We start from the raw sequence: 144,179 nt of genomic DNA, 5'->3' as shown, positions 1-144,179 counted from the left end.
TTGACCATCTTGGTCTGGTCAATCTGCATAGGTTCGGGCGAGTGCGCCCGGGGAGTGACTGGTTGAGAGGCAGGTCTCTGGAAAGTAGGAGCAAGGCGAGGTAACTTTCTCTCCCGGGTAGTCTCTTTGGTACGTTCTTGGAAACGGATGTCAATCCGAGTAGCTAGTGACACTAGGTCATTCAGGGTGGTAGGAATGTCCCGACCGGCTAACTCATCCTTAATTCGACCAGAAAGGCCCTCCCAGAAGATGGACACCAGAGCCTCGTTGTCCCAGGCAAGCTCAGAAGCGAGGGTACGGAACCGTATGGCATATTGGCCCATGGTGAGATTCTCTTGGCGGAGACGTAGCAGAGAGGAGGCTGAGGAGGTCTTTCGTCCTGGTTCATCGAAGACTTTCCGGAAAGCAGCGAGGAAAGATGACAGGTCGGACACCAGGGGATCCCCTCTCTCCCACAGGGGATTTAGCCATGCCAGTGCCTCCCCAGTGAGATGGGACATGATGAATGCCACTTTGGCCCGGTCGGAGATGAACAAATGTGCCAAGAGTTCAAAGTGCAAGGTGCACTGGTTTATGAAACCTCGAGCTAAGGCAGGGTTGCCACCAAAACGAGGAGGTGCAGAAAGCCGGGGACCGGGGCTGGATGCCATAGTGGCGCTGCCGGAGCCGGAGTTGTATGACTCGAGGTGGACGCAGGAGGAACAGGCAGCGTGTCCAGGCGGGAGTTGACACTCCGCAGGAAGTTCAGGATGGTCTCCTGTTGGGATCTCTGACGGGACATCTCCTGGTATAAGTCAGAGAGCGAGGGAGCTTGGGTGCCACCGGGTTCCATGGCCTGAGCAAACTGTTACGGATCCGGGTGGTGGAACCTCTGTGCCACGGTGCAAGGAGGGACCCAGAGGGGCGTAACTAAGTATCAACTCAGACCGACCCTGGTCGTACGTCGGCTAACGACTCCGTGACCAGGGAGGGACCGAGCAGAGGGACCAGGTGCTACTCTGGGGACCACCTTGTAAGAGAGCAGGTGGCTCCCACGGGTCAGATTACTGGGACTGACCAGTATAGCGGATGGGCACAACAAGCAGGCAGAAGTCTCTGGGTTAGCTGACAGGTGGTCACAGCACGTGATGGTAGAGCAGGCGGAAGTCTCTAGGTTAGCAGACAGGTGGTCATGGCAAGTGACAGCAGAGCAGGCGGAAGTCTCTAGGCAGCAGGCAGGTGGTCACGGCACGTGACAGCAGGAGCCTCCAGGTAGGCTATCAGGTGGTCAAGGCAAGTGACGGCCGAACCTCCAGGTAGGCTAGCAGGTAACAAGCAGGTAACAGGCGAGTGCTCCCAGGTGAGCGGGCTGGCAGGCACGGCAGGTAGCAGGCAGGTGCTTCCTGGTAAGCAGGCGGACTTGCCCATAGACAGACTGGCGGGTAGAACGGCAGACAGACTGTCGGGCTGGAGAGTAGTCAGGCTGGCGGACTGAAACAGAGATCAGGCTGGCAACTGGACCTGAGGGCTGATGCAGAGGTAAGTATACTGTGCAACAACTATTGCTCGGGCACCTCCATTTTGGAGGAGGTGCCTTATATATGGGAGGTCCTCCAGCTATTGGCCGGGGACTCCTTAGGACGGCACGCGCGGCCCCTTTAAGAGAGAGGGAGCGCGCGCGTGCCCTAAGCACAGTGCCCGGGAAGCAGCGGGCGCCGACAGCAGCAGCAGGAAGAGGAGTGCTGGAGGACGCTGCGCAGGGAGCGAGGAGGTGAGAGGGACGGCGTCTCTGCCTGGCAGGGGGCAGAGACGCCGATGCTACAATATGTCTTATATTCTAGGTTCTTCAAAGTAGCTTTGATGACTGCTTTGCACACTCTTGGCATTCTCTTGATGAGCTTCAAGAGGTAGTCACCGGAAATGGTTTTCACTTTCAGGTGTGCCCTGTCAGGTTTAATAAGTGGGATTTCTTGCCTTTTAAATGGGGTTGGGACCATCAGCTGTGTTGTGCAGAAGTCAGGTGGATACACAGCTGATAGTCCTACTGAATAGACTGTTAAAATTTGTATTATGGCAAGAAAAAGGCAGCTAAGTAAAGAAAAACGAGTGGCCATCATGTAGTCGTGACTACAGACGAAATACGGACAGCGTGACGGCATGGTGAGATATTGCGTGATCTCCCCGATGTCGTCTCGCCTGTGTGTTGGAAATCCTGACACTCTCTGTTACTGTCTAGCTCTCTATTATTTCTCTTGCTCTCTATTACTCTCTAGTGCTCTATTACTTTCTAGCTCTCTATTCTTTTCTAGCTCTCTATTATTTTCTAGCACTCTATTACTTTCTAGCTCTCTTTCTCTAGCTCTCTATTACTAGCTCTCTATTACTTTCTAGCTCTCTATTATTTTTCTAGCTCTCTATTATTTTCTAGCTCTCTATTACTTTCTAGTTCTCTTACTTTCTAGATCTCTATTACTCTTTAGCTCTCATTATTTTTCTAGCTTTCTATTACTTTCTAGCTCTCAATTATTTTCTACCTCTATTACTTTCTAGCTCTACTATTTCTCTAGCTCACTTAGTACTTTCTAGCTCTCTATTACTTTCTAGCTCTCTATTATTAATCTAGCTCTCTATTACTTTCTAGCTCTCTATTACTTTCTAGCTCTCTTAATTTCTAGCTCTCTATTACTTTCTAGCTCTATATTACTCTCTAGCTCTCTATTACTCTAGCTCTAAATTACTTTCTAACTCTCTTATTTTCTAGCTCTCTATTACTCTCTAGTTCTCTATTACTCCATAGCTCTCCATTAATTCTAGCTCTCTATTACTTTTGAGCTCTCTGTTCCTCTCTAGCTCTCTATTACTCTCTAGCTCTCTATTACTTTCTAGCACTCTATTACACTATAGCTCTCTATTACTCTCTAGCTGTATATTACTCTCTAGCTGTCTATTACTTTCTAGCTCTTTATTACTCTCTAGCGCTCTATTACTCTTTAGCTCTCTTACTTTTTAGCTCTCTATTATTTCTCTAGCTCTCTATTTTCTAGCTCTCTAATACTCTCTAGCTCTCTATTACTTTTGAGCTCTCTCTTACTTTCTAGCGCTCTATTACTCTCTATCTATTATTTTCTAGCTATTACTCTAGTTCTCTATTACTTTCTAGCTGTCTATTATTTAGCGCTATTACTTTCTAGCTTTCTATTACTTTCTAGCTCTCTATTACTCTCTAGCTCTCTTATTTTTCTAGCTATTACTTTCTAGCTCTCTATTACTCTTATGTTCTCTATTACTTTCTAGCTGTCTATTATTTCTCTAGCTCTCTATTATTTTCTAGCTCTCTATTACTCTCTAGCTCTCTATTACTTTTGAGCTCTCTATTACTCTCTAGCGCTCTATTACTCTATAGCTCTCTATTACTCTCTAGCTCTCTATTACTCTCTAGCTCTCTATTACTCTCTAGCTCTCTGCTACTCTTTAGCTCTCTATTACTCTCTAGCTCTCTTATTTCTATAGCTCTCTATTACTCCCTAGCTCTCCATTACTCTCTAGCTCTCTTATTTCTATAGCTCTCTATTACTCCCTCTCTATTACTCCCTAGTTCTTATTTCTCTAGCACTCTATTACTCTGTAGCTCTCTGCTACTCTGTAGCTCTCTGCTACTCTCTAGCTCTCTATTACTCTCTAGCTCTCTGTTACTCTCTAGCTCTCTATTACTTTCTAGCTCTCTATTATTTCTCTAGCCCTCTATTTTATAGCTCTCTATTACTCTCTAGCTCTCTATTACTTTTGAGCTCTCTATTACTCTCTAGTGCTCTGTTACTCTCTAGCTCTATTACTCTCTATCGCTCTGTTACTATCTAGTGCTGTTACTCTCTGGCTCTCTATTACTCCCTAGCTCTCTTATTTCTACAGCTGTCTATTACTCTCTAGCTCTCTATTACCCCCTAGCTCTATTACTTTCCAGCTCTCTATTCTTTTCTAGCTCTCTATTACTCCCTAGCTCTCTTATTTATATAGGTCTCTATTACTCCCTAGCTCTCTATTACTCCCTAGCTCTCTATTACTCCCTAGCTCTCTATTACTCCCTAGTTTTCTATTACTCCCTAGCTCTCTTATTTCTCTAGCGCTCTGTTACTCTCTAGCACTATTACTCTCTAGCTCACTATTACTCTCTAGCTCTCTATTACTCTCTAGCTCTCTATTACTCCCTAGCTCTATTACTCTCTAACACACTATTACTCCCTAGCTCTATTACTCTCTAGCTCTCTGCTACTCTGTAGCTCTCCATTACTCTAGCTCTCTGCTACTCTGTAGCTCTCTAGCTATTACTTTTGAGCTCTCTATTACTTTCTAGCTCTCTATTTTTTCTGTAGCCCTCTATTATTTTCTAGCTCTCTATTACTCTCTAGCATGCTATTATTCTCTAGCTTTCTATTACTCTCTAGCTCTCTGCTACTCTCTAGCTCTCTGCTACCCTGTAGCTCTCTATTACTCTCTAGCTCTCTGCTACTCTCTAGCTCTTTATTACTCTCTAGCGCTCTGTTACTCTCTAGTGCTCTTACTCTCGAGCTCTCTATTACTCTCTAGCACTCTGTTACTAAATAGTGCTGTTTTACTCCCTAGCGCTGTATTACTCTTTAGCTCTCTTATTTCTATAGCTCTCTATTACTCTAGCTCTCTATTACCCCGTAGCTCTCTATTACTCTCTAGCTCTCTTATCTCTATAGCTCTCTATTACTCTCTAGCTCTGTATTACTCCCTAGCTCTCTATTACTCCCTAGCTCTCTATTACTCTCTAGCTCTTATTTCTATAGCTCTCTATTACTCTCTAGCTCTCTATTACTCCCTAGCTCTATTACTTTCTAGCTCTCTATTCTTTTCTAGCTCTCTATTACTCTCTAGCTCTCTATTACTCCCTAGCACTCTTTTACTCCCTAGCACTCTATTACTCCCTAGCACTCTATTACTCCCTAGCACTCTATTACTCCCTAGCACTCTATTACTCCATAGCACTCTATTACTCCATAGCAATCTATTACTCCCTAGCTTTTTATTACGCCCTAGCTCTCTATTACTCTCTAGCTCTCTTATTTCTCTATCGCTCTGTTACTCTCTAGCGCTCTGTTACTCTGCAGCTCTATATAACTCTCTAGCACTCTTACTCCCTAGCTCTCTATTACTCTCTAGCACTCTATTACTCCCTAGCTCTCTAATACTCCCTAGCTCTCTATTACTCTCTAGCTCTGTTACTCTCTAGCTCTCTATTACTCTCTAGCACTCTATTACTCCCTAGCCCTCTATTACTCCCTAGCTCTCTATTACTCTCTAGCTCTCTATTACTCTCTAGCTCTCTATTACTCTCTAGCACTCTATTACTCCCTAGCTCTCTATTACTCCCTAGCTCTCTATTACTCCCTAGCTCTGTTACTCTCTAGCTCTCTATTACTCTCTAGCACTCTATTATTCCCTAGCTCTCTATTAGTACCTAGCTCTCTATTAGTACCTAGCTCTCTATTACTACCTAGCACCGTATTACTCTCTAGCTCTCTATTACTCTCTAGCACTTTATTACTCCTTAGCTCTCTATTACTCTGTAGCTCTCTGTTACTCTCTAGCACTCTATTACTCTCTAGCGCTCTGTTACTCTCTAGCTCTCTGTTACTCTCTAGCGCTGTTACTCTGTTGCTCTCTAGCGCTCTATTACTCTAGCTCTCTATTACTCTCTAGCTCTCTGTTACACTCTAGCTCTATTACTTTCTAGCTCTCTATTACTTTCTAGCTCTCTATTACTTTCTAGCTCTCTATTACTCTCTAGCTCTCTATTATTTCTATAGCTCTCTATTACTTTTGAGCTATTACTTTCTAGCACTCTATTACTCTCTAGCTCTCTCTTACTTTTGAGCTCTCTATTACTCTCTAGTAGTGTTGAGCGATACCTTCCGATATCGGGAAATATCGGATCGGATTGGATCGGACCGATACCGAAAAAGTATCGGATATCGCCGATTCCGATACTGGAAACCAATGCAAGTCAATGGGACAGAAATATCGGAATGAAAATAAACCCTTTCTTTCCTTGTAGGTTAATTCTACATGAAGGAAAACAACTAAGAATAATGTAGAATGTATTGGGGGAGGTGGGGGAGACAATAAATGCATAGAGGTTTAGCCCAATCAAATGGAATAGCAGGAATTAATATTTTTTTTAAGACGTTCTGAGTTACGGAAATATTGACTAAGTTAAGTATTTTTATATTTTGTCAGATATTTATGTTTCACTTCTTCCATGCTCTTCACCTTCTTTTTTACTTCTCCCACACTTTCTCCTTCATCATCCTCAGCATCTTTTTCATCCACTTCTTCTTCACCTTCTTCATCTTCTTCTTCTTCACCTTCTTCGTATTATTCTTTTTTTTTACATTCTTCATATTCTACTTCTTCATCTTCTTCATATTCTTCTTCTTCATCATATTCTTATTTGTGGCAGGCATTCCTGTAGTTGTTATCTATAAAAGGTTGGACATTACACCTTTCGTTCTGCCCGTCACAAAAGATTTACAACAGGATTTGTCCGCGTTCAGTTTGGCCTGCAGCAGCAGGTCTTTTCCAGGGGCACCACGAGGAGGAACGGACTCACCCCCATACACTGCTTAGTCATCTTCTGCTTATAATTTAGATATTATCTTTTGCTCTGATTTTTAGTCTTATGCTTAATGTTCTTCCGCTTTTTGTTCTGCAGCTTCTTGTATTTCTGCTTCTTGGTTTTCTGTCTCTTGTTCTTCTGTATCTTGGTGCTTGTCTTCTCTTCTTTGTCCTCTTGGTCAACTTCTTCAGGGTCATCTTCTTGGTCTTCTTCGGGGTGGTCTTCAGGGTCGTCGTCTTCGGGGGTCCTCGTCTTCGGGGTCCTCGTCTTCTTCGGGTTGGTCTTCTGGGTCCTCGTCTTCGGGGTCCTCATCTTCTTCGGGGTGGTCTTCAGGGTCCTCGTCTTCTTCGGGGTGGTCTTCAGGGTCCTCGTCTTCTTCGGGGTGGTCTTCAGGGTTCTCGTCTTCAGGGTCGTCGTCTTCGGGGTCCTCGTCTTCTTAGGGTTGGTCTTCAGGGTCCTCGCCTTCAGGGTCCTCGTCAGGGAGATCTAGAGTGATTACCAAGAACCATTTCAAAAAGCTTGAACTTGGAAATGTAGCAGAAGGTACAAGAAAGCTGAGGAACTACCGAGGACCAGCTGACAGTACTGGAACCCGGATGGGTAGCAGAAGGTACAAGAGCCAATGGAACTGCCGAAGACCAGCTGACGGTACTGGAACTCGGTTACTAAGCAGGAGGTACCTGTGCCAGAAAGCACTACCAAGGACCAGCAGACGTTGGTGGAACTTGGATACCGAGAAGGAGGCACCTAATCCAAAGGCACTGCCGAGAACCAGCTGACGGTACTGGAACCCGGATGGGTAGCAGAAGGTACCCATGTAAAAAAAAGTTCAAGGCCGCGAGCCGGCCGCAGTTACCAAAACCCACAGTCCTACAGGGGGTGCTTGTCCTATTGGCACTATGGAACCAGCCTTCATTGCCAGATCCCGCAGCCCACATAGGAGTCACCTAAACTGCAGGCACCATAGAGTCGGCTAACCCGACCGCAACACGACAGGACAACGCATTGGAGGCAAAGTGACGTTGACACTACCCGGAAACAGCTGGCGTGCTGGAACCAGGCTGGGCAGGAGGGAGTACCCATGCCAAAGTCACTGCCGAGAACCAGCTGACGGTACTGGAACCCGGATGGGTAGTAGAAGGTACAAGAGCAAATGGAACTACCGAGGACCAGCTGACGGTACTGGAACCCGGATGGGTAGCAGAAGGTACAAGAGCCAATGGAACTGCCGAAGACCAGCTGACGGTACTGGAACTCGGTTACTAAGCAGGAGGTACCTGTGCCAGAAAGCACTACCAAGGACCAGCAGACGTTGGTGGAACTTGGATACCGAGAAGGAGGCACCTAATCCAAAGGCACTGCCGAGAACCAGCTGACGGTACTGGAACCCGGATGGGTAGCAGAAGGTACCCATGTAAAAAAAAGTTCAAGGCCGCGAGCCGGCCACAGTTACCAAAACCCACAGTCCTACAGGGGGTGCTTGTCCTATTGGCACTATGGAACCAGCCTTCATTGCCAGATCCCGCAGCCCACATAGGAGTCACCTAAACTGCAGGCACCATAGAGTCGGCTAACCCGACCGCAACACGACAGGACAACGCATTGGAGGCAAAGTGACGTTGACACTACCCGGAAACAGCTGGCGTGCTGGAACCAGGCTGGGCAGGAGGGAGTACCCATGCCAAAGTCACTGCCGAGAACCAGCTGACGGTACTGGAACCCGGATGGGTAGTAGAAGGTACAAGAGCAAATGGAACTACCGAGGACCAGCTGACGGTACTGGAACCCGGATGGGTAGCAGAAGGTACAAGAGCCAATGGAACTGCCGAAGACCAGCTGACGGTACTGGAACTCGGTTACTAAGCAGGAGGTATCTGTGCCAGAAAGCACTACCAAGGACCAGCGGACGTTGGTGGAACTTGGATACCGAGAAGGAGGCACCTAATCCAAAGGCACTGCCGAGAACCAGCTGGCGGTGCTGGAACCCAGGGTAAATACTAAAAACAGAGTGGAGCCAGAGGTGTAATTGGAGCAAGTTTTAAATCAGTAGTACAGTGGATGTGGACAGAGCAGGAGAAATTGCCGTCCGCACAGCAGGGGAACAGCTGACGTTACTGAACCCCAATAACACAGCAGCAAGTGTTGACTGTGCAGACAGCACTTCCGAGCGCCAACTAGCGGTGTTGGAGCTCAGGGATAATACTGAAAACAGAGGAGCCAGAGGTGTATTTGGAGGAGGTTTTAAATCAGTAGTACAGTGGATGTGGACAGAGCAGGAGAAATTGCCGTCCGCACAGCAGGGGAACAGCTGACGTTACTGAACCCCAATAACACGGCAGCAAGTGTTGACTGTGCAGACGGCACTTCCGAGCGCCAACTGGCGGTGTTGGAGCTCAGGGATAATACTGAAAACAGAGGAGCCAGAGGTGTATTTGGAGGAGATTTTAAATCAGTAGTACAGTGGATGTGGACAGAGCAGGAGAAATTGCCGTAAGCACAGCAGGGGAACAGCTGACGTTACTGAACCCCAATAACACGGCAGCAAGTGTTGACTGTGCAGACAGCACTTCCGAGCGCCAACTGGCGGTGTTGGAGCTCAGGGATAATACTGAAAACAGAGGAGCCAGAGGTGTAATTGGAGCAACTTTAAAATCTGTAGTAGTGAGAATGTGGACAGAGCAGGAGAAATTGCCGTCCGCACAGCAGGGGAACAGCTGACGTTACTGAACCCCAATAACACGGCAGCAAGTGTTGACTGTGCAGACAGCACTTCCGAGCGCCAACTGGCGGTGTTGGAGCTCAGGGATAATACTGAAAACAGAGGAGCCAGAGGTGTATTTGGAGGAGGTTTTAAATCAGTAGTACAGTGGATGTGGACAGAGCAGGAGAAATTGCGGTCCGCACAGCAGGGGAACAGCTGACGTTACTGAACCCCAATAACACGGCAGCAAGTGTTGACTGTGCAGACGGCACTTCCAAGTGCCAACTGGCGGTGTTGGAGCTCAGGGATAATACTGAAAACAGAGGAGCCAGAGGTGTATTTGGAGGAGGTTTTAAATCAGTAGTACAGTGGATGTGGACAGAGCAGGAGAAATTGCCGTCCGCACAGCAGGGGAACAGCTGACGTTACTGAACCCCAATAACACGGCAGCAAGTGTTGACTGTGCAGATGGCACTTCCGAGCGCCAACTGGCGGTGTTGGAGCTCAGGGATAATACTGAAAACAGAGGAGCCAGAGGTGTAATTGGAGCAACTTTAAAATCTGTAGTAGTGAGAATGTAGACAGAGCAGGAGAAATTGCCATCAGCACAGCAGGGGAACAGCTGACGTTACTGAACCCCAATAACACGGCAGCAAGTGTTGACTGTGCAGACGGCACTTCCGAGCGCCAACTGGCGGTGTTGGAGCTCAGGCATAATACTGAAAACAGAGGAGCCAGAGGTGTAATTGGAGCAACTTTAAAATCTGTAGTAGTGAGAATGTGGACAGAGCAGAAGAAATTGCCGTCCGCACAGCAGGGGAACAGCTGACGTTACTGAACCCCAATAACACGGCAGCAAGTGTTGACTGTGCAGACGGCACTTCCGAGCGCCAACTGGCGGTGTTGAAGCTCAGGGATAATACTGAAAACAGAGGAGCCAGAGGTGTATTTGGAGGAGGTTTTAAATCAGTAGTACAGTGGATGTGGACAGAGCAGGAGAAATTGCGGTCCGCACAGCAGGGGAACAGCTGACGTTACTGAACCCCAATAACACGGCAGCAAGTGTTGACTGTGCAGACGGCACTTCCGAGCGCCAACTGGCGGTGTTGGAGCTCAGGGATAATACTGAAAACAGAGGAGCCAGAGGTGTAATTGGAGCAACTTTAAAATCTGTAGTAGTGAGAATGTGGACAGAGCAGGAGAAATTGCCGTCCGCACAGCAGGGGAACAGCTGACGTTACTGAACCCCAATAACACGGCAGCAAGTGTTGACTGTGCAGACGGCACTTCCGAGCGCCAATTGGCGGTGTTGGAGCTCAGGGATAATACTGAAAACAGAGGAGCCAGAGGTGTAATTGGAGCAACTTTAAAATCTGTAGTAGTGAGAATGTGGACAGAGCAGGAGAAATTGCCGTCCGCACAGCAGGGGAACAGCTGACGTTACTGAACCCCAATGACACGGCAGCAAGTGTTGACTGTGCAGACGGCACTTCCGAGCGCCAACTGGCGGTGTTGGAGCTCAGGGATAATACTGAAAACAGAGGAGCCAGAGGTGTAATTGGAGCAACTTTAAAATCTGTAGTAGTGAGAATGTGGACAGAGCAGGAGAAATTGCCGTCCGCACAGCAGGGGAACAGCTGACATTACTGAACCCAAATAACACGGCAGCAAGTGTTGACTGTGCAGACGGCACTTCCAAGCGCCAACTGGCGGTGTTGGAGCTCAGGGATTACAGTTCAGGTGGTAGAAACATGAACAGAACAGGAGACCTGGATACTGTTGCCAACCAATTATTTATTCTGGAAGAGGACTGGCAAATTCATGAGAGATCCAGGCCTTGTTCATTTTGAGAAAAGTAAGCCGGTCAACGTTATCGGAGGATAGTCGCATGCGACGGTCTGTTAGTACACCACCTGCGGCACTAAAGACGCGTTCCGATAATACACTAGCAGCAGGGCAAGCTAGCACCTCCAATGCATACTGACTAAGCTCTGGCCATGTATCCAGCTTACAGACCCAAAACTTGAAGGGAGAAGAGCCGTCTGGGAGTACACTAAGAGGGCAAGACATGTAGTCTGTCACCATCTGACGGAAACGTTGCCTCCTGCTGACTGGAGCCGTCTGTGATGGTGTAGACATTTGTAGCGGCGGGGACACAAAACTTTGCCACATTTCGGCCATACTGGTCTTGCCTTGTGCTGAGGCGCTGCTTCTGCTCCCTCTTTGTGCATAGCTTCCTCCACTGCCTCGACGCACTGAGCTGCTTTGTAAAGCACTAGCAGCACTGCTCTCGGTTGGAATGGAGAACATGATGGAATGCACCAGTGAGTCTTGGTACTCCCGCATTTTAAACTCCCGGTTCAACGGTGTTATGAGGCTTTGTAAGTTGTCCCGGTAGCGAGGATCTAGGAGGGTGGACACCCAATAATCAGCCGTGTTGAGAATGTGGGCGATGCGGCGGTCGTTTCTCAGGCACTGCAGCATGAAATCAACCATGTGCTGCAGACTGCCAACTGGCCAAGAAACGCTGTCCCCTGCTTGAGGCGTGATCTCTGCCTGCTCTGCATCACCCCACCCTCGCTCTAGATACTGACTACTAGAGCATTGTGTACCTCCCTCCTCTGGACAGATGTCTTCCTCATCCATTGACTCCTCCTCATCCTCCTCACAAAGTGTCCCCAGCCTAGGCCTTTGTGAGGAACCACGCTGCGCAGACTGTAGAGAAGCAGATGGCATTTGTGACTCCTCATCCTCCACCTCTTCCAAAACCTCGTCCCTTAGTGCTTGCAGTGTTTTTTCAAGCAGGCAGATAAGGGGGATAGTCATGCTGACTAGTAGAGATGAGCGTTGTTCTACTCGAACTGTTCGCCAATCTCAAATTCGAGCTGTTTTGGGCGGTGTTCGAGCCGATCGGCGAACACGAACAATTTGAGAAAAATTCGGCTGTTCGAGGGTATGTTCGATAACTGTTCGTGCACCAAAATCATAACTGGATTTTTTCTCAGTAATGATGAAAATTAATGTTAATACGCAGTTTGAGTGTACAGCGGGGCGGGGGGAGGGGCAGGGGATGGATCTCTGCAGGAACAATGAAGATCTCCATTTTTTTTTCTCTTTCCCGCATTTGCAGTGGGGAGGTGCAATCTGTCAGCCAATCAGCAGCGCACACACGGAGCGAAGTGCTTTTTTTCACACAAGCAAGGGCATGTGTCATTGGCAGTGTATGTCACATGTCCTTGCCCTATAAGACGAAGCCATTTTCCCCGTCGCCACCATTTTCTCACTGCTGCAGCTGCGTGTTAGACGGCACCGCTGTTGCTGTGTGCGCTATACCTTGTTAATTTCAAGCCAATTTTCGCACAAATATACAGATAGCTTGGGAGTAGGGAATAGTTGTGATTGCAGTCCTTTTAAGGACTAGGTTACAGCATTTCCTACGACTTTTATCAGGCAGGTCTGTGCTCTTAAATAGATAGATTGTGGGAGTAAAGACTAATTGTAATTGGAGTCCTTTTCAGGACTAGGTTACATCAGTTCCTATCAGTTTTTGCCAGGCAGGTCTGTGCCAGTGCTGTGCAAGTTTTTTTCACAGCATTTGGCTGAATCTAGCAAAGCTAATCCTTTTTGGCCTATTGCAGAGTGTGTTAGTCAGTGGAGTAGCCTATCTGTGTTGCAAGATATACCACCTGTGTATAGAATACCAATTTTTTTACTGCACCTAGTGAAGTAAAATCTTTTGGGCATAGCATCATTCTATTAGTCCATCTATACTGACCTCCATCAGGTTGCAAACTGAATATAATTTTTTTCTGCATCTAGCTCTGAAAAAATATTTGGGCTTCTAGCAGTGTGTGGGACTTGGTCTATTAGTCCATCTATACTGACCTCCATCAGGTTGCAAATTAAAAATAATTTTTTTCTTCATTTAGCTCTGAAAAAATATTTGGGCTTCTAGCAGTGTGTGGGACTTGTTCTATTAGTCCTTCTATACTGACCTCCAGCAGGTTGCAAATTGAATATAATTTTTTTCTGCATCTAGCTCTGAAAAAATATTTGGGCTTCTAGCGGTGTGTGGGACTTGGTCTATTAGTCCATCTATACTGACCTCCATCAGGTTGCAAATTAAAAATAATTTTTTTCTGCATCTAGCTCTGAAAAAATATTTGGGCTTCTAGCAGTGTGTGGGACTTGGTCTATTAGTCCATCTATACTGACCTCCATCAGGTTGCAAATTAAAAATAATTTTTTTCTTCATTTATCTCTGAAAAAATATTTGGGCTTCTAGCAGCGTGTGGGACTTGTTCTATTAGTCCATCTATACTGACCTCCATCAGGTTGCAAATTAAAAATAATTTTTTTCTGCATCTAGCTCTGAAAAAATATTTGGGCTTCTAGCAGTGTGTGGGACTTGGTCTATTAGTCCATCTATACTGACCTCCATCAGGTTGCAAATTAAAAATAATTTTTTTCTGCATCTAGCTCTGAAAAAATATTTGGGCTTCTAGCATTGTGTGGGACTTGGTCTATTAGTCCATCTATACTGACCTCCATCAGGTTGCAAATTGAATAAAAAAAATTTCTGCATCTAGCTCTGAAAAAATATTTGGGCTTCTAGCGGTGTGTGGGACTTGGTCTATTAGTCCATCTATACTGACCTCCATCAGGTTGCAAATTAAAAATAATTTTTTTCTGCATCTAGCTCTGAAAAAATATTTGGGCTTCCAGCAGTGTGTGGGACTTGGTCTATTAGTCCATCTATACTGACCTCCATCAGGTTGCAAATTAAAAATAATTTTTTTCTTCATTTAGCTCTGAAAAAATATTTGGGCTTCTAGCAGTGTGTGGGACTTGGTCTATTAGTCCATCTATACTGACCTCCATCAGGTTGCAAATTAAAAATATTTTTTTTCTGCATCTAGCTCTGAAAAAATATTTGGGCTTCTAGCAGTGTGTGGGACTTGGTCTATTAGTCCATCTATACTGACCTCCATCAGGTTGCAAATTAAAAATAATTTTTTTCTTCATTTATCTTTGAAAAAATATTTGGGCTTCTAGCAGCGTGTGGGACTTGTTCTATTAGTCCATCTATACTGACCTCCATCAGGTTGCAAATTAAAAATAATTTTTTTCTGCATCTAGCTCTGAAAAAATATTTGGGCTTCTAGCAGTGTGTGGGACTTGGTCTATTAGTCCATCTATACTGACCTCCATCAGGTTGCAAATTAAAAATAATTTTTTTCTGCATCTAGCTCTGAAAAAATATTTGGGCTTCTAGCGGTGTGTGGGACTTGGTCTATTAGTCCATCTATACTGACCTCCATCAGGTTGCAAATTAAAAATAATTTTTTTCTGCATCTAACCCAGCCAATAGTTTTGGCCTAATACCACAGTTTGGCCACTCAGCTCTGCTCGGTTACCATCCATTGTTTTTTTGTGCAAACAACTCCAGAGTTGTGAATTAGTTAACCACCAAAATGAGTGGAAAAAGGCCTGCTGCTGGTGGAAAGGGGAATAGGCGTGTTGGGAAGGGGAAAAAAGGTTGTGTCCGTGGGGTAGGTGCAGAAGAAAGACCATCTTCCAGCCAAACTAAAATGTCTACTTCTTTTAGCGGACAATGTGATAAGATCCCTTTCTTACGGCCACGCCAATCGCTACAAATTCCAGATGAGGCACAAAAACAGCAGGTGCTTCAACGGATATCAAGTGCTCCTTTAAGTGGGCTCTCCTCCACATCAACTTCAACATCACAAATACTCCAGTCCTCAAAGGTGTCACCCAAATCGCACTTGCTTCCTCACAGCTCCCAAATCTCCAGCTGCCCGTCTGAGTATGAGGTAGAACAGATGGTTGAGTCTGCAGAGCTGTTTACTCATACTATAGCCTGGGAATCAGAGGTCGACTCCAGCGCTTCTGTGAATCCAGACGAGGAAATGATCTGCACTGATGCCCAGAATCTTTATGAGTCGGATCCAGGACCAGACGCAGAAGGTTCTGACCATAATGTAGACCCTCATTCCCAAACTGTAACTCCTGTTGGTGGAGACAATGAGGAAGACGATGATAAGACTCAAATACCTGATTGGAGCGACAACTTTAGTTTTTTGTCAGGGCAGGAACAGGTTGGCTCTGAGGACGACGGGTGTGATAACGCACAGGGTGATGATGATGAGGTCGGAGATCCCACTTACTGTCAACCCACAGTCAGCCAAGAGATGAGGTCAGCAGAGGAGGTGGAGGAAGATGCTAGTGACGACGAGGTCAGGTTGCGCCTTCCTGGACAGAGACGTAGTACTGGAAGCACGTCAACAACTGCATCCTCAAACACAACTCTGCCTCTCACCACAAGTCGTGGTGGCTCTTCAGGTCGCATGGGTGCTAAGCCTTGCATAGCCTGGGCATTTTTTCAGATCGATAAAGATGACCCAACTCGTGTTATCTGTAAGATTTGTCAGCAAAAGCTAAGTAGAGGCCAAAAAATACATAGTTTGAGTACTTCATGCATGAACCGGCACATGGACATGAAGCATAAGTTGCAGTGGGAAGCTCAGTGTGCTACAATGCGGTCTAGCCGGCCGGGCCAACCACCGTCTGCCATATCTTGTGCATCCGCGGCCTCTTCATCCTCTGTGACTGGGGGGACAGCAGTCACACCTGTTTTGGGGCGCAGACCTGCCACCTCTTTACCCGCAACAGCCAGCGTGATTGGCAGGTCATCATTTTCTTTGGAGGTGGTAACACCAGCTGGTCTTGAGCGCTGTCCGACATCGATAGCACCGCCTTTGGATCAAGGCAACCTAACATGTCCGCCTGCATCTTCCTCACAGACCGGCAGTTTGCCGGGGACACCCTTATCAACCCCGTCTAAGCACAATAGCCAGCCCTCGGTCCCTCAGATGTGGACAAGTAAAAGACCATTTCCTCCTAGCCATGAGAAAGCTAAGAGGTTGAATTTCACCATCTGCAAGCTCTTGGCTACAGAAATGCTGCCTTTCCGCCTGGTGGACACAGAGGATTTTCGAGACCTTATGTCCGTCGCAGTGCCCCAGTACCAGATGCCCAGTCGGCACTACTTCTCAAAGAAAGGTGTGCCTGCGCTCCACCAGCATGTCGCACACAACATCACCGCTTCTTTGAGAAACTCTGTGTGTGACAGGGTGCATTTCACCACAGACACTTGGACGAGTAGGCATGGACAGGGGCGTTACATGTCGCTGACTGGGCACTGGGTAACTATGGTGACAGCAGGACAAGGGGCTGCTGTCCAAGTCTTGCCGTCCCCACGAGTTGTGCGTCAATCCTCTTTATGTCATTTTTCCTCCACTGCTTCTGCCTCCTCAACCTCCTCTCGGTCTTCCACCTGCACCCAAAGCCTGTCTGGTCATGCCACAAGCTTTCTAACTGCGCAGAAGGGATCCTGCACACCTCCTTACTATGCTGGCAGTAGGGCTCAACGTCATCAGGCGGTTTTTACATTGAAATGTCTGGGAAATGTGAGTCACACAGCTGAGGAGTTGTGGTCAGCTCTGGAGAACCAATTTCATGAATGGTTGTCTCCACTGGACCTGAAACCAGGGAAGGCCGTGTGCGACAATGCTGCAAACCTGGGTGCGGCCCTTCGCCGGGGCAATGTCACACACGTGCCTTGTATGGCTCACGTGTTGAACCTGGTTGTCCAGCAATTTTTAGCCCACTATCCCAGACTAGATGGCCTTCTGCAGAGGGCACGGTCGCTGTGTGCTCACTTCCGCCGTTCGCATCCCGCAGCTCAGCGACTTACATCTCTACAGAAGTCGTTGGGCCTGCCACTTCACCGGCTAAAATGCGATGTGCCTACCCGGTGGAATTCAACTCTGCACATGTTGCAGCGACTGTGGCAGCACCAACAAGCCCTGGTGCAATACGTTCTGACGTATAGCCTGGGCCAACGAGATTCAGAGGTGGGGCAAATCACGCTGGAGGAGTGGTCTCAGATCAGGGACCTATGCACCCTTCTGCACAGTATTGAAATGGCGACGAAGATGTTTAGTGCTGACGATGCCATTATCAGCATGACTATTCCGGTGATTTACATGCTGGAGCACATGTTAAACAGAATTCGGAGTCAGGTGGTGGCACAAGAGGAGGTGGAGGAAGTAGAGGAGGAGGAGTTGTATGCGGAAGGGCTAACATCTGCAAGGTCCAGACGGTCGGCAGCACCAAGGCGGCAGGCATGTGAGGGTGGGGGAGATGATTTTACCAGGGCGCATGGTAGCAGCCAAACTAGTGAGGAAGGTGCAGGAGCCCAGGAAGAAGTGGAGGACGAACTGATGGAAGACTCATCAGATGAGGGAGACCTTGATCACATTTCTGTTGTGCGAGGTTGGGGGGAGAGGACAGAGGAAGGAAGCATGATTGCTACCTCGCCACCAACACAACAGGGACTTGGTGCTCCTGGATGCGCAACACACATGAGTGCCTTCTTGCTGCACTACCTGCAACATGACCCTCGAATTGTGAGAATTAGAAATAATCCTGACTACTGGGTTGCCACACTGTTAGATCCCCGGTACAAAAGTAAATTTGCAGAAATTATTCCTGCCATAGAAAGGGATGCACGCATGCAGGAGTATCAGCAGAGACTGTTGCAGAATCTTACATGTGCTTTTCCACAAAATACCAGTGGTGCACGTAGTGAATCTCACAGTTCCAACTTGCCAACCGTGGGACCGTCAAGTGTTCAGCACTCAAACCGTAACAGAACCACAGTATCTGCTGGTAACATCAATTTTGCGGAATCATTTCACCACTTTTTTAGCCCATCCTTTGCAAGGCCACAGGAGACAAGAAGTCTGACACATAGTCAACGCCTAGAGACGATGGTACAGGAGTATCTCCAAGTAAACATTGAAGCCACGACTGTGTCACTGGACCCTTGCTCTTTTTGGGCTTCCAATCTGGATAAATGGCCGGAGCTAGCCACTTACGCCTTGGAGATCTTGTCATGCCCCGCAGCCAGCGTTCTGTCTGAACGTGTGTTCAGCGCTGCTGGTGGTGTGCTGACAGATAAGCGCACGCGGCTCTCCACTGATAATGTAGACAGACTCACGTTCATAAAGATGAACAAATCATGGATCCGAAACGACTTTTCTACCCCTGTGTCATCCTGGGGAGAGTAAAAGCTTGATGATTGGTTAAAATCACCCTACCAACCGTTTTAAGCTTTCAAATTACTAATCATGTTTATCTGTATCTTGACTGGAAAATAATTTGGGCTTTGTAGCAGTGTGCAGCACTGATCCTATTAGGCCATCTATAATAAGCTTCACCAGATTTAAAATTAAAAATAATTTTTAGCTGCATCTAGCCCGGAAAATAATTTTGGGGCTCCGAGATGCGCAAGACACATAAGTGCCTTCTTGCTGCACTACCTGCAGCATGACCCTCATATTGTCAGAATTCGAAGTAATCATGACTACTGGGTTGCCACACTCTTAGATCCCCCAAACTTTTCGATCAACCTTTTCATTTTAATAAAGACCAAAAAAATGGTCATTTTTGAAATTATAAGCATTAGCAGGTTGTTAGAAACTGAAATCAAACAGTTTTCAACTCAAAACTTTATTCTAGGTGATGTTACATTTTCACATAGGACCCCTTGTTCGAAAGGAGCTTCTGAACTCTCTCGTCCATTGAATTTGTCAGGTTTTGGATGGTTTCTGCTTCAATTGTTTTGCATGAGGACAGAATACCCTCCCAGAGCTGTTGCTTAGATGTGAACTGCCTCCCGCCATCATAGACACTCCTTTTAATGATGCTCCAAAGGTTCTGAATGGGGTAGAGGTCAGGGGAGCATGGGGGTCACACCATAAGTTTGTCCCCTTTTATGCCCATATCAGCCAGAGATGCAGATGTTTTATGTGCAGCATGAGATGGTGCATTATCATGCAGAAAAATGATCTTGCTGTGAAATACACGGTTCTTCTTCTTGAACCATGGCAGGAAGTGCTGTTTGAGAAAATCCACATACATTATGGAGTTCATCTTTAGAGCCTTCAGGGATCCTAAAGGGGCCGACAATCTCTCTCCCCATGATTCCAGCCCAAAACATTACTCCACCTCCTCCTTGTTGGCGCTGTAGCCGTGTTTGCGTGGGGTGTCCATCAACCAGCCATCCTCCACTCCATTCATCTGGACCATCGAGCGCTGCACGGCACTCATCCGTGAACAAAACAGTTTTGAAATCAGTCTTCATGTAATGTTTGGCCCACTGGAGCCGTTTCTGCTTGTGTGAAGTGGATAGAGGAGGTCGACAGGATGGCATATGCACAGCTGCAAACCTCTGAAGGACCCTGCATCTTGTTGTTCGGGGGACGTTGGAGGCACAAGCAGCTTCAAAAACTTGTCTGCTGCTATGACAAGGCTTTTTTGCCGCTGCTGTTTCAACCTGACGTAATTGCCTGTAGGAAAGAGTCCTCAATTTGCCCTTATCAGCACGCACACGTGTGTACTGTGAATCAGCTACATACTTCTTGATTGCCAAGACACTTCATCCTGATCATCGCACAATGTTGATTGTAGTCATGCCTTGACCTAAACACTCCACAATTTGTTGCTTCTCAGCAGCCGACACATCCTTTTTCTTTCCCATTTTGGCAGAAAATGTAGGCTGCTTAATAATGTGAGAGAGCCTTCTTAAGTAGTCTTGCCTTTCATTGGACACACCTGCCAAACTAATTAGCACAGGTGTCTGCAATTGCTTACAGTGATATAAAGAGCCCTGACACACATCACCATCAATGAGTTTAACTGACAAACAAACAAATTCTTCCCTTATCACTCCTAAACACTTTTTGCATAATAATTTGGAACGCGGTGTACATGTGCTTTTCCACAAAACACCAGTGGTTCACGTAGTGAATCTTACAGTTCTAACTTGCCAACCGTGGTCTGTATGGAATTGTTCAATAAAGGGCCCAAAATTAAGATAACATAGATGGGAGAGGTCTCTATGAATAGGAATTCCTAAGTATTTGATACCCTGTGAGGGCCAGGCAAAGGGAAAGTTGGACTGGATGGAATCCTATATGGATTTAGGGAGGGAGACATCGAGGGCCTCAGACTTCGCTGCATTGATTTTAAAATTTTACCATGTAACAAAGTGATCTATTTCAGCCATAACAGCAGGGATGGATATATGTGATTGAGTGATATATACTAGGACATCATCAGCAAATAGAGAGCACTTGTACTCGGTGCCTCCCACCTCAATCTACCTAATATTGGGGTTATGGCGAATTGATGAGAGCAGGTGCTCCGTCACTAGGATGTATAAGAGAGGGGACAGAGGACATCCCTGCCTTGTCCCATTGGTGATTGTGAAAGGTGATGAAAATGTTCTGACGCACCCCCTGGGCCTTGGGACACCCGGAGCCGGACCCTTTTTGGTGGATGCTGGTGGTTGTAGTCTTCGTGGCGGCGATCCGGTTCCGTGGCTCAGGGCGGTCAAACCAGTGGCGGAACTATTTATGTGGTTTTGATGTTTAAATGTCTGACTACGCCACCCGTGGATTGCGGTCAGAGTGAACCGCCGCTACAGGGCAGACCGCTAAGGCTGGTGTTGTGGGTGCAGCAGAGCGTAGCATAAAACCCCACGGGAGGAGTATAGCCTCAGGGCAGTGTATGCGGAGGATGGGGGTGATGGTGCAGGGCAGCAGCAGTAACGACACGGAGTCAGTGATGCAGTTCAGGGCCTTTACTCACAGTTCTTATTATCCAGACCACGTCTGCAGGTAACGGCTGCCCACGTCGTACTGTGCTCACCAGGTGAGGGGCTCAGACAACTCCCAGATAACTTTGGAGCGCTTCACAGGACCCCCTTTGTGTGTCCTTTGTCTGGCCTTTCTTACCAACACTTCTGTCCGGCTGCCTCGGGCCTCCTCTTGGTAAACTTGGCGCCAGTTTCCCTGACCCTATGTGGTGCCTTCCTAGCGGGTGGAGCAAGGGGCTGCGCCACATAAAATGTCAGAGCCTCCGGTTTCTAGCTGAGGGTCGTTTCCTGCCTCCACTAGTTCGGGGACCGGTCTCCCCCTTTGGCCTGACCCCTCCACGCAGGTGGATTCGGGCGTGCGGTGGTGACTCGCCCGTCCGCACCCCTGGGATCCCTTCATTCCTCGTTCCTGGAGCCTTCTCCGCTCCTCTTCCTTCCTTCTCCCTCTTGCAGGCCTGGGCCTCTGTTACTAGGCCCGCCTCCGGAGCAGAGCTCATGCAGAGCCCCTGCTCCCTGCCACTTCTGCTCAGACTTCTCTGCACTGAACTAAGATGGTGCCCACCTTTTATACTCCCTTCTCAATGCACCTATCAACTGCTTCCTCCCTGCTCCTGCACTGCAGGGTTCCCCTTCCTCAGTGTTCCCTCCCCCCACTCCAGCCAGGGACAGGGACTGTCGTGCCCATCTCAGGGGCATATTGGTCGCCCTGCCCCACGGCAATGTGGTGTAATGCATGCAGGTGTCGGGTCCTGATCCACACTCCATCCTTATCTGAGAGTGAGATATCACACCTCTGGGTGAGGTGCAATACGTCTGTAGCAACCGAGCCCTCGGTGCTACAGTTCCATTTATCTTCAGCCTAGGTGACGTATTGTGATACAGGGCCGTGATTTTGGCTATAAAAGGGTCCCCTAGACCCCTACCCCAAGCTTTTTAAGAGAATCATATATGGCGTGCCAGGAGACTCTATGGAATGCTTTCTCAGCATCCAACGAGAGTATCTACTTACAAATTTTTAACTGCATCTTGCCCAGGAAATACTTTGTGCCTAGTAGCAGTGTCTGCTAGTCAGCGGATTATCCCGGCTGTTAAGCAAGCTACACCACCTGTAGTTTGGACACTTAATTTTTTCAAAGGAAATGCTTCGGGACCACGGGATACTTAGTGAAGAGCATCAGGAGGCACCCCAAGGCATAGGGGCTGGGACTGGCACTAGGATGCCTTGCGGTGGACAGCCGAGCTCGATCCTTATAAAAGCTTTTTAACTGCAGCAGCTTTAGTGGACGCTACTGGAGCTGGAATTACGCGGCTGCTGGCATGAGACTTGCCCTCCAATAGATCCTTGTAAATGGATTTAAAGTGTATTCATTTAAATTAGAGGGACAATTTAAATTAAAAAGCTTAGAGCTGCCTCCACCACAGGGGGGCTCTCTCGACCCACCAGCGGACAGGCACCAGTATTGGGAGAGGGGGGCTGGCCGTCAGGGTTCACCGCGGCTCTGGCACAAACCCGGCGACACGGAGGTGGCACGGGCAGGAGCGGACTGGCCGTCTCGGCTTCTCACTTTTTGGATTTTAGAAGGGCATGACATGCCTATATCTGTGTCTCCCCCTCCTTTTACTCCTCCACCTCTTTTCTTTTCGCATGACTATATGTACTTGTCACTTTTCCATGTGTTAGTTGTGTCTTCTGAGCAGTTTGTCAGCTTTTGGACACCTTTGAAGGTGTTTTCTATGTGTTTCTATGTGTTTTTGTTTGCCTGCCATTGGTTTTAACGGTGTTCGAAGGTGTTCGACGAACAGTTCGACGAACAGTTCGGCGAACACACGGGCGTTCGACGAACCGAACCGAACTCGAACACTACGGGGGTGGCTCAACACTACTGACTAGTGCATCATCTGCACTCGCCATCCGCGTGGAATAATCGAAGGCACGCAAAACGTGGCAAATGTCTTTCATAGAGGCCCACTCAGTGGTGGTGAAGTGTGAACGGAGCGCACTGCGACTTGTTTGCGCCACTCCATTACTGCTGCCTGCTGCTCACACAACCTCTCCAACATATGTAACGTCGAATTCCACCTGGTGGGTAGGTCACATATGATGCGATGTTCCGGAAGACGTAATCGGCGCTGCAGAGCTGCAATGCGTGATCTTGCATTACTGGAACGCCGCAAGTGAGCGCACTCTATGCGGACCTTGTGAAGCAGTGCATCAAGATCCGGATAGTCCCTCAAAAAACTCTGCATGACCAAGTTGAGCACATGTGCCAGACATGGGATGTGAGTGAGGTTGCCAAGGCCCAGAGCTGCCACCAGATTTCGGCCATTGTCACACACTACCATGCCTGGCTGGAGATTCGCTGGCACAAACCACATGTCGCTCTGCTGCTTGATGGCATTCCAGAGCTCCTGCGCTGGGTGGCTTCGATTCCCCAAAGAAATTAATTTTAATACGGCCTGTTGACGTTTGGCCACGGCTGTGCTCATATTGGTCACCATAACAGGTAACCGTTCACGGGTCGATGTGGAGGTAGACCGTGACGGCTCCTGCAGCGCTGATTCAGAGGAACTGGAGTATGAGGAGGAGTCAATGTGTACAGACTGGATTCCTGCAATCCTTGGAGTTGGCAGAACACGTACAGCGCCACTCTCAAGATCTGTACCCGGCTCCACAACATTTACCCAATGGGCAGTGAGGGAAAGGTATCGTCCCTGTCCATGCTTACTGATCCACGCATCGGTGGTCAGGTGGACCTTGCTACTGACGGCGTTTTGTAGCGCATGTTTAATTTTTCCCTCCACATGACGTTGCAGGGCAGGGACAGCTTGCCTGCTGAAATAAAAGCGGCTGGGCACGTTGTATTGTGGGACTGCCAATGCCATAAAGTTACGGAATGTGTCAGTCTCCACCAGCCTGAATGATAGCATTTCAAGGGCCAGTAGTTTAGCAATGCCAGCATTCAGAGCCTGTGCTCGGGGGTGGTTTGCCGAGTATGGGCGCCTTTTCTCCCATGTCTGTGCTAACGATGGCTGTAGACTGTCCTGGGAGTGTGAGGATGACTGGGAAAGTGGTGCTGTGGGTGGAATTACACTGTGTCTCTGTACAACAGTGCCAGAGATTCTTCCATGGCGATCCTGTGAGGAAGCCGAACCAGCTGTGTGTGAGCTGGAGGAAGAGGCTACAACACGAGCTGAAGAGGTGGTAGGTGGCGCTGTAGGTTGGCCTTGGTCTTCAGTGTGTTTTTGTAACTCCACCATGTGCTTGGTCCGCACATGTTTCCACATATTTGTGGTATTGAGGTTGCTGACACTTTTCCCTCTTTTCACCTTCTGATTTACACAGCTTGCATTTGACAAAGCAAATGTCATCTGCAACTGTGTCAAAAAAGGACCAGGCACTGCAAATCTTGGGAGCGCCCGCTTTGGATTTTGGAAGAGCCACGCTCCTAATGGGTGCCGAAGTGGAGGCTACAGGCAACCAAGTCTGCCCCCTCCCTCTCCCTCCTTTTTGGGCTGTTCGGGGAATCTCTTCCTCAGAGCTGCTCCCACCACCTTCCTGTCCCTCACGCCATGATGGGTCAAGGACCTCATCATCTACACCACCCTCTTCAAACAACTGCTTCTCCTGGGTAGTCTCGACAGCACAGTACGCACCAGAAAGTGGCACCTGAGTCTCATCATCAGATGCGTACTGGGGTGTTCTGCTGACCATAGGCACTGGCCCACCCGCCTCTTCAGATTCAGAGAGACAAAACGGTTGCGCATCACTGCATACTACCTCTTCTTCAAATTCTCGAATTCTGCTTGGCTGGCCCCCTCTTTCCAAGCCAAGAGATTCAGAGAACAGAAGTAGAGATGGCTCCTGTCCAGGGCTCTCTGACTGCCTGGGCAATTTGGCAGGTGGTGAAGAGACAGATGGGTGCTCTTCAGTGCTCAGGACCTGAGAGGATCTGGAACTAATTGAAGTCGATGCGTTAGCTGCCATCCATCCGACAACGGCTTCAATTTGGTCCTCCCGCAGCAGTGGAGTACGGCTAGCTCCTACAAAGCTGCGCATAAAGGACTGTTCCCTGGTAAAACTGGGGGATGCTGAGTCACTGGTGCCCGCAGCAGGCACAGAATCCCCACGTCCTCTCCCTGCAGGCACAGAATCCTCACGTCCTCTCCCTGCAGAAACTCCACGCCCACGACCACATGCCTTATTCCTTGCCTTCTTCATCTTGGTAGACTGATAAAGATAGGCAGAAAAGTACTAAGGGCTTAGTGTGCTTATTCCTCAACAGCTGCTAACAGGTATAAGAAACACTAATTTTATAAAGTGTGGACTAGACTTTAATATGAGCTAATGTGGCCTACACAACTGTAAAGTGGAGTGTTTGGTGAACTTTATTTAGGTTTTTTTTGTCACAAAAAGACACTGGATGTGCCTAAAGATGTAATAACGATAGTATCACAAACTTTTTGTAGCTATTACAATGTAGGAAGGTAACCTACAATGCAATAGATGAGGCTACAAAAAATAGGCTAATACTAATCTGGCTGGGGCTGCAGGGCCCAATGCTGCAGAAAGGCTCCTCTAACTACTCCTATATAGTGTGTTTGGAACCAATTTAGCTGAATACGGATGGAACCACCACACTAATAGGAGAAATCAGGAAAAATTATGAATTGGCAAAAAAGGACAATGTATGAGGCAGTGACACACACTGAGTGCACTACAACAAGACGTGGCTGAAGTACACACTACAGGGTGAGCTGCACTCACACACCAGACCTTGCAGACAGCGGTGAACAGTACAGATGCAGAGCACTGTGCACTAGCGCTGCAAGACCAAAAAAATTTCTCTATCTACTCCTATATAGTGTGTTTGGAACCAATTTAGCTGAATACGGATGGAACCACCACACTAATAGGAGATATCAGGAAAAATTATGAATTGGCAAAAAAGGACAATGTATGAGGCAGTGACACACACTGAGTGCACTACAACCAGACGTGACTGAAGCACACACTACAGGGTGAGCTGCACTCACACACAGAGACCTTGCAGAAAGCGGTGAACAGCACAGAGAACTGTGCACTAGCGCTGCAAGGCACAGCGATTTATAAAGTAGCTTGGGTAAAGCAGAATAGACCAAATAGGTAGCTAAAACTGTCCCTCAGAACAACAGCATCCTATCCCTAACTGAATTCACAGCAGAGTGAGCTCAAAATGGCGGCGGCGGCTTTTATAGTGCATCATGACATCATTTCAGCAGCCAATCACAGCCATGCCATTAGTTAAGATGCCTACATGCCTAACAGGATGTGCCCACACTTCTTAGGATCCTCATTGGCTGAATAAAATGAAAATAGCTCATTGCATTATGGGAACTTCCGATTCCGGTATACGATATTGCAAAAGTATCGGAATTAAGTATCGGAATTCCGATACCGCGAATATCGGCCGATACCCGATATTTCAGTATCGGAATGCTCAACACTACTCTCTAGCACTCTATTACTCTCTATTACTTTCTAGCTCTCTATTATTTCTCTAGCTCTCTATTATTTTCTTGCTGTCTATTACTCTCTATTACTTTTGAGCTCACTATTTCTCTCTAGCACTCTTACTCTCTAGCTCTCTATTATGCTCTAGCTCTCTGTTACTCTATAGCTCTCTATTACTGTCTAGCTCTCTGCTACTCTGTAGCTCTCTATTACTCTCTAGTGCTCTGTTACTCTCTAGTGCTCTGTTACTCTCTAGTGCTCTATTACTCTCTAGTGCTCTGTTACTATCTAGTGATGTTACTCTCTAGCTCTCTATTACTCCCTAGCTCTAATTTCTATAGCTCTCTATTACTCCCTAGCTCTCTATTACTCCCTAGCTCTCTATTACTCCCTAGCTCTAATTTCTATAGCTCTCTATTGCTCTCTAGCTCTCTATTACTCCATAGCTCTCTATTACTCTTTAGCTCTCTTATTTCTATAGCTCTCTATTACTCTCTAGCTCTCTATTACGCTCTAGCTCTCTATTACGCTCTAGCTCTCTTATTTCTATAGCTCTCTATTACTCCCTACCTCTTTATTACTCCCTAGCTCTCTATTACTCCCTAGCACTCTTACTCCCTAGCTCTCTATTACTCGCTAGCACTCTTACTCCCTAGCTCTCTATTACTCACTAGCACTCTATTACTCACTAGCTCTCTATTACTCCCTAGCACTCTATTACTCACTAGCTCTCTATTACTCTCTAGCTCTCATTTCTCTAGCGCTGTTACTCTCTAGCACTCTATTACTCCCTAGCTCTCTATTACTCTCTAGCTGTTACTCTCTAGCACTCTATTACTCTCTAGCACTCTATTACTCCCTAGCACTCTATTACTCCCTAGCTCTCTATTACTCCCTAGCCCTCTCTTACTCCGTAGCACTCTATTACTCTCTAGCTCTCTATTACTCCCTAGCTCTCTTATTTCTCTAGCGCTCTGTTACTCTCTAGCACTCTATTACTCCCTAGCTCTTTATTACTCTCTAGCTCTCTGCTTTTCTGTAGCTCTCTATTACTCTCTAGCTCTCTGTTACTCTCTAGCTATTACTTTTGAGCTCTCTATTACTCTCTAGCGCTCTATTACTCTCTGACTCTCTATTGCTTTCTAGCTCTCTATTTCTATAGCCCTCTATTATTTTCTAGCTCTCTATTACTCTCTAGCTCTCTTTCTTTTGAGCACTCTTTTACTCTCTAGCTCTCTATTACTATGTAGTTCTCTGCTACTCTGTAGCGCTCTATTACTCTCTAGCTCTCTTATTTCTATAGCTCTCTATTACTCCCTAGCTCTCCATTACTCTATAGCTCTCCATTACTCCCTAGCTCTCTATTACTCCCTAGCTCGCTATTACTCTCTAGCACTCTATTACTCCCTAGCTCTTATTTCTCTAGCACTCTATTACTCTCTAGCTCTCTGTTACTCTCTATTACTTTTGAGCTCTCTATTACTCTCTGACTCTCTATTTCTCTCTAGCTCTCTATTACTTTCTAGCTCTCTATTATTTCTCTAACCCTCTATTTTCTAGCTCTCTATTACTCTCTAGCTCTCTATTACTTTTGATCTCTCTATTACTCTCTATCTCTCTTATTTCTCTAGCTCTCTGCTACTCTCTAGCTCTCTGCTACTCTGTAGCTTTCTATTACTCTGTAGCTTTCTATTACTCTCTATTACTTTCTAGCTCTCTATTTCTCTAGCCCTCTATTATTTTCTAGCTCTCTATTACTTTTGAGGTCTCTATTACTCTCTAGCGCTCTATTACTCTAGCAATCTATTACTCTCTAGCTCTCTATTACTCTGTTGCTCTCTATTACTCTCTAGTGCTTTGTTGCTCTCTATTGCTCTGTAACTCTCTAGCTCTATTACTCTCTAGCGCTGTTACTATCTAGTGCTGTTACTCTCTGGCTCTCTATTACTCCCTAGCTCTCTATTACCCCATAGCTCTCTTATTTCTATAGCTCTCTATTAATCTCTAGCTCTCTATTACTCTCTAGCTCTCTATTACTCCCTAGCTCTTATTTCTATAAATATCTATTACTCTCTAGCTCTCTATTACCCCCTAGCTCTATTACTTTCCAGCTCTCTATTCTTTTCTAGCTCTCTATTACTCTCTAGCACTTTATTACTCCCTAGCTCTCTATTACTCCCTAGCTCTCTTATTTATATAGCTCTCTATTACTCCCTAGCTCTCTATTACTCCCTAGTTTTCTATTAGCTCTCTATTATTCACTAGCTCTCTATTACTCCGTAGCACTCTATTACTCCATAGCACTCTATTACTCCTTAGCTCTCTATTACTCTCTAGCTCTCTTATTTCTCTAGCGCTGTTACTCTAGCACTCTATTACTCTGTATCACTCTTACTCTCTATTACTCTCTAGCACTCTATTACTCCCTAGCTCTATTACTCTCTAGCTCTCTGATACTCTGTAGCTCTCCATTACTCTAGCTCTCTGCTACTCTGTAGCTCTCTAGCTATTATTTTTGAGCTCTCTAGTACTATCTAGCGCTCTATTACTCTCTCACTCTTACTCTCAAGCTCTCTATTACTTTCTAGCTCTCTATTTTTTCTCTAGCCCTCTATTATTTTCTAGCTCTCTATTACTCTCTAGCACTCTATTACTCCCTAGCTCTATTACTCTCTAGCTCTCTGCTACTCTCTAGCTCTCTGCTACCCTGTAGCTCTCTATTACTCTCTAGCTCTCTGCTACTCTGTAGCTCTCTATTACTCTCTAGCGCTCTGTTACTCTAGAGTGCTCTTACTCTCGAGCTCTCTATTACTCTCTAGCGATCTTATTAAATAGTCCTCTGTTACTCTCTAGCGCTGTATTACTCCCTAGCGCTGTATTACTCCTTAGCTCTCTATTACTCGTTAGCTCTCTTATTTCTATAGCTCTCTATTACTCTAGCTCGCTATTACCCCCTAGCCCTCTATTACTCTCTAGCTCTTTTATCTCTAGAACTCTATTACTCTCTAGCTCTGTATTACTCTCTAGCTCTGTATTACTCCCTAGCTCTCTATTACTCCCTAGCCCTCTCTTACTCCGTAGCACTCTATTACTCTCTAGCTCTCTATTACTCCCTAGCTCTCTTATTTCTCTAGCGCTGTGTTACTCTCTAGCACTCTATTACTCCCTAGCTCTTTATTACTCTCTAGCTCTCTGCTTTTCTGTAGCTCTCTATTACTCTCTAGCTCTCTGTTACTCTCTAGCTATTACTTTTGAGCTCTCTATTACTCTCTAGCGCTCTATTACTCTCTGACTCTCTATTGCTTTCTAGCTCTCTATTTCTATAGCCCTCTATTATTTTCTAGCTCTCTATTACTCTCTAGCTCTCTTTCTTTTGAGCACTCTTTTACTCTCTAGCTCTCTATTACTATGTAGTTCTCTGCTACTCTGTAGCGCTCTATTACTCTCTAGCTCTCTTATTTCTATAGCTCTCTATTACTCCCTAGCTCTCCATTACTCTATAGCTCTCCATTACTCCCTAGCTCTCTATTACTCCCTAGCTCGCTATTACTCTCTAGCACTCTATTACTCCCTAGCTCTTATTTCTCTAGCACTCTATTACTCTCTAGCTCTCTGTTACTCTCTATTACTTTTGAGCTCTCTATTACTCTCTGACTCTCTATTTCTCTCTAGCTCTCTATTACTTTCTAGCTCTCTATTATTTCTCTAACCCTCTATTTTCTAGCTCTCTATTACTCTCTAGCTCTCTATTACTTTTGATCTCTCTATTACTCTCTATCTCTCTTATTTCTCTAGCTCTCTGCTACTCTCTAGCTCTCTGCTACTCTGTAGCTTTCTATTACTCTCTAGCTTTCTATTACTCTCTATTACTTTCTAGCTCTCTATTTCTCTAGCCCTCTATTATTTTCTAGCTCTCTATTACTTTTGAGGTCTCTATTACTCTCTAGCGCTCTATTACTCTAGCAATCTATTACTCTCTAGCTCTCTATTACTCTGTTGCTCTCTATTACTCTCTAGTGCTTTGTTGCTCTCTATTGCTCTGTAACTCTCTAGCTCTATTACTCTCTAGCGCTGTTACTATCTAGTGCTGTTACTCTCTGGCTCTCTATTACTCCCTAGCTCTCTATTACCCCATAGCTCTCTTATTTCTATAGCTCTCTATTAATCTCTAGCTCTCTATTACTCTCTAGCTCTCTATTACTCCCTAGCTCTTATTTCTATAAATATCTATTACTCTCTAGCTCTCTATTACCCCCTAGCTCTATTACTTTCCAGCTCTCTATTCTTTTCTAGCTCTCTATTACTCCCTAGCTCTCTATTACTCCCTAGCTCTCTTATTTATATAGCTCTCTATTACTCCCTAGCTCTCTATTACTCCCTAGTTTTCTATTAGCTCTCTATTATTCACTAGCTCTCTATTACTCCGTAGCACTCTATTACTCCATAGCACTCTATTACTCCTTAGCTCTCTATTACTCTCTAGCTCTCTTATTTCTCTAGCGCTGTTACTCTAGCACTCTATTACTCTGTATCACTCTTACTCTCTATTACTCTCTAGCACTCTATTACTCCCTAGCTCTATTACTCTCTAGCTCTCTGATACTCTGTAGCTCTCCATTACTCTAGCTCTCTGCTACTCTGTAGCTCTCTAGCTATTATTTTTGAGCTCTCTAGTACTATCTAGCGCTCTATTACTCTCTCACTCTTACTCTCAAGCTCTCTATTTTTTCTCTAGCCCTCTATTATTTTCTAGCTCTCTATTACTCTCTAGCACTCTATTACTCCCTAGCTCTATTACTCTCTAGCTCTCTGCTACTCTCTAGCTCTCTGCTACCCTGTAGCTCTCTATTACTCTCTAGCTCTCTGCTACTCTGTAGCTCTCTATTACTCTCTAGCGCTCTGTTACTCTAGAGTGCTCTTACTCTCGAGCTCTCTATTACTCTCTAGCGATCTTATTAAATAGTCCTCTGTTACTCTCTAGCGCTGTATTACTCCCTAGCGCTGTATTACTCCTTAGCTCTCTATTACTCGTTAGCTCTCTTATTTCTATAGCTCTCTATTACTCTAGCTCGCTATTACCCCCTAGCCCTCTATTACTCTCTAGCTCTTTTATCTCTAGAACTCTATTACTCTCTAGCTCTGTATTACTCCCTAGCTCTCTATTACTCCCTAGCTCTCTATTACTCCCTAGCTCTCTATTACTCCCTAGCTCTCTATTACTCCCTAGCTCTTATTTCTATAGCTCTATTACTCTCTAGCTCTCTATTACTCCCTAGCTCTAATACTTTCTAGCTCTCTATTACTCCCTAGCTCTCTAATATATATAGCTCACTAGTACTCCCTAGCTCTCTATTACTCCCTAGCACTCTATTATTCCCTAGCACTCTATTACTCCCTAGCTCTCTATTACACCCTAGCCCTCTATTACGCCCTAGCTATTTATTACTCCCTAGCTCTCTATTACTCTCTAGGTCTCTTATTTCTCTATAGCTGTTACTCTATAGCGCTCTGTTACTCTCTAGCACTCTATTACTCTGCAGCTCTCTATTACTCTCTAGCACTCTTACTCCCTAGCTCTCTAGCACTCTATTACTCCCTAGCTCTCTATTACCCCCTAGCTCTGTTACTCTCTAGCTGTCTATTACTCTCTAACACTCAGTTACTCCCTAGCTCTCTATTACTCCCTAGCTCTCTGTTACTCTCTAGAACTCTATTACTCCCTAGCTCTGTTACTCTCTAGCTCTCTATTACTCTCTAGCACTCTATTATTCACTAGCTCTCTATTACTCTCTAGCTCTATTACTACCTAGCACCATATTACTCTAGCTCTCTATTACTCTCTAGCACTTTATTACTCCTTAGCTCTCTATTACTCAATAGCTCTCTATTACTCTGTAGCTCTCTTACTCTCTAGCTGTTACTCTCTAGCGCTGTTACTCTGTAGCTCTCTATTACTCTCTAGCGCTCTATTATGGTCTAGCTCTCTATTACTCTCTAGCTCTGTTACACTCTAGCTCTATTATTTTCTAGCTCTCTATTACTTTCTAGCTCTCTATTACTTTCTAGCTATTACTTTCTAGTGCTCTATTACTCTCTAGCTCTCTATTACTTTTGAGCTCACTATTCCTCTCTAGCACTCTGTTACTCTATAGCTCTCTATTACTCTCTAGCTCTCTGTTACTCTCTAGCACTATTACTCTAGCTCTCTATTACTCTAGCTCTCTATTACTCTGTAGCTCTCTATTACTCTCTAGCGCTCTGTTACTCTCTAGCTCTCATTTCTATAGCTCTCTATTACTCTTTAGCTCTTATTTCTATAGCTCTCTATTACTCCCTAGCTCTCTATTACTCCCTAGCTCTCTATTACTCTGTAGCACTCTATTACTCCCTAGCTCTCTTATTTCTCTAGCGCTCTGTTACTCTCTAGCACTCTATTACTCCCTAGCTCTATATTACTCTCTAGCTGTTACTCTCTAGCACTCTATTACTCACTAGCACTCTATTACTCCAAAGCACTCTATTACTCCCTAGCTCTCTATTACTCCCTAGCTCTCTATTACTCCCTAGCTTTCTATTACTCCCTAGCCCTCTATTACTCCGTAGCACTATTACTCCCTAGCTCTCTATTACACCCTAGCTCTATATTACACCCTAGCACTCTATTACTCCCTAGCTCTCTATTACACCATAGCTCTCTATTACTCCCTAGCTCTCTATTACTCTCTAGCTCTTATTTCTCTAGTGCTCTGTTACTCTCTAGCTTTCTATTACTCCCTGGCTCTGTTACTCTCTAGCACTCTATTACTCTCTAGCTCTCTGCTATTCTGTAGCTCTCTATTACTCTCTAGCTCTGTTACTCTCTAGCTATTACTTTTGAGCTCTCTATTACTCTCTAGCGCTCTATTACTCTCTGACTCTCTATTGCTTTCTATCTCTATTATTTCTCTAGCCCTCCATTATTTTCTAGCTCTCTCTTACTCTCTAGCACTCTATTACTCCCTAGCTCTCTATTACTCCCTAGCTCTTATTTCTCTAGCTCTCTATTACTCTCTAGAACTCTGCTACTCTGTAGCTCTCTATTACTCTCTAGCTCTCTATTACTCCATAGCTCTCTATTACTCTTTTGCTCTTATTTCTATAGCTCTCTATTACTCCCTAGCTCCCTATTACTCCCTTGCTCTCTATTACTCCCTAGCTATCTGTTACTCTCTATTACTATCTAGCACTCTATTACTCTCTAGAACTCTATTACTCCCTAGCTCTGTTACTCTCTAGCTCTCTATTACTCTCTAGCACTCTATTACTCTCTAGCTCTCTATTACTCTCAAGCTCTCTATTACTACCTAGCTCTCTATTACTCTCTAGCACTTTATTACTCCTTAGCTCTCTATTACTCAATAGCTCTCTATTACTCTCTAGCACCATATTACTCTCTAGTGCTCTGTTACTCTAGCTGTTACTCTCTAGTGCTCTGTTACTCTGTAGCTCTCTATTACTCTCTAGCGCTCTATTACGGTCTAGCTCTCTATTACTCTCTAGCTCTGTTACACTCTAGCTCAATTATTTTCTAGCTCTCTATTACTTTCTAGCTCTCTATTACTTTTTAGCTATTACTTTCTAGTGCTCTATTACTCTCTAGCTCTCTTACTTTTGAGCTCACTATTCCTCTCTAGCTCTCTATTACGCTCTAGCTCTCAGTTACTCTATTACTCCCTAGCACTCTATTACACTCTAGCTCTTATTTCTCTAGCGCTCTGTTACTCTCTAGCACTCTATTGCTCTCTATTACTCTCTAGCACTCTATTACTCCCTAGCACTCTATTACTCTCTAGCTCTCTATTACTCTCTAGCTCTCTATTACTCTCTAGCTCTCTGTTACTCTCTAGCATTCTATTACTCTCTAGCACTCTATTATTCTCTAGCTCTCTGTTACTCTATCACTCCCTAGCCCTGTTACTCCCTAGCACTCTATTACTCCCTAGCACTCTATTACTCCCTAGCACCCTCTACTACTCTATTACTCCCTATCTCTCTATTACTCCCTAGCTCTCTATTACTCTCTAGCTCTCTGTTTCTCTCTAGCTCTCTATTACTCCCTAGCTCTCTATTATCTGTAGCTCTGTGACGTTCTAGCTCTCTATTACTCTCTAGCACTCTATTAGTCTCTAGCTGTTTCTCTCTAGCTCTCTATTACTCCCTAGGTCTCTATTACTCTCTAGCTCTCTATTACTCCCTAGCACTCTATTACTCCCTAGCTCTCGGTTACTCTCTATTACTCTATTAATCTCTAGCACTCTATTATTCCCTAGCTCTCTATTACTCCCTAGCTCTCTATTACTCTCTAGCACTCTATTATTCCCTAGCTCTCTATTACTCCGTAGCTCTCTATTACTCTTTAGCGCTCTGTTACTCTCTATTACACTCTAGCGCTCTATTACTCTGTAGCTCTCTATTACTATCTAGCTCTCTATTACTCTTTATTACTTTCTAGCTCTCTATTACTCTCTAGCTCTCTATTACTATCTAGCACCGTTACTCTCTAGAACTCTTACTCTCTAGCTCTCTATTACTCTCTAGCACTCTATTACTCCCTAGCACTCTATTACTCCCTAGCACTCTATTACTCTCTAGCACGCTATTACCCTCTAGCACGCTATTACTCTCTAGCTCTCTATTACTCTGTAGCTTTCTATTACTCTCTAGCTTTCTATTACTCTCTATTACTTTCTAGCTCTCTATTTCTCTAGCCCTCTATTATTTTCTAGCTCTCTATTACTTTTGAGGTCTCTATTACTCTCTAGCGCTCTATTACTCTCTAGCAATCTATTACTCTCTAGCTCTCTATTACGCTCTAGCTCTGTTACTCTGTTGCTCTCTATTACTCTCTAGTGCTTTGTTACGCTCTATTGCTCTGTTACTCTCTAGCTCTATTACTCTCTAGCGCTGTTACTATCTAGTGCTGTTACTCTCTGGCTCTCTATTACTCCCTAGCTCTCTATTACTCCATAGCTCTCTTATTTCTATAGCTCTCTATTACTCTCTAGCTCTCTATTACTCCCTAGCTCTTATTTCTATAAATATCTATTACTCTCTAGCTCTCTATTACCCCCTAGCTCTATTACTTTCCAGCTCTCTATTCTTTTCTAGCTCTCTATTACTCTCTAGCACTTTATTACTCCCTAGCTCTCTATTACTCCCTAGCTCTCTTATTTATATAGTTCTCTATTACTCCCTAGCTCTCTATTACTCCCTAGTTTTCTATTAGCTATTATTCACTAGCTCTCTATTACTCCGTAGCACTCTATAGCACTCTATTACTCCTTAGCTCTCTATTACTCTCTAGCTCTCTTATTTCTCTAGCGCTCTGTTACTCTCTAGCACTCTATTACTCTCTATCACTCTTACTCTCTAGCACTCTATTACTCCCTAGCTCTCTGATACTCAGTAGCTCTCCATTACTCTAGCTCTCTGCTACTCTGTAGCTCTCTAGCTATTACTTTTGAGCTCTCTAGTACTATCTAGCGCTCTATTACTCTCACTCTTACTCTCAAGCTCTCTATTACTTTCTAGCTCTCTATTTTTTCTCTAGCCCTCTATTATTTTCTAGCTCTCTATTACTCTCTAGCACTCTATTATTCCCTAGCTCTATTACTCTCTAGCTCTCTTATTTCTCTAGTGCTCTGTTACTCTCTAGCTCTCTGCTACTCTCTAGCTCTCTGCTACCCTGTAGCTCTCTATTACTCTCTAGCTCTCTGCTACTCTGTAGCTCTCTATTACTCTCTAGCTCTTTTATCTCTATAACTCTATTACTCTCTAGCTCTGTATCACTCCCTAGCTCTGTATTACTCCCTAGCTCTCTATTACTCCCTAGCTCTCTATTACTCTCTAGATCTTATTTCTATAGCTCTCTATTACTCTCTAGCTCTCTATTACTCCCTAGCTCTAATACTTTCTAGCTCTCTATTCTTTTCTAGCTATTACTCTCTAGCTCTCTATTACTCCCTAGCTCTCTAATATATATAGCTCACTAGTACTCCCTAGCTCTCTATTACTCCCTAGCACTCTATTATTCCCTAGCTCTCTATTACTCCCTAGCTCTCTATTACTCCCTAGCTCTCTATTACTCTCTAGGTCTCTTATTTCTCTATAGCTGTTACTCTCTAGCGCTCTGTTACTCTCTAGCACTCTATTACTCTGCAGCTCTCTATTACTCTGCAGCACTCTTACTCTCTAGCACTCTATTACTCCCTAGCTCTCTATTACTCCCTAGCTCTGTTACTCTCTAGCTCTCTATTACTCTCTAGCACTCTATTACTCCCTAGCACTCTATTACTCTCTAGCTCTCTATTACTCTCTAGCTCTCTATTACTCTCTAGCTCTCTATTACTCTCTAGCTCTCTGTTACTCTCTAGCATTCTATTACTCTCTAGCACTCTATTATTCTCTAGCGCTCTGTTACTCTATCACTCCCTAGCCCTGTTACACCCTAGCACTCTATTACTCCCTAGCACTCTATTACTCCCTAGCACCCTCTACTACTCTATTACTCCCTAGCTCTCTATTACTCTGTAGTTCTCTATTACTCCCTAGCTCTCTATTACTCTCTAGCTCTCTGTTTCTCTGTAGCTCTCTATTACTCCCTAGCTCTCTATTATCTGTAGCTCTGTGACGTTCTAGCTCTCTATTACTCTCTAGCACTCTATTAGTCTCTAGCTGTTTCTCTCTAGCTCTCTATTACTCCCTAGGTCTCTATTACTCCCTAGCTCTCTATTACTCCCTAGCACTCTATTACTCCCTAGCTCTCGGTTACTCTCTATTACTCTATTAATCTCTAGCACTCTATTATTCCCTAGCTCTCTATTACTCCCTAGCTCTCTATTACTCTCTAGCACTCTATTATTCCCTAGCTCTCTATTACTCCGTAGCTCTCTATTACTCTTTAGCGCTCTGTTACTCTCTATTACACTCTAGCGCTCTATTACTCTGTAGCTCTCTATTACTATCTAGCTCTCTATTACTCTTTATTACTTTCTAGCTCTCTATTACTCTCTAGCTCTCTATTACTATCTAGCACTGTTACTCTCTAGAACTCTTACTCTCTAGCTCTCTATTACTCTCTAGCACTCTATTACTCCCTAGCACTCTATTACTCCCTAGCACTCTATTACTCCCTAGCACTCTATTACTCTCTAGCTCTCTATTACTCTGTAGCTTTCTATTACTCTCTATTACTTTCTAGCTCTCTATTTCTCTAGCCCTCTATTATTTTCTAGCTCTCTATTACTTTTGAGGTCTCTATTACTCTCTAGCAATCTATTACTCTCTAGCTCTCTATTACGCTCTAGCTCTGTTACTCTGTTGCTCTCTATTACTCTCTAGTGCTTTGTTACGCTCTATTGCTCTGTTACTCTCTAGCTCTATTACTCTCTAGCGCTGTTACTATCTAGTGCTGTTACTCTCTGGCTCTCTATTACTCCCTAGCTCTCTATTACTCCATAGCTCTCTTATTTCTATAGCTCTCTATTAATCTCTAGCTCTCTATTACTCTCTAGCTCTCTATTACTCCCTAGCTCTTATTTCTATAAATATCTATTACTCTCTAGCTCTCTATTACCCCCTAGCTCTATTACTTTCCAGCTCTCTATTCTTTTCTAGCTCTCTATTACTCTCTAGCACTTTATTACTCCCTAGCTCTCTATTACTCCCTAGCTCTCTTATTTATATAGTTCTCTATTACTCCCTAGCTCTCTATTACTCCCTAGTTTTCTATTAGCTATTATTCACTAGCTATCTATTACTCCGTAGCACTCTATTACTCCTTAGCTCTCTATTACTCTCTAGCTCTCTTATTTCTCTAGCGCTCTGTTACTCTCTAGCACTCTATTACTCTCTATCACTCTTACTCTCTAGCACTCTATTACTCCCTAGCTCTCTGATACTCAGTAGCTCTCCATTACTCTAGCTCTCTGCTACTCTGTAGCTCTCTAGCTATTACTTTTGAGCTCTCTAGTACTATCTAGCGCTCTATTACTCTCTCACTCTTACTCTCAAGCTCTCTATTACTTTCTAGCTCTCTATTTTTTCTCTAGCCCTCTATTATTTTCTAGCTCTCTATTACTCTCTAGCACTCTATTATTCCCTAGCTCTATTACTCTCTAGCTCTCTTATTTCTCTAGTGCTCTGTTACTCTCTAGCTCTCTGCTACTCTCTAGCTCTCTGCTACCCTGTAGCTCTCTATTACTCTCTAGCTCTCTGCTACTCTGTAGCTCTCTATTACTCTCTAGCGCTCTGTTACTCTAGAGTGCTCTTACTCTCGAGCTCTCTATTACTCTCTAGCGATCTTATTAAATAGTCCTCTGTTACTCTCTAGCGCTGTATTACTCCCTAGCGCTGTATTACTCCTTAGCTCTCTATTACTCGTTAGCTCTCTTATTTCTATAGCTCTCTATTACTCTAGCTCGCTATTACCCCCTAGCCCTCTATTACTCTCTAGCTCTTTTATCTCTATAACTCTATTACTCTCTAGCTCTGTATCACTCCCTAGCTCTGTATTACTCCCTAGCTCTCTATTACTCCCTAGCTCTCTATTACTCTCTAGCTCTTATTTCTATAGCTCTCTATTACTCTCTAGCTCTCTATTACTCCCTAGCTCTAATACTTTCTAGCTCTCTATTCTTTTCTAGCTATTACTCTCTAGCTCTCTATTACTCCCTAGCTCTCTAATATATATAGCTCACTAGTACTGGCTAGCTCTCTATTACTCCCTAGCACTCTATTATTCCCTAGCTCTCTATTACTCCCTAGCTCTCTATTACTCCCTAGCTCTCTATTACTCCCTAGCTCTCTTATTTCTCTATAGCTGTTACTCTCTAGCGCTCTGTTACTCTCTAGCACTCTATTACTCTGCAGCTCTCTATTACTCTGCAGCACTCTTACTCTCTAGCACTCTATTACTCCCTAGCTCTCTATTACTCCCTAGCTCTGTTACTCTCTATTACTCTCTAACACTCAGTTACTCCCTAGCTCTCTATTACTCCCTAGCTCTGTTACTCTCTAGCTCTCTATTACTCTCTAGCACTCTATTATTCACTAGCTCTCTATTACTACCTAGCTCTCTATTACTACCTAGCACCATATTACTCTCTAGCTCTCTATTACTCTCTAGCACTTTATTACTCAATAGCTCTCTATTACTCAATAGCTCTCTATTACTCAATAGCACTCTATTACTCTCTAGTGCTCTGTTACTCTCTAGCTGTTACTCTCTAGCGCTGTTACTCTGTAGCTCTCTATTACTCTCTAGTGCTCTATTACGGTCTAGCTCTCTATTACTCTCTAGCTCTGTTACACTCTAGCTCTATTATTTTCTAGCTCTCTATTACTTTCTAGCTCTCTATTACTTTCTAGCTATTACTTTCTAGTGCTCTATTACTCTCTAGCTCTCTATTACTTTTGAGCTCACTATTCCTCTCTAGCACTCTGTTACTCTATAGCTCTCTATTACTCTCTAGCTCTCTGTTACTCTCTAGCACTATTACTCTAGCTCTCTATTACTCTAGCTCTCTGCTACTCTGTAGCTCTCTATTACTCTAGCGCTCTGTTACTCTTTATTAATCTCTAGCACTCTGTTACTCTCTAGCTCTCTATTACTCCCTAGCTCTCTATTACTCTCTAGCTCTCATATTTCTATAGCTCTCTATTACTCCATAGCTCTCTATTACTCTTTAGCTCTTATTTCTATAGCTCTCTATTACTCCCTAGCTCTCTATTACTCCCTAGCTCTCTATTAATCCCTAGCTCTCTATTACTCCCTATAACTATTACTACCTAGCTCTCTATTACTCTGTAGCACTCTATTACTCCCTAGCTCTCTATTACTCCATAGCACTATATTACTCCCTAGCTCTCTATTACTCACTAGCACTCTATTACTCCCTAGCTCTCTATTACTCTCTAGCTCTTATTTCTCTAGCGCTGTTACTCTCTAGCACTCTATTACTCCCTAGCTCTATATTACTCTCTAGCTGTTACTCTCTAGCACTCTATTACTCACTAGCACTCTATTACTCCCTAGCCCTCTATTACTCCCTAGCCCTCTATTACTCCCTAGCCCTCTATTACTCCCTAGCTCTCTATTACACCCTAGCTCTCTATTACACCCTAGCACTCTATTACTCTCTAGCTCTCTATTACTCTCTAGCTCTCTATTACACCATAGCTCTCTATTACACCATAGCTCTCTATTACTCTCTAGCTCTTATTTCTCTAGCGCTCTGTTACTCTCTAGCACTCTATTACTCGCTAGCTCTCTATTACTCCCTGGCTCTGTTACTCTCTAGCACTCTATTACTCTCTAGCTCTCTGCTATTCTGTAGCTCTCTATTACTCTCTAGCTCTGTTACTCTCTAGCTATTACTTTTGAGCTCTCTATTACTCTCTAGCGCTATATTACTCTCTAGCTCTCTATTACTTTCTAGCTCTATTATTTCTGTAGACCTCCATTATTTTCTAGCTCTCTATTACTCTCTAGCACTCTATTACTCCATAGCTCTCTATTACTCTCTAGCGCTCTGTTACTCTCTAGCACTCTATTACTCTCTATTTCTTCTGACCTCTCTATTACTCTCTATTACTCTGTAGCTTTCTTTATTTCTATATCTCTCTATTACTCCCTAGCTATCCATTACTCTCTAGCTCTCTTATTTCTATAGCTCTCTATTACTCCCTAGCTCTCTACTACTCTCTAGCTCTCTTACTCTCTAGCACTCTATTACTCCCTAGCTCTTATTTCTCTAGCTCTCTATTACTCTCTAGCGCTCTGCTACTCTGTAGCTCTCCATTACTCTCTAGCTCTCTGCTACTCTGTAGCTCTCTATTACTCTCTATTACTCCATAGCTCTCTATTACTCTTTTGCTCTTATTTCTATAGCTCTCTATTACTCCCTAGCTCCCTATTACTCCCTTGCTCTCTATTACTCCCTAGCTATCTGTTACTCTCTATTACTCTCTAGCACTATTACTCTCTAGAACTCTATTACTCCCTAGCTCTGTTACTCCCTAGCTCTCTACTACTCTCTAGCTCTCTTACTCTCTAGCACTCTATTACTCCCTAGCTCTTATTTCTCTAGCTCTCTATTACTCTCTAGCGCTCTGCTACTCTGTAGCTCTCCATTACTCTCTAGCTCTCTGCTACTCTGTAGCTCTCTATTACTCTCTATTACTCCATAGCTCTCTATTACTCTTTTGCTCTTATTTCTATAGCTCTCTATTACTCCCTAGCTCCCTATTACTCCCTTGCTCTCTATTACTCCCTAGCTATCTGTTACTCTCTATTACTCTCTAGCACTATTACTCTCTAGAACTCTATTACTCCCTAGCTCTGTTACTCTCTAGCACCATATTACTCTCTAGCTCTCTATTACTCTCTAGCACTTTATTACTCCTTAGCTCTCTATTACTCAATAGCACCATATTACTCTTTAGCTCTCTGTTACTCTCTAGCACTCTATTACTCTCTAGTGCTCTGTTACTCTCTAGCTGTTACTCTAGTGCTCTGTTACTCTGTAGCTCTCTATTACTCTCTAGCTCTCTATTACTGTCTAGCTCTGTTACACTCTAGCTCAATTTTTTTCTAGCTCTCTATTACTTTCTAGCTCTCTATTACTTTCTAGTGCTCTATTACTCTCTAGCTCTCTTACTTTTGAGCTCACTATTCCTCTCTAGCTCTCTATTACTCCCTAGCACTCTATTACACTCTAGCTCTCTTATTTTGCTAGGGCTCTGTTACTCTCTAGCACTCTATTACTCCCTAGCACTCTATTACTCCCTAGCTCTCTATTACTCTCTAGCACTCTATTACTCTCTAGCACTCTATTACTCTCTAGCACTCTATTACTCTCTAGCACTCTATTACTCTCTAGCACTCTATTATTCTCTAGCTCTCTGTTACTCTATCACTCCCTAGCCCTGTTACTCTCTAGCACTCTTATTCCTTGGCACTCTATTACTCTCTAGCACTCTATTACTCCCTAGCTCTCTATTACTCCCTAGCTCTCTAATATTCTCTAGCGCTCTGTTACTCTCTAGTTCTCTATTACTCTCTAGCGCTCTATTACTCTGTAGCTCTCTATTACTCTCTAGCTCTCTGTTACTGTATAGCTCTCTATTACGCTCTAGCACTCTATTACTCCCTAGCACTCTATTACTCCCTAGCACCCTCTACTACTCTATTACTCCCTAGCTCTCTATTACTCTCTAGCACTATATTACTCTCTATTACTCCCTAGCTCTGTGACGTTCTAGCTCTCTATTACTCTCTAGCACTCTATTAGTCTCTAGCTGTTTCTCTCTAGCTCTCTATTACTCTCTAGCTCTCTAGCACTCTATTACTCCCTAGCACTCTATTACTCCCTAGCTCTCTATTACTCCTTAGCTCTCGGTTACTCTCTATTAATCTCTAGCACTCTATTATTCCCTAGCTCTCTATTACTCTCTAGCTCTCTATTACTCCCTAGCTCTCTATTACTCCCTAGCACTCTATTACTCCCTAGCTCTCTATTACTCCGTAGCTCTCTATTACTCCGTAGTTCTCTATTACTCTTTAGCGCTCTGTTACTCTCTAGCTCTCTATTACTCTCTAGCCTCTATTACTCTGTAGCTCTCTATTACTATCTAGCTCTCTATTACTCTTTATTACTTTCTAGCTCTCTATTACTCTCTAGCTCTCTATTACTATCTAGCACTATTACTCTCTACAACTCTTACTCTCTATTACTCTCTAGCACTCTATTACTCTCTAGCACGCTATTACTCTCTAGCACGCTATTACTCTCTAGCACGCTATTACTCTCTAGCTCTCTGTTACTCTCTATTATTTTCTAGCTCTCTATTACTTTCTTGCTCTCTATTACTCTATAGCTCTCTATTATTTCTCTAAATCTCTATTATTTTCTAGCTATTACTCTCTAGCTCTCTATAACTTTTGAGCTATTACTTTCTAGCGCTCTATTACTCTGACTCTCTATTACTCTCTAGCTCTATATTACTTCTCTAGCCCTCTATTATTTTCTAGCTGTCTATTACTCTATTACTTTTGAACTCTCTGTTACTCCCCAGCGCTCTATTACTCTCTAGCTCTATTACGCTCTAGCTGTTACTCTGTAGCTCTCTATTACTCTCTAGCTCTGTTACTCTCTATTACTCTTTAGCTCTCTGCTACTCTGTAGCTCTCTATTTCTCTCAAGCGCTCTGTTACTCTCTAGTGCTGTTACTCTAGCTCTCTATTACTCTCATGCATTCTGTTACTATCTAGTGCTCTGTTACTCTCTAGCTCTCTATTACTCCCTAGCTCTACTACTCTCTAGCTATCTTATTTCTATAGCTCTCTATTACTCTCTAGCTCTCTATTACTCCCTAGCTCTTATTTCTATAGCTCTATATTACTCTCTAGCTCTCTATTACTCCCAAGCTGTTATTTCTATAGCTCTCTATTACTCTCTATTACTCCCTAGCTCTATTACTTTCTAGCTCTCTATTCTTTTCTAGCTCTCTATTACTCCCTAGCTCTCTATTACTCCCTAGCACTCTATTACTCCCTAGCACTCTATTACTCCCTAGCACTCTATTACTCTGTAGCTGTTACTCTCTAGCTCTCTATTACTCCCTAGCTCTGTTACTCTCTGTTACTCTATTACTCTCTGGCTCTCTATTACTCTCTAGCTCTCTATTACTGCGGAGCTCTCTATTACTCTCTAGCTCTGTTACTCCCTAGCTCTCTAATACTCCCTAGTTCTCTAATACTCCCTAGCTCTCTATTACTCCGTAGGACTCTATTACTCCGTAGGACTCTATTACTCTGTAGGACTCTATTACTCTCTAGCAATCTGTTACTCTCTAGCTATTAATCTCTAGCTCTCTGTTACTCTTTAGGTCTCTATTACTCTCTAGCTCTCTGTTACTCTCTAGCACTCTGTTACTCTCTAGCACTCTGTTACTCTCTAGCACTCTGTTACTCTCTATTGCTCTGTTACGCTCTAGCTCTATATTACTCTCTATTACTTCCTAGCTCTCTATTACTCTGTAGCTCTTACTCCCTAGCTCTCTATTACTCTGCAGCTCTATTACTCTCTAGCTCTGTTACTCTCTAATACTCCGTAGCTCTCTAATACTCCGTAGCTCTCTAATACTCCCTAGCTCTCTATTACTTTCTAGCACTCTGTTACTCTCTAGCAATCTGTTACTGTCTAGCACTCTTACTCTCTAGCTCTATGTTACTCTCTAGCGCTGTTACTCACTAGCTCTGTTACTCTCTAGCTCTCTGTTACTCTAACTCTCTGTTACTCTCTAGCTCTCTGTTACTCTCTAGCTCTCTGATATTCTCTAGCTCTCCATTACTCTCTAGCTCTCTGTTACTCTAGCTCTGTTACTCTCTAGCTCTTACTCTCTAGCTCTGTTATTCTCTCTCTATTACTCTCTAGCTCTCTATTACTCTCTAGCTGTTACTCCGTAGCTCTCTGTTACTCTCTAGCTCTGTTACTCTTTAGCTCTCTGTTATTTTCTAGCTCTCTATTACTCTCTAGCTCTGTTACTCTCTAGCTCTCTATTACTCCGTAGCTCTCTATTACTCTCTAGCTCTCTATTACTCTCTCTCTATTTCTGCAGGTAATCCGTCACTGGCAGCTTGTCTACACGCTGCCTCCCTCAGGGGCGGACCTACCGCCCGTGCATTGAACAGGGGGCCCGAGATAGAGGAGTCCCCCTCTTGTGCGTCTCCTCTTGGGGCCCCCACAGGGCCGGCGTCAGCACCCGGCGCACCCGGGCAAATGCCGGGGCCCTGAGCAGGCGGGGGCCCTCACCATCGGGCACCCCGCGCGCTATGGGACCTGTGAGCGGAGGAGAGCGTTGTCAGCGCCCGCTCCCCCCCGCTTGCTCAAGGCCCCGCACCCCGCACAATACTTACCCCTCCCCGTGCCTCCGCAGCAGCTCCTGCATCCTCCGCGGCTGCAGCACTGTGACGTCTCAGGTCTGACGGTGCATTGACGTCTTTACACCGCGCTCTCTCCTGAGCCGTCACAGCGCAGAGTGGGAAGAGGCCGGCGACGCTGGAGTCCAGAGCAGCGGCTGCAGGTGAGACGTGAGGTGAGTATTTAATTTTTGTATTGTATGGAGGCATAGGGAAGTATAAGGGAAGGGGGTGAGGTGGGGGTGTGTGACATCCTGCATTGGGCATTATAAGGGGGGGTGTGACATCCTGCATGGGGCATTATAAGGGAGGGGGGTGTGACATCCTGCATGGGGCATTATAAGGGAGGGAGGTGTGTGACATCCTGCATGGGGCATTATAAGGGGGGGTGACATCCTGCATGGGGCATTATAAGGGAGGAGGGGTGACATCCTGCATGGGGCATTATAAGGGAGGGGGGTGTGTGACATCCTGCATGGGGCATTATAAGGGAGGGAGGTGTGTGACATCCTGCATGGGGCATTATAAGGGAGGGGGGATGTGACATCCTGCATGAGGCATTATAAGGGGGGGTGACATCCTGCATGGGGCATTATAAGGGAGGGGGGTGTGTGACATCCTGCATGGGGCATTATAAGGGAGGGGTGTGTGTGACTTCCTGCATGGGGCATTATAAGGGAGGGGGGTGTGTGACATCCTGCATGGGGCATTATAAGGGGGGGTGTGTGTGACATCCTGCATGGGGCATTATAAGGGAGGGGGTGTGTGACATCCTGCATGGGGCATTATAAGGGGGGTGACATCCTGCATGGGGCATTATAAGGGAGGGGGGGTGACATCCTGCATGGGGCATTATAAGGGAGGGGGGTGTGTGACATCCTGCATGGGGCATTATAAGGGAGGGGGGTGTGTGACATCCTGCATGGGGCATTATAAGGGGTGTGTGTGTGACATCCTGCATGGTGCAGTATAAGGGAGGGAGGTGAGGTGGGGGTGTGTGACATCCTGCATTGGGCATTATAAGGGGGGGTGTGTGTGTGACATCCTGCATGGGGCATTATAAGTGAGGGGGTGTGTGTGACATCCTCCATGGGGCATTATAAGGGGGGGGTGACATCCTGCATGGGGCATTATAAGGGAGGGGTGTGTGTGTGACATCCTGCATGGGGCATTATAAGGGAGGGGGGTGTGTGTGACAGCCTGCATGGGGCATTATAAGGGAGGGGGTGTATGACATCCTGCATGGAGCATTATAAGGGAGGGGGGTGTGTGACATCCTGCATGGGGCATTATAAGGGAGGGGTGTGTGTGTGACATCCTGCATGGGGCATTATAAGGGAGGGGGGTGTGTGTGACAGCCTGCATGGGGCATTATAAGGGAGGGGGTGTATGACATCCTGCATGGAGCATTATAAGGGAGGGGGGGTGTGTGACATCCTGCATGGGGCATTATAAGGGGGGGGTGTGTGTGACATCCTGCATGAGGCATTATAAGGGGGGTGACATCCTGCATGGGGCATTACAAGGGAGGGGGGGTGACATCCTGCATGGGGCATTATAAGGGAGGGGGGTGTGTGACATCCTGCATGGGGCATTATAAGGGAGGGGTGTGTGTGTGACATCCTGCATGGGGCATTATAAGGGAGGGGTGTGTGTGTGACATCCTGCATGGGGCATTATAAGGGAGGGGGTGTATGACATCCTGCATGGAGCATTATAAGGGAGGGGGGTGTGTGACATCCTGCATGGGGCATTATAAGGGAGGGGTGTGTGTGTGACATCCTGCATGGGGCATTATAAGGGAGGGGGGTGTGTGTGACAGCCTGCATGGGGCATTATAAGGGAGGGGGTGTATGACATCCTGCATGGAGCATTATAAGGGAGGGGGGTGTGTGACATCCTGCATGGGGCATTATAAGGGGGGGGTGTGTGTGACATCCTGCATGAGGCATTATAAGGGGGGTGACATCCTGCATGGGGCATTACAAGGGAGGGGGGGTGACATCCTGCATGGGGCATTATAAGGGAGGGGGTGTGTGACATCCTGCATGGGGCATTATAAGGGAGGGGGGTGTGTGACATCCTGCATGGGGCATTATAAGGGGGGGTGTGTGTGACATCCTGCATGGGGCATTATAAGGGAGGGGGTGTGTGACATCCTGCATGGGGCATTATAAGGGAGGGGGGTGACATCCTGCATGGGGCAATATAAGGGAGGGGGGTGTGTGACATCCTGCATGGGGCATTATAAGGGAGGGGGGTGTGTGACATCCTGCATGGGGCATTATAAGGGGGGTGTGTGTGACATCCTGCATGGGGCAGTATAAGGGAGGGAGGAGAGGTGGGGGTGTGTGACATCCTGCATTGGGCATTATAAGGGGGGGTGTGTGTGTGACATCCTGCAAGGGGCATTATAAGGGAGGGGGGTGTGTGACATCCTCCATGGGGCATTATAAGGGGGGGTGACATCCTGCATGGGGCATTATAAGGGAGGGGTGTGTGTGTGACATCCTGCATGGAGCATTATAAGGGAGGGGGGGTGTGACATCCTGCATGGGGCATTATAAGGGAGGTGTGTGTGTGACATCCTGCATGGGGCATTATAAGGGAGGGTGTGTGTGTGACATCCTGCATGGGGCATTATAAGGGAGGGGGGTGTGTGACATCCTGCATGGGGCATTATAAGGGTGTGTGTGTGACATCCTGCATGGGGCATTATAAGGGAGGGGGGTGTGTGTGACATCCTGCATGGGGCATTATAAGGGAGGGGGGTGTGTGACATCCTGCATGGGGCATTATAAGGGAGGGGGTGTGTGACATCCTGCATGGGGCATTATAAGGGGGGGGTGACATCCTGCATGGGGCATTATAAGGGAGGGGGGTGACATCCTGCATGGGGCATTATAAGGGGGGTGTGTGTGTGACATCCTGCATGGGGCAGTATAAGGGAGGGAGGTGAGGTGGGGGTGTGTGACATCCTGCATTGGGCATTATAAGGGGGTGTGTGTGTGTGTGACATCCTGCATGGGGCATTATAATGGAGGGGGGTGTGTGACATCCTCCATGGGGCATTATAAGGGAGGGGTGTGTGTGTGACATCCTGCATGGAGCATTATAAGGGAGGGGGGGTGTGACATCCTGCATGGGGCATTATAAGGGAGGGTGTGTGTGTGACATCCTGCATGGGGCATTATAAGGGAGGGGGGGTGACATCCTGCATGGGGCATTATAAGGGGGGGGTGACATCCTGCATGGGGCACTATAAGGGAGGGTGTGTGTGTGACATCCTGCTTGGGGCATTATATGGGGGGGTGACATCCTGCATGGGGCATTATAAGGGAGGGGGTGTGTGTGACATCCTGCATAGGGCATTATAAGTGAGGGTGTGTGTGTGACATCCTGCTTGGGGCATTATATAGGGGGGTGACATCCTGCATGGGGCACTATATGGGGGGTGTGTGTGACATCCTGCATGGGGCATTATATGGGGGGGGTGACATCTTGCATGGGGCATTATAAGGGGGGGGCGACATCCTGCATGGGGCATTATAAGGGAGGGGTGTGTGTGACATCCTGCATGGGGCATTATAAGGGGGTGTGACAGCCTGCATGGGGCATTATAAAGGGGGGTGACATCCTGCATGGGGCATTATAAGGGAGGGGGTGTGTGACATCCTGTATGGAGCATTATAAGGGAGGGTGTGTGTGACATCCTGCATGGGGCATTATAAGGGGGGGGGTGTGACATCCTGCATGAGGCATTATAAGGGAGGGGAGGTGACATCCTGCATGGGGCATTATAATGTGTCACCCCAGGCCTGGATGCCACAAATATTAAAGGCTGTGTCTGAGAGCAGGAGGGAGGTTCCCTGGTCAGGGACAATTAGCATACAGCACCTCCTTTCCCAGGCCAGTAGGGGGAGCAGGCTGCCCCTATAAAAGCTGGAACTGGGGGCAGGGTTAGAGAGAACTGGACGACCTAGCTCAGGACTGAGACTAGTCCCAGAGAGGAGGGACAGTTCGGCTGTAGCCAAGGAGTCCGTGAGGCAGTGGAGAAGCTGCGAGCCAGGGACAGAGGCGACGAGAGCTGGTCCTGGCTGAGAGAATCACTACCGGACATTGGGGTCCGAGGCTGTCAGGGTTGCAAGCCCGGCAGCAGAGAACCAACCCGCAAGGGATTTCAGGTTCCTTGGCTTAAGAAGCCTGGAGGCTCTGCCACACAGAGGGACCAGTACAGCACGGAGAAGCAACAGGTACCTAAGGCCCGAGTCGCAAGCCATCCAGGCGAAGTACACGGCCAGCACAGGGATGTGGGCTATTACACCACGAAAAGGGGGATAGTCAGCAAGGGCAGAGAGAGAACGGTAGGCCTTGGATAAGCTGGGTAGGTGGAGCATTAAATGGCAAATGAGGTTTAATGAGGAGAAATGTAAGGTCATACATATGGGAAGGAAAAATGGAAGTCACCAGTACTCACTGAATGGGAAATCATTGGGGAATTCAGAGATGGAGAAGGACTTGGGCATCTTGATTGATAGCAAACTAAATTGGAGTGCCCAAAGTCAGGCCGCTGCTGTAAGGGCAAACAGGGTAATGGGATGTATCAGAAGAGGTATAGCTGCAAAGGATGAGAACATTGTTCGTCCACTGTACAAAGCACTGGTCAGACCACACTTGGAATACTGTGCTCAGTTATGGGCCCCAATATATAGAAAGGATATAAATGAGCTTGAAAAGGTACAAAGGAGGGCAACAAAATTAATAAAGGGAATGGAGGGACTGCAATACCCAGAGAGGTTGGCAAAACTAGGACTATTCAGCCTGGAAAAGAGAAGGTTGAGGGGGGACATAATAAATGTGTACAAATATGTTAGGGGACAGTATAGAGACCTTGCCCGGGATTTGTTCAAAAGGAGGGATATTACGGTAACAAGAGGGCATTCACTAAGACTGGAAGAGAAAAGGTTTCAGCACCAGCATAGGAAGGGGTTCTTTACGGTAAGAGCAGTGAGAATATGGAATTCACTGAGTGAGGAGACGGTAATGTCGGATTCACTACAACAGTTCAAGCGGGGACTGGATGCATTTCTAGATACCAGGCAGATTTCAGCATATACTTAAAAATAAAATAAAATAGTAGGTTGATACAGGGATTTATTCTGACTGCTGGTTTCAGAGTCGGGAGGGAATTTTTCCTCAGGTGAAGATTGGCTAAATCATTTGGGGTTTTTGCCCTCCTCTGGATCAACTTTAACAATTACAGGACTAACAGGTCGAACTTGATGGACGCAAGTCTTTATTCGGCTTTACAAACTATGTTACTATGTTCACACTCACCCTGACCAGTGGGGCTCGCCCGAATGCTCTCAGATACCCAGGCCCATTCCTAACCAGTACTCCTGTTGGGTCAGTAATAATATCTGCAGTAAAAGACCCTGGACTGCATTATTGGACTCTGTGTGATATCTGCTGCGTCTGCACCATCACCCCCAGCATCCTATTACACTGCCCTGAGGCTACACTCTTCCCGTGGGGAGTTATCCTACCCCTGCGCTGCACACCAACACCAGCCTCAGCGGTCTGCCTTGCAGCGGCGGTTATCTCTGACCGCAATCCACGGGTGGCGTAGTCGGACATTCATAACTCTACAAACAGACTGCCACAGCATTTGGTCTGACCACCCTGAGCCACGGGATCGGGTTGCCACTACTACCCCCATCATCGCACTGAAGCCCGGTTCCGGGTACCCCACGGCTCAGGGGGCGAGTCAATAAGGGAGGGTGTGTGTGACATCCTGCATGGGTCATTATAAGGGGGGTGGTGTGTGTGTGACATCCTGCATGGGGCATTATAAGGGAGGGGGGTGTGTGACATCTTCCATGGGGCATTATAAGGGAGGGGGTGTGTGACATCCTGCATGGGGCATTATAAGGGGGGGTGTGTGACATCCTGCATGGGGCATTATAAGGGGGGTGTGTGTGTGTGACATCCTGCATGGGGCATTATAAGGGAAGGGGGTGTGTGACATCCTGCATGGGGCATTATAAGGGAGGGGGGTGTGTGACATCCTGCATGGGGCATTATAAGGGAGGGGGGGTGTGACATCCTGCATGGGGCATTATAAGGGAGGGGGTGTGTGACATCCTGCATGGGGTATAAGGGAGGGGGGGGTGTGACATCCTGCATGGGGCATTATAAGGGAGGGGGTGTGTGTGACATCCTGCATAGGGCATTATAAGGGAGGGGTGTGTGACATCCTGCATGGGGCACAATATGGGGGTGTGTGTGACATCCTGCATGGGGCATTATATGGGGGGGTGACATCCTGCATGGGGCATTATAAGGGGGGGTGACATCCTGCATGGGGCATTATAAGGGAGGGGGTGTGACATCCTGCATGGGGCATTATAAGGGGGTGTGACATCCTGCATGAGGCATTATAAGGGATGGGTGGTGTGACATCCTGCATGGGGCATTATAAGGGAGGGGGTGTGACATCCTGCATGGGGCATTATAAGGGGGTGTGACATCCTGCATGAGGCATTATAAGGGATGGGTGGTGTGACATCCTGCATGGGGCATTATAAGGGGGGGAGGGGTGACATCCTGCATGGGGCATTATAAGGGTGTGTGACATCCTGCATGGGGCATGATAAGGGAGGGGTGGGGTGTGACATCCTGCATGGGGCATTATAAGGGATGGGTGGTGTGACATCCTGCATGGGGCATTATAAGGGGGAGGGGTGTGTAACATCCTGCATGGGGCATTATAAGGGAGGGTGGTGTGACATCCTGCATGGGGCATTATATGGGAGGGGGGTGTGTGTGACATCCTGCATGGGGCATTATAAGGGAGGGTGTGTGTGTGTGGCATCCTGCATGGGGCATTATAAGGGAGGGTGTGTGTGACATCCTGCATGGGGCATTATAAGGGAGGGGGGGTGTGTGTGACATCCTGCATGAGGCATTATAAGGGAGGGGGTGTGTGACATCCTGCATGGGGCATTATAAGGGAGGGGGTGTGTGACATCCTGCATGGGGCATTATAAGGGAGGGGGGGGGTGTGACATCCTGCATGGGGCATTATAAGGGAGGGGGTGTGTGTGACATCCTGCATGGGGCATTATAAGGGAGGGGTGTGTGTGTGACATCCTGCATGGGGCATTATAAGGAAGGGGGGGTGTGTGTCATCCTGCATGGGGCATTATAAGGGGGGGTGACATCCTATATGGGGGGGGGGACAGCCTGCATGGGGCATTATGTGGGGGGAACAGCCTGCGTGGGGAATTATGTGGGGGGAACAGCCTGCATGGAGCATTATATGGGGCCAGTATTCTGTATGTTGCTTTATATGGGGGTCAGTATCCTGCATGGAGCGTTATATGGGGGCCAGTATCCTGCATGGAGCGTTATATGGGGGCCAGTATTCTGTATGGAGCATTATATGGGAGCCAGTATCCTGTATGGAGCGTTATATGGGGGCCAGTATTCCGTATGGAGCGTTATATGGGGGCCAGTGTCCTGTATGGAGTGTTATATGTGGCCAGTATCCTGTATGGAGCGTTATATTGGGGCCAGTATTCTGTATGGAGCATTATATGGGGGCCAGTAGTCTGTATGGAGCATTATATGGGGGCCAGTATCCTGTATGGAGCGTTATATGGGAGCCAGTATTCTGTATGGAGCATTATATGGGGGCCAGTATCCAGTATGGAACGTTATATGGGGACCAGTATCCTGTATGGAGCATTTTATGTGGGCCAGTATTCTGTATGGAGCATTTTATGGGGGCCAGTATTCTGTATGGAGCGTTATATGGGAGCCAGTATTCTGTATGGAGCATTATATGGGGGCCAGTGTCCTGTATGGAGCGTTATATGGGGACCAGTATCCTGTATGGAGCATTATATGGGGGCCAGTGTCCTGTATGGAGCGTTATATGGGGACCAGTATCCTGTATGGAGCATTTTATGTGGGCCAGTATTCTGTATGGAGCATTTTATGGGGGCCAGTCTCCTGTACGGAGCATTATATGGGGGCCAGTCTCCTGTACGGAGCATTATATGGGGGCCAGTATTCTGTATGGAGCGATTCGCCGGTTTCTGAGCTATTGTAGAATTTACAATAGATATCACTCATGTAATGTAAGAAGTGAAATCTTTGCATTGTACTAATATATATACAGTGCCTACAAGTAGTATTCAACCCCCTGCAGATTTAGCTGGTTTGATAAGATCCAAATAAGTTAGAGCCTTCAAACTGCAAACGAGAGTAGGTTTTATGAACAGAAGCATAAATCTTACAAACCAAAAAGTTATGTTGCTCAGTTGAATTTTATTAAATTTTAAACATAAAAGTGTGGATCAATTATTATTCAACCCCTATGTTTAATATTTTGTGGAATAACCCTTGTTTGCAATTACAGCTAATAATCGTCTTTTATAAGACCTGATCAGGCCGGCACAGGTCTGTGGAGTTATCTTGGCCCACTCCTCCATGCAGATCTTCTCCAAGTTATCTAGGTTCTTTGGGTGTCTCATGTGGACTTTATTCTTGAGCTCCTTCCACAAGTTTTCAATTGGGTTAAGGTCAGGAGACTGACTAGGCCACTCCAACACCTTGACTTTTTCCCTCTTGAACCAGGCCTTGGTTTTCTTGGCTGTGTGCTTTGGGTCGTTGTCTTGTTGGAAGATGAAATTACGAACCATCTTAAGATCCTTGATGGAGGAGCGGAGGTTCTTGGCCAAAATCTCTAGGTAGGCCGTGCTATCCATCTTCCCATGGATGCGGACCAGATGGCCAGGCCCCTTGGCTGAGAAACAGCCCCACAGCATGATGCTGCCACCACCATGCTTGACTGTAGGGATGGTATTCTTGGGGTCGTATGCAGTGCCATCCAGTCTCCAAACGTCACGTGTGTGGTTGGCACCAAAGATCTCGATCTTGGTCTCATCAGACCATAGAACCTTGAACCAGTCTGTCTCAGAGTCCTCCAAGTGATCATGAGCAAACTGTAGACGAGCCTTGACATGACGCTTTGATAGCAAAGGTACCTTACGGGCTCGTCTGGAATGGAGACCATTGCGGTGGAGTACGTTACTTATGGTATTGACTGAAACCAATGTCCCCACTGCCATGAGATCTTCCCGGAGCTCCTTCCTTGTTGTCCTTGGGTTAGCCTTGACTCTTCGGACAAGCCTGGCCTCGGCACGGGAGGACACTTTCAAAGGCTGTCCAGGCCGTGGAAGGCTAACAGTAGTTCCATAAGCCTTCCACTTACGGATGATGCTCCCAACAGTGGAGACAGGTAGGCCCAACTCCTTGGAAAGGGTTTTGTACCCCTTGCCAGCCTTGTGACCCTCCACGATCTTGTCTCTGATGGCCTTGGAATGCTCCTTTGTCTTTCCCATGTTGACCATGTCTGAGTGCTGTTCACAAGTTTGGGGAGGGTCTTAAATAGTCAGAAAAGGCTGGCAAAAGAGATCTTTAATCCACACATGTGAAGCTCATTATTCTTGGTGCCTGAACTACTTCTTAATATTTTAGGGGGACCAAACAGAATTCTTGTGGTTTGAGGGGTTGAATAATAAATGACACTCTGAATTAACTTTTAACGTTTTAAAAAAAACAAAAACAAAATTTGCTGCAAAGCATTTCCCACTTCCAGACTGATCTACAGTACAAATGTCACAATGCCAAGTTAATTCCGCATGTGTCAACCAGCAAAATCTGCAGGGGGTTGAATACTACTTGTAGGCACTGTATATATATATATATATATATATATATATATATATATATATATATATATATATATATATATTCTCTTCGGTATCTGTCCATCATGAATCGTGGTTTGTGTTAAAGGGGCCACTGAGACGCTTTCGCCCGGGGCCCAGAAAAACCTGGAGCCGGCCCTGGGCCCCCGGACCCATGCTGACCGCTAAGCGCCGGGACATCTCAGCGCTGCTTTCCTCTGTGTAGCAGTGCAGTGCTGCTGAGGCAGCGCCTTCATGATTCCCCTGACTTCCGGTCATGTGACGGCGCCGTCACATGGCCGGAAGTCAGGAGAACCTGGTGGCAGCGACGTGGACGAGCACCAGGATTCTGCAGGGATCGCATGGGGGTAAGTATAACAAGTTTTATTTTTTTTAAATATAATTAACTAGGAGTGGGGGGAATCAGAGATGCACATGGGGGGGATGAGAGATGCACATGGGGGGGGTGAGAACTGCACATGGGGGGGTGAGAGCTGCACATGGGGGAGGGTGAGAGCTGCACATGGGGGGGTGAGAGCTGCACATGGGGGAGGTGAGAGCTGCACATGGGGGGGTGAGAGCTGCACATGGGGGGGTGAGAGCTGCACATGGAGAGGTGAGAGCTGCACATGGGGGGGGGTGAGAGCTGCACATGGGGGGGTGAGAGCTGCACATGGGGGGGTGAGAGCTGCACATGGGGGGGGTGAGAGCTGCACATGGGGGGGTGAGAGCTGCACATGGGGGGGTGAGAGCTGCACATGGGGGAGGTGAGAGCTGCACATGGGGGAGGTGAGAGCTGCACATGGGGGAGGTGAGAGCTGCACATGGGGGGGGATGAGAGATGCACATGGGGGGGGATGAGAGCTGCACATGGGGGGGATGAGAGCTGCACATGGGGGGGATGAGAGATGCACATGGGGGGGGATGAGAGATGCACATGGGGGGGGATGAGAGATGCACATGGGGGGGATGAGAGATGCACATGGGGGGGGATGAGAGATGCACATGGGGGGGGATGAGAGATGCACATGGGGGGGGATGAGAGATGCACATGGGGGGGATGAGAGATGCACATGGGGGGGGATGAGAGATGCACATGGGGGGGGATGAGAGATGCACATGGGGGGATATGAGAGATGCACATGGGGGGGGGGGGGGTTATGCTTACATAACTTTGTTGCCCTATGAAGGGCAGGAGAGGGGGGCAAAAAATTCTTGCAGAGGGGCCCAGTACAGTCTGTGTCCGCCCCCGGCCTCCCTGTCAGCTCAGTGCTGCACACAGTGACTCCTCCACGTCTCTGCACCGATCTTCTCCTGCTCCTTCTCCTCATACACTCCCTGTAATACCGCACGTCCTGCTGCCATTATTCACATGGTGCACTTTTGATAACATTAAACACAATCTTACACTGAGCTATGATTCCCATCAGCACAGCCCAGAAAGCCGCACCACGTGACCTCAGTCACTCAACATCGTGTGCATAAGACCTGACACCGGCAGCCGCAGCTCAACAATGCCCACGGGTGACGTCAGCGCTGCTCTGGACTGAGGCCCCGCCCCTTCCGGTGACGTCATTATATGAACAAATCAACTCCATGATAAATACTGCAAAGAGGAGACTGCAGTGTGAGGTGAGGAGCGGAGGGGGCGTTGTGTCCACCTGAGGCTGAGAGGCTGAGAGGCTGAGAGGCTGAGAGGCTGAGAGGCTGAGAGGCTGAGAGGCTGAGAGGCTGAGAGGCTGAGAGGCTGAGAGGCTGAGAGGCTGAGAGGCTCCTCTGTGTAGTGATTGCCGTGCCATGCGGCCCCTCTGTGTAGCGATTGCCATGCCGTGCGGCTCCTCTGTGTCGCGCGCGCCGCGCCGTGCGGCTCCTCTGTCGCGCGCGCCGTGCCGTGCGGCCCCTCTGTGTAGTGATTGCCGTGCGGCCCCTCTGTGTAGCGCTCGCCGTGCCCTGCGGCCCCTCTGTGTAGCGATTGCCGTGCGGCTCCTCTGTGTAGCGCTCGCCATGCCGTGCGGCTCCTCTGTGTAGCGTGCGCCGTGCGGCTCCTCTGTGTAGCGTGCGCCGTGCGGCCCCTCTGTGTAGCGTGCGCCGTGCGGCCCCTCTGTGTAGCGCTCGCCGTGCGGCCCCTCTGTGTAGCGCGCGCCGTGCTGCCCCTCTGTGTAGCGCGCGCCGTGCCGTGCGGCTCCTCTGTGTAGCGCTCGCCGTGCCGTGCGGCTCCTCTGTGTAGCGCGCGCCGTGCGGCCCCTCTGTGTAGCGCGCGCCGTGCGGCCCCTCTGTGTAGCCCGTGCCGTGCGGCCCCTCTGTGTAGCGCGCGCCGTGCCGTGCGGCCCCTCTGTGTAGTGATTGCCGTGCCGTGCGGCCCCTCTGTGTAGCGTGCGCCGTGCGGCCCCCCTGTGTAGCGCGCGCCGTACCGTGCGCCTCCTGTGTGTAGCGCGCGCCGTACCGTGCGCCTCCTGTGTGTAGCGCGCGCCGTACCGTGCGCCTCCTGTGTGTAGCGCGCGCCGTACCGTGCGCCTCCTGTGTGTAGCGCGCGCCGTACCGTGCGCCTCCTGTGTGTAGCGCGCGCCGTACCGTGCGCCTGCTGTGTGTAGCGCGCGCCGTACCGTGCGGCCCCTCTGTGTAGCGCGCGCCGTACCGTGCGGCCCCTCTGTGTAGCGCGCGCCGTACCGTGCGGCCCCTCTGTGTAGCGTGCGCTGTACCGTGCGGCCCCTCTGATTGCTGGATTCTGGGTGATGAGCGGAGAGGAGACTGCTGGGCTATTATACAGTATACACTGGAGGATTCTGGGTGATGATCGGAGAGGAGACTGCTGGGCTATTATACAGTATACACTGGAGGATTCTTGGTGATGAGCGGAGAGGAGACTGCTGGGCTATTATACAGTATACACTGGAGGATTCTGGGTGATGATCGGAGAGGAGACTGCTGGGATATTATACAGTATACACGAGGAGACTGCTGGGACATTATACAGTTTACACTGGATGTCAGGCAAAATGTATTTTTGTCCTAGTTTTAAAAAAATTGAAAGGACAGCGAGAGATGTCTTAAATCTCCGCCCCCTGTTTGTTTGGAAGAGACCTCCATAGAAACTACTCTTGCTTTCCCTCAAACAAGGAATTTTTATAACCGCCATAAAACTTCAGCCAAGAGCAAGCATACTGGTCTACCCTGGATTTTCCCTCCAAAGCCCTATTGTGTAACTGTATAAACTTTTAATGTCGAGTTTAATAATGCCCATGACTGTCACAAACACATGGACCACATTTTTGGGATGCTCACCTTTTTCCATTTATGATGGTGTATCTTTCATAACTGGGAAACCACCATAAACCTAGGAAATGGGTTCTGAGCTTCTGAACGTCATAGAAATATCATACCTGATATCAATCTTCGTGAATATTGGTGACGGCAAGCATGATGTATCCATCTTGGATGTGGGCCTTCCCCCTACCAAGATATGGAAGATGAAGGATTTTTATGTCTTGTGCAGCTGGGTGGGTTCACAAAACCGAGCCCCCGTGTGAGGTAAACAACATGGGTGTGTCCTAGTGTTTTGCCTCCTTGCTAAAAACCAAAACGGCCATCTTGGCTCATTCCAACCAGGGACGTCAGACGCAAGCACTCCTCGCTGCGTGGAGGAATCACACCTAATTTCCGGGGAGCCGTCCCCCCCCACAGAATCTGATACCATCACGTCGTGGCGCAGGTTTTGCTATTATTTACCCCTTTTATTTTAACAACTTTTTTATGCATATATGTAAATTGTCTCTTTTATAATATCTTGTATATCTTTTATAAACACTGCCAACTTTCGGGAGTAAATTATTATTATTTACCAGCTTCGTTCTTCTTGTCCTATGTCGAGCAAACACGTTCCTCACCCGCTAATTCACGTTACCTAACGGGTACCCGATCCACCTGTTAAGAGATCGGTGGTGGCAGCATACCAGTATTTATATGATATTGTGGTTGAGGGTGGCTGGACGGAGGTATATATACGTTCCTGGAAGGAACTGGTGGTGTATATATGCGTCCTGTCACATCACATGCTACCATAGTCGACATAAATGAGAGCAGCTGCGCCCTGTTGCTTATCCTCAGTCAATACCGTGTTTGACCAGCAGGATAAGGGGGCGCCAGAGGGCTGCAAGGTCTGACCAAGTTTTCCTGACAATTGGTGACAGCGGTGGGATCATACGACATTAGTGATCTGGTTTGAGCAATCATTCCTCTCGCTAAAAACTTGCAGTGTTCTTACCTGGACCCTGCACAAAAGTTTTGAAGATCGAACTCAGTGTTTATTAGATCTGAGACTATGCTGTATGTGTAGCAGTTACCCCTACCCTTCTTAGTTTTTTCTTTTCAATTTTTATTTTGGTGATCATGGTCATAGTTGGGGTGCTCTGGTACAGCCAGTAGAAAAAGGACACTCTTATTGGAATATGTATAACCAGAGGCATTGACCCCCTCGGCAAAAGCAAAGAACAAATGGCTGCTGCACTGGCGCAACTGGAGGCAGAGCAAGCCCTTCTCCAGACCTCAGCAGGGCCAGGGGTCAGCCGAGATATAGACAGTACTACTGCAAGGGTCCCACCTGTAGACGCACGCCGCGTCAGCTACCAGGGCAGCGTGGACCCCTATCTGCAGATGGGTCCACAGCAACTTCCTGCAGAGGATCATGAAGGACGGCTGAAAGTAATTCAGCAGCACCAGGAGGCTGCCGAGCGGCGGCCCAAGCCCAGCGAGAGGCCGAGAGGGCCGAGCGAGAGCCCAGAGAGAGGCTGCCGAGCGGCGAGCAGAGTCCCAAGTTCAGAGGGCCCATGAACTGCAGATGGCCCAACTCGGGATCTCAACATCCACCTCACGGAACGATGAGACCAACAATGCGACCCTGTTTAAACCCCGTCCAGAGCATTTTCCGGTGATTGAAAAGGACGGCGACCTCAACACCTTTCTGAGGGGTTTTGAAAGGATTTGCAGACAGTACCAGCTGCCTGAGGACCAGTGGGTGCGGTACTTAACTGCAGGACTGCAAGGCAAAGCTCTGGATGTGTTTGTGGCTCTTCCTCAGATCCTCGATGGGAACTATGATGCCATTAAGCAGGCCCTAATCCAGAGGTTCCAACTGACGCCTGAGGTGTACTGTAAAAAGTTCCGGAACCTCCAACGTGGACCGCACGACCGTTACAGCGATGTGGTGCATGGGCTCAGAACCCACTTTGAGCAGTGGATCCAAGGACTGTCAGTGACCACCTTTGAGCAGCTGAAGGACCTGATGGTGAAGGACCAGTACCTGCATCTGTGTCCGACTGGGGTACGGCAGTTCGTGATGGATCGGGAGCCACCAGATGCCAATAAAGCAGCGCAGATCGCAGACACCTACGAGGCCAACCGGAGGTGCGGAAGCCGGTCGTCGCCAGCTGGAAAGGGGGTAAGCCATTAACCACCATCCCTGCCCCTGCCAGCCGACGTTCCGGAGGCCTTGTCCCCGTTACCAACGCCCGGCCTGCATCTGATGCCCGCAAGTGTTATTTCTGCAACCAGACTGGTTATCTCAGCGCCACTTGCCCAGAGAAGCAGAGAAGAACCCCCCCATCCAAGGCACCAGGGCCTAGTGCTTCAGTTCTTTTGGTAGGTGGGCCGGTTGGGAGGGCCTGTGAAAACTTGCAGTCTGTCACTGTAGGCCTCAAGGATACTGGGCCGTACGAACCCTCATCCGACCCGAACTGGTGTCTGCTGAAGAGCTTATTCCGGGAAAGACCCTGACTATCACCGGGATTGGGGGCGTCCAATGCCCCTTGCCCATGGCCCGGGTTTTTATTGATTGGGGTGCGGGGAGGGGGGTGAAGGAAGTGGGAGTATCTGAAAACTTACCTGTTTTGTTGGGAACTGATTTGGGGAGGATGTTTGCTTATTATGTCCCTGACGCCCCTCCCCGATCTGATACGGTTGGTAAGGTTAATGCTGATAATGTGAATGTCAATGCTTTACATGATGATGATGTAGTAGTATTTGAAGGTACAGGAGAACTCAGCCTTGTCACGTTGCGGGGTGATATTGCTGAGGATCCCTGTCAGGACAATATTAATGTCAGGGACAGATTAACAGAATATTAGCCCTTCTCCCATGCCCTCTCCTGTAGTGTTTGTCCAGAGATGACAATTATACTGTGTCTTCCTGCAAATTATCCCCCACAGCCAAAAGGCTTTACACATGAAGTGTCACAAGCTAAAATGGAAATGTATTTCCTCTTAACACAGACCTGAGATAGATTGACACCTTCTCCCAAGCAATGAGTTTGGTGGAACGAGGAAATGGTTCGTTAAGTTCAAAGACACCCACAGACAATTCCTGGCCACCAGCCATAGCCAGATCGGCTCCGATATTATATATGAAATAGTATGAGTTCCATACGTCCAGCAATAACGAGACCCAAATGGGTAGTGACCAAATCAGGCCAGGAATGTGTAGGTAGTTTTCCAGGGCTGTAACCAAAATCAGGGAGCTGTAGGGCAAAAATCCCAGAATAGCAGACTGCCGCTATGTGAAGTGTGATATCAAAATAAAGATAAAATCATAAGGGAAAAAATGGCATGATGTCACCACAAGGGACGTGTGGCCAGATCTCCCCTTAGGTATAAAAGAATCTATGGAGAAGACAGGAGCACTCATTGCCAGGGGGGAATAAGAATTATAAGCAACGGGTCCTGTTCAATAACAGCATAATCTGGAGAGCCCCTCCTCCATCTATATTGAATCGTCTCCGTGATCGTATAGTGTAAGTTTCTTCTTTTTACCCTGTTTATTTTATGTAACTGCTTATGTATTTTTAATGTCTCCTTTGTAACTTCCTTGTATATATTTTTCATAACTCTGCCTCCCTTTTGGATTAAATATAAAATTTAATAGTTCTGTTTCTTTTGTTCTGTAATCGTTCCCTTCCCCGAAGCCATACGCTACCAAAACGCAGGCGACCGGCCAGGCCTGTGTTATATTTCAAACTCGGCCGGTGGTGGCAGAGAATCTTAATAATTGGCATATCGTTAAGCTGACAGTGACCGTACGGAGGGCGTTAAACACGGATTCCAGTCTGTGGAACCCAGGGTGTTGCGCCATACTCTCACTGGTCGCTTACCGATACCTACGTAGAGAGTAGTCTGGATCGTGTGCTCGCGACTCCGGACGAAATACGGACAGTGTGACTGCAACTGCGAGATATTGCATGATCTCCCTGGTGTCGTCCCTCTGTGTGTGTTGGAGTTCTTGACCAATTGGTGGCAGCGGTGGGATACTGTATGATCCTGCCGGTGTCGTCCTGACAATCCCCTAGCAGGAGCAAGTGTCAGTGCTATGGGTAATGGGGAGAGGCACGGGGACCATGAAGCAGGTGGTGCTGTGCCAGCGACCAGTGTCACAACAGACGGTGATCTGGCTGATGGCAGCTGCCCCATAAGTAGCACTGTTCCTGAGGTAATGGGGGAGGATGGGGAAGTAGTACTCATAGCCGCGCAGGCTGATGGGACTGTGTTATTCCCCGGGGAGACGCCTATATAGCCGCTGTTACCCGCTGTCAGAGTGCCCAGATCGCAAGTAACGCCCTGCCTTCTGGACCCTCCTCGGACAGCGGAATAACTGAATCAGTTATGGACCCAGAGCCGGTCCCAGTGCGGACGTGGCCTTAACCTCACTTCTGGCTTCCTCCAGCCAGGAGTTTCAGGCAGCTCTGCACTCTGATGCTAGCCTAGAGACGTTAAGGAGCCTCGCTGAGAAACCCACCTCCGAGTCTGATAAGGAGAGGGTATTCTGGGACCAAGGGAGGTTGTACCAGGAGACAGTTCCCTGTACACCCCAACAGGAGTGGCTGAGGGAGAGACAGCTAGTCGTCCCCTACCAATTCAGGGATCAGTTGTTGCGGATCGCCCATGAGATTCCACTCGCTGGACACTTGGGGATCAGCAAAACCAAGGCCCGGCTGTCTCACCACTTTTATTGGCCCAAAATGGGGATGGATGTGGTGAACTACTGTCGCTCCTGTACCACGTGTCAAATAGTGGAAAAGGCAGGGCCGGCTCCCAAAGCCCCCCTGATCTCTTTGCCAGTGATAGAGGAGCCTTTCCAGAGGATTGCTGTGGACATTGTGGGACCACTGGCCATACCCAGCAGCTCTGGAAAGCGTTTCATCCTTACCGTGGTAGACTATGCTACCCGGTATCCGGAGGCAGTAGCCCTGTCCTTAATTCGGGCGGATAAGGTGGCGGACAACCTCTTGGCCATCTTTTCGCGAGTATGCTTCCCCAGTGAGATGCTTACCGACCAGGGGACCCAGTTCATGTCTCGCTTAATGGAGGCCCTATGTAAGAAAATGCAGGTGCAGCATCTGGTATCGAGCGCGTATCATCCCCAAACCAGTGGTTTGTGTGAGCGATTCAACGGTAACCTCAAACAGATGTTAAAAATGCTGGTTGAGACCCAGGGACGTGACTGGGAGTGTTACCTCCCACACCTGCTATTTGCTTACAGAGAGGTTCCACAGGCCTCGACGGGGTTCTCCCCCTTTGAGCTCCTGTATGGCAGGCGTGTCCGAGGACCCCTTGGGTTGATAAGGGAATCCTGGGAAGAAGAGCCGAGCTCCCCAGGAGTGTCCATCGTGGAGTATGTCTTGCGCTTCCGTGACAAGATGCAGACCTTGACGCAGTTGGTGCATGACAACATGGCGCAAGCCCAGGTTGACCAGAAGCATTGGTACGACCAGAACGCCCGAGAGCGGACCTACCAGGTGTGTCATAAGGTGTGGGTGCTGGTCCCTGTACCAAAGGACAAGCTTCAGGCGGCCTGGGAAGGCCCGTACGTCATTCACCAACAGCTCAACCCGGTCACCTACGTGATCACTCTTGACCATGCGTGGGTTAGGCGGAAGGCTTTTCACGTTAATATGATGAAGGCTCATCAAGAACGTGGAGCTTGCGTCCTACCAGTCTGCAGCCTGCCCGAGGATGGGGAGGACGACCCCCTCTTGGACATGCTGGCCCAAGCGAAGGCCAGCGGGTCCCTAGAGGATGTAGAGATAAGCGCCTTGCTATCCGCACCCCAGAAGTCTCAGATGCGAGCAGTGCTGAAACCCTTCAAAGCAGTGTTCACCAACATGCCTGGCAGGATTGAGGTGGCGGTTCATGAAGTGAACACTGGGAATCATGCCCCACTCTGGCAGACAGCCTATCGAATCTCAGACGAGGTGCAGCATGTCATGCGCCAGGAGGTCGAGGAGATGCTGAAGTAGGGGGTGATTAAGCAGTCCAAGAGCGCGTGGGCCTCACCTGTAGTCCTGGTGCCAAAGAAGGACCGGACCACCCGGTTCGGTGTGGACTACAGGGGGCTCAACGCTATCACAGCCTCTGATGCCCAACCAATGCCACGCATTGAGGAGCTGCTTGAGCGGTTAGCCAGCGCGAGCTATCTCTCCATTATGGATCTGAGTCAGGGATATTGGCAGATTCCCTTGAGCCCCAAGGCCCAGGAGAAGTTCGCCTTTATCACCCCCTTCGGATTGTATGAATCCACGGTCATGCCTTTTGGCATGAAAAATGCCCCTGCCACTTTCCAGCGAATGGTCAACCACTTGCTCCAGGGACTGGAAAGGTACGCAGTGGCGTACCTAGATGACATTGCCGTCTTCAGTCCCACCTGGTAGGAACACCTCGAGCTTCTGTGGCAGGTGCTCGGGCGCATTCACCAGGCGGGCTTGACCATCAAGCCAGGAAAGTGCCAGATGGGCATGAACGAGGTCCACTACCTGGGGCACCGGGTAGGTGAGGGTACTCTGAAGCCAGAGCCTGGGAAGGTGGACGCTATCGTGTCCTGGCCCACCCCCAGGACCAAGAAGCAGGTGCAGTCCTTCTTGGGCACCGCAGGGTACTATAGACGCTTTGTACAAGACTATAGTAGCCTTGCGAAGCCCTTGACAGACCTCACCAAGAGGAGCCTACCCCATCCAGTCAAATGGACAGATGAATGCGAGGTGACCTTTCGGGCTTTGAAGGCTGCCCTGAGCAGCTCCCCTGTGCTAAAGGCGGTCGACGGCACACGGCCATTCTTCGTACAGACCGACGCCAGTGAGTTTGGCCTCGGTGCTGTGCTCAGCCAGGACGACTCGGGGAACCAAGAACACCCCGTGTTGTACCTAAGCCGGAAACTGCTGCCGAGGGAAGTGGCCTATTCCACCATAGAGATGGAGTGCCTGGCCATTGTATAGGCCCTGCACCGCTTACAGCCTTACTTGTACGGGCGCCCCTTCATGGTCGTGACTGACCACAACCCCCTTAGTTGGCTGCGCACCATGTCCGGTGCCAACGGAAGGTTGTTACGCTGGAGCCTCACCCTCCTTTACCGTTCAACACCGCAAAGGTTGTCCCGGCGAGGGGAACCTCCAGAGATACGCCTGGAGGAGTACCAGAAGGTCCTACCTCGATAGCGCAGTCTAAAATGGAGGAGGTGTCAGGCAAAATGTATTTTTGTCCTAGTTTTAAAAAATGTTGAAAGGACAGCCAGAGATGTCTTAAATCTCTGACCCCTGTTAACTTGGAAGGGACCTCCATAGAACTCTACTCTTGCTTCCCCCAAGCAAGGAATTTTTATAACCGCCATAAACCTCAGCCAGAAGCAAGCATACTGGTCTACACTGGATTCCCCCCCCCCTCCCCACCCCCAAAGTCCTATTGTGTAACTGTACAAACTTTTAATGTCGAGTTTAATAACACACATTACTGTCTCAAACACATGGACCACTTTTTTGGGATGCTCACCTTTTTCCAGTTATGATGGTGTATCTTTCATAACTGGGAAACCACCAGAAACCTAGGAAATGGGTTCTGAGCTTCTGAACGTCATAGAAATATCATACAGTTATATGAAAAAGTTTGGGCACCCCTATTAATCTTAAGCTTAATGTTTTATAAAAATTGGTGTTTTTGCAACAGCTATTTCAGTTTGATATATGTAATAACTGTTGGACACAGTAATGTTTCTGCCTTGAAATGAGGTTTATTGTACTAACAGAAAATGTGCAATCTGCATTCAAACAAAATTTGACAGGTGCATAAGTATGGGCACCTCACCAGAAAAGTGACATTAATATTAAGTAGATCCTCCTTTTGCAAAAATAACAGCCTCTAGTCACTTCCTGTAGCTTTTAATGATTTCCTGGATGAAGGTATTTTTGACCATTCCTCTTTACAAAACAATTCCAGTTCAGTTAAGTTTGATGGTTACCGAGCATGGACAGCCCTCTTCAAATGATCCCACAGATGTTCAATGATATTCAGGTCTGGGGACTGGAATGGCCATTCCAGAACATTGTAATTGTTCCTCTGCATGAATGCCTGAGTAGATTTGGAGCGGTGTTTTGGATCATTGTCTTGCTGAAAGATCCATCCCCTGCGTAACTTCAACTTTGTCACTGATTCTTGAACATTATTGTCAAGAATCTGCTGATACTGAGTGGAATCCATGCGTCCCTCAACTTTAACAAGATTACCGGTGCCGGCATTGGCCACACAGCCCCAAATCATGATGGAACCTCCACCAAATTTTACTGTGGGTAGCAAGTGTTTTTCTTGGAATGCTGTGTTTTTTTGCCGCCATGCATAACGCCTTTTTGTATGACCAAGCAACTCAATCTTGGTTTCATCAGTCCACAGGACCTTCTACCAAAAAGAAATTGGCTTCTCCAAATGTGCTTTTGCATACCTCAGCCGACTCTGTTTGTGGCTTGCTTGCAGAAACTGCTTCTTTCGCATCACTCTCCCATACAGCTTCTCCTTGTGCAAAGTGCGTTGTATAGTTGACCGATGCACAGTGACACCATCTGCAGCAAGTTGATGCTGCAGCTCTCTGGAGGTGGTCTGAGGATTGTCCTTGACTGATCTCACCATTCTTCTTCTCTGCCTTTCTGATGTTTTTCTTGGCCTGCCACTTCTGGCCTTAACAAGAACTGTCCCTGTGTTCTTCCATTTCCTTACTATGTTTCTCACAGTGGAAACTGACAGGTTAAATCTCTGAGACAGCTTTTTGTATCCTTCCCCTGAACAACTATGTTGAATAATCTTTGTTTTCAGATCATTTGACAGTTGTTTTCAGGAGCCCATGATGCCACTCTTCAGTGGAGATTCATACAGGAGAACAACTTGCAAGTGGCCACTTTAAGTAGCTTTTCTCATGATTGCATACACCTGGCTATGAAGTTCAAAGCTCAATGAGGTTACAAAACCAAAAAAAGTGCTTTAGTAAGTCAGTACTTATGCACCTGTCAAATTTTGTTTGAATGCAGTTTGCACATTTTCTGTTAGTACAATAAACCTCATTTCAAGGCAGAAACATTACTGTGTCCAACAGTTATTACATATATCAAACTGAAATAGCTGTTGCAAAAGCACCAATTTTTATAAAACATTAAGCTTAAGATTAATAGGGGTGCCCAAACTTTTTCATATAACTGTATTTGATATCAATCTTCGTGAATATTGGTGACGGCAAACATGATGTATCCATCTTGGATGTGGAGCCCCCCATACCAAGATATGAAAGATGAAGGATTTTTATGTCTTGTGCAGCTGGGTGGGTTCACATAACCAAGCCCCCGTGTGAGGCAAACAACATGGGTGTGTCCTAGTGTTTTGCCTCCTTACTAAAAACCAGAACGTCCATGTTGGCTCATTCCAACCAGGGACGTCATACGCAAACACTCCTCGCTGCGTGGAGGAATCACACCTAATTTCCAGGGAACCGCGCCCCCCCCAGAATCTGAGACCATCACCTCGTGGCGCAGCTTTTGCTATTAGTTACCCCTTTTATTTTAATAACTGTTTTATGCATATATGTAAATTGTCTCTTTTATAATATCTCGTATATCTTTTTAAACACTGCCAACTTTCGGGAGTAAATTATTATTATTTACCAGCTTCATTCTTCTTGTCCTATGTCGAGCAAACACGTTCCTCACCCGCTAATTCACGTTACCTAACGTGTACCCGATCCACCTGTTAAGAGATCGGTGGTGGCAACATACGGTGTATTTATGTGATATTGTGGTTGAGGGTGGCTGGATTGAGGTATATATACGTTCTTGGAAGGAACAGGTGGTATATATACGTCCTGTCACATCACGTGCCACAATAGTCGACATAAATGAGAGCAGCTGCGCCCTGTTGCTTATCCTCGGTCAATACCGTGTTTGACCAGCCGGATAAGGGGGCGCCAGAGGGCTGCAAGGTCTGACCAAGTTTTCCTGACACTGGAGGATTCTGGGTGATGAGAGGAGACTGCTGGGAGATTATACAGTATACACTAGAGGATTCTGGGTGATGACCGGAGAAGATACTGCTGGGAGATTATACAGTATACACTGGAAGATTCTGGGTGATGAGAGGAGAGGAGACTGCTGGGAGATTATACAGTATACACTGGAGGATTCTGGGTGATGAGCAGAGACTGCTGGGAGATTATACAGTATACACTGGAGGATTCTGGGTGATGAGCGGAGACTGCTGGGAGATTATACAGTATACACTGGAGGATTCTGGGTGATGAGAGGAGACTGCTGGGAGATTATACAGTATACACTGGAGGATTCTGGGTGATGAGAGGAGAGGAGACTGCTGGGAGATTATACAGTATGCACTGGAGGATTCTGGGTGATGAGCGAAGAGGAGACTGCTGGGAGATTATACAGTATACACTGGAGGATTCTGGGTAATGAGAGGAGACTGCTGGGAGACTATACAGTATACGCTGGAGGATTCTGGGGAATGAGAGGAGAGGAGACTGCTGGGAGATTATACAGTATACACTGGAAGACTCTGAGTGATGTCGGTCTCGTTGGTTGTCAGGTTTCTCTCCGGTGTCAGGACGTCGCTCTGTATTTCCCAATGGAGGAATGGGATTATGTAGAAGGGCACCGGGATCAGTACTCGGTCGTTGTAGTGGAGGAGCACCGGGATCTGTACTTGGACGTTGTGGTGGAGGAGCACCGGGATCTGTACTCGGACGTTGTGGTGGAGGAGCACCGGGATCTGTACTCAGATGTTGTGGTGGTGGAGGAGCACCGGGATCTGTACTCAGACGCTGTGGTTGAGGAGCATCGGGATCTGTACTCGGACATTGTGGTGGAGGAGCACCGTTTTCATACATCACCAGGTAAGCGGAGACTTGTGTATTATACATCATTACTGTGGGCACAGGCTGCACTGGGGTCTTATCGGACCCTCTGTCTCGCCATGTACAGGGCATACACACAGGGGTACAATGGCCGGTGATGTTGAAGCTCCAGGTTTCGGCTCTTATTCCAGTCCTACTACTGCAGTGTGTCAGTCTTGGGGTCTCTATAAAGGGCAGAATGTGCACTTATCTGATCACCGCCTCCTTCTATCGTCTTACGAGTCACAGGAAACCAGTCTGTACCTGGCAGCGGAGGTCGGCTCCTGTCACACAGCTGTTCCTACAGGAGAATGCCATGCTGACAATAAAGTGATGCTGACTCCTTAGGCTCCGTGCCGCCACCTTAAGCTTCTCACCATCACCTTAGGCTCCACACTGCACACAATCAAGTAGCTATATTCATAAACTCACATTATTATGCAGAATAACTTGCATCACTCTTTCTGACTGACCAACTTGGTGCTCTGGCTTCTTCCAGTGTTTGAAGCCATTAGCTAATTCAACTCACTTGGTCCTGTTCATCTATCATGGTTTTCTACAGATGGTTCCTGGAGGAGAAAACCCCAGGAGAGATGTCCGGCTCCTCTCTATTTCCAGGATTGTCCAGAGGAGAATGTCCCAGAGAATCCTCGGGTAGGTGGCGCTACCGTCTCACCCAAATATGACCATAAATCTCTGATTTGTGGCTTATTTCTCATTTTCTTGTATTTTAGGGTGAAGATCTGATTAATATTAAGGTTGAGGTCATAGATGGAGAAGAGAAGATGGATTTTATGGCCAAGCAGCAGTGTAAGGAGGGGGACACGTTCATGTCTGTTAGATGGTCATCTAGATACTACTCCCATCAACCCATGTACCAAACTCGTGTCTGTCTGTTTCCTACAGATGGACTCAGTGTAAGAAATCCCCCGGCTCCTCTGTATTCCCAGGACTGTCCGGAGCGTCACCAGGTAGATGAAGCTGCGCCTCCACCACATCTATATGGGGCGATGTGAGAGATTTGGGGGCTTCTTATGATGATGTGTCTGTTGTATTGTACTAAGCTGTTATACATGTGACATCAGGGTGCAGAGCTGACCATCATTAAAGTGGAAGATGAAGAAAAGCAGATGATGGACGATCAGCCGTGTATGAGGGATGTGAAGGAGGAGACTCCAGGAGATGACACCGCGGGTATGTAATAATGGGGTCACCGGTGTCTTCTGGTGAAGCTCCACCTTACAGATATGTGGCAGTGACTTGTTGTGATGCCATTTCCCTGGTGATGAATTGAAAGTGCATGAAGTTGTCGTCACGCTAGAACTTAATTTTACCCACAATGCTTCTGAATATAGGTATGGTCTTTTAATTATAGAAAACTGACTGCCAAAAGTTTTGCATCTACTTTTTATTGATCACAGCATAGAGAGTAATTCATTGCTTACCATGCCATAACTTTTACTTTATCAGCAACTTGTGTAGGACACAGAAATCCAAAACACAACAAATAAGTATTAGGTTTAAAATATAATGTATTTATTAGATATTCTTTAAAATAAAGATATAAAAACAGATAAATACCCGTACTACACACATGGGGTGTCAAACCATGAACCATTCAAAAAATATATGGGTAACACAGATGTTTATAAAGCCATAGCATAGTCAACTCAGCTAATATGAAAAATATCCTATATAACAGGTAGATAACCAATCCGCATCACAGGATATGTAAATAAATCACATTAGACAGAAGACATCATTACCTCACACAATTGTGAATAAAGATGAAGGTATGGGGACCACCACTGCTCCAACGCGCGTTTCGACACCTTTTTCAAGGAGCGCTGTAGTACGGGTATTTATCTGTTTTTATATCTTTATTTTAAAGAATATCTAATAAATACATTATATTTTAAACCTAATACTTATTTGTTGTGTTTTGAATTTATGTGTCCTACACAAGTTGCTGATATTATATTCTAGAGTTTTGGTAGAAAATTATTTTTCTGTTTGGATACCATTTGGAACTTGTTTGGATTGTTAACTTTTATTTTGTAGCATAACCTCTTACTGCACCTCTCCGACTGGGCATTGAAGCCACTCGGTATTCAAGACATCTTGAGGGATCTCGCTCAATTCCATTTGCAAATCTGCAAACAGTTCATCTTTCTTGCTATGGGTATAGGTCCCAACTCGTCGCCCTAACTCATCCCAGAGGTCCTCTATAGGGTGTAAATCAGACGATTGGCTCGGCCATTGCAACAGGAGAACATTTTTCTTTGCTAACCAATTTTTGACTAAATTGGATGTGCGCTTAGGATCATTGTCTTGCTGGAATTTCCATTCTCTGCCTACTTTGGTTTTACCATGTGGCAGCATTACATTCTCCAGTATATCCTTGTACATGGTGGCATTCATATCTCCATTAATTCTATGCAGAGGGCCAATGGCAGATGCCAAAAAGCAGCCCCAATCCATGACATTGCCACCACCATGCTTCACTGTAGGTGTTTGGTACCTTACATCATTACGTTTTCCAGTTGGGCGATATATATAGTGTTGCCATCACTACCAAACAGATTGAACTTGGATTCATCCGACCACAATACTTTAGACCAATCTGTCTCTTCCTATTGGCTGTGTTCTTTGTTCAACTTCTTTGCAGAGATGAAAGGCTTCTTGACTGGACCTTGTGCGTTCAACCCCACTGCTCTTAGCCATCGCACCACCGTTTGGCAACTCTCTTTGACCCAATATTCTGCCTTCATTTCGAGTGAAATCTATACAGCACTTTTATGGACATCAGATACTGACTTTTTCTTAATGTGATCGGCTCTGGAGGAATTTTTCCATGGTCGTCCACTTCTAGGTTTGTCAGCTGTTCCAGAACCTTCTTTTTTTTTCTTTAATATACGTGACACTTGACTCTAAGAACAGGTGAATTTCATAGCTGCCTCTTTATGACTTCACTCTCACAATAATAAGCTTCCGGACATCTGGTGATAGATTTGGCTTTGTCTTTGCCATGTTTAACCTAAAAACACCCCTAAAAAAAAATTTTGACAAAATTCTACCACTCATGACTGTTGTAGAAAATATCAAGAATTTCTCTCTCCCTCTGAAATCTCTCCCACTCTTCCCTCCTCCCCTACCATTTGTCAGAGTAGAAGAGCTCACAATCTAAGGAGCTGTTGCTATGTGTCATAGAAAATATTAAGAATCCCCCACCCAAACCTCTCATCCCCCTCCCTTATACTATTTGTCAAGGGAACAAGAGCTGACACTCTAGAGAAGTGGCTTTTATGCAAATAGCAGGAGCCAAGTGTCCATTCTAATTAACATTCGAATGTAGTTGTAGTAGCACATGCCTGTGATGAAGACACCTGAGCATATGGGATTGAATGACAGAGGAAACAGCTCCTTTAAACTTCAAAGGAATGCTGTCACACTCCACACAGTAGCAGGGTCACCCTCATTTGCAAAATCTTCTTGCTCAACAGAAATCTGCAGTCTCGCCGGCACCGACATGAAATATGGAATATTGGAAGTTCTATAACTTCGATTGTGATGGGACACCTATTTTTAGCGGCGGTGTTAGCTAAGGAACAATACACATATTTTTCCGTAGGTGTAAGCCCCTCCGGTGAGCTATAATGCAACAAACCGCAGCTATGCCTTGTATAGTCTGTAAAGAAAGGTAAATTTGTAAGAAAAAATATGGTATCACTTGCGAGCTTCTGCGATCAACCGGCTAGGAGTTATCGCAGAAGTTTAGAGTTTTTAATAAAAACATGAAGGGTGGAGCCACGCCCACGTGAGGTCATCGAAGGGGATTTTGTGGGCAGGTCCCCCTTCGGCATAAAAGATCCAGATGAAGATGGGTCCATACTCATGGTGGAAGTTACATATTTATGTGTAAGCAGGGGTCACATTCGTGGAACGGGCATTGGTGTGCTTCCCTCCAGCTAAACCGAATCGTCTCTACGATCGATCTAGTAAGTTCTTCTTTAATCCCATTTTATTTTGTGTAACTGCATATGTATTGTATTGTCCTCTTTTGTATTGGGGGTGTCAGAGAATCTTCCTACTTATGTGCTATTGGGAACTGATCTGGGACGGTTGGTTGCCTGATAAATTCCTAACCACCCTCTCAGATCTGATATGTCATGTAATGCCACTGTCAATGTCGATGTAATGCATAATAAAATGTGTGTTGTGGTAAAGGGGAACTCAGCCACCTCACCCCGCGGGTTGATGCTGCTGAGGATCCCTTAAAACGAGCCAGTATAAGTGCTATGGGCAATGGGAGCAGGCACGGGACGACCAGGAAGCAGGTCGTCCCGTGCAGGTGACCCGTGTCACACCAGATGGTCAGTGGTAGCTGCCCCATGACTAGCACGGCTCCCCAGGTAACAATGAGGGGTGGGAAGGTAGGTCCCCAACCAGGCAGGGTGAGGGAAATGTGTGTCCCACTGTCTGTCAGGAGTATGGGAGAAAGGTACCCATATCTTGTCAGAGGGGTGGGAAAAATGTACCCCGAACCGGGCAGGGTGATCAGAAACCTGGGTCTCCCGTCGTTCAGGGTGGTGGGCGAGCTGGGTCCACAGCTTGTCGGCCTAACAGGAAAAGGTGGATATCCCCCAGGGAGACCACCTATCTAGCTCCTGTCACCTGGGAGGTTGGGGCCCCAGTGTCACTTCTAGCTACCTCCAGCCAGGAGTCCAACCCCTATCCGGTGACACTGAGTAGCCCCCCGGAGAAGCCCACCTCCGAACCCCTGAAAGAGGGGGCATTATGGGATCCAGGAAGGTTGGCCAAGAAGATAGACTTAAGGGGCGATCTGTAAATCGTCCCGTATTCTACCTCAAAGAGCGGGAGATGTCATAGAAAATATCAAAAATTTCCCTCTCCCTCTGAAATCTCTCTCACTGTTCCCTCTTCCTCTATTTACCATTTATCAGAGTAGAAGAGCTCACAATCTAAGGAGCTGTTGCTATGCAAATAGCAGCACAGGCCAGAGGAGTCAAACTAATTACCATACTAATGTAGCCCCTAGTAGAACAGTCCTGTGATGAGTAGACGCCTGGCTAAAGAGGAAACTGCTCATTAAGCCTCAAAAGGAAATCCATATCCCTCTCCACAATAGCCAGGACATTCTCATTTACACATGTGTATGATCTGCAGTCTCGTAGGCACCGACATGAAATATCGGAACTTCTATACTTCCGACAATAATGGGACACATATTTTTAGCGGCAGGGTTAGCTAAGGAACAATACGCATATGTTATTCATTCACCCATGAGTGCACCACGAGAGAGGGCATCCACCCACCAAGGACAGGAAACCTACAGGTTAAAAGAGCGGCACCTCTCTCTCGCCTCAGTTTTGGTTTCCTGTCCTTGATGGGAACCTCTGCAGGCTTACCTATGCAAGAAAGAAGAAAAACTTCCTGTCCCAGGACTGGGCGACCGGTTCAGGCAGGGATATCTTCTCTGCCTCGGTCCGGGGTCCCTGGAGACACCACAATAGGGCTCAGGGGGGCTGCTCCGTGTGCTTTGGGGTAGGAGCCGCTTTCCCTGCTTGGGCACATGCTGCTCACGCTTGGCACGGACCGCGGTGGTGCCGTGTTTCTGGAGGCTTATCTCCCCCCATCTGCGCAAGTAGGAAGTTCGGGCCGCGCCGGCCGGTGTCGCTGCAGGCACGGCCGGATCTAGTGGCTGAAGACGTGGCGGATGACGCGGCCGGGAGCGGTGTTCATGTCCAGGTGACGCCATTGGAGGCGCGGCCGGGGGGGGGGTCAGCGAAGGGCATGCCCTGGATACTGCTCATCCTAGATGCCGGCGTCACTGCCAATGACACACCTGGAGGCATTCGGCGTCAGGTAGGGGGGATGTTTCCTGCCGGATGGGGGTGGGGTTATCCATGCCACACGGGGTCAGCTGACTCGGTACCGGGCAGTGGCTGGTATAAAGGTTACTGGCACCACTACCAGGGTGCTTCCCAGCCCATCTAGTGTATTACAGTGATGGAGGATATTGAACAGCAGCAACTTCAGCCGCAGAAGCAACAAGATCAGCTGCTTCCTGGAGAGCCCCAAGAGCTTGTGGTCCAGCGTTGCTCTCGTACTAGTGGGAGCAGCTGTTCCACGAATAAGCATGGATCCACGAGGTCCAGCCAGAAAGGCTCAGGCAGAAGGAAAGTTACTGCAGTCCCGAGGGAAGGCCCTCCGACTGAGTCTTCTACAAACCCAGTACCGTGTATTTGAGCAGTGGGTAAGTGGATCTTTTTGAATGTTCACTTGGTAAATGATTCCCTCTTCTTTTCGCTAAATGTTTTTCAGAGTAAGAAGTGTAATACCAAGTCGAAGCACATGGAGTGTGCTTTCTGTAAAACCCCTCTGCCTGATACCTACTTTAAAAAGCTCTGTCAATCTTGTATTGACCAGACGGTGATGGAGGAATCCCCTAGTTTCTCTTCTGGGTTGAGATCCCTAATCAAGGAGGAGATATTCAAAGTCCTTGCAAAAAACACAAAAAGTAGGCGGGAAACGGCACCTTCTCCAGTATCCGGTAACTCCTCCCTATCCATTGTTACCCGAGGATTCTGATGACCCCTCTCACTCATCCTCCTCCATGAATAGTGATTTGGGCCACCAGTGCTTTTTCTTTAGTGCGGTGGACGCATTAATAAAGGCCTTCCGGACCACCATGGGCATTGTGGATACTAGGTCTGCAAGATCAGTGGAAGATGTGATGTTCAAGGGCCTAGATCATAAAAAGAAAAATGCTTTCCTATGAATAATAAGATTCAAGGTCTAATTGACAGGGAGTGGAAGAAACCATAGAAAAAAGGTTTCTTACCACTCTCATTCAAAAGAAGATACCCCTTCGAAGATACCCAGTCCTCTTGGTCTAAGGTGCCAAAACTAGATATGGCCATAACAAAGGCTTCTAGAAGATCTTCCTTGCCTTTTGATAATATGGGGGCCTTGAAGGACCCACTTGATAGGAGAGCAGATACCTTCCTGAAAAGAACCTGGGAAACCGCGGCAGGTGCCTTGAAACCAGAAGTAGCAGCCACCTGCACCTCCCAGATCCCTAATTATTTGGTTAGAGCAGTTAGGAACCTAGTTAAAAGATGGAGTGTCATGAAGAGATCTCATCTTCCATCCCTCTCGTTCAGGGGGCTGCTGCTTTCCTTGTCGATGCTTCGGCTGACTCCGTCAGATTGGCGGCAAGATCAGCAGCTCTATCAAATGTGGCCCGTCGGGCTTTATGGCTCAAATTTTGGCCGGGAGACATACAGGCCAGATCTAGAATGTGTTCTATCCCCTGTGAAGGACCGTTCCTGTTCGGTCTTGCCATGGATGATTTATTGGAAAAGGCTGGGGACTCTAAAAAAAAAGGGCTTCCCTCTTTGTCCTTACCCACTGTAAGTTGGCTAATGGTCGCGTAGTCGATGGGAGGTATGTATCACAGAGGTCGCTGGTCTCTGTGATGTAACCCGGAGTATTTCTCTAGTGCACGCATGCACTAAGAGGTCTAATTGGTGCACCTGGGAGACGGGTTATGGGTTGCTAGGAGAGAATGGGCGGGTGCAGCAACCCACATACCTCACCTCTGGGTGTGGTTACCAGCCTATATAATGGAGGCTGTGGTTTGGCTCATGGTCTGTGTGTCTGGAGGGAGGAGGCCTCTTGTTGTGGTTGTCTCCAGACTAGGCCGTGTACTGGATGCTACACCAGCCTGTGTGACCACAGCGCTGGCTAACCAGAGACTTTTGCTAAAAGAACTGTTTACTTTGCTTTTTGCCTGCACTGAAAACTGTTTGTTTGCATTTTGCTTTCTGGCCGGTTTATGAAGCCAATAAACCGTACTGGACATTTAAAGGAACATCCCTCATGTTTGCCTCACATCGCACCTGAGTGAGTACAATGCCTACACCACTTACAAGCGGTCTGTCAGGAAAAAGAAATTTGTCCAAGGAAGACCCAAAAAAAGAACAGGACAAATATGAAGACCGTAGGCAGAAAGGTAGAGGTCTACTATTCGGCTCGTCTTCCCAGGGCGCGTGAAAATCGGGACAATGACGGCGAGCCCAGGTGGGGGAAGGCTGTCCTCCTTTTTCCCAGCCTGGGAATGTATTACAGCAAGCGGCTGGATCCTTGGCTTGGTGAGATCAGGACTGAAATTGGAGTTCCAATCACTTCCTCATAGAAGGTTTATGGTTACTCCCTCCGATTCTTCCCCAGAACAGCGGTCTGCCCTCCAGTTGGAGGTCCATAACCTAATTGAAAAATCTGTACTGATTGAGGTGCCGGAGTTAGAGAGAGGAAAGGGGTTTTACTCCCATCTCTTTCTAGTTCCCAAGCCAGACGGGTCCTTCAGGACTATAATTAATCTGAAGTCACTGAATAAACACCTGAAAGTGCATACTTTGAAAACGGAATGCTTGAATGCAGCAATAAAACTTATTTTTCCAGGTTGTTACATGGCAGTTTTGGATCTTAAAGATGCATACTATCACATACCCATTCACAACGACTACCAAAAATACCTAAGAGTGACAGTGATGATGGACGGTGTAGTTAAACATTTCCAATATACTTCCCTTCCTTTAGGCTTAGCCGTAGCACCGAGAATTTTCACTAAGGTAGTGGCAGAAGCCATGGCCCATGTTAGAGAAAAAGATATCTTTATTATCCCCTACCTCGACGATTTCCTTATAGTGGGTAACTCCTTCCATTAATGTGAAACCCATCTAGTAGAAGTAATGTCCATCCCAGACAGCCTGGGTTGGTTGTTAAACTTACCAAAATCTAAGTTAGTTCCCATGAGAGCCCAGCAGTTCCTGGGAGTCATTCTGGTTTCAGAGGAACAGAAGTCCCGTCTACCAGCCTTAAAAGTTAGACTGATCCAGCGTCTTGTTAAAAAAGCCATAGCTAGAGCCATGACTCTTCATAGTGCAATGTCTTTATTAGGCACCTTAACGTCCAGTTTTCCCGCTGTCCTGTGGGCACAATTCCACTCTAGAACCCTTCAGTGGGACGTGTTGTATAATCAGTCAATTCTTGGAGGGCGTCTTGAACATATTTTTACTCACTTGATACAGTCCCTTCAGTGGTGGTTGGTGACTGGGAACCCAGTCTGGGGAGTCCCCTAGGAGGTTAGACCAACCCACGTGTTAACCACAGACACAAGTCCCACGGTTTCGGGAGCCCACTTAGATAGTGATATAATCCAGGAAGTATGGACAGAGCGAGAGAGAATTTTCCTCTAATGTCAAGGAACTTTTGGCTACAGATCGGGCAGTAAGTGGGTTCTTTATATCTCTAAAGGGCCAGGACATCCGCATACTATCAGACAATCGAGTATCCGTGGCGTTTATAAACCACCAAGGGGGTACCAAGTCAAAAAGCCTAATCAGGGCTGCGGACATGCTGTTACAAAAAGCAGAAAGTCATTTACTCTCCCTTACTGCCTTACAATTAAAAGGGAAGGAAAACGTCAAGGCAGACTTCCGGAGCCGCAACATTCTTAAGGAGGGAGAATGGGTTCTGAGTCCTCAGATCTTCTCTCAGATAGTTCTGATGTGGGCCCTTCCAGTAGTGGATCTGTTTGCCACCGAACAGAATCGGAAGGTGAGAGAATTCTGTTCCCTGAATCCCAGGGAAAATCCTCTGATGGTGGACACTCTCTTGATTACTTGTAAATCCAGCCTGGCATATGAGTTTCCTCCTGCATCCCTTCTCCCAGTGGACATAAGAAAAATCACAGCGGACAGGGCTTGGGTCATACTCATAGCTCCCTTCTGCCCCATGAGACCTTGGTTCTCCTTCCCAAAAGAGATGTCGGTAATCGACCCATGGATCTTACTAGAGATCCCGAACCTCCTCTTGCAAGGGCCGATTGTTCATCCTCCAGCGCCAGGAGTACATCTGACGGCGTGGAATTTGAAAGGGCGTTTTTAATTAGCAAAGAGTTCTCATCAAACCTCACCAACATCCTTTTATGTACTAGAAAGCTGGTAACTGCACGCATTTATGCCAGAACTTGGAGAAAGTTCTTATCTTTCTCAGGTGTTGGAGTAGAAGAGGGTGCACCCATAGGAAAGATGTTAGAATTCCTACAAAAAGGAATGGAGTTCGGGTTGTCTACCAGTATTCTCAAGGTCCAGGTCTCAGATCTTAGGGCTCTATTTTCCCATAATTTGGCAGCAAATTACTGGGTCTCATGATTCATTAAACCATCATTTAGATTTAGACCCATTGTTAAATTAAAGCTAATACCTTGGGATTTAAACTTCGTTTTGACTGCCCTGACTAATCCTCCTTTTGAGCCCTTAGATTCAGCGTCCCTTATACTCATTACCTTGAAAACAGCCCTATTAGTCGCTTTGACATCAGCCAGGAGAGCGAGCGACATTCAAGCTCTGTCCATGGCCCAGCCATTTACTCAAATTTTAGAAGATAGGATAATCCTTAAACCAGACCTGGCTTATCTCTCCAAAGTATCTTCTCGCTTTCACAGAACTCAGGAGATAGTCCTTCCCACCTTCTGTTCCTCTCCAAAAAAACGGGAAGGAAGACAAATTACACATGTTAGATGTGAGGAGATGCATTTTTAAATATCTTTTGGTCACTTAAGAGTATAGGAAAAATAGGTCCCTTTTTATATGTCACCAGGGCATTAGGAAGGGGTGTAGGGCCTCAAAGCCTACTATCGCCAGATGGATAAGGAATACCATCACTCTTGCCTATTCTTCAAGTGACGAGGAAATACCAGAAGGTCTGAGAGCCCATTCCACTCGGGCCATGGCGACCTACTGGGAGGAGAAGGCAATGTCTCCATTGAAGATATATGTAAGGCTGCTACCTGGTCCTCACCTTCCACCTTTTATAGACACTACAGACTAGACATGGGTGTTTCTACCGACCTCGCCTTTGGTAGGAGGGTGCTCCAGGCTGTGGTCCCACCCTAGAATTTTCTTCTCTGTAATTCTCTCGTGGTGCTGTCATGGGTGAACGAATAAAGTCTTAGTTACTTACCGGTAACGGGATTTTTCAGAACCCATAACAGCACCCTTATATTCCCTCCGTTCACGTTTGTGGGAGCACTCCCATAAGTTATTGTAACTCACTCTTATAGGGTGTAAAAAAAAAAAAAGATTATGCACGTTGTTATATTTGTATTGTTGTTGTACTAGCCTTGGCGGTCCTCTCATGCTCTGAAATCCAAACTGAGGCAAGAGAGAGGTGCCGCCCTTTTAACCTGTAGGTTTCCTGTCCTTGGTGGGAGGATCCCCTCTCTCGTGGTGCTGTCATGGGTTCCGAAAAATGCCGTTACCGGTAAGTAACTAAGACTTTTCCATATCGGAGAGCCCTACGGGTGAGCTATAACGCAAAAGTACCAAAAAGTACCAGCGGTGGGATATTGTATGATCCTTCCCGGTGTCGTCCCTAAGAATCCCTGACGAGGCAAAATATACAAAACATTTGGCCAAGCAAATGCTGAAAACGATCACACATAAAGGGGTAAAACAATGTCAAACGCAATTTTTCCCCTCACCCATGACAGCACACCTTGGGAGAGAGGGATCCGCCCCACCAAGGACAGGAAACTGTCTGAAATAAAAGGGCGGTACCTCTCCCTCGCTTCAGTTGGTTTCCTGTCCTTGATGGGAACCTGTCTGAAGAAAGGTGTATTACTTACCTGGGCCTGTTCCGGTGTGGAAGAGCGGGCACCTGCCTGTGAACCAGGTTCCGGGTCCCAGAAGCGCCGTCCGCGGTTCCCTGGAGCCGTGTCCGAGCGGGCGCTGGCGGTGAGGAGGGCTCCGGCTCCCCGCAGACCGCTGCGTTGTCCTCTCCCTGCCGCAGGCTCCTGGCTGGTCGCACACCAGGAGCAGCGTCTTCCGGGTATGACGGCACCCAGAACCAAGATGGCGGCGCCCTGTAAACGCTTGCCGGCCGGCTTTTTTCAAAATTTAAGGTGGCCCTATTTAAGGTGGGGTTGTTCTCCTGACAAGTGCTGCTTATGCTCAAGCTCATGGTGTAGCAGCTATGACAGACCAGGACAGCCAGGAGCATCAGCAACTGACCCCTCCACCTCATCAACGCCAGCGGAAGAAGCAGTCGGACACCTCGCACACGGACGGCCGCTCCAGCAACCGCAGCGGCAGCAGGAGGAGTAAGGTGTCAGAGGCTTCAGGGCCATCCAGAAGGGATTCGTCTTATGTCCCGCCACAGCCTCCAAATCCGGTACCCTTTTGTGACTTCAGGGGTGAGTGATCTTCGTGAATGTCACTTAATAGTAATGGAAAGTTATTATGTGCTTCATTCCTTAGGAACCTAAGAAGAGTAGCGCCAAAAAGAAGAACAGAGTTTGTGCCTTATGCCAGGCCCCCCTTTCCATAGATTGGCAGAAGCAGCTTTTTGCAAGCTGTATTAACCAAACTATAGCGGAGAGCACCCCGGATTTCGCTTCTAACTTGAGGTCCGTAATCCGGTCAGAGGTGCAGGATTCCCTGAAAGGCTTGCTAAAGGGGAAAAAGAGATCCCATAAAGATATCTCCTCCGACTATGATTTATCCTCCCAGTCAGAGGATCTTTGCCTCAGTGATGCAGCATCCTCCTCTGCATCAGACAGTGGTAGGCCCTGTTTCCTTATTGAGGATACTGACAAGTTGGTCAGAGCGGTCAGATCTACCATGGGGTTGAGGGAGGAAAAGGCAGTCAGGTCCCTGGAAGATATTATGTTCGCAGGCCTGGAGGTAAAAAAGAGACGCTCCTTTCCAGTGAATCCCCGGAGAAATCAGGAGTATTGCCCTCATCCTCTAAAAGGAGGTACCCCTTCGAGGATAGTGTCTCTGAGCCCTGGGACAAAATTCATAAAGTAGACGGGTCTGTCGCCCGATCATCCAAAAGATCGTCCCTACCCCTGGAAGATTCGGGCAGTCTAAAGGATGCTTTGGATAAGAAGGCAGATTCCTTCCTGCGTCACACCTGGGAAGCAGCGGCAGGGGGCCTGAAGCCAGCAGTAGCAGGCACTTGTGTCGCTAGGTCACTTATGGTGTGGCTTCAGCAATTAGGAGACCAGCTCAAGGATAAAAATATGTCCAGAGATAAAATCCTCTCCAATCTGCCTTTGCTACAAGCAGCATCTGCTTTTTTGGCCGACTCCTCAGCGGATTCAGTTAAACTCGCTGCCAGGTCTGCAAATTTGTCTAATGCTGTCAGACGAGCCCTGTGCCTCAAGGGTTGCCCAGGAGACCTATAATCTAAGCATAAGCTTTGTTCTCTTCCTTGTGATGGTAAACTTTTGTTTGGCCAAAAACTGGACGAGCTTTTGGAGAAAGCTGGCAACAGAAAGAGAGGTTTCCCAGGGGCGGAAACAAAAAGGTCCTATTTTCGGAGGAAGAGATTTAACCGGGGTCGCCCTCCAGGAGAAAGGAAAAGATGGGAGCCCAGATCTAAAAAGGACTCTGGTTACATGTTTGGAGGACCATCCTCCAGTACCAAAAAATCTCCCCAATGACGTGAGGCTAGAGGTCGTGGGAAGGCTTTCCCATTTTTTCCCAGCTTGGAAAGCCATCACTTCATATCCCTGGGTATTGGATATCATAAAGAACGGCCTAAAGATACGCTTCAGTCAGGTCCCTCACCAAACCTTCATGATCACCTCCCGAAGGAAGTCCAGGGAGGAGCAGATGGCTCTAGAATCGGAAGTGTTAGACTTAGTCAACAAGCAGGTCCTTCACGAAGTTCCAGTTTCACAATGGGGACGGGGATTTTATTCCCCCCTGTTCGTGATAAAAAAAACAAATGGGTCCTTAAGGACCATTATCAACCTCAAAAGTCTAAATCAGCTGAAAATCAACCAGACTTTCAAGATGGAATCAGTGAACTCTGCAGTAAAACTCCTACACCACAATTGTTTCATGCCAGTTATCGACCTAAAAGATGCCTACTATCACATCCCAATCCATCTGGACTACCGGAAATACCTAAGGGTAGCCCTGTTCATCCAAGGGCAATTGAGACATTTCCAATTCACTGCCCTACCTTTTGGACTCTCGATAGCACCGAGAGTGTTTACAAAGGTTATAGCAGAGGTGACAGCTTTTCTCCGAATCAAGAACGTGGTGATTGTTCCATATCTGGACGACTATCTGATAATAGGGAAATCGGAGGACCACTGTTCCTCTCAACTTTTAGAGGTCAGGACAGCTTTACATCACCTGGGGGTGGTTAATAAATATTCAGAAATCAAAACTATCCCCCTCAAGGACGCAGATCTTTCTGGGCTTGACCCTAGATTCCCAACACCAATCCTGTTTCCTCCCGGAAGACCAGGTTTGCAAAATAATCAGCCTGGTCTCAAGGGCCATAAAGTCTCCCGTGATTTCCTTGAGAGAAGCAATGTCCCTAATAGGCTCCATGACTACCTGTCTCCCGGCAGTCAAATGGGCCCAGAGTCATATGAGGCTTCTTCAGTGGGAGGTCCTGTCAGCACAGAAATCCTTCAACGGACATTTAGGGAAAAGACTATCTCTTTCTTTGGAGACAGTAAACTCCCTCTCCTGGTGGACAAACAGGGAGAATCTGACCGCAGGCTTACAGTGATCCAAACCAGTCGACCACACAATTACAACAGATGTAAGTGGCTCCGGCTGGGGGGGTCATCTAGCAGAGCTCTCAGTTCAGGGGCTCTGGCTACGTCACGAAATAGAAGCGTCATCAAACCTAAAGGAGCTTTTGGCAGTAGAGAAATCCCTGATAGGCTTCCTTCCCCACATACAGGGTCGCCATGTCCAGATCAGGTCTGACAAACTCACGACAGTGGCGTATATAAATCACCAGGGAGGAACAAGATCTCACTCCCTTATGGTAGTAGCAAACAGGATCCTGCATCTAGCAGAACAGCATCTCCCATCCCTCAGTGCTCTTTTCATCCAGGGGGTAGAAAATTCAAGGGCAGATTTCCTCAGTCGCCACACTTTAAAACAAGGAGAGTGGGCTTTAAACCCGATAGTCTTCCAACAGATTATCCAGCTATGGGGGTCACCGGACATAGATTTGTTTGCCACCAGGACAAACAGGAAGGTGAAGAGATTCTGTTCACTAAATCCAACAGAGAATCCCTATGCTGTAGACGCTCTCCAGATACCCTGGAAGTTCAGGAAGACCTACGCGTTTCCACTGATAGTGATGATCCCGGCAGTTGTGAGGAAAATTCGGGAGGAGGGGGCGAGGATAATTCTAATAGCCCCCTTTTGGCCAAAAAGACCCTGGTTCTCCCTGCTTCGCCTAATGTCGGTCTCGGATCCCTGGGTCCTGCCAAACAGGCCGGACCTTCTTATCCAGGGGCCAATATTCCATGCACAAGCCAAAGGTTTCCATCTGGCGGCTTGGAATTTGAGAGGTTGTTACTGAGCAATAGGGGGTTTTCACCAGGCCTAGTTTCTACCCTGTTGGGTAGTAGAAAGCCCATAACAATTTATTCCAGAGTCTGGGGAAAATTCCTGGATTTTATAGACTCCCCATTGTCGGATAAATCTCCAGTTAGAGAAGTCCTAGAGTTTTTACAAAAGGGACGTGACCTGGGGTTGGCTACGGGAACACTTAAAGTTCAGGTGTCCGCCCTAGGGGCGCTGTATAATTGTAACCTGGCAGGGAACAGATGGGTCTCTAGATTCATTAAATCCTGTTCCAGAGCTAAGCCAGTTCGGGCTATCCGAGTTCCTCCCTGGGACCTGAATTTGGTTTTAAACGCACTCTCTGGCGACCCATTTGAACCCCTGCAGGTTATCTCTCCAAAGATCCTCACCCTCAAAACCATTCTCTTAGTGGCCCTAACATCGGCCCGTAGGGTGAGTGACCTGCAGGCCCTTTCTGTTGATCCCCCATACTCCCAAATTCATGAGGATCGGGTCGTTCTGCGTACAGATCCGGCGTACCTTCCGAAAGTAGTATCCAGATTCCACTGTAATCAGGAGATTGTGTTTCCCTCTTTCTGCAGTAACCCTAAAAACCCCGGGGAGGTTAGGTTCCACAATCTAGATGTTAGAAGGGCATTACTACAGTACATAGACATGACTAGTCAGTGGAGGAAGGACAAGTCCTTGTTTCTGGCCTTTCAGGGGAGTAGGAAAGGTCACGGGGTATCAAAGGGAACTATTGCTAGGTGGCTTAGGGAGGCCATTTGTCTAGCTTATACATCTACAGGTGTTCCGGCACCGGACGGTATTAAAGCTCATTCCACCAGAGCTGTCGCAAGCTCCTGGCCAGAGAGAGCAGACGTCTCGATTGACCAGATATGTAAAGCTGCTACTTGGTCTGCACCATCCACCTTCTACAAGCACTATCGGTTGGATCTATCCTCCTCTGACCTTACCTTTGGGAGAAGGGTACTTCAGGCGGTGGTCCCTCCCTAGAGTGCTCATGTCCTCCAAAATTCTCTCAAGGTGTGCTGTCATGGGTGAGGGGAAACACCAAGGTTACTTACCGGTAGCCGGTTTTTCCTGAACCCATGACAGCACCCGTAGTCCCCCCCCCTGTCTTTCTCACGCCCTGGTGAAGCACTTTACATTTTGGGTGATTATATATATATTGTAGGTGTTGGTTATGAATCTAACCTTTTCTGGAAGTCCTCTCAATGCTCTGTAATCCAACTGAAGCGAGGGAGAGGTACCGCCCTTTTATTTCAGACGGTTTCCTGTCCTTGGTGGGGCGGATCCCTCTCTCCCAAGGTGTGCTGTCATGGGTTCAGGAAAAACCGGCTACCGGTAAGTAACCTTGGTGTTTCGTCCTTATAGCTGTGAGAGCAGGATTTATACTTTATCTATCCTGACTCCATCTTGGATATTCTAATTCCATTTTGATTTTTGTACATGTAACTCCTTGCTTTCTGAAATGGAGTTTGAGCCAGTATGTGTGCTTTCAGATAAGAGGATTTTAGGACTGTCTTTGTCTAGAGACTGAGAGATAAATAAGAAACTAAACTAGAAGGTAGAGAGATTCCTAGACCCAAAAGCTGGGTGTAGACAGAATTACCTTTAGCCAATGAGATGTATGTATGCTAATACCAGCACATATTTAGAGATAAGCTGAGTCAATAATATTTTCTATGACACATGGTAACAATATAAAGAATTTCTCTCCCCCCCCCCCCCCTCTCGTATACTGTTTGTCAAGGGAACAAGAGCTGAGGCTCTGGCCAGCTGCTTCTATGCAAAGGTGGCAAGCTCAATAGTCCATTCTAATTAACATACGAATGTGGTTCCTAGTAGCACAGGCCTGTGATAAATATACACCTAGGTGAGGAGGATGCAGCTCCTAGCTTCAAAAAGAATTCTCTCTTACCTCCAGGACATCCCCATTTGGTCAACAGAAATCTGCAGTCTCGCCGGCACCGACACAAAATATAGAATATCGGAAATTCTTTACTTCCGATAATAATGGGACACATATTTTTAGCGGCAGGATCAGCTAAGGAACAATGCGATTACTTTTCTGGATCTGTGAGCCCTTCCGGTGAGCTGTAAGGCAAAAGTACCAAAATAACAGACCGCAGCTATGCCATGTGTAGTCTCTAAAGAATGGTAAATTCATAATAATAAATATGGTATCACTTGCGAGCTTCTGCGATCAACCAACAAGTTATCGCAGAAGTTAGTTTTTAATAAAAACATGAAGGGTGGAGCCCCGCCCACGTGAGGTCATCACAGGAGGGTGTGTGGGCAGGTCCCCCCTTCGGCATAAAAGATCTAGCTGAAGATTGATCTATATTCATTGCCGGGAGGTATATATTCTATAAGCAAGGGATCCCGTTTGATAACTGTTAAAGGGCGGGGATTTCCCTCCAAAAATATCAGTAATTAATGGGGGAACTCTCCTACTCCTCTATTGAGGTCCTTTATTAACTATTAACATCAAACTTGATTATTAATAATTAATATCCACTAACATTATCTGTGCCTTATACTATATACCAACTGAGACAAAACCGTGTGCTAATAAAAGGTATTTATTACACAAAAGTCTACAGTTAATATACTACTATTTATCCCACTAGCACAGTACACAATATGGATATACAATTCCCAATTACCTAATATATTTTCCACCCACGTTTCCTAATCACTCATGCAATATCAGCCCACCCAACTATACTAACTTTCCCTATATATATATATATATATATATACTAGATGGTGGCCCGATTCTAACGCATCGGGTATTCTAGAATATGTATGCGGCCGACCGGGTGCAATTAGCAGAGCGGTGTTTAAATTTGGTGCCAAAGTCGCTGATTGGTCGCGGCCGGCAACCGCGACCAATCAGCAAAGCGGTGTTTAAATTTGGCAGCAATATCGGTGATTGGTCGCGGGCGGCGGCCGCGACCAATCAACAAACCGTGTTAGTGAGGACTGGAGAGCGTTTTTAAATTTGGCGCCAATAATGCTGATTGGTCGCAGCCTGCAAATGCAACCAATCAGCAGAGGGGTGTTTAAATTTGGCGCCAATAATGCTGATTGGTCGCGGCCGGCGACCGCGACAAATCAGCAGAGCGGTTTTTAAATTTGGCGGCAATACTGCTAATTGTTCACGGCCGGCAACCGCGACCAATCAGCTGAGCGATGCAGAGCGGGGTTTAAATTTGGCGCGAAAATCGCTGATTGGTCGCGGCCAGCGACCAATCAGCAGAGCTGTGTTTAAATTTGGCGCCAAAATTGCTGATTGGTCGCGGCTGGTGGCCGCTACCAATCAGCAGAGCGGTGTTTAAATTTGGCGCCAATCTCACAGATTGTTCGCGGCTGGCGGCCGCGACCAAACAGCAGAGCGGTGTTTAAATTTGGCGCCAATCTCGATGATTGTTCGCGGCTGGCGGCCGCTACCAAACAGCAGAGCGGGGTTTAAATTTGGCGCCAATAATGCTGATTGGTCGCGGTCGCCGGCCGCAACCAATCAGCAGAGCGGCGTTTAAATTTGCCTTCCATATCGCTGATTGGTCGCGGGCGTCGACCGCGACCAATCAGCGTCGTATTAGTGAGGACCGGGGAGCGGCGCTGCATGTGCGGCTACTTCCGCTGCGAGAAGCCGTGACCTCCGTCCTGCAGATGAGCCGCTAACGGCCGCCATCTTTTTCTCAAATCCCGCGTCTGATTGGCCGCGGCCGGACCAATCAGCGACGCGGGATTTTCTGGAAAGACAGACAGACAGACAGACGGGATAAGACGATTATATATATATAGATAGATACAAGGATATCAATATCTAGGAGGGTTAGTACAGGGTATGTAGGGCTAGTAAGTAAAGAGTTACAGGGGAAGAGAGATACTCAGCCATGTGTTATTATGTCCATCTCTCCAACAGTCCAAAAAGGCTAGCACATGTGGGCTCTGGGGTCTTAAGTCCAGCACAGGAAATTATGTATTATTCCCCGCCCACTGGCTAAGGTCTTTGTTCATGTCCAACCATACTCGCAAAACCTGTTTTAGTACATGGCTGGACATTTTGTTGTTCCTTCCCCAGCAGCAGCAAACAGACTGAAACACATAGGGAGATGTGAGGCCAATATATACATGTATACTTATCTGCAAACATGGCTAGCATGCAGATACATATATACATGTACAACCTAGGACACTTCCCTTTACAATCCCCCTGTTGTCGAGAACACGACAATGAAATTTGAAGGAAGTGTTGTACTGGGATATATTTGCCTACTCAAGCCCCATTTTTAAGTTGTGACAGTTCAGGATGGAATGAAGTATAATTCTGCACTTAGGTACCTAGACATCAGCCATTACGGCCATCAACTCTTCCCTGCCTTTCACCGTAATCCAACGTATCCCTCCACAGAATACACTCTGCTTCTTTCTTGGATCTTTAATCAAAGTCTTTTTGTTGTTAAAGTCTTTTTGCTGTGGTCCTGTCGTTGCCAGTCTTCAGGTATCTGCCTATCCCAAAGTCATCATGCTGGTCAGACTGGAATGGCTTTACCCTCAGTGTATAGGTTGGCCTGAGTCACTATCCTGTGTACACCCCTCACCCTGCCAGTCTTTCTGGTCCTCTCCCGCAGCTTGCTTCTGCAGGGTTATGAGTACTCCTGGCTTGATGAGACTGCTGGGTGTCACAGTCTGTAGTTGGGCCTCACCACGTGGTTTCTTTGAGCACCTCCTTCAATCGTGGTCTTTCAGTAGAGGCACGACATCCCTCAGGCACGACTTTCATCAGGCACTCTTCCTGTAGTCTTGATTGAAGATCGTTGATGAGTTTCTTCCATGGATAGATACGCAGATCTTTACTAGGCAGGTCAGAATTTCTCGAGTAGGGAGTGATGTCACAATACCTAAGTAGACTGCGGGAAGAAACACCGTCTGATTCTAACAGACATTCAATCCATCCCTTACGAACTTCACAATAGCAAGGGTTCAAGTGGCAAATACCTTAAAAAGTGAGGGGACCTGTCCCTAGAGAACCTAACTCTATTCCCCCATTCACACAGAACACACATTACAATTCCATTCCAAAATAAGCTTTTGGTTTGAATGCATATAGAGACTTGAGCTAAAATAGCATGTATTCTAACTGATCCATAGAGTACACGCAGATCATTGACCCATGTGCAATTGGAGTTCACTACTGGCTGCAAATGCATGAACATACTTACTGTGGACTGAGTATGTCCATGCACAGGTAGTTCTGCACTTACACTTAAAGTGTCTATATGCACACATATGGAATTTCAGTATACAGTAAAAACTCAAATTTACATTAAATTATATATACACAATATATATTGGATTCGGTGTAAAGGACTGTGTTTGTCTTATGTCCTTAACCCCCGTCTCTGGCTGAGCTCATGGTGCTCAGCCTGACATCTGTGCAGTTGGGCAGACAGTCTTTTGATCCTCCTGCAAATCATAAACAGTCCAATATATAAGAATACGACCAGGAGGCAATGACCGGAAGAGGCAGCTTTGGGGCTTTATTACAGTCTCCTCCTCATGGCTGAAATCTGAGAGGAGATGTTTCAGCTCTGTGACAAACACAAGAGGGGTCTTCTGGCATCTCTCAGGGGTATCTGGGTGAAGGTCAAGACTTCTCTCAGGAGTGATGTAGGTGTTCTTCAGCACTATGCTCTGCTACATCGATACCTAAAATGGGATAAAGGGAACAATACGCTCCTGGGAGTTCTCCCGGTGTAGTAATTCAACATCCTGGCACTGGATATCTTCCCTGTCCCATCAAACTCCTGTTCCCTTAGGGTGACCTCCCCCTGTTAACCTTCCTCAGCTGCCTAGCAAGTTCCTATTGCATAGGCAATGCCTGGACTCTTTTGAACCCCACAAAATGAATGCAATTTTTCTTTAGTATGCTCCTAGTTAATTGCTTCTGTTTCCCATACAGACACCCCTTCCAGTTTTTCACAATACAAAAAAGTAACACACAGCCCTCTCAGCTACTTATTCTCCTATACATAGCTTCAAACAGACTACACAGAGACAAAGGCTCATCGTGTATAGTTGGCTTGAACTAATTCAGGATTTCTGGAGTAACATCCCAGTTTGCCAGCCTCATGCCTCATCATGAAACTGCCCATCCCTGGGTTTGGTACTGCCCGTTGCCACATACTACCGATTAAGATATGTAGGCAACCACAACCAGCTGGAACTTCAAGGCCTAGGTGCACAATATATACCTATCCACACCTTTCTACCTATCTTAGTCCATGCCGAAAAACCAGCTCACTTGTGGATATGGCTCTATTATCAAAGGGAAAATGTTAATACACTTAGGAAAACTAAACGTCAAACGAAGGTTCACTGTTTTAAGTTGTATCCTGCATCAAGATTTAAACAAAACCAGGTTATCCGTCCAAACTTCAAGGTCTAAGCACACAGTATAACATGACACTCCATCGTGTACGTCCGTTACCTGTCCATGCTTCTCTGCCTGTCTTAGCTCACGTAATACTCCCTTTATTCAATCCAAAATGCACAGAAAACAAAAAAACAAACCATTAACAAGTTATCCGCCTGAACTTCAAGGCCTAGGTGCACAATATATACCTGTCCACACCTCTCTACCTATCTTAGTCCATGCCGAAAAACCAGCTCATCCACGGATGTGACTATAACCAAATGAAAACAAAAATAATAAAATACACATTCCTGTGATCTGTGCTACTCCTAACCTTATGAATCCTATGGAAAAACTGGAGCTACAAATAAAAGTACCAGCAAATAAACCTCATTTACTTGACAGGGGGTCTGATAGAAAACAGAAAGCAACCAGCATACTAACAAATCCTGTTATAAATTGCATACACATTGAGACCCCTATAATGCCTTTCTTCCACCTGTCTGAGCCTCACAGGTTTAACAATATATTTAAACTGTAAAAGAACAAACCTAGTAACCAACAGAACAGTAAAATAAACTAATAAGACAAACAACTGTATACATATAGAACAGTACAGGTCTGTTAGAAACTCTGCTGATAGAGTTTAAATCAAGACCTTACTAGGGAGCAAAATTTACCCTTTCATCCCTTGCTTGTAGTCGGCCATTTTGACACATCTGCACATGTTGGGGCACATGAGACTGAGAGAAAATACTATTTTGTCTCTGTAAATGTCTGTTCTCCAAGCTGGACTTCTCACAATTAATTCTCCAATGAAAATTCCTTGCAATGTGCCCAAATTGACCACATTTAAAACATTTAACAGAGCAATATTTCCTCTCTCATTGTACCGGACAATTTGCAGTACCTGGCAATATGACCTGAGCCATCACAGGCATAACATCTAATGGATGCCATGCTTGATGTAGGGCCCCTAACAGAACATACTTCCTTTTGTCTGGATATTTTAAACTGTTCCATCACTAGGGATGCACTTTTAACAATTTTACGTTTGCATTTTCTAATTATTTTACATTTGTCGTTACATTTATTGATTGGATCAAAATTTGATGAAATATTTGATCCATCACTCCCCCCTTTTTGCCCTGCACAGGGCACAATTGGTAGAGAATCTGGCCTTGGTCTCAGAGACAAAGAGAAGGCCGGTACCATGTTTGAAAAATCATTGATGATATTTTGCAAATTTTTAATCAGTTGGGATCTAGTATCAAGATCAACACTCAACTGATTGATTATGGCATCACTAGCTGCTGCCTTGTCCTTAAAAGCTTTGATCTCAGCCCCAGACCGAGTCAGCTGTGCACCAATATCAAGACAATGATTTTTTCATCTCAAGCAGTTGCGATTCAAGCATGCAGATCTGCTTATCTCTATTCATATCACATTTACCATTCTCTGCCAGTTGTGTCTGTAAGGCACAAACTCTCTGCAAATTTGTTACACAACACTGGCAGTGAAACTTTGGGGGATCTTCCTTACACAGTGAGTCCTCATATACACAAATCAGTTTTGCTAGCATGTGGAGCCGTCTGCTTGTTTTATTCAAAACAGACCGTCTGTCTATACACATGCTATCATGAGCACATGCTTGCTCCAATAGAGCAGACCACAGCAATTCTGCAAATTTGGGTGTACTGGGGTGCACTGGGTTAAATCTACTGTGTTTTCCCAAGCATTTCAGGGTGGATAAATCCATACTCACTCTTCCTGGAGCCATCACGGTCATCCTCCTTGTCCCTTCTGTGCTGCTTGAAAAAGCTCCTTTTACCTCCGTAACGCCTTTTCCTGACCAGCTGGACTTTCTCTTGAGAACGACTATGCCTCTTTGGAAGAATGCCTTGGTATAGATCACCCCAAATGCTCAAAGATTGTAAAGCAAACAGAAAAATGTTAAAAATCAGAAGACAAAAGATTTGGTTCTCTGTTATAGATTTTGTCCCATGTACAGCTCGTGCTGAAAAGCTGTGTCATTCGTCTGAACTTTCAGTGCTCTGAACACACGGAATTACACAACAGTTCACTCTGTATCAATGTAATCTGTCCATGTCCCCCTGGCCTGATCAGTTCACAAACAATGATGAGATAATTACAGAGCAAAACACGAAAAACAAAATCACAACAGTTGGGCCTGGCTCACCATTGTAAAAGGGCTAGGATTTCCCTCCAAAAATATCAGTAATTAATGGGGGAACTCTCCTACTCCTCTATTGAGGTCCGATATTAACTATTAACATCAAACTTGATTATTAATAATTAATATCCACTAACATTATCTGTGCCTTATACTATATACCAACTGAGACAAAACAGTGTGCTAATAAAAGGTATTTATTACACAAGTCTACAGTTAATATACTACTATTTATCCCACTAACACAGTACACAATATGGATATACAATTCCCAATTACCTAATATATTTTCCACCCACGTTTCCTAATCACTCATGCAATATTAGCCCACCCAACTATACTAACTTTCCCTATATATATATATATATATATATATATATATATATATATATATATATATATATATATATATATATTTAGTACAGGGTATGTAGGGCTAGGAAGTAAAGAGTTACAAGGGAAGAGAGATACTCAGCCATGTGTTGTTATGTCCATCACTCCAACAGTCCAAAAGAGGCCTAGCACATGTGGGCTCTGGGGTTTTAAGTCCAGCACAGGAAATGAGGTATTATTCCCCGCCCACTGGCTAAGGTCTTGTCCAACCATACTCGCAAAACCTGTTTTATTACATGGCTGGACATTTTGTTGTTCCTCCCCCAGCAGCAGCAAACAGACTGAAACACATAGGGAGATGTGAGGCCAATATATACATGTATACGTATCTGCAAACATGGCTAGCATGCAGATACTTATATACATGTACAACCTAGGACTCTTCCCTTTACAATAACTGTCAAATCAATTGGAGCACCTCCCTCCAGCTAAACTGTATCATCTAGTAAGTCTTCTATTAATCCTTTTTATTTTGTGTAACTGTATACACTGTATTATAATGTCTCCTTTTGTAAAACCTTTTGTATATTTTTCATAAACACTGCCTCCCTTTTGGATTAAATTAAAAATTTAATAGTCTATTCCTTCTGTCCTGTAATCGTTCTCTCCCCCCCCCCCCCCCCCGAAAGCCATACACTGTGCTCAAAAGTTTACATACCCCGGCAGAATTTTTCCTTTCTTGGCCTTGTTTCAGAGAATATGAAATCTTAATGACAACCAAAAACATCCAAATGACCCTGATCAAAAGTTCACATACCCCAGTTCTTAATATCGTGTATTGCCCCCTCTAACATCAATGACAGCTTGAAGTCTTTTGTGGTAGTTGTGGATGAGGTTCTTTATTTTCTCAGATGCCCATTCTTCTTGGAAAAAGTCTTTTTGTTATCATTATTCTCTGAAACAAGGCCAAGAAAGCAAAAATTATGCCGGGGTATGTAAACTTTTGAGCACAACTGTACACATATTCCATGCGTTGGAATCCGGAGATGTGTACGCCATACGCTTTCTGCTCGCTTGCCGATCCCTGACACCATGTTTTACTATTAACAACCTTTAAAACCCTAACCACATGAGGAAATAACGAGACACTGAGCATCAAGATAGGTTTATCAGTGTAGTTTTTACATGCACGTATTTGGATTTTACATTTTAATTTGGAGCAGACACAACGTCTCAGACTGTCCCACATTATGTGGCAACGACAAAACCTGGTGCCCCAACAGGGACCCGCTAATGATAATGCAGACTCAACCTATTTGCTGGACCCCAGATAGACAGATGACTCGAGACAGCTGCAGCAATTGGTAAGAAGTTTTATTTTTACAGTACCTGAATTTGTCCCTCTGTTTTGGTGGTTTTGGTGTGTGTTGGGTAAGTATGTCACAGCTCATTTGATCTGTTCATAGTAAGTGGGTCCATTATTTTTATACAAAGAAACCTGATAAGGCCTTGTGTAGTGCGTTGAATTTCTGTGTGGTATGTTGTATGGGGAGTGTGGATTTGGCATTTCACTGGTCATCTGGACGTGGGGTTCGATTGTAGTGATTAGTTGATTGTACCTGGTGGAGCAGACATTGGTGATTGTCAGCAGCAGCCTGTTGTATTGCTAAAGAAACCCATGTTGTTCTGGCTCCTAAGACATAGTGGCTGATGATTTTCCTCTGATTATATACAGGTGCTTCTCACTAAATTAGAATATCATCAAAAAGTTAATTTATTTCAGTTCTTATACAAAAAGTGAAGCTAATATTATATAGAGTCATTACAAATAGAGTGATCTATTCCAAGTGTTTATTTCTGTTAATGTTGATGATTATGGCTTACAGCCAATGAAAACACAAAAGTCATTATCTCAGTAAATTAGAATAATTAACAAAAAACACCTGCAAAGTCTTCCTAAGCGCTTAAAAAGGTCTCTTAGTCTGTTTCAGTAGGCTCCACAATCATAGGGAAGACTGCTGACTTGACAGATGTCCAGAAGGTAGTCACTGACACACTCCACAAGGAGGGTAAGCCACGAAAGGCCATTGCTAAAGAAGCTGGCTGTTCACAGAGTGCAGTATCCAAGGATATTAATAGAAAGTTGAATGGAAGGAAAAAGTGTGGTAGAAAAAGGTGTACAAGCAACTGGGATAACTACAGCCTTGAAAGGATTGTTAAAAAAAGGCCACTCGGTGCAGCACGGTGGCTCGGTTGTTAGCACTGCAGCCTTGCAGCGCTGGAGTCCTGGGTTCAAATCCCACCATCTGCAAGGAGTTTGTATGTTCTCCCCGTGTTTGCATGGGTTTCCTCTGGGTTCTCTGGTTTCCTCCCACATTCCAAAGACTGATAGGGAATGTAGATTGTGATCCCCAATGGTGACAGTGATGATAATGTATATAAAGCTCTGTGGAATTAATAGCTCTATAAGTGAGTAAAATAAAATAAATTCAAAAATTTGGGGGAGATTCACAAGGAGCGGACTGCTGCTGGAGTCATTGGTTAAAGAGCCACCACACACCAACATATCCAGGACATGGACTACAAGTGTCGCATTCCTTGTGTCAAGCCACTCATGACTAATAGACAGCGCCAGAAGCTTCTTACCTGGGCCAAGGAGACGAAGACCTGGACTGTTCTCAGTGGTCCAAGGTGCTGTTTTCAGATGAAAGTACATTTTGAATTTCATTTGGAAATCAAGGTCCCAGAGTCTGGAGGAAGAGTGGAGAGGACACAATCCAAGCTGCTGAAGGTCTAGTGTGAAGTCTCCACAATCAGTGATGGTTTGGGGAGCCATGTCATCTGCTGGTTGAGGTCCACTGTGTTTTATCAAGACCAAAGTCAGCGCAGCCGTCTACCAGGACATTTTACAGCACTTCATGCTTCCCTCTGCCGACAAGCTTTATGGAGATGGAAATGTCATTCTCCAGCAGGACTTGGCCCCTGTCCACACGGCCAGAAGTACCAATACCTGGTTTACACACAACAGTATCACTGTACTTGATTGGCCGCAAACTCGCCTGACCTTAACCCCATAGAGAATCTATTATAGAGAATCTATGGGGTATTGTCAAGAGGAAGATGAGAGACCCCAGACCCAACAATGCAGACGAGCTGAAGGCTGCTATCAAAGCCACCTGGGCTTCCATAACACCTCAGCAGGGCCACAGGCTGATCGCCTCCATGCCACATTGCCGCATTGATGCAGTAATTGATGCACAAGGAGCCCGACCAAGTATTGAGGGCATTCATTGAACATACATTTCAGTAGGACAACATTTTGGATTTTAAAAATATTTTTCAAGCTGGTGTTATAAAGTATTATAATTTACTGGGATAATGACTTTTGTGTTTTCATTGGCTGTAAGCCATAATCATCAACACTAGAGGAATAAGAAAGGAGGAGTGCAATGAGAAGTATCAGTGGTCAATGGCAAGGGAAACAATAAGTAAGGCAAGTTGGCCTCTCACTTCATCTGGTTGGGCACCCCTACACAACCTCAGTGAATTGCTCCACAGTGGAGGCACAGAGTTGCCGCTAGCGTGCAGGTATTTCCTGGATCCGGTCCCGTGATCCACAGACCTATCATGTGGACAATCCGGGGGTGTGTCACAGCAGGTCCTGCAAGATTGTGTCCAGTCATGTGAACAGCAGCAGTCACGTGACCCTGTCAGCAGGAGTTTGCTAAGTAAACTACAAGCAGTGTCATGTTGAGGCTGCTGCACTGATTAATATGATACCTGAGGTGAAGAAATCTGTCTTGTGGTTCTTGTGTAATCAGTGTTTGCAGTTTTGAGTTAATGAAATTCCCGTGAATGTCATAAAAGACCTTGAAAAGACATTTTCAAGGTCTTTTCTTGCTGATCTGGCCTAGAGCACCAAAGAAATACCCTGCCTACAGTCCAGTCCCGGAGCACGGGCATATCATTAATTCAAGACTGCAAACACTGATTACACCAGAACCACAAGACTGATTTCTTCACCTCAGGTATTATATTAATCAGTGCAGCAGCCCCAACATGACACTGCCTGAAGTTAACTTTGCAAAATCCTGCTGACAGGTTTGCTTTAAGGATGTCAGGGACCGACCTATTCTAAATAAGACTGACACCCCGCAACCTAATACTTCCAAAGACTCATTCCTGGTGTCCTTCCCTAAAAGCAGCCAGACAAACCCCATTGTTTTCTCCCCATTCAGCTGTTTACACTCTGAAGTATTTTCTCCTTCTGTAGCAGAAATCTGCTCCAGCAGTTGTATCCCCTTTATAAGCCCTAAAAACATAAAAGCCAATGGGCCCGGGAATTACACTTGTTTCCAGAGTTTAACATGTACCATTGACCTAAAACATTTATGCTCCTCCTATTGCAGTCCCAACACTACCACTAACTTGGTACGACGCCATGCCCTCCTGAATCAGACGTTAGCTAGGGCTGACTTGTGCTGTTTGTTTGGAAATGGTGACTTTTATCCAGTACTACCAGGGGAATGGGAGGGCACATGTGCTATTGTTAAATTCCTGATACCACTCCAGATTATGAGACCAAATACAGACAAGCGTGACGCCAACATTCCTACTTCATTCAACCCTCACGTGTACATCAATGCTATTGGGGTCCCAAGAGGAGTACCAGACGAGTTAAAAGCCAGAGATACGCAGGAACCACTATTTCCCATTGTTACAGCGAATAAAAATGTGGACTGGATAAATGTCTATAATAACTGTTGGATGCCAACTCTGACCAGCACATGAATGTGGCACCCGTATAGTGTCCTTGCTTGTTGTGGCTTGCGTGTGTGTGTCCGTCCAATGGTGTGACAGACAGACCGATCCAAAGAATCCAGTGAAGCAGTGTAGGAAGGCTTGCTTCTTCTATTAGGGGATGTAGGGATTGTACTCACTCAGGTGAGATGAGAGGCAAACAGGAGGCATGTTCCTTTAAATGTCCATAGCGGTTTATTGGCTTCATAAACCGTCAAAAGCAAAATGCAAACAAGCAGCCTTTAGTCCAGGCAAAAGCAAAAGAAAACAGTCCTTTAAGCAAAGTCTCTGGTAAACCTGACCTGTGGTCACACAGGCTGGTAAGCATCCAGCACACAGCTCAGTCTGGAGACAACACACATGAGGCCTTCTCCCTCCAAACACAGAACATGTGCCATACAGCCTCCATTATATAGGCTGTTACCTCACCTCCGGGTGTGGTTATGTGGGTAGCTAGACACGCCCATCTCTCTAAACCGTGGGGCTTGGCACTTTCTACTACCAGACAGGGGATTCTCAATAGGACATCGGCATTACCATGTAGCTTTCCTGCTCTGTGTTCTACATGGAAGTTAAAATCCTGTAGGGCTAAAAACCAGCGGGTGACCCTGTCATTTTTCCCCTTTGTTTCCCTCATCCATCTGAGTGGGGCATGGTCGGATACCAATCTAAATTTTTGACCTAACAGATAGTATCGTAACGTGTCCACCGCCCACTTTATGGCCAAGCACTCCTCTATGACGGAATCATTTTTCTCACATGAGGACAGGGTGCTCCTCCGCGTGTATCTCCTTGGAAAGGAGTGCTCCTAAACCGACATCTGAGGCATCTGTCTAGAGTACACACTCTTTCTTGAAGTTGGGGTCAACCAGAACCGGTTGCCTACACAGAGACACTTTCATCTCTTGAAAGGCCGTCTCTGCCTCTGCAGTCTACTTGGCCATGGCTGATTTTGTACTCTTAAGGAGGTCAGTCAGGGGTGCGGCCATCATGGCGAAGTTTGGGATGAACCTCCTGTAGTATTCCATGATTTCCAGGAAGGCTCTAACTTGCTTTTTCGACAGCGGTCTCGGCCAGGTTTGGATTGCCTCCTCTTTACTGATCTGGGGTTTAACCTCGCCTCTGCCCACTACATATCCGAGGTATTTGGCCTCTTCTTTCCCCATGGCACATTTCTTCGGGTTTATTGAAAACCCCACCTTCCTTAGAGCATCAAACACCGCTGGACCTTTTCCAGATGACTCTCCAGTCTGGGCTGAAGATAACAATATCGTCCAGGTATGCCGTATTTCTTATGGGGTGCAAGGATTCGATCCATGGCACTCTGGAAGGTGGCAGGACCCCATTGCTGTCCAAACGGCATCCGGGCATGCTGGAAGCATCCGTCCGGCGTAAAAAACGCAGTCTTTTCCTTGGCTCCCTGTGCCATGGGGATCTGCCAATATCCCTTTGTCAAATCCAAGGTGGTTATGTACTTTGCAGACCAAAGTCGCTTGATCAGCTCATCGACGCGTGTCATGGGATATGCATCAAATTTGGAGACTTCAACTTCAACAATAGTCGTTGCAGAACCTCCATTCAGCATCGGGCTTTGGGATCAAGACAGTCGGGCTCGACCAACCGCTCTTGGATTCTTCTATAACTCCGAGTTTCAGCATACAAGCCATCTCTTTGGAGATCACCTCTCGTCGGGCCGCAGGTATCTGATAGGGCTTCAGTTCACCCGCACATGTGGCTCCTTCAGAACCTCGTGTTCTATGACCTTTGTGCAGCCCGGCAATTCCGCGAACAGATCCCTGTTCTGCTGCAGTAACTCTCGACATTGCTGTTTTTGGGCCTTCATAAGCGTTTCTGCTATTGGAACCCCTCCAACGTCACCTTCTGGCTTGCCCAGTAAGCATGGAGCTTCCACAGCCTCTGTCTTGCCACAGCTTGATAAGGGTGACGTGGTATATCTGGTACGGCTTACGTCATCCCAGTTGATGAACCTTGTAGTTCACCTCACCAACTTTTTCCACCACCTCATACGGCCCTTGCCACTTGGCCAAGAATTTGCTTTCAACGATAGGAATCAGAACAAGGACTCTGTCACCAGGATTGAAGGATTGAATTGCGGCACTGTGGCTGAGCGGTTGTATACCCTGGCCTGCGCCCCTTGTGCCTGGAGGAGATGTTCTTTTACGATGGCCATCACCTTCACAATCCTCTCCTGCATCATAGCGACGTGCTCGATGTCGATCCTCTGGGGTGTGACTTCGGCTTCCCAGTTTTCCTTTGCTACATCCAGGAGACTCCGTGGATGCCGGCCATACAGGAGTTCGAATGGCGAGAACCCCATAGAGGCCTGTAGAACCTCTCGGATGGAGAACAACCGATACGGTAGGAGACAGTCTCAGTCTCTCCCATCCTTTTCTATAGCCTTCCTCAGCATGCGCTTCAGAGTTTTATTAAATATTTCCACAAGGCCATCTGTCTGAGGATGGTATACGGAAGTCCTCAGTTGAGTGATTTGCAGACCTTGCACAACTCCCTCATCACCTTACTCATAAAGAAAGTTCCCTGGTCGGTCAGGATCTCCTTTGGTAAACCTGTTCGGGAAAAAAACGTGGGCCAACTCGCTGGATATATTCTTGGCAGAGGGGTTTCTCAGGGAAATTGCTTCCGCATAGCGTGTGGCATAGTCCAGGATGACCATTATGTATTAAGGCCCACAAGCAGATTTAACCAGGGGACCAACCAAGTCCATGGAAATTTTCGAACGTCACTTCAATAATGGGCTATGGCACAAGGGGACTTCGAAAGTGAGAGGTGGGGGCGGTTAACAGGCACGTAGGGCAGGAACTGCAATACTTTAATATTTCCCGGTGACACCCGGGCCAATAGAACTTCTGCATAATCCGTTCCTGCATTTTTTCCACCCCTAGATGTCCCACCTTCCCCCCCCTAGATATGCGAATGTACCATGCCCAACACCTTCCGTCTATAGGGACCCGGCACTATTAACTGTTCCACCAGCTCTTCCCTCACTTTTTTTGACCCAGTACAACAATTCCCCACTTTTCATCTGGAAACCTTTTGTCAGCTCCGCCTCCTGTGCCACCCCATTTATGACCGTGACATTATTGAAGGCTTCCTTCAGAGTTAGGTCATTATGTTGGGCAGACCCAAAATTCTCGCTGGTCACCCCCAACTCTGGAAAGTCAGACTCAGGGGGCCCCACCTCCTCATCCCCCACAAGGACACAAAAAGAAAATCTGTCTGACTCTGGGTGTGATGATACCTTTTCAGGGTTACCTGGTTTCTTAACTGCTCCATTGAACCCTGAACCCTTCCCCCACAGATTCCAAAATAAACAAAAGTTCTGGCCTATAATGATAGGGTGCAACAAGTGCTGAACAATGCCGACCTCGTGGGACTCTTTACCATGGGCCGTTTCAATGTCCACTCTGGCCAAAGGATAGTCCTTAGCATCGCCATGAATGCACCTTACCCCGACTTTTTTTCCTGGTATCAGTTGGAGAGGAAGAGTGGCCCTTACATGGGTCACCAGACTCCCCGAGTCTTGCAGCGCCGTTACCTGCGGCCCGTTCACCTTCACAGGACACGCCTGTGGCCCCTCACTGGGTGGACAGTTCACACTGCAGGCCGGATACGCGTAATATGAACAGTGACGTCCTATGCTGCAGTCCATCTGCTTAGGGGTCAGGGGACAATGGCCAGCTATATGGCCTGGGCCGTGGCACCTCCAGCAGACCACATCACCCGTAGGGACCTTAGGCTCCACCTCCCCTGCCCCTTTGGACACCCTACCCCCTTTTGGTCCTCCGCTCCCTGTTGGGACTCCCAGTATGGAGTGGGCTGCTTTCCAAACCTTCAATCCCCTGGTATCTCTCGACCAGTTCATTCGCATTTTGGGGATCACCCTGGGCAACCCAAGTCTGTATGGGCCTTGGTAGAATGTTTCTAGGGGAGTTTGTAGACGGACACTTCGGCTGGAACAGCCACCCACTGCCACAAGAGAAGGAAATTGTGAGAGTAGAATTTATACTTTATTTATCCTGACTCCATCTTGGATATTCTAATTCCATTTTGATTTTTGTACATGTAACTCCTTGCTCTCTGAAATGGAGTTTGAGCCAGTTTGTGTGTTTTCAGATAAGATGATTTTAGGACTGTCTTTGTCTAGAGACTTGGAGATGAGGAAGAAACGAAACTAGAAGGTACAGAGATTCCTGGACCCAAAAGTTGAGTGAAGACAGAATTACCTTTTAGCCAATGAGATATATGTATTGTAGGCCTTTATTCACTCAGCTGTTTTTAAGGTAGGCACAGGAAGCGGTTTCTTTAAAATGTCCAAGGCAGGTTTATTATACCTTCATAAACCGCACTTCAGAAGTAAACAAAACACAGCCTTGTCTGGAACAGAGTAACAAAACAGAAAATAAACAGTCCATACAGTAGCGCAGGTTCGCCTGCTCGTGGTCAGTGTCCTTCAGCACAAACATGCTGAAGGTCTCCACACCTCCACCCAAAGACACAGAATGAGACACTTGGTGTCCATTTTATTTACAAAACCACGCCCCCTGGGGTGAAGATATGTGAGCAGACATTCCCTCCCATCTCTTATGACTGCTCCTAAAACCCGGCCCTGATACACCCTTTTAACCCTCTCAGCACTATACGTGCTGGAGCATGCTTTCCCAGGTTTATATCACCGAAGCTACCAGCCTCGATGATACATATCTCCCCTCAAGGACCTGTCCGGTGTCCATCTTACATACTCCCTCTGCCCAAAGCCAGGGGGCTTGGCACCTTCTGCTATCATACAGTGGACACTCGAAAGTGCGACAGCATTGCCATGCAGTTTCCTAGGCCTATGTTCTACATAGAAGCTAAAATCCTGAAGGGCTAGGAACCACCTGGTCACTCGGGCATTGTTCACCTTCTTCTTGCTCATCCACCTTTGTGGGGCATGGTCTGACACCAGCCTGAACTTCCTGCCTAAGAGGTAGTATTTTAGGGTGTCCGTGCCCACTTGATGGCCAAACATTCCTTCTCTACTATGGAGTAATTCTTCTCACAAGATGTCTGATTCCTGCTTAAATACATTATGGGGTGCTCTTCCCCATCTCTTGTGATAGAACAGCACCCAGCCCAGTATCTGATTCATCTGTTTGGACCACAGACTCCTTAGAGAAATCCAGTGCTACCAACGCTGGCTGTTTACACTGGGCTTGCTTGAGTTCCTGGAAGGCCATCTCAGCTTCTGGAGACCACTTAGCCATAGCCGATTTCGTCCCGTTAAGGAGGTATGTCAAAGGGGCGGCTATCATGGTGAAGTTAGGGATGAACCGGCGGTAATAGCCCATGATGCCCAGGAACGCTCTGACCTGCTTTTTTGAGAGAGGTTGTGGCCAACCCTGGATCCCATCAACTTTATTTATTTGCGGCTTTATCTCACCACTGCCTACGACATAGCCCAAATATCTGGCTTCCTCCATGCCCATGGCACATTTGTTTGGGTTGATGGAAAACCCCGCCTTCCGTAGAGCATCGAATATCGCCTCAACTTTGCTCAGATGGCTTCCCCAATCCTGGCTGTAAATCACGATATCATCCAGGTAGGCCGCTGCATACTTCTTGAGGGGAGCTAGAATCCGGTCCATGGCTCTCTGGAAGGTAGCTGGAGCTCCTTGCAACCCAAACGGCATTTTAGTGTACTGGAAACATCCATCTGGTGTTGGAAGGGCCGTCTTCTCCTTGGCATCCTGCGACATAGGAATTTGCCAATGCCCTTTTGTGAGGTCAAGGGTAGTAATTTATCTGGCTGGCCCTAGCCTTTCAATTAGTTCATCTACCCTGGTCATTGGGTACGAATCGAACTTAGAGACCTCATTCAGTTTCCTGTAGTAATTTCAAAACTGCCATTCTCCATCTAGTTTCGGCACTAAGGCTATGGGACTCGACCAGCCACTCTTGGACTCTGCAATGACTCCCAGACTTAGCATCCCCTTCACTTCTTTCGAGATCACCTCTTGGCGGTCTTCGGGAATCCGATACAGCTTCAGGTTTACCTGGACATGAGGCTCCGTAAGAACCTCATGCTCTATGATCTTGGTACAACCTGGTAGTTCAGACAACAGGTCTCTGTTCCGATGTAGCAACTCTCTCAGCACTTTTGCTTTGCGGCACGTGACAGTCATTCTGCCACCTTAACTTCTTTCACGTCGGCTTCAGACTTGGCCACCAAACATAGAGCTTCCACGGGCTCCCTATCTCGCCATGGCTTAATCAGATTGACATGGTACGCCTAGTAGGGCTTCCTTCCCCCTGATTGGTGGACTTTATAGTTTGTCGCCCACTTTTTCAACTACTTCATACGGGCCCTGCCATTTGGATAGGAATTTGCTCTCCACCATAGGTACCACCACCAGTACCCGATCCCCAGGGTTGAAGTGTCTCGCTCTCGCCGATCTATTGTACACCCTTGACTGCGTCTCTTGTGCATTGAGGAGATGTTCCTTTACAATGGGCATCACCTCTGCAATCCTCTCTTGCATCTGGGCCACATGTTCCATTACACCTGTAGGGTGTAGACTTCGCCTCCCAGGTCTCCTTCGCTACGTCCAGGAGTCCGTGGGGGTGTCAGCCATACAATAGCTCAAAAGGGGAGAATTCAGTAGAGGCCTGTGGGACTTCTCTGGAGAATAGAAGGTATGGCAGTAGACAGTCCCAGTCCCGGACGTTTTTCTCTTTGACCTTCTTCAACATGGCCTTCAAGGTTTTATTAAACCTCTCCACCCAGCCATCTGTCTGTGGGAGGTAGACTGAGTTGTGTGATTTGCAGGGTCTTTGCACAACTCCCTCATCACCTTTGACATAAATGGAGTCCTTTAGTCTGTTAGGATCTCTTTAATCAACCCTGTCCTGGAAAAGATATGGGCCAACTCCCAGGCTATACATTTGGAGGAGGAGTTTCGTAGTGGTATGGCCTCTGGATACCGTGTAGCATAGTCCAGTACCACAAGGATATACTGATGTCCTCTGGCGGACTTTACCAGGGGTCCCACTAGATCCATGGCGATGCGATTGAACGGGACCTTAATGATGGCCAGTGGCACTAAGGGGCTACGTAAGTGAGCCACCGGGGAGGTCACTTGACAGGTGGGACAGGACCTACAATAATTCATGATCTTTCGGTGACACCCGGGCCAGTAGAACCTCTGGAGGATCCTTTTCTGTTTTTTTTATACCCCCAGATGACCACGTAAGACATGTGCATTGGCGATATCTAACACCCTGCGTCTGTGCAGCCCTGGCACTAGTAACTGCTCTACTACCTCCCCTCTGAGCTTGGTGACCCGATATAGTAACTCCCCATTTATGGCAAAGTACGGATATCGGGTGTCAGCCCCCGGCTCTTGAGCAACACCATTCAGAACAGTAACACTATCAAACGCCCCTTTTACAGTTAAGTCTCTGAGCTGGGCGGTTCCAAAGTTTCCCAAGGACACCTCCAGCTCAAGGATGTTGGCCTCCGGAGATGCTGCCTTATCCTCATCCCCAACAAGCACACAAAAGGAAACCCATCGGCTGCAGCCTGCGATGAGGTTTCTTTAGGACCAACCTGGTTCTTGTCTGAACAAGCCGGCATCTTCCTTTCTCCCACAAGTCCCAAAACAAGGCAAAGTCCCGCCATATTATAACAGAGTGCAACGGGTCCTTGACTACGCCCACCTCATGGGACTCAGCGCCACAGTTTGTGTCTATGACCACTCGGGCCACAGGGTAGTTCTTAGCGTCCCTATGGATACAACGAACGCCAACCTTTTTCCCCGGAATCAGCCGATGAGGAATTGTGGCCCTCACTAGGGTAACCAAACTCCCAGAGTCTAACAGAGCAGTCACTTGCACTCCATTCACTGACACGGGGTGTGCTTGCGGTCCCTTGCCTGGTTGAGAAACAGCACTGCAGGCAGGATATGCAAAATACAAGCAGCGCCGTCCTGCACTGCAGTTCATTGGCTCGTTGGTCATGGGGCAACAGGCAGCTATGTGACCTGGGGTGTGACATCTCCAACAAATAAGTAATTGAACGGGGCCTTTGGCAGCAACTTGGACCCCTCCTGGGCTCTAGGACGCCCCCCAGATATGGCTCTAGTGCCCTTCTTTTGGGTGTCCTCCCCCTTTGGGAACCCCAGTATGGAGACGCTACTACACCTTGCTTCCCCAAGGAACTCTCTACCGCCTGGTACCTTTCCACTAACCCCACCAGGTCCTCGGCATTACGGGGATCTCCGTGGGCAACCCAGGATTGCACCGACCTTGGAAGAGAGTGTATGAACCTGTCCACTTTCTCCACCATCTGTGCTGGGGAGGAAAATTCAGGTTGCAACCACTTATGGACCAGGTGTAGGAGGTCTAACATTTGGGACTGGGGAGGTTTGTCATTGCAGTAGGCCCAGTGGTGCACCCGTTGCGCCCTGACTGTCACTCCCGAGCGCGCCAAGATCTCCATTTTCACTTTGGCATACTCCTTTGCATCTTGCAAGGCCAGGTCATAATAGGCCTTCTGAGGTTCCCCTGTTAAATATGGCGCCAGAACTTCCGCCCACTGCTCCGGAGACAATTCCTCCCGTTTTACCACCCTTTCAAATACAGTCAGGAACATCTCGAAGTCATCACCCGGGGTCATCTTTTGTAAGGCTCTTCTTACTGTCTTCCTGACGTGTGAGTCGTCACCTGAACTTGGGGGTGGGGCGATTGCTCTGCCATGGATCACCTCGGCTAGGGGCTCCATCTGCTGTTGTTGCCGCTGTTGATGCTGCTGCTGCAGTGTCTGCTGCTACTGTTGCCGCTGCTGCTGTGTCTGCTGCTGTTGATGCTGTTGTTGCCACTGCTGCTGCTGTTGATCCTGCTGAAGATTAACCTGCACCATACTGTGTCGCTCTCTCCCCTGCGCTCACATACTGTGCCGCTCTCCACCGCGCTCACATACTGAGCCACTCTCTCCCCCCACACTCACATACTGCACCACTCTCTCCCCCCACGCTCACCTACTGTTCCTCTCTCTCCCCCCGTGCTCACATACTGCGCCGCTCTCTCCCCCTAGCTCTCTTCTTCCCCCAGAGGATATATGTTTTCTCTTCCTCCTTCTTAAAGTTGAATTCCGGGAAGAGATCAGAGATTCTCCTGAAGTGAGTGTCCCTCACTGCTGAGTATTTGGTGCAGTGTAGCAGGAAGTGGGTCTCATCCTCCAGGTCACAGTGTGGGCACAGTCTGTCCTCCCTGGGCTTATAGCTCTGACTGTGCCGGCAGGACTCGTTGGCCAGATTGTGGGCACTGGGTCTATACCGGCTCAGGATCTGGCGGTGTCTGGGGTCCGGGAGTTTCTCCAGATATGGAGCCAGTCTGTAGTCTCTCTGTAGGCTCCGGTACATGGTCAGTTTCTGCGAGGTTATGATATCGTTACTCCAGTCACTGACGTATCTCTCTTGGCCTTCGTCTACCATCTTTCTGATTCTGGCTTATGTTGGGCTGCTGTGGTTGTTGTTTCAGTCAAGTTGGGTGTGTGTGAGCTGCTCTGGGGTCCTGGTTTGTTTGACCCCCTTACATGTAGCAGGGCTTTATGATGATGGGAGCTCGGACTGCTACTATGTAGGTGAGCCTGGAAGGACAGCGTCCTCTTCAGGACTGCTAGGTGCAGTGGGAATTTGCCCAGTTCAGCCCGACAGGCATTGCTGGTGGTGCTCCGATGGACCTGGAGAAGGTGCTTACAGAATTCCAGGTGGAATATTTCTATTGGGCTGGAATCCCACCTTGACCAATCTGGGTATGTGTGAGGGTCCCCAGACTTTGCTGCAGTACAGGAGGATTGGGGCGATGATGGTATCGAATATTTATCTATCACCCATGACCAGCACCACAAGAGAGGGGATCAGTCCTTCAAGGACAGGAAACCTACAGGCTTAAAAGGGGCGGCACCCCTCCCACGCATCAGTTGGTGTCCTGTCCTTGATGGGTGAACCTCTTACAGGCGTACCTGAAGATCCAAAGATGGATTATTGCTTTCCTAGGCCCGGCCGGTCTGTTCAGGCAGCGGTATTTTCCCTGCCTTGGACTGTGCGGGGTCCCTGGAAGCGCCACAGTGGTCCAGGGGACATTCACGATTGTGTGCAGGCGCAGGTGAGCAGCATTCCAGGCGGGAATAGCTGACTCTGGCGTAGTTTATCCGGCGCTGTCATACGCCGGAAAAGAAGATACAGCGTGCAGTGCTCCTGGGACACGGCAGTTGGCATATTCTGGACCAGAGACGCACCACTCTGACAGCTAGAGAAGCGTGTCAAGGCCGAGATGACGGAGCGTGTCTGGATGACACAGCCGGGGCGTGCCTAGATCACCCGCAAGCCATGTGACCAACCTGCTGACCCTGAGGTACATGATCCTGGAGGGGCAGGCAATAGCACTGATCCGGAGCATGAATCGGTGCTTCCTTGCCCTTTGTCTCCTCCAAGAGAATGGATGCAACCGAGCTGCAGCCTGTTGGGAAGCGCTGGAAACGGCTTTTACCTCGTAGCACTGGCATCGGCCATGTCAGTGAGAGATGGGAGTTCTGCAGGCCGTGGAAGATCCAGTCAGAGGAGCTCCAGCAGAGTAGACGAGTTTTCAGCCTCTCGAGATGGTCTTTCAGCGGAGATTTGTCCCCCTCTAAATCTGGTACCATTTGATTGCCTCACACTGGTCAGTGATCTTTGTGAAAGTTCACTCGGTGATGTAGCCTTTCTCCTTTTTTGTTATTTGTTGCCAGGGAAAGAAGTGTACAGCAAAGTCTAAGCAAAAGGAGTGTGCGATTTGCAGAAGTCTATTGCCTGACTCCTACCAAATAGACTTGGCCAGTCTTATATAGAGCAGACAGTCGCAGAGGAGACCCCTAACTTTGCCTCTTACTTAAGATCAATCATCAGGGCGGAAGTTAGAGAGTGTTTACAGACTGTGGTGAACAATCTATTATAAAATTTGTTAGGACATTAAAAACATATTTAATCCTCCACCGTACTTAAACACAGTCTATCTCCTCTGATTCCTTATGCACGGACAGACAGATACTAGTATTATTAAAATATTCTCACACTCGTGCAAAAACCCGGTGTCTATATGATTATTTATTTTACATCATGTGCAAAACCACCTGTTATTGCACTAAACTCTGGTGCTTCAGAACATCATCATACACTCCTTAACAAATGAGCATACTATTCTGCTTTATCTCCCAAATGTCCTCCATCAGCTATAATTAATATAACACATACAGGTGTCTCTTTCCTTCAGACATCGGAAACCTTACACTCATAAGCCATCACCTGGGTTCATAGTTTCTGCACTGTTTTAGGAATTAAGTGAACATTTAGTATTTGGAGTTTTTGGTCCTCACTCAGTAACCTGCTGAAGTTGTAGAGTCCCTTAAATCCCTTTCCCAGGAAGAGGTTCATAGGGGAAGAAGAGTAAAAAGGGTAGCCAGCGGTCCCCAGGGTCGGATGTGTCTAGTGTTTCAAATAATGATGGCCACTCCTTCTAATTCTGCTCATCGGCCTCCTCCTCAGACAATAGCACTGGCCATCTCTGTTTCCCTATAGAACAGATAGACAAACTCGTAAAAGCAGTTAGGACCATAAAGGGGATAGTCGAGTCCAGACCCGAAAAATTTGTTCAGGACTGTTAGGGTTCCACAGAGACGACACCGGGGAGATCACACGATATCTCACCATTGCCATCACTCTGTCAGGATTTCGCGAGCACACGATCCAGACTACTTACTACATAGGTATCGGCAAGTCACCAGTGAGCGTATGGCGTAACACCTCCAGATTCCAACACATGGAATATATGTATACGCCCCCGTACGGTCACTGTCAGCTTCATGATAGCCCAATTATTATTATTCTCTGCCACCACTGGCCAGATTTTAAATATAATACAGACCTGGTTGGACGCCTGTGTTCTGGTAGCTTATGGCTTTGGAGGAGGGAGCGATTACAGAACAAAAGAAACAACTATTAAATTTTATATTTAATCCAAAAGGGAGGCAGTGTTATGAAAAATTTACAGAATAAAAGAAGAAACTTACTCTATACAGATCGCAGGGATGACTCCGTATAGGTGGAGGGGAGCTTTTCTCTGACCGTTCAGCTAACAGGATCTGTTGCTATATTAAATATAACTCCCGCAATGAATATCCATCAACCTTCAGTTGGATCTTTTATGCCGAAGTGGGAGAACGGCTTACACACCCCCTGGGATGACATCATGCAGGCACGGCTCCACCCTTCATGTTTTTATTAAAAACGCTAACTTCTGCGATAAATCATCCCTGGTTGCTCGCAGAAACTTGCAAGCGACGCCATATTTTCCATTATAAATTTACCTTTCCATAGAGACTACACATGGCATAGCTGCGATACGTTATTCTGGTACTTTTGCGCCACAGCTCCCCGGGGGGGCTCACAGCTATGGAAAAATAAGCATATTGCTCCTTGGCTGACCCTAAAAATATGGGTCTCGTTATTATCAGAATTATTGAACTTGAGCTATTCCATATTTCGTATCGGTGCCGGACGGCCTGGGACTCCCTATTAAATTCCCTTTGATGTCCTGGGAATAGAATTTCCTCGGCTACACGTAAATTGATCACAGCCTGTGTCTAATTATCCCCTGCCTCTGCCAGGGGAAAAGACCCTCGCATTTTAATTGGGTTGGTGGCACCTCTTGTGTGCCAGCTTTTGTTTCAGCTACTTCTGCTGTGGGTGATAATTTGGAGAGAGACAGATGCTGGACTGTTAGCTCTCCTCTTGTGACGAATGGGGGATAAGGGAGGGATGAGAGGCAAGAGGGGTTTGGGAGAAAGACTTCTTAATATCTTCTTAATATCTATGAGAGGGGAAAAGATTTAAAATTTTTCTATGGCAAGGACATTATGTTGGAGTCTTGGACCAAAAAAGGCATGTCATTTCCTTTAAATGAAAAAAATCTCCACCTTAATACAGAGGGAATGCAGAAAACTCGAATACAGAGGTTCCCTTCCCCCGTCATTTAAGAGGCAATATCCCTTTGTTGAGCCTTCCTCGTCAAACTGGGACAAAACCCCAAAACTGGATGTGGGTGTAGCAAAGGCTTCTAGACGAACCTCTCTCCCCTTTGAAGATATGGGGAATTTGAAGGACCTCCTCGATAAAAAAAAAAGGAGTACTCTTCCTTAAAGGTACATGGGAGAAGTCAGCTGGAGTCTTAAAACCGTCAGTGGCTGCTACATGTACAGCCAGATCCTTAATGGTTTTCCTCCAATAGCCCTGATCCTGCTGGTTGTAAGGAAGATCAGAGAAGACAAATCAAGGGTTGTCTTAATCTCTCCCTTTTGGTCCAGAAGACCATGGTTCTCATAGTTGAGGATAATGTCAGTCACCGACCCATGGGTCCTCCCAGAAGTTCAGAATCTCCCTCTTAGGGGCTAATCTACCATCAACGAGTAACCAACCTTCATGTGAATGCATGGAATTTGAGAGGGCGCTGTTGAAGGAAAGGGGTTTCTCTCCCAGTCTTTTCTCCACCCTACTTCAAAGTAGAAAGGTATTTGTCATAGAAAATAGTAAAAGGTCACTCACTGCCCCCCCCCCTCACTCCTTTTTCTTATCATACAAATTTCCAGTAAGGAAGCAAGTACTGACTTAGACAATGGACTAATACAAGTAGGAAATTGAATGTGGCCTGTGATGAAACAGCTTCTAACCTTAATCAGCCGGATGGTTAGGTTTGTTAAGTCAAGAGAAATACACTATTGAGTTTGTGTTAACTTTTAGAACTGATGTGTCTTTCTTTGGTGGGTCAAGAAGGACAGACCAGTATTTGTATAACCCTGAATTTTTTCTTCTCTTTGTTTTGAAACAATGATGTTTGTTACTATGCTAATTGCATATTATACTAAAGCCAGCTAGATGTTGATTTAAAAAGCCCCCTGCTATACCATCTATGTAAATTGATTAAATGCTCAAACAATGAGACCTGAGCCCTGTGGAATAATACCCTCCCTAACCCTTGACCTGTGGATGTGGACTTAAAAGGAATATATGCCTCTGTAGCAGGCAGATTTGAAACAGAGAATTGAAAGAGACTTTACAAGGAGAATCAAAATTAGATTCCCTTCAGACCATCAGTTTAGTAGCATGGCTTTATCCAAAGAGACACAGATTTGGATTCTACATGATTCCAGCCTAAGGGTATATGGTCCTGACTGGAAAGATATGGTTCTGCTCCAGTGACCATCAGAGAATCCATTGATACATTTGGGGAGACCATGTTGGGACGATAAAGTCACCCAGCCCTATGGATATGTTGTTTTCGGTTGCCAGGTAGGACCCTCCGGTCACCTGGAACCCATGGAGACATTCGGAGAAGCCAGATTGGGACCAGCTGGTCATCTGGCCCCATGGAAACTCAGAGAGGCCAGGGTGGGACCCTCAGGTCTCCTGGCCTTGTACCTTGATGGACTGTCAACTTCCTAAGCTTGCCGCTACCTCCTCTCTGTGGAGGCCTGCCAAAAGCAGGGGGCCACTGGTTGAGGTAGTTAGCCCTGGAATTTCCAAAGTCGCCGTTGTTTTATCCCAGGCGGGCCAGCAGAAGGGTGAGACTGTAATTTTGTTCCATTTTGGGTATTTGCTGGGACTGTTCGGTGTTTGTCCATTTGGTGGTTCAATAAAGTATTACCGCACTGTTTTACCCTCACCCTGTGTTGTCTGAGTAGCACTATGCCCACGGAAGAACCCCGGGTCTTCACATGGCCGAATAGTGAATCAGCTGAATTAACATGCAATAGCCTCTTTTAGGTCAAAGACTGAGGATGTATATTGTGCATAGACAAAGAGCTATACAGTAGACAGATAATTGAGGCAGGAGAAGTCTTTTTCAGAGAGTTGGCAACGAAAGGGTATCTGTGTTTACGCATAAACAACAATGAACTATGGCTGTCCAGTCTGGAGACCTTGCCTCTCCACACACAACAACAGGAAAAAAAAGTAGTGACTGAGCATTTAAGCTTGCTCAGCCACACCCTGAGGGGAGGTAGGGTGAATGACTTCCCATCCTCTGTGCCATTCACATAAAACCACACCCTTTAGGTGAGTTAACCCCCAACATCTAACATGCTGGAGGAAAGTTTGTAGGTTTCATTTCACATAGGGTAGCAGCCGGAGTGACACATACCTCCCCTCACATATAACACCAGTGACTCTGTCACATATTACCCCCCTTGGCCTAAAGCCAGGGGTTTGGGCACCTTCAGACAGCAGACAGGAAATTCTAGAGCGGGCATCAGCGTTTCCGTGTAACTTCCCGGGCCTATGCTCCACGTGAAAATTAAAGTTCTGAAGACCTAAGAACCATCTAGTTACCCTGGCATTTTTACCCCTCTTTTCCCTCAACCATCTCAAAGGGGCATGGTCTGACACTAATTAAATTTCCAGCCTAGTAGGTAATATCTTAGTGTATCTACGGCCCATTTTATGGCTAAACACTCTGTTTCTACTATTGCATAGTTCTTCTCGCAGAACGAGAGCTTCCGGCTCAGTTAGAGAATGGGATGTTCTTCCTCATTTATCTCTTGAGAGATTACAGCTCCTAGGCCAACCTCTGAAGCGTCTGTCAGGACCACAAATTCTTTTAGTCTGGTGCGACCAGGACTACCTGCTTACACAGTGCTAGCCTCAACTGTTGAAAAGCAGTCTCTGTTTCCTCCGTCCACTTCAACATGGTTGATCTGTTGCCTTTTAGGAGATCCATAAGTGGCGCGGCCATCATGGCAAAATTTGGGATAAACCGCCGGTAATATCCCACCATTCCCAGGTACTCTCTCACTTGCTTCTTGGAAACCAGTTGCAGCTAGGTCAGGATTGCCTCCACTTTATTGACTTGTAGCTTTCTTTCACCTCTACCGACAACACAGCCCAAGTACTGGCTTCCTCTTTTCCAACGGCACATTTTCTCAGATTTATAGTAAATCCCGCCTTCCTCAGAGCATCCAGAACGGCCTGTAGTTTAGGTAGATGACTAACCAAGTCTGGGCTAAAGACTACAATGTCATCAAGGTAGGCTGCAGCATACTTCTTATGTGGGGCTAGGATCCGATCCATAGCTCTCTGGAAGATGGCTGAGGCCCCCTGTAGTCCGAATGGCATCCGAATGTATTGAAAGCAACCATCAGGTGTCGAGAAAGCCGTCTTCTCCTTGGCCGTCTTGGACATGGGGATCTGCCAATAGCCCTTCGTCAGGTCGAGTGTGGTAATATACCTCGCCGGTCCCAGCCTCTCGATAAGCTCGTCGACGCAGGGCATCGGGTATGCATCGCACTTGGACACCTCATTCAACCGGCGGTAGTCGTTACAAAACTCTCTGTTGGGTTTTGGCATGAGGACGATGGGGATCGACCATCCACTCTTTGACTCCTCTATCACACCGAGGTCTAACATCCTCTTCACCTCGGCCGAGATCACCTCCTGGCGTGCTTCAGGAATCCTGTACAGTTTCAGGTTCACCCTTACATGCTTCTCTGTCACGGCAACTCTAAGAACAGGTCTCGATTCTGCTGGAGTAGTTCTTGACACTGTTGCTTTTGGGCTGGCGAAAGGGTCACCGCTATCGTGACACCTTCCACCTGGCCTTCGGTAGTGGCTCCCAGGCAAGAAGTTTCTACAGGTTCCCGATCTCGCCACGGCTTGAGCAGGTATACATGGTACACCTGGTGTGGCTTTCTTCGGCCAGGCTGATGGACTCTGTAGTTCACTTAACCGAGTTTCTCCACCACCTCATACGGCCTTGCCACTTGGACAGGAACTTACTTTCAATGGTGGGAATGAGAACCAGAATACGATCCCCTGGCTGGAAATGTCTCAGTTTTGCCGACCGGTTATACACCCTCGTCTGGACTTCTTGCGCCTGGAGGAGATGTTCCTTCATGATGCGCATCACCTTTGCCATTCTCTTATGTAACTGGGCGACCTGTTCGATGATGCTCCGATGGGGCGTGACCTTTGCCTCCCAGGTTTCCATGGCTATGTCTAGGAGACCTCTTGAATGCCGTCCATACAGGAGCTCAAACGGAGAGAAGCCAGTGGAGGCTTGAGAAACTTCTCTGACGGAGAAAAGTAAAAATGGGAGCAGGTAGTCCCAGTCTCGCCCATCCTTTTCAGCGACCTTCCTGAGCATCACCTTTAAGGTCTTGTTGAAGCATTCCCCTAGGCCGTCCGTCTGCGGATGGTAAACTGAGGTCAGAATCTGGGCAATCTGAAGAACTCTGCATAGCTCCTTCATCATTTTGCTCATGAAGGGGGTTCCTTGGGCTGTCAAAATCTCTTTTGGCAGACCTGTCCTAGCAAAAATATGGACCAGCTCTCGGGCTATACTTTTACTGGATGAGTTCATTACGGGTACCGCTTTGGGGTATCGGGTGGCATAGTCCATGACCACCAGGATGTATTGGTGGCCCTGAGCTGATTTAACTAAGGGACCCACGAGATCGATGGCAATCCTCTCAAAGGGAACCTCTATCACAGGTAGTGGAACTAAGAGATTACGGAAGGCGGAGGTGGGCGCTGTTATTTGGCAGGTGGGGCAGGACCTACAATAGTTTAAGATTTCCCGGTAACATCCTGGCAAATAGAACCTCCTCATTATTTTCTCCTGGGTTTTCTCAACCCCTAGGTGTCCCCCCAGAATATGTGAGTGGTCCATGTCTAATACCTGTCTGGCCCTGGAACTAACAGCTGTTCCACTACCTCTTCACTTTTTAGTTTAGTCACCCGGTATAATAGTTCCCCCTGAACTGCAAAGTGTGGGCACCTGATGTCCAACCCCGACTCTTGAGCAACACTATTACAAACAGTAACATTGTCCCACGCCTCTTTCAAGGTCAAGTCCCTAACTTGAGCTGACCCAAAGTTCTCTCCGGGCACCTCTAATTCAGGGAGGTCAGCCACCTCGGTCACAGTCTCATCCTCGTCGCCGGCAAGGACACACAGAGGGAACTCATCCACTTCCGATATCGACCGGGGTATTTCTCTCTGGTCCTGGCTTTTGTACATGTGACTCAGTCTGGATCCCTTCCCCCACAAGTCCCAGAACAAGGGAAAATTGTGCCCCAATATGATGGGATGTATCAGGTCCTTGACCACCCCGATCTTGTGTGATTGGGTACCACAGTCTGTTCCAACTGTCACTCTGGCCACCGGGTAGTTTATGGTGTCCCCATGTATGCAGCGGTCACCCACAGATTTGGTAGGGATCAGCTGGTGGGGAAGGGTGGCACTGATTAAGGTTACCAGACTCCTGGAGTCCAACAGCCCCAGAACCATCACTGCATTAACGGATACTGCACACGCCTGCGGCCCCTCGCCGGATTGATAGTCCACACTGCAGGCTGGGTAAGCACAATATGAACATCGTCTGCCTAGGCTTCAGTCCATTGGCTCAGCAGACATATGACACTGGGTGGCTACGTGTCCTGGATTGTGACACCTCCAACAGATCACATCCTTTACAGTCCTTGCGGCACCTACCGTCGAAGTGGGATGCCCCCCAGTTTTGGCTCTAAACCCCTTTCATGGTGAACCCGCCCCCTTTTGAACACTCCAGTACAGGGAGGTGACCATGTCGGGTTTCCCTAGAGATTTTTCAACCATTTGGTACCTCTCTACCAGACCCACAAGGTTGCCCGCATTCCGAGGGTCACCCTGGGCAACCCAGGTCTGCAGCGGCCTGGGTAGGTTATGGATGAACCTGTCCATTACTATACGCTCAACCATCTGGGCAGGAGAAGAAGACTGGCTGCAGCCACTTCTGGACTAGATGTAGCAAGTCGAACATCTGTGGGCGTGGAGGTTTGTCGCCAGCATACACCCAGTGGTGGACCCTTTGCGCTCTGACAGACGTAGTCACTCCTGAGCGTGCCTGTCATAGAAATATTAAAAATCTCTCTCTCCCTCCAAACTCCTTGTAAAGACCAGGGGTTTTCCGTGGGCGTAAGCTACTCAGACAACACAGGGTGAGGGTAAAACAGCGTGGCAATACTTTATTGAACCACCAAGCGGACATTAAACACACAGAACAGTCCCATCAAATGCCCAAAATGGTACAACATTACACAGTCTCACCCTTCCTTCGCCGCCTGGGATAGAACAACTGCGTCTTTGGAGACTTCCAGGGCCGACTTCCTCAACCAGTGGCCCCCCGATTCTGGCGGTCCCCCACAGAAAGAAGGTAGCGGCAAGCTTAGGAAGCCAGCAGTCCATCGAGGCACAAGACCAGGAGACCCGAGAGTCCCACCCTGGCCTCTCTGAGAGTTTCCATGGGGCCAGATTACCAGTTGGTCCCAATCTGGCTTTTCCGAATGTCTCCATGGTCTCCCTGATGGTTAGTGGAGCAGATCCGTATCTTTCCAGTCAGGGCCGTACCCTTAGGCTAGAATGATATAGAATTTAAATCTGTCTCTCCTTGGGTAATGCCATGCAATCCATCTGCTGTCCTGAAGGATGTCTCTCATTCTCCTTGTAAAGTCTTCCTGACCCTCCTTGATTCTCCTTCCCAAGTCTGACTGCTACAAAAACACATGTCCCTTCTGCTTTTCTGGGCTCAGCTCCCAGAATGGCAGAACTGCTCTCACCCTCCCCCCTTCCCCCAAAGCTAAGTATCCATTAGTGTCTGGAGGTTTCTCAGGTCGACGGCATCATCTGGGTCTACATGTTAGACTCCCTGTGGTGAAGGCTCCACCGGATCTTCTTTCAACACTTACACAATGGGCCTAGACGATTTTTCAACAATGGTTAGAGGCTCCTGAGATACTAAAGATATTAGTGGAATGCTGGACACATTACAAGTTAAATGAGTGTACATAAACTGATGAGCAAGCAGAACATTAATAATACACAGCCAGCAATCTCTAATAAAACACAATAATGTATTTCTCTTGGCTTAACAAATCTAATCGTCTGGTTAATTAAAATTTTACGTTGTATTGTCACTCCCCTCTTCCCCCCTCCCCTCTACTATTTGTCAAAGGAGAAGGAGCTAGCAATCTAGAAGGCTGCTTCAATGCAAATGGCAGGGCACACAAAACAAGTAACAAACTCAATTATCCAGGCTATTTAGCATACCAAATGGAACTCCTGGTGACCTATAGACACCTTTGAAGTATATAGAGAATGAAGGCTGTGCTCAACCGAAAAGATAGGTGCTCAAGAAAAAATAGTCTAAATATAATAAAGGTATATTCCCGGCACACATATGAAAAGGCAGAAAGTTTGATGCAAATATAATTATATTTATTGATATGACAGGTCCTCAAAAAATCCGACGATCGTTTCAATCAATTTGATTTTCATCAGGGACTGGGATCTCAAATCAAATATATTGAATAGGATGCCAGTGTCATGGCTCAGTGCCCGCAACCCGGGTCCTAATGGTATATAGAGAAATAGAATCACCCAGTAGTATACATAGAAGGATCTTCTTCCCAAAAGGATACTTGCACAGGGAGAACCCAATATGAGATGTGATCTGACGGCAGAATCACCTGGTGCGGCTCCTAAGTTGCCATCCTATGCCCTGCACTTACCTTTCACTTATAATTCCAAAGTCCTTGCATTACGGATCCCATGTGTGTGGTATTGATCTTCCTCCCCTCTTTCTCATATTGGGTTCTCCCTGTGCAAGTATCCTTTTGGGAAGAAGATCCTTCTATGTATACTACTGGGTGATTCTATTTCTCTATATACCATTAGGACCCGGCTTGCGGGCACTGAGCCATGACACTGGCATCCTATTCAATATATTTGATTTGAGATCCCAGTCCCTGATGAAAATCAAATTGATTGAAATGATCGTCGGATTTTTTGAGGATCTGTCATATCAATAAATATAATTTTATTTGCATCAAACTTTCTGCCTTTTCATATGTGTGCCGGGAATATACCTTTATTATGTATAGACACCTTTGAACATGGGCCAGAGATTGAAAGAGATGGGAAACAATTCATTAAAACTTCAAAGGGAATCTCACTTTCCACAATAGCCAGGCCATTCGAAGCTGCAACCATCAGACATCAGGCAGACTTTTAGGCACCAACGTGAAATATGGAATATCGGAGTTTCTAGAATTCCGATTGCGATGGGACACATTTTTAGCGGCGGGATTAGCTAAGGAACAATATGCATATTTTTCCATATCGATACGCCCTGCCGGTGAGCTGTAACACAAGAGGGCAAACATAACTGATGTTGGTTATGTGATGTGTGGTCTCTAAAGAACGGTAAAATCGTAATAAAATATGGCTTCACTTGCTAACTTCTGCGATCAACCAGCGAGAAGTTATTGCAGAAATTAGAGATTTAAGAAAACCATAAAAGACAGAGACCAGCCCACGTGAGGTCAACACAGGGGAGTGTGTGGGCAGGGCCCCCCTTCGGCATAAAAGATCCAGATGAATATGAATCTATACTCATGCTGGGGGATACATATTTGTGTTCACTGGTCCCGTTCCATAACGGCCAGGATTGGAGTGTCTGCCTCCAGCTAAACTGAATCGTCTCTGCGATCGGTCTAGTAAGTTTCTTCTGTTAATCCCTTTTATTTTGTGTAACTGTATATACTGTATCGTCTTGTCCCCCCTTGTAAAATCTTTGTATATTTTTTCATAAACACTGCCTCCCTTTTGGATTAAATATAAAATGTAACAGTTCTGTTTCTTCTGTTCCGTAATCTTTCCTCCCCCAAAGCCATATACGCTACCAGAATGCAGGCGTCCAATCAGGCCTGTATTGAATATTCAGAACTGATTGGTGGTGGCAGCGAATAATCTAATTGCGTTATTGTGTAGCTGGCAGTGATCATACGGGGGCATACACACATATTCCATGCATTGGAATTCGGAGGTGTGTACACCATACGCTCACTTCTCGCTTGCTGATAACTACATAGTGAGTAATCGGGATCGTGCATGTGCCGAATCCCTGACAAATTGGTGACAGCGGCGGGGCATTGCATGATCTCGCCAGTGTATCCCTGACACTGCCAATCTCTCGGTTTTTAATTTGCCGTATTCATTTGCGTCCTGTAAAGTCAGATCGCAATAGGCCTTCTGCGGCTCTCCGGTCAAAAATGGCGCCAAAACCTTCGCCCACTGCTCCAGTGGCAATCTCTCCTGTTCCGCCTCCCTCTCAAAAACAGTCAGGAACGCCTCAATATGATTCCCCGGGGTCATGTTCTGTAACCCTCTCCTTACCGTCTTCTTGACGTATCCGTCATCACCTAAACTTGTCAGAGCTGTCGCCTTGCCACGGATCGCCTCTGCAAGTAAATCAATCTGCTGCTGCTGTTGACGATGCTGATCTTGTTGCTTCTGTTTCTGGAGCTGTACCTGTTGCATCAGCAGCTTAGTGGTCTCTTGTTGCTGCTGTAGTTGCTCATGGTGCTGTTGCTGCATGCTCTGCTGGCTCTGCTGCATGCTCTGTTGGCTCTGCTGCATGCTCTGCTGGCTTTGCACTAGGTGCTTAATTAGCGCTTCCATGCTGCTGGACGTCTTCTGCTGGCTGGCTGGCTGCCTGCCTTCACCCAGGACATCCACTGGTCTCTGTAGCAGGTATATGTGTTCCTGGAATCTTGCACACACTGTCGCACCAACTGTGGTAAGAAGGCTCATTCGGCCAATTTCAGAAGTAGAATCAGGAACCGGGTTTTCTATGCAGCCTTTATTGTATGGCATAAAGCCCTGCAGCTCCAGCAAAATAAACACTGTCTTACTGGCAAAACACCAAGACAAAAGATAAACGATAGTAGTGTGGGGTTCGCCCACACAGGTTGTAGACCAGCCTTCAGCACCTTCCTGAGCTATGGCTGTCCAATCTGGAGACCTTGCCTCTCCAAACACAAAAAAAAAAAATAGTTTCTGAGTATTTAAGCTTGCTCAGCCACACCCTGAGGGAGGTAGGGTGAATGACTTCCCACCCTCTTTGTCATTCACATAAAACCACACCCTTTAGGTGAGTTAACCCCCAAGATATAACATGCTGGAAGAAAGTTTGTAGGTTTCAGTTCACACAGGCTAGCAGCCTGAGTGACACATACCTCCCCTCGCATATAACACCAGTGACCCTGTCACACTGTATATGCTGTATTGTTTTGTCCCCTTTGTAAAATCTTTTGTATATTTTTCATAATTACTGCCTCCTTTTAGATTAAATATAAAATTTAATAGTTCAGTTTCTTCTGTTTTGTAACCACTCTTCGAAGCCACACGCTACCTATCAGTTATCCAGTCAGCCTGTATTTTGTACAAAAAAAAGAAAAAACTACTGGTGGTGGCAGCAAGTAGTCTGGGGTTATCGTGGAGCTAGCTGTGATCGTACTAAGGTATATACATATTCCATGTGTTGGAATCTGGAGGTGTATATACCATACGCTCACTAATAGTTTTTTACAACCGGCCGGTTAGTGCAAACAGCCTGCAGCCTCCTCAGTTGATCGTTTGCCATTCATGTCCGGACAATAGGGGGCAGCAGAAAGCTGTTCGATCCTAAGATCACAGCGGGTGGTTCTACGTGACTCCTGGCCTGTGATACTGGTAAATAAATCTCTGACAAACTGGTTGCAAGCGGTGGCATATTTCAGAACATCAGTGAGCTGGTTTGAAAAATCATTCCGGTAACTGCAAGCTTGCACAGTTCTTGTGAGATACTATGCAAAGTATTAGACTCACTGTTTTAATATTTTGTATCTGGGACATTACTTTACATGTAGCCATTACATCCCTACCCTTCTCTTGTTTTTCTGTCCTATCTTTTGTTTGACAATGATGGCTACATTTGAAGAGCCCTGGTATAACCAGCAGTCCAAGGACACTCTTATTGCCCTCTGTGCGCAGAGACAGATTGACTCCATGGGAAGAACCAAGCCCCAAATGATTGCTGAACTGTTGCAAGATGCCACAGAGCCAGTCCTTCACCAGAGCCCTAATGATGGGAAGGCCAGCCAAGGCACCATTGGCGCTGCTGCAGAGTTCCAAAAAGTGAATGCTAGCCATACCCACAACCAGTGTAGGGTGGACCCCCTCTTGCAGATGGCCTTGAAGCAACACTTTAATGATCGTGAGGAATGTCTGGGGCTGATTCAGCAGTACCGAGAGGCTGCTGAGCGAGAGAGGCAAGACGAGCTTCTTTACCAGCTGGAGTTAGCCCGAATCCAGAAGGAGCCATCCACCTCATCAAATAGTGAGTCCAGCCATGTCCACTGCTTTAAACCCCGGCCTGAGAATTTTCCTATGATGGACAAGTATGGGGACTTGGACATATTTTTGCAGGGGGTTTGAAAAAGCCTGCAGGCAGTACCAGCTGCCTGAGGACCAGTGGGCCCGATTATTTAACCCCAGGGCTCCGAGGAAAAGCTCTGGTGGTGTTTGCATCTCTTCCTCGAGACCAAGATGGAGACTATCAGGCCATCAAGCAGGCCCTGATAACCCAAAGTTCCAACTTACTCCTGAGTTCCGAGCCCTCCAGCGTGGACCACATGACATCTATAGTGATGTGGTGGATGGGCTCAGAAACAACTTTGAGCAATAGGGCTAAGGACTGTCCGTCACCCCCTTCAAGGAACTGAAGGATCTGATCATAAAAGACCAATTTCTTAATATTTGCCCTGTGGAGGTTCAACAGTTTGTGCTGGATCGGGAGCCAAAGGAGGCCACTAAAGCAGCACAGATTGCAGATACCTATGAGGCCAACCATACGCCTGAGGTGTGGAAGTCAGCCGTCGCCAGCTGGAAAGGGGGTAAGCTGACAACCACCCCCAGTGCCCCAGCCAGCCCTCAGGGAGTCCTGCTTCATCTTCCAGCACCTGGCCTGCATATGACTCCTGGCGGTGCTATACCTGTGACCGAACTGGTCACATCAGCCTGTCTGCCTGGTGAGGCAGAAGATGAACCCCACACCTGTAACCTAGTGCAGCTATTCCTTTTGTGGGTGGGGCTGTTGGGAGGGCCCGTGAGAATTTGTAACCGGTTACGGTGGGCAACACCATTACTGTTGGACTTAAATACACCGGCGCCAAGCGAACCCTCCTCCACCCGGAGTTTGTGTTATCGGAAGAACTCATCCCTAGGAAGACCCTGACTGTCAATGGATTTGGGGGTGTTTGCCGGGATTGTCGCAGGTCTCGTCCAGGTGGATGATCCACGCAATCACTGTCATCAGTCTCTTTGTGATTACTTTGGCCAGGATCTTGTAGTCCATGTTCAGAAGGGTGATGGAACGCCAATTCTTCAGGTCGCACCTCTCTCCCTTTTGCTTGTACAGGATCATGACCATTCCTTCTCTCAAAGACTGAGGCAGTCTGCCATCCGTGACCATCAGCATACAAAGAAAAGAACAATGTACCTGCTGTGAAATATGGAGGAGGTTTTGTTGTGTTTTTCAGTGGCTTAGCTGCATCTGGCACAGGGGGTCTTGAATATGGTCCAATGAGATTTCAAAATTATCATGGCATTCTGGAGACAAATGTGCTTTCCAGAGTCAGAAAGCGCAGTATGAGTCGCAGGTCATAGCTCCCCCAACAGGATAATGGCACAAAACCGCTAAAAACATCCAAGAATGACTAAAAGCAAAGCATTGGACTCTTCTGAAGAGAGTTCTATCAACCCTGATCTAAATTCTACAGAATATCTGTGGAAGGAGCTAAGACCTGCAGTGTGGTGAAGGCGCCTCAACACCAGAGACATAGCTTGACCAGCTATAGTGCCATGAAAAATTTATTGTTTTCTAATTATTTTAAAAATATGTATAATTTCCTTTGCACTTCACAAATGGTTGTTACTTGGTGTTGGTATCGCAGAAAAATCCAAATAAAAACTTTTAAGTTTGTTGCTGTAATGTGAAAAAATTCACAGGTATAAATACTTTTTCAAGGCACTGTATTCAAAAGGGTTTGGGGAGCAAACGTTGGGAGAGAAACTTTGACATTCCTGGTGATGGAGAAGACCTGAAAGCACACTCTTATTATCTTCACGCTCCTTTCATCGTGAGACAACGACAACATACAACATTGTACAGATTTGATACTATCGACCTGCAACATGAAGTCAACAATTCTACTGAATGAATAGTGAACTCTGTGGAAAACTGCTGATTTTACCTTCCAAAAAGTCTAATACAAAGTGATCAACAATTCCAGAACGTGAATAAAATGCAGTAAATTTTGTATCTATCCCAAAATTAAAACGCCAACCCACCACACACAAACATGGCTCCATTGCTGACAAAAAAGAAAATTGTGGGTCTCAGAAAATGGTGACAAAAATGAATTTATGTATTATTTTTTCTTACAAGCTTCTGGTTTTTTTTTTCAACCACCAACATGGTAAAAAAAAAACAGAACAAGTTTGGGGTTGTCGTAATCACTCTGACCCAGAAGAATCATGTTGCCTGGGCATTTTTACTGTAAAATGGAAAACCAAAAGTCAATGGCGAACTTGCATTTTTTTCACCAATTCTTCCCACTTGGATTTTTTTCCCAGTTCTCATTACATTATATAGTAAAATGATTGGTGTAGTTACAAACTACAACTTGTCCCCCAAAAAGCTAGCCACACACTGCTATGTTAATAAAAAAAAAAGAGCGAAGCCGAAAATTTGCTTGTTTCTTAGGTGAATAATTATCCCTTATGTACAGACGTTGGTGCTCCAGTGATGATTATCTGCACCCAGAGGCCACTTCTTCAGTTCCACCTTTTAAGTACTCGATAGAAGCCTCTTTCGCCTGAGATCAGCCTGAAGTCTAGGTGGAATGGATTCGACAAGGTCCTGGAGATCTTCATTGCAGATACTGATTGACCGCGCTCTTTTTTTCACTTTGTTATATCTATTCTGTTACATCCTGGGTCTATAATTAGCATCAGTGACTGTGTGATGCCGGCTGCACAACCGTCAAGGTCATGATATCGGCCTGAGATTTGTGCTTTCAGTCATGACACATTATCTTGTCAAGAGCGTGCACTTGATTAGATGGTCAATAATAATACTGAAGGGATTGAATGGTGAAAGAAAATAATCTCCTGTCCACAGGATTAGGTGACAAATTATTCATTAGTGGGGCCAAACCCTGAGACCTGCTCCGATTGGCAGCCAGGAGAGCTTTTTATCCAGGTTATAGGATGAAGCAGCAGTCATTTCCCATGGGTCTGCCGAGCACTGCCCTTGGCTTCTCTGGCAGCTCCATAGAGGGTGAAAGAAGCAGGCATTTGGCATCTATCCTGCTGCTGCTCCATTTGATATTGGAAATAAAAAGTCTGTGTTCTATCGATGATCAGTGCGGTTCCCAGTGGTTGGACCTCCGCCAATCAACAAGATATCGCATGTTTTCACAAGACAGCCCCTTTAAGTTAACATTACTCTCCAATATTAGGGTGCATTTACATTAGTCGATAGCAACAATTATACGATTGCCAATCTGCTATATGTTTGCTGATCGTTTGTCGTGTAATAGCCTGCTTAGACAGGTCAACCGACCGTCCCACGCGCACAGAACAATCAGCAATAGATCAGTGTGTCAGGGACGTCAGGAACGACACCGGCGGGATCATACAATATCCCACCGCTGCCACCAATTTGTCAGGTACGTCAGGGATTCATGTACACACGATCCCAATTATTCACTGCATAGCTATCGGAAAGCGAGCAGAGAGCGTATGGCGTACACGCCTCCGAATTCCAACGCATGGACTATACCCTGCGATGACCTCATGTGGACTCCACCCTTCATGTTTTTTATTAAAAACTCAAATTTCTGCGATAACTTCTCGCTGGTTGATCGGAGAAGCTCGCAAGTGATGTCATATTTTTTATTACAAATTTACTTTTCTTTACAGACTGTACAAGGCATAGCTGCGGTCTGTTGCATTATAGCTCACCGGAGGAGCATACAGCTACGGAAAAATGTGTATTGTTCCTTAGCTAACCCCGCCGCTAAAAATGTGTCCCATTATTATCGGAAGTATAGAACTTCAGATATTCCATATTTCTCGTCGGTGCCAGTGAGACTGCAGAATGAACACATATGGAAATGGAGATGTCTTGGTGTGAGGGAGAACTCCTTTGAAGCTAGGAGCTGCATCCTCCTCACCCAGGTGTATAATTATCACAGGCCTGTGCTGCTAAATATATTCGTATGTTAATTAGAATAGACAATTGAGCTTGCCACCTCTCCTGGGTATGGCGATTTGCATAGAGACAGCTCCGTAGATTGCAAGCTCTTCTACTCTGACAAATAGTATAGAAGAGGGGTTTGGGGGAGAGAGAAATTCTTTATATTTTCAATGACATCTCCCCCTCTTTGAGGTAGCGTAGGGGCCGATTTACAGATCTCCCCTAAAGCCTACCTTATGGCCCACCTTTCCTGCTAATCCGACAAGCCGTGGACCCAACTCGCCCACCACCCTGACTGACTGTGGATCCAGCTTTTCGATCACCCTGACCAGTTCGGGGTCCATTCTTCCCACCTCTCTGACAGGCTATGGGTACCTTCCTCCCATACTCCTGACAGACAGTGGGACACACATTTCTTTTACCTTGCCCAGTCGTGGGGCCTACCTTTTCACCCCTCATTGTTACCTGGGGAGCTGTGCTGCTTATGGGGCAGCTACGACCGGCCATGTCACAGTCCATTGCGACACTGGTCGGTGGAACGGGACCACTTTCCCTATGGTCGTCGTGTTTCTCACCATCTTTTCCTGTTACGTCTGGAGCCGTACTAGTCATGGGACAGCTACCACCGACCATGTCACCATCTGGTGTGACACTGGTCACCTGAACAGGACGACCTGTTTCCTGGTCTCCGTGTCTGCTCCCATTGCCCATAGTACTTATACTGGCTCGTTTTAGGGGATCAGCATCAACCCGTGGTGTGAGGTGGCTGAGTCCCCTTTACCACTACACACATTCTTATTATGCATCACGTTGACATTTGCATAACATGACATATCAGATCTGGGAGGGTGGTCAGGAATGTATTGGGAAACCAACTGACCCAGATCAGTTCCCAATAGCACGTTAGAGGAGAGATTCTCCAACACCCCCACTTCCTTTAACCTTCTCCCTGCACCCCAGTTTAGGAAAACTCGGGCCATTGGTATGGGACGGCAAACACCCCCACACCCGATGACAGTCAGGGTCTTCCCAGGGATGAGTTCTGGTAACACGAACTCAAGGTGGATGAGGGTCCTTTCGACTCCAGTGTCCTTAAACCCGACAGTAATGGTGTTGCTCACAGTAACCAGTTGTAAATTCTCATGGGCCCAGCCCACCCCCACACCCACAAAAAGAATGGCTGCAGTGGGCCCTGGCACCTCAGGTGTGGGGTTCATCTTCTGCCTCTCTGGGCAGACAAGGCTGATGTGACCCATTTGGTCACAAATATAACACGTGATTCAAATGCATGCCGGGTGCTGGAATATTAGACAGGACCCGCTGACTGCCGGCTGGCAGGGGGCACTGGGTGTGGCTGTCAACTTACCCCCTTTCCAGCTGGCAGCAGCTGACTTCCGCACCTCTGGGGTGTGGTTGGCCTCATAGGCATCCGCGATCTGAGCTGCTTTGGCTGCTTCCTTTTGGCTCCCTGTCAAGCCCAATCTGTCTCACTTCCACAGGGCAAAGATGAAGAAATTGGTCCTTCACCATCAGATCCTTCAGGTACTCGAAGGTGGTGACTGACAGACCTTGGACCCACTGCTCGAAGTTGGTCCTGAGCCCATCCACCACATCACCGTAGCTGTCATGTGGTCCACGCTGGAGGGCTCGGAACTTTTTTTCCGGTAAACCTCCGGAGTCAGCTGATACTTTTTTTATCAGGGCCTGCTTGATGGCCCCGCAGTCTCCATCTTGGTCTCGAGGGAGAGAAGCAAACACATCCAGAGCTTTCCCTCTGAGCCCTGGAGTTAGATATCTGGCCCACTGGTCTTCAGGCAGCTGGTACTGTCTGCAGGCTTTTTCAAACCCTCGCAGAAATATGTCCAAGTCCCCGTCCTTTTCCATTACAGGAAAATGCTCCTGAGGGGGTTTAAAGCAGTTGCCACTGTTGGACTCATGAGTCTGCGTGGGGGATGGCTTCTTCTGAATCCGAGCTAGCTCTAGCTGGTACTGTTGCTCCCACTCGGCAGCCTCTCGTTGCTCTGCTCGCTCCTGGAATTTCAGGATCGGCTGTAGTCTTCCGTCACGATCGTCTGCGGCGCACTGCTCCACGGCTATCTGCTGGTGGGGGTCCACACTACCCTTGCTGTGGACATGGCTGGCAATCACAGGTGAAACCCCTGCAGCAGCAGCGCCATCGGGGCCTTGACTGGTGGCCCCATCATCAGTGCTCTGCTGTTGGACTGACTCTGTGGTATATTGCAACAGTTCAGCTACAGTTGGGCCTTGGTTTTGCCCGTGAGGTCAATCTGTCCCAGCTCACAGACGGCAGTGAGAGTGGCCTTTGACTGCTGGTGATACCAGGGCTCTCCACGCATAGCCATCATTGGCAAACAAAAAATAGGACAGAAAAACAAGAGAAGGAGGGGGATGTAACTGCTACACGTACAGTAATGTCCCACATAAAAAAAAATGAATACACTGAGTCTGGTTCCTTAAAACTTTGCACAGAATTCTCGCAAGAACCGTGCAAGTTTTCAGTGACTGGAATGATTGCTCAATCAAGCCACTAATGTTGTGTAATATCTCACCGCTTGCCACCAATTTGTCACGGACATCAGGAACGACACCGGCGGGATCATACAAAATCTCACCAATGCCACCAGTTTGTCAGATACGTCAGGGATTTGCACACACACTATCCCGATTACTCAATATGAAGCTATCGGCAAGTGAGCCGTGAGGGTATGGCGTACACACATCCAGATTCCAACGCATATGTGTATATGTCCCTGTATGCTTATTGGCAGATTCACGATAGCCCAATTACGATTATTATTATCAAACGCCTGCTTTCTGGTAGTGTGTGGCTTCGGGGGAGGGAACGATTACAGAACAAATTTTACCATAAATTTTTTATTTAATCCAAAAGGGAGGGAGTGTTTATGAAAAATATACAAAGATTTTACAAAGGGGACAATTCAATACATATGCAGTTGCACAAAATAAAATGGGATTAAAGAAGAACTTACTAGACCGATCGCAGAGATGATTCAGTTTAGCTGGAGGGAAGCACTCCAATGCCCTTTCCGCGAATGTGACCCCTGCTTCGATAACTCCTCACTGGTTGATCGCAGAAGCTCGCAAGTGATATCAAATTTTTTATTACGAATTTTACTTTCTTTAGAGACTACACATGGCATAGCTGCGGTCTATTATTTTTGTACTTAGGCATTATAGCTCACCAGAAGGGCGTACAGATCCGGAAAAATATGCGTATTGTTCCTTAACTGACCTTGCCACTAAAAATATGTCCCATTATTATCGGAAGTATAGAACTTTCCATATTTCGTGTCGGTGCCAGCGAGACTGCAGATTAAACACATATGCAAATGGAGATGTCTTGGTTTGAGGGAGGACTCCTTTGAAGCTAGGAGCTGCATCCTCCTCACCCAGGTGTATAATTATGACAGGCCTGTGCTACTAAGAAATACATTTGTATGTTAATTGGAATGGACAATTGAGCTTGCCACCTCTCCTGGGTACGTCGATTTGCATAGAGACAGCACCGTAGACTGCAAGCTCTTCTACTCTGACAAATAGTATAGCGGAGGGGGAAAAGGGGTTTGGGGGGAGAGAGAAATTCTTAATATTTTCTATGACACAGTGCACACAGACTATCGTTCTTGGCAGCACATACTAATCACACAGGACTGTGTGCTGCCAAGAACAATAATTTTAAGCAAGCTTAGAAGTTATTTTTTCCGATTCAAAATGTTTTACGGATTCATTGGGTGGTAACCTGTTTAAACTTGCTGGTTATCTGGAAAATTATCGTTACCTGATAATCATGCAATGTAAATGTGCCTTTACTCTCTATCAAAATCTGAGATTTTCTGTGGAGAGATACTCTTAAAAGTAAAAAAAAAAAAAAAAAAGGTCCAAACAATGTCTTGCACATGTTAATCAGCATGGGACCTGTGCCTTGGTAATTGTACTCCACCTCTCCATCCCTGGTGTCAGATGGCATAGGAAAGTAACATTAGAAGAACATTTGTATTAAAGTGATGCCCCATGAGTATTGAAAGATCACATACCGCAAAGGGTAGACTTTATTACTAGAGAAGATTGGGCTTAGACAAGTCTAGAATTATGTCATAAAATTGGGAATCCATGAAGATAAAAGCTGGCCCTTCTGATTAAAATCTGTATTGTGCTCTATTCAGACATCCATGGCAGCACATTTTGTTGACTCGCTTCGGTTGTTCGGTCATAGTCGTAATATGCAAACCAAATGCCGACAGATAAGTTTAAAACCACTTGCCAATGCTCCGTTGGCCACTGTGTTTATTGCCCCACAGGAGTGTTTGAAATATTCATATATTTTTTTTTGTTTTGGGGGGAAAAAAAAATCGTGAAATCCATGTTTTTAATCTCAACAGAATATCCCAGCAAGAACTGTGCAGGAAACCTGATGGCATCGCTAAGTTGTAAAGTAGAAGATGAGGATATCATGCTGCATTCTTCAGGACAAAGCATCAATACCCTTACTGTACATTCAGGACCTCAATGTCCAGATCTGTTATATTACCCCCCTAATAATGCGGAACCTGCTCCTGAACAATCACAAATTGTTACCACAAGTACAGTTCAGAAAGGGGGTAAAGAGTTTCAGTGTGGTGCAAAAATGTTTCCAAAAAACTCAAGTCACAAAGGAGAAAACTTGTTTTCATGTTCCCAATGTGGGAAATGTTTTACGAAGAAGTCAAATCTTAATACACATCAGAGACGTCACACAGGAGAGACGCCATATTCATGTTCAGAATGTGGGAAATGTTTTCTAGATAAATCCCATCTTGTTATACATGAGCGAATTCACACAGGGGAGAAGCCGTATTCATGTTCAGAATGTGGGAAAAGTTTTACAAATAAATCGAGTCTTGTTAGACATGAGCGAATTCACACAGGAGAGAAGCCGTATTCATGTTCAGAATGTGGGAAACATTTTACATGTAGATCACATCTCAATACACATCAGAGCATTCATGCAGTAGAGAAGCCGTATTCATGTTCACAATTTGGAAAATATTGTACACATGAAAGAATTCCCACAAAGGAGAAGCCATATTCTTGTTCAGAATGTGGGAAATGTTTTACAAATAAATCACATCTAGTTTCACATGAGAGAAGTCACACAGGGGAGAAGCCGTACTCATGTTCAGAATGTGGGAAATGTTTTTCAGAAAAAACAAATCTTGTTATACATGAGAGAATTCATACAGGAGAGAAGCCGTATTCATGTTCAGAATGTGGAAAATGTTTTGCGCAGAAAGCACATCTAGTTACGCATGAGAGAATTCATACAGGAGAGAAGCTGTATTCATGTTCACTGTGTGGAAAATCATTTATAGATGAATCAAATCTTGTTAAGCATGAGAGAATTCATACAGGAAAGAAGCCGCATTCATGTTCTGAATGTGGAAAATGTTTTATGCAGAAAGCACATCTAGTTACGCATGAGCGAATTCACACAGGAGAGAAGCCGTATTCATGTTCTCATTGTGGGAAATTATTTATAGATGAATCAAATCTTGTTAAGCATGAGAGAATTCATACACGAGAGAAGCCGTATTCATGTTCTGAATGTGGAAAATGTTTTTTGCAAAAAGCACATCTAGTTACGCATGAGAAAATTCACACAGGTGAAAAGTTGCTTTCATATTCCCCTTGAGGGAAATGTTTTCTTACTAGAGATGAGTGAAGTATTAAAGTTTAATTGAATTCTACTTGAATTTTACAAAAAAATGTATTTTCCAAAATACAGCTCTGGCTACTATTTTATTTAACTATTTGCCTGTCCCTCTACAGTTCAAGTAAAATAAATAATTTTCACACCAGTTCTAACCAGTCCTGATGTATGACCATTTCTTGCGCGATCTCGCTGCAAATTTGCGCCCATTGACTTGCATTGAATCGCAGCAAACCTGCAGGTATAATATCTATACCTGCGGATTTGCTGCTTTTCAATTAAAGCCAATGGCCGCGAATTTGCGGTAGAAACTTGGTGCGTGTGGTACCCGGGTCGGGAGAGGACTACTGCTACTCTCATCCGATCGCCACTCCCGCTGATAACAGCGAGAGCGGCGTGGATGGGAGGAGCAGTAGTCCATGGTAAAAAAAGAAGTAAAAAATAAAAAAAAAACCCTTATACTCACCTGTCCAGTGCCCCGGTGTCCTCCTGGTCCACGGCGTCGACCCTCTCCTCCCGGCGGCCAGCTCGGCCGGCGCGCAAGCTCACGCTGTGTACCGAGCTACCAGGACCTGTGGTGACGTCAGCGATCAGCTGATCGGTCACGGGACCTGACCCTGGGAACATTTGCAAGAATGTTCCCAGGGTGGTAAGCTCACCGGGGCTGATCAGCTGATCTTCAGCTGATCAACCCCAGTGACCTCACTCCTGCACATTAATGTACACTGACAGGGGTGATTTTACACTCCTTGTCAGTGTGCAATGCTGTCTTCTACAGCAGTGACATTAGTGATTCCTGATGTCACTGCTGTAGAAGTGACCCAGATCACCGTGGGAAACTCGGCGTAATCGTGGACTACGTCGTTGGCGGCGGATAGGTGAGGGATATGGTTGTTTGTTATTTTACGTTTTTTTCAGGAGATCGAAGGCTTCGGGGACTGGGAGGGTAATAAAAAAAATTGTAGAACCATGTGTTTTTTATTTCATTATTTTCACCAGCAAAGGTTAAACTAGACAGCTGCGGGCTGATATTAATAGGCAGGGAAGGGGCCATGGATACTAGCCCCCTCCGTCGCTATTAATATCACCCCTCAGCAGTCCCAGAAATGGCGCATCCATAAGATGCGCCAAATCTGGCTCTTTTCCTCGCTCTTCCCACTGCCCTGAAGTGGTGGGGTAACTGGGTTGGGGTTAACGTCATCTGTAAGGAAAATATTAATGTCAGGAAAATGTTCTTCCATATCTGCCTGACATAGATGTTCACCCCCATCCCTTATTCCCCTTCTGCTCAGCACAAAAGCCCCAATTAACACACGCCTGGGAAATAGTTTATGCAAACGCAAGCTGGCACTAATTTGCGTGTACCTGTGAGGCTGGTTCCCGAGCCTCAAAGGTAAATTTGGAGACGAACTGACTCCGATATAAATTATGAAATATCATGAGTTCCATAGGTCCGACAGTAACGGGACCCATATGTGTAGTGACCAAATCAGCCCAAGAATGTATAGGTAGTTTTCCAGGGCTGTAATCAAAATCAGGGAGCTGCAGCGCAAAAACACCAGAATAGCAGACTGCAGCTATGGGATGTGTGCTATCTAAATAAAGATAAAATCATAAGGGAAAAATTACATAGTTTGCACACTTCTGCGATCAATGAGCGATGAGTTATCACAGAAGTCAGCGTTTTTAATAAAACTGTACAGGCTGGAGACCGGTCCACAAAATGTCACCATAAGAGGCGTGGGGCCAGATATACCTTAGGTATAAGAGAATCTATGGAGAAGACAGGAGCACTCATTGCCAGGGGGGAATAAGAATTATAAGCAATGGGTCCTGTTCAATAACAGTATATTCCAACCGGGGAGCCCCTTCTCCACCTATATTGAGTCGTCGCAGCGAACTTTATAGTGTAAGTTTCACTCTTTTATCCTGTTTTATTTTATGTAACTGCCTTTGTATTTTAATGTCCCTTTTGTAACATCCTTGTATATATTTTTCCTAAACACTGCCTCCCTTTTGGATTAAATATAAAATTTAATAGTTCTGTTTCTTTTGTTCTGTAATCGTTCCCTCCCCCGAAGGCATATACGCTACCAAAGCGCAGGCGTCCGGCCAGGCCTCTATTATATTTTAAACTCGGCAGGTGGTGGCAGAGAGTATTAATAATTGGGCTATCGTGAAGCTGACAGTGACCGTACGGAGGGTGTTAAACACGGATTCCAGGCTGTGGAACCCAGGGTGTTACGCCATACTCTCACTGGTCGCTTACCGTTACCTACGTAGAGAGTAGTCTGGATCGCGTGCTCGTGACTCCGGACAAAATACGGACAGCGTGACGGCACGGTGAGATATTGCGTGATCTCCCCGGTGTCGTTCCTGACTGTGTGTGGGTGGAATTCCTGACAAATTGGTGACAGCGGTGGGACATTACAGAACATCAGTGGGTGGATTGAGCAATCATTCCTGTCACTGAAAACTTGCACGGTTCTTGTGAGAATTCTGTGCAGAGTTTTAAAAAATCAGACTCAATGTTTTATTATTTTTTATCTGGGACATTACTATGCGTGTAGCAGTTGCATCCCCTCCCCTTCTCTTGTTTTTCTATCCTATCTTTTATTTGGCAATAATGGCTACACGTGGAGAGCCCTGGTATCACCAGCAGACGAAGACCACTATCACTGCCCTCTGTGAGCTGAGGCAGATTGACCCCACGGGCAAAACCAAGATCCAAATGATTGCTGAACTGTTGCAAGGTGATGCAGAGCCTGTCCGACAGAGCCCTGATGGGGCGGCCAGCCAAGGCCCAGATGGCGCTGCTGCAGGGGTCCCACCTGTGATTGCCAGCCATACCCGCAACCAGGGTAGTGTGGACCCCCACCTGCAGATGGCCTTGGACGACTGTAGCTGATCCTGAAATTCCAGGAGCGAGCGGAGCACCAGGCCCAAGCTGACCGGGAGGCTGCTGAGCGCCAGGCACAAGCTGACCGTGAGGAGCGCCAGGCACAAGCTGACCGAGAGGCTGCTGAGCGCCAAGCTGACCGACAACACCAGTTGGAGCTAGCCCGGATTCCGAAGGAATCATCCTCCACGCAGACCCGTGAGTCCAACAGTGCCAACTGCTTTAAACCCCGTCCTGAGCACTTCCCTGTGATGGAAAAGGATGGGGACTTGGACACATTCCTGCGAGGCTTTGAAAAGGCCTGCAGGTAGTATCAGCTGCCCATCGACCAGTGGGCTAGGTACTTAACTCCAGGGCTCCGAGGAAAAGCCTTGGAGGTGTTTGCTTCCCTCCTTCGAGAACAAGATGGAGACTATGAGGCCGTCAAGCAGGCCCTGATAAAAAAGTGCCAGCTGACTCCGGAGGTTTACTGGAACATAGTAACATAGTAACATAGTTTGTAAAGCCGAATAAAGACTTGCGTCCATCAAGTTCGACCTGTTAGTTCTGTAATTTCTAAAGTTGATCCAGAGGAGGGCAAAAACCCCAAATGATTTAGCCAATCTTCACCTGAGGAAAAATTCCCTCCCGGCTCTGAAACCAGCAGTCAGAATAAATCCCTGTATCAACCTACTATTTTATTTTATTTTTAAGTATACGCTGAAATCTGCCTGGTATCTAGAAATGCATCCAGTCCCCGCTTGAACTGGTGTAGTGAATCTGACATTACCGTCTCCTCACTCAGTGAATTCCATATTCTCACTGCTCTTACCGTAAAGAACCCCTTCCTATGCTGGTGCTGAAACCTTTTCTCTTCTAGTCTTAGTGAATGCCCTCTTGTTACCGTAATATTCCTCCTTTTGAACAAATCCCGGGCAAGGTCTCTATACTGTCCCCTAACATATTTGTACACATTTATTATGTCCCCCCTCAACCTTCTCTTTTCCAGGCTGAATAGTCCTAGTTTTGCCAACCTCTCTGGGTATTGCAGTCCCTCCATTCCCTTTATTAATTTTGTTGCCGTCCTTTGTACCTTTTCAAGCTCATTTATATCCTTTCTATATATTGGGGCCCATAACTGAGCACAGTATTCCAAGTGTGGTCTGACCAGTGCTTTGTACAGTGGAAGAACAATGTTCTTATCCTTTGCAGCTATACCTCTTCTGATACATCCCATTACCATGTTTGCCCTTACAGCAGCCGCCCGACTTTGGGCACTCCAATTTAGTTTGCTATCAATCAAGATGCCCAAGTCCTTCTCCATCTCTGAATGCCCCAATGATTTCCCATTCAGTGAGTACTGGTGACTTCCATTTTTCCTTCCCATATGTATGACCTTACATTTCTCCTCGTTAAACCTCATTTGCCATTTAATGCTCCACCTACCCAGCTTATCCAAATCCCTCTGTAGGTCTGCACTGTCCTCTTTTGTATTAATTGTTTTACATAACTTTGTGTCATCTGCAAATATTGACATTTTACTATTTATCCCGTTGACTATGTCGTTAATAAAGATATTAAATAACATTGGGCCTAGTACAGACCCCTGTGGTACCCCACTAGTGACGCTTACCCAATCTGAGTATATTCCATTTATAACCACCCTCTGCCTTCCATCCTTTAGCCAGTTAGATACCCACTTGCAGACATTTTCCCCCAGCCCCATCATTCTCATTTTGTATACCAACCTATTATGTGGCACGCTATCGAACGCTTTTGAGAAGTCGAGATACACGACATCCACTGGTTCCCCCTGATCTACTCGAGAGCTAACCTCCTCGTAGAAGTCAATCAGGTTTGTTTGGCAGGAGCGATTCCTCATGAATCCATGTTGGTTCAGGATTAAAAGATTATTAGCATCAAGATGCTCCGTAATTGCCTCTTTAATGAAGCTTTCAAAAATTTTGCCCACAACGGACGTCAGACTCACCGGCCGATAGTTTCCGGCGTCACTTTTGGCTCCCTTTTTGAATATTGGCACTACATTCGCCTGTCGCCAATCAAGTGGTACAGACCCAGTCTCAACAGAGTCCTTAAATATAAGATATAACGGTCTGTCTATCACATTACTTAGTTCCCTTAGAACCCGTGGGTGTATGCCATCAGGTCCTGGTGATTTGTTTATTTTAATGTTACTGAGGCGTTTCTGTACCTCAACTTGGGTTAGATTTGTCATACTTAGTGGAGGATTAAGCTTGTCACTTCTCATTTCTCCTGTTAGTTCTATTTCCTTTGTGAAAGTTGTCGAAAAAAAATTATTTAATAGATTAGCTTTATCCTCATCTTTCTCTATGATTTTGCCTTCCTCACTTTTTATCTGTCCAATATTATCCGATTTAATCCTTTTACTATTTATATACGTAAAGAACAGTTTGGGATTTGATCTACTTTCCCTAGCAATACGTCTCTCTCTGTTTCCTCCTTCGCTATTTTTATTTGTTTTTTGCAGGTTCTCGTTTTTTCCTTGTAACACATTAGTGCCTCCTTACTGTTTTCCTGTTTTAATCTCTTGAATGCCTCTTTTTTGCTATTTAACGCCCCTTTTACGTTCTTGTTCAACCATATTGGTTTCCTCTTATTTCTGGCCCTTTTATTCCCATACGGTATATACTTCTCGCACTGAGTATTCAGAATTCTTTTGAAGGTTTCCCATTTACTATTCGTATTCCTTTGATTAAGTACTTTGTCCCAGTCAATAAGTTGAAGGTTTTCTATCAGCTGATCAAACTTCGCCCTCCTAAAGTTTAATGTTTTTGTTGTTCCCTTATTGATAACCCTACTGAAGGGCATTTTGAAGTCGATAATATTATGATCGCTATTACCTAGGTACCCCCCTATCTGTACCTCAGTTATTCTATCAGGCCTATTAGTCAATATTAAGTCCAACACGGCCTTCCCTCTCGTTGGTTCCTGCACTAGTTGGGAGAGATAATTATCCTTAATATTTGTCAAGAACCTTTTTCCTTTCTGCGATCTACAGGTTTCTGTTTCCCAGTCAATATCCGGGAAGTTGAAATCCCCCATTACAATCACTTCATTATGTTTTGCTACTTTGTCTATTTGTCCTAATAGCAGATTCTCATTCTCCTCTGTTATATTTGGTGGCTTATAGCAGACCCCCAGTAATATTTTATTATTATTTTTTGCCCCCTCTATCTCTACCCACATGGACTCGACCCCCTCTTCTCCCTCTCCTATATCTTCCCTTAGTCTGGGTTTTAGACATGACTTTACATATAAGCAGACTCCTCCGCCTTTCCCCTGTTTCCGGTCCCTTCTAAATAAACTATAATCTAATAAATTTACCGCCCAGTCGTAGCTATCGTCTAGCCAAGTCTCTGTTATACCTACGATGTCATACCTCTCCTCCGATATAAGCGCCCGCAGCTCATCCGCCTTTTTGGTCAGGCTTCTTGCGTTGGTCAGCATGCAAGATAAAACTTTGGAGTTATTTAGCATCCTATTCTTCTCTAACGATCTAACTGTACTATTGTTATGTTCTGCTACCAGAGCTAAGGAAAGAGAGGAGATCTGTCCCTACGATAGAACTCAGCTGAATCCCTACGATGTAACAGGGAACCTGATCCTGCGATCAGACCTGCTAAAGTCCTAAGCTAGTCTGTACGGAGACCTATAGATGTGGGGAAGGAATCCCTACAAGTACTAAGGACTGGGAGGAAAATGGGACACCTCCTAACAGAAATAGTAGCAAACAGACGAACAAACAAAATATATAGAACATAGAGGTCCGTAGACCAAGCAAACTAACAGAGTAAGATACAGAGCACAGGCTAGCTAGAAAGTAGTTATACAATGAAGTCCAGCAAAGCCAGAAGGGCGGAGCAGGATTAAATAGGCCAACAAGGTCATGTGACCAGCAAAGGAAAAAACCTAAGAGCAAGGTTCTAACAGTACCCCTCCTTCTAAGAGGATCCTCCGGATCCCCTAGGACCAGGCTTATCAGGAAATCTCCTGTGAAACGCTCTGATAAGTCTGGACGCGGAAACATCATCTGACCTCACCCAAGAGTTATCCTCGGGTCCGAAACCTTTCCAGGCCACAAGATACTGCAAACTACCTCTATACCGTCTAGAGTTAAGGATACGAGAAATTTCATATTCCCCGTCCTCCACCACCGGAGGAACAGAGGCAGAGGCGTCACCATCCGACACAACAGCTTTTTTTTAACAGAGAGACATGAAATACCGGATTAATTCTCCAGGAGGTAGGAACCTCCAACCTAACAGCAGATTGGTTGACAACCTGAAGCACCTTAAAGGGCCCTACAAACTTGGGACCCAATTTCTTAGAAGGAATCCTCAACCGCAGATTCCTAGAGGACAACCAAACCATGTCACCAACAGCGAACAAAACCTCCTGTCGTTTCCTATCAAAGTAGTCTTTAGATTTTCTGTTGGCCTCCTGAAGATTACCACGCACATCCGTCCAAACTCTCTCCAAATCACCGGAAAAATTCTCCTCCTCAGGCACGGCAGATCCCAACTTGGAGAACGACCCAAACGACGGATGTCTCCCAGAACAACAAAAAAAAGGCGAACAACCAGCAGAAGAAGATGTATGATTGTTCAGAGCAAATTCAGCAAGTGGCAGAAACTCAGACCACCCCTCTTGATTGTCTGCCACAAAACAACGCAAGAACTGCTCAACATCCTGGTTTTTCCTTTCTGTCTGGCCATTAGATTCAGGATGATATCCGGACGAGAACGACAAATGAACTCCCAACCTGTCACAAAAGGCACGCCAAAAACGAGCCACGAACTGAGGACCCCTATCAGAAACAATGTCAGTAGGAACGCCATGAAGTCTGACAATTTCCTTGACAAAGGCCTTAGCGAGAGTTTTAGCGCAGGGCAGTTTGACGAAGGGAACCAAGTGACACATCTTGCTAAAACGGTCCACGACCACCCAGATGACAGTAAAACCCTCAGAGGGGGAAAGGTCAGTTATAAAGTCCATAGCCAAATGTGTCCAAGGAGCACTGGGAACCTCCAAAGGACAAAGCAACCCCGCAGCAGGAGTATGTGAGGACTTAGATCTAGCACATATAGTACATTGACGCACCCACTTAATGACCTCCTTCTGCCATCCAGGCCACCAAAAACTGCGACCCACCAGTCTCTTGGTCTCAGAGATTCCGGGATGACCTGCCAACCGAGATTCGTGACACTCAACAAACAAATCTCTCCTAAAGGTCCCAGGCACAAACAACCTCCCATGAGGAGTGTTAGATGGGGCATTCTCCTGTGCTTTAAGAATCTCATCTTCCAAAACGGAGTCCAAAGCAGCTATCACAACACCTTCTTGTAAAATGTTCTCCTCTTTCTCAGCACCGACTATGGGAGAAAAACTGCGAGACAAGGCATCCGCCTTAACATTCTTAGTACCAGGGATGTAAGTAACGGAGAAATTAAACCGCGAGAAAAACAGTGCCCACCTAGCCTGACGGGCATTCAGGCGCTTGGCAGCATCAAGATATATCAGATTTTTATGATCCGTAAGAACCTGAACGGGAAATTCCGCACCTTCCAAGAAGTGGCGCCAGTGTTCAAATGCGAGTTTAATAGCCAATAATTCCCGATTACCAATATCGTAATTCAGTTCAGTCTCCGAAAATTTTTTTGAAAAAAAGGCACAGGGATGTAATCCATCCCCGTTATCCTGAGACAATACTGCGCCAACCCCCACAGAGGAAGCATCAACCTCAACCAAAAACGGCTTAGTCACATCAGGCTGCATAAGGATGGGAGCAGAGGTGAACCTCTCCTTGAGATACACAAAAGCTTCAATGGCCTCAGAAGACCACTGAACCGCATCAGCACCTTTCCTGGTGAGATCGGTCAGAGGTTTGACAATACTAGAAAAATTTTTTATGAATTTTCTGTAATAATTGGCGAAACCTAAAAACCTCTGTATCGATTTCAAACCAATAGGCCTAGGCCATTCCTGTACAGCTTGAACTTTAACCGGGTCCATCTCAAAACCATCGCTGGAGATAATGTAACCCAAAAAACTAATTCTCTGTACAGCGAACTCACATTTCTCCAGCTTAGCAAAAAGCGAATTGTCCATTAATAACTGTAATACCTCACGTACGCTCCGCCAATGAGACTCCAGATCCGGCGAATAAATCAAAATGTCATCCAAATACACAACCACATTATTGCCGATCAAAGGTCTAAGGATGTCATTAATAAGATTCTGAAAAAATGCAGGAGCATTAGTAAGACCAAAGGGCATAACCAGATTCTCAAAATGACCCACAGGAGTGTTAAAAGCAGTCTTCCATTCATCACCCTCCTTCATGCGCAACAGATTGTATGCCCCCTTAAGGTCAATTTTAGAGAACCACTTGGCCCCCATTAACTGGTTAAACAGATCAGGAATCAATGGCAGTGGGTAAGGATTGCGTACAGTAATTTTGTTAATCTCACGAAAATCCAGACGAGGACGTAAACCGCCGTCCTTTTTTTTTACAAAAAAAAATCCAACCGCCACAGGAGACTTAGAGGGCCTAATGTGACCGGCGGCCAAACTTGTCTGTATGTATTCCTCCAAAGCCTTCCTCTCAGGAATAGTAAGGTTAAATAAACGACTTTTAGGAAGAGTCGCTCCAGGGACAAATTCAATAGAACAATCATAGTCTCTATGGGGAGGCAAAACTCTCCAAAAATCCTGAATAGGAACAGGCGATTCTCCCCTATCCAAAGCTGCAATACGCCCGTTACAACACTTGTCATAACATTTATGGCTCCAGGATTTAATTTCACTGGTAGACCAATCCAGTACAGGATTGTGAAATTTTAACCAGGGCAATCCCAATATTACTGGAGAAGGCAAGTTATTCAAAACTACCAAATCCAATTTCTCATGGTGAACACCATTAATAGTGAGAGGAAATTCACAGACCTTGAGAGTAATATTCTTCAAAGGGGAACCATCCACAGAAACCACAGCAATGGGGGATGATAAAGGTTCGGGTTTTAAATTGAGTCTTTCCAAGAATCCCCCATCAATTACATTCAGAGTAGACCCACAATCAACAAACACCCGAAATTCCATTAATTTTTCCTGAGCAATCGTGGAAGCAGCTAAAAATACACCCTTGGAATTTAAACAGGCAATACGGGCATGACTGACCATTTTTTTTTCTTTCTTCATACGAAGCTCACAGCCTTCAATCAAATGACCAGATTTTCCGCAATAGAAACACAAGCCTTCAAAAAATCTACGGTCTTTTTCTTGAGAGCGAGGTGCCACCGATCCAATCTCCATCGGTTCACCACTGTTAGTACACACATTCTCATAACCATAAACTGACATAGCAGAGGATTTGCTCTCATTAACCCTTGCACGCAGTCTCCTATCCACCCGTATAGCTAATTGCATAGCCTGTTGCAAATCTTCAGGTGTAGGATAAGCAATTAGCAGGTCTTTAACCCTTTCATTGAGCCCAGCAAGAAATAGACTTTTCAGAGCAGAATCGTTCCACCCTGTTTGAGTAGACCAACGACGGAAATGAGTACAATATTTTTCCACATTACCTGATCCCTGTTTCAAACGTCTCAACTCAGTCTCAGCTGATGCGACACGGTCAGGATCATCATATAATAGTCCCAAAGCAGAAAAAAAACTATCCACTGATCTGAAGCATGTATCACTAGGTTGCAAAGAAAAGGCCCACTCCTGAGGCTCTTTGCGCAAAAGTGACATTATGAACCCTATGCGCTGGGATTCATCCCCAGAGGACTTGGGTCTCAAACGAAAATACAATAAGCAAGCATTTTTAAATGAAAAAAATTCTCGGTGTTCACCAAAAAATAAATCCGGCAAACATACCTTAGGCTCCAAGAAATGTGCTCCAGGACAGTTACTCACGTGCTGACGGAGCTCGGCCACCTCCAGAGAGAGTCCCTGCAGGCGATGAGCCAAATCCTGAACCGACACCATGATGGAACAGAAAAATCTTTCCTTAGAGCATTTGCTGGGCTGGACTTACTGTTATGTTCTGCTACCAGAGCTAAGGAAAGAGAGGAGATCTGTCCCTACGATAGAACTCAGCTGAATCCCTACGATGTAACAGGGAACCTGATCCTGCGATCAGACCTGCTAAAGTCCTAAGCTAGTCTGTACGGAGACCTATAGATGTGGGGAAGGAATCCCTACAAGTACTAAGGACTGGGAGGAAAATGGGACACCTCCTAACAGAAATAGTAGCAAACAGACGAACAAACAAAATATATAGAACATAGAGGTCCGTAGACCAAGCAAACTAACAGAGTAAGATACAGAGCACAGGCTAGCTAGAAAGTAGTTATACAATGAAGTCCAGCAAAGCCAGAAGGGCGGAGCAGGATTAAATAGGCCAACAAGGTCATGTGACCAGCAAAGGAAAAAACCTAAGAGCAAGGTTCTAACAACTATCCCCACCCCCCTCTCCACCCTCATTATATTCACTTCTCCCCTTCCCCCTTGCTTGCCTCACATCCCACCTATTTCCTTGGTTCCCCCCCCGTCTCTAGTTTAAAAACTCCTCTAACCTATTAGCCATCTTCTTCCCCAGCACCGCTGCACCCTCCCCATTGAGGTGCAGCCCGTCCCTACGGTA

General features: G+C 46.6%; 1 protein-coding gene across 1 annotated transcript; it reads left to right on the top strand.

Moving 5' to 3' along the window:
• The first annotated feature begins 56,778 nt into the window (after positions 1 to 56,778).
• LOC141258697 (uncharacterized) lies at positions 56,779 to 132,749 on the top strand. The gene is made up of 7 exons (XM_073673710.1): positions 56,779 to 56,908; positions 69,160 to 69,466; positions 70,029 to 70,120; positions 70,201 to 70,276; positions 70,373 to 70,437; positions 70,552 to 70,660; positions 131,309 to 132,749. Exons 1-7 carry the CDS (start codon positions 56,873 to 56,875, stop codon positions 132,595 to 132,597), a joined length of 1,974 nt encoding a protein of 657 aa, XP_073529811.1. The 5' UTR covers positions 56,779 to 56,872; the 3' UTR covers positions 132,598 to 132,749.
• Positions 132,750 to 144,179: the final 11,430 nt, after the last annotated feature.

Source organism: Phyllobates terribilis, unplaced genomic scaffold (genome assembly GCF_046119375.1).
Source record: "Phyllobates terribilis strain yellow unplaced genomic scaffold, ASM4611937v1 Scaffold_3__8_contigs__length_932513732, whole genome shotgun sequence".
Classification (NCBI taxonomy): Eukaryota; Metazoa; Chordata; class Amphibia; order Anura; family Dendrobatidae; genus Phyllobates; species Phyllobates terribilis.
The sequence above is the reverse complement of the archived record's forward strand: the minus strand, read 5'-3'. Positions and strand labels throughout refer to the sequence as shown.

Excerpts from the sequence above, each read along its gene's own strand:
- LOC141258697 (XM_073673710.1), top strand. The coding sequence starts at position 56,873 with ATGATAAATACTGCAAAGAGGAGACTGCAGTGTGAG. Across the intron at positions 56,909-69,159 it reads AGAGGAGACTGCAGTGTGAG|GTTTCTCTCCGGTGTCAGGA; the intron begins GTGAGGAGCGGA and ends GTTGGTTGTCAG. Across the intron at positions 70,121-70,200 it reads ATGTCCCAGAGAATCCTCGG|GGTGAAGATCTGATTAATAT; the intron begins GTAGGTGGCGCT and ends CTTGTATTTTAG.